The sequence below is a fragment of the Peromyscus maniculatus genome, chromosome 22 (genome assembly GCF_049852395.1).
Source record: "Peromyscus maniculatus bairdii isolate BWxNUB_F1_BW_parent chromosome 22, HU_Pman_BW_mat_3.1, whole genome shotgun sequence".
Lineage (NCBI taxonomy): Eukaryota > Metazoa > Chordata > Mammalia > Rodentia > Cricetidae > Peromyscus > Peromyscus maniculatus.
In genome coordinates this window covers 31,591,633-31,734,022 of record NC_134873.1, presented here as the reverse complement: position 1 = coordinate 31,734,022, position 142,390 = coordinate 31,591,633, and the positions used below count along the sequence as shown (strand labels likewise).

The 142,390-nt window shown below is 52.6% G+C and overlaps 1 protein-coding gene across 1 annotated transcript; it reads left to right on the top strand.

Annotated features, from left to right (window-relative positions):
• Positions 1-24,217: 24,217 nt before the first annotated feature.
• Positions 24,218-134,647, top strand: Hpcal1 (hippocalcin like 1). The gene is made up of 5 exons (XM_006976611.4): positions 24,218-24,461; positions 108,770-108,857; positions 127,692-128,093; positions 129,701-129,806; positions 133,777-134,647. Exons 3-5 carry the CDS (start codon positions 127,716-127,718, stop codon positions 133,872-133,874), a joined length of 582 nt encoding a protein of 193 aa, XP_006976673.1. The 5' UTR covers positions 24,218-24,461; positions 108,770-108,857; positions 127,692-127,715; the 3' UTR covers positions 133,875-134,647.
• The last annotated feature ends 7,743 nt before the right edge of the window (positions 134,648-142,390 follow it).

Below are 142,390 nucleotides of genomic sequence, written 5' to 3'. Positions count from 1 at the left end.
AGACAAGGCCATTGAGGCAGTTGGTGCCCATGATCTCAGCTCTGGCGAGGCAGAAGTGGAAGGATCTGGGGCGGGGGGGGGGGGGGGAGGAGGCTTGCTGGAAACTTGCCCAATTGAATCGGTGATTTCCAGGCTCACTGAGAGACCCTGTCTCTGAAAGTTAGGGCGAGTATGATTGACACATAACATTGACTTCTGGTCTCCACACCTGTGTACACACACACACACACACACACACACACACACACATACACACACACACACACACACACACACACACACACACACACACGCCTGTGGGCGTGAGCACCACAAGGATTAGTAGAATATAATGTGATACTGGGTCTTCCAAGGCTAGGACTTAATGTTGCGGCTGCTGCCTGGTTCTTTTGGGTCATTTGCTCTGGAGGACAGCTCTTTGTAGAGTCTTTATAAGGAAGAGCAGAGGTGTTTGGCCAGCTGCTGGCACCAGGCTTGTGGTCAGCCATTCACCTGTGGATGCCTCAGCTCCAGCAATACCCTCCTCCCCATCACCTGAAGAGCCTCCCCTGAGCAGGCTAGTGTGGTCCAGTTGCTCCCAAGTTCCTGACCTCAGGTGCTGTCGGGGAGTGGATGAGGATTGTTGTAGGAAGGCACTAAGCAGCCATGTGACTTGTGGAGTTGAGGGAGGACCTGTTGTCAGTGGGCGCGATATTCAGCTGTCACTGCCCCCTGAAGAAATGGGAATTAGAAGATGTGAGTGCCACCCCGGCCAATGCTCACCTCCACCAGCACCTGGACTAAACAAATATGTGACAAGCTACATCAAACCCGGAGTGATAAATGGGCTTAATGTCCGTGTCATGTTAAAAGTGAGATTCTGGCTGGGCATGGTGGTATGGCTGTGGGTACAGAGCCCGGTAGGTAGCTGTGCATTTAAGGCCAGCCTGTTCTACATGGTGAGCTACAGGCCAGTTAGGGCTCGGGAGACCCTGTCTCCCAAAAGAAATCGTTAAAGCCGTTTTTGTTAAACAAAACCAGCGGCAGTTCGAAACTCTTGGGAAAAGAGTGTTTCTCCGGGATTCTAAAGCTGCAAACTGATGACCATTTGTCCAGAAACCTGAAAGGTTGTTGTAGCAATCAAACTTTACGTGGGAATGACATCCCATCAAGTGGTTTTACCCAGAAAGGCTGTCACAGCGGCTCAATCTAGGCACGAAACAAAAAGGCTTTGAAGTATGAGTGTCCAGCATAGTGGACAAGGACAGGCGAGAAAGTCCCCAGCTGGGGGAGGGGGGGGATTCTGCCTTGGTGGTGTTCCCACCTGCCTCCTGGGTGCTGCTGCCCAGTGCTTGAGGAGGACTGTGGGTGTCTGTCCCTTTGTATGAGCCGAAGAAGGCAGAGAATGGCTGGTCGCTCCCCTACTTCCTTTCTGCTCTCCTGAGAGGCTAGAGGCTGATCCTCACAGATCCCTGCTAAGCCAGGCTCTGGCCCTGGCATCGTCCTCTCCCGAAGCTGTGGGAACCTGGCGGGTGAGAAGATAATCACACACCTGATCTTGCCCAGTGGATGAAAGTTCCCAGCCAACCAACTGACCAAGGAACCTTTAAACTGGGACCTGAAGGAGAGGCAGGGTCAGGGTAGGAGCAGACCCGGGACCAGGGCAGAGATAGCAGTGAAGCTGTGAGGACTCTCAGAGGCCAGGGCAGTCCACATGGGCACGCCCTTGTCGGATCGCAGGAGGGAAGAGAAGGCTGGCTGGTGGAGATGGGCTTCCGGTAAGGCCACGTAAACTAGTTTTGGATGGGGCAAGTGGTTCAAGAGGATGCCGAGATGGATTACTGGGGACTACCGAGTTTATTCGAAGAACTATTAACACATGAGCAGACAGACAGAGAGGCAACATGGGGTGAACTCTGAGGAGAGTTCAGGCCCCTAAAGCACAGCAGGATAGACAGCATGGCGGTGTCTCTGAAGAGAACCAGAGTCCATTGGCAGAAGGAGAGGTCTCTGCTCACAGCCCTCTGAGGATGAGGTCTCACGGCAGGAACCTGCAGCCAGGCTCTCCGATTCCCAGATAGGAGACAGGGAAGAGGCTGGGGAACAGGATGCGTGGTGCCATTGCCCACTTTGATGTTGACTGCCTTCCCAGTGAGAAAGCCCGCCACTGTTAGCCGGGAACTCACAGACAATCCGCCAGCAGCGTGCATGTCAGAATCTGAGAGAGGAGACCCAGGCAGAGGCTGGATTCTGACACGGAGTTCTTAAACAGGTCACTTCTCCACGAAGAGAACAGAAGGTCGGGGGGCTTCAGGCAGCAGCAGCATGATGTCCAGTGACCCGAGAGCAGGCCTGGATCGTTTCCAGGGCCAGGGAGAAGCCCTTCCTGCCACGGAATGCAAGAGTCTGGCAGTGGCCGTGCAAAAAGAGAGAAGCAGAGGGTCTGGGGCTGGATGTGGGAGGTACTGGTGGCTGGACAGAACAAGCCAGCATGAGCCAGGGACCAGCTGAGTCTGGACTCTAGGCTTGCAGCCTCGGGTGGACTATGGTGCTTCCTGTCCACCCAGGGACCCCAGGGAAGTAATCCGGGAAGGACAACTGGAGGCTGTGGTGATGTGAAGGAGAAATGTCCCCCATAGTCTCCTGCATTTGAAAACTTGGTCCCTGGCTGTTGTTTGGGAAGTAATGGATGTTTCAGACCATGGAGCCCCACTGGACGATCAGATCACTGGGGGCGGGCTTTGAGAGGTCATAGCCAAGTCCACTTCCAGTTCTCTCTCTCTCTCTCTCTCTCTCTCTCTCTCTCTCTCTCTCTCTCTCTCTCTCTCTGAGAGTACTTGAAGGCACGCTCTCTCAACTCCCTCGCTGGCCTCTCCTGCCATGATAGACTCTCCCTTTGGAACCATAAGCCAGAATAAACTTTTTATTCCATAAATCGCTTTTGGTTAAACTGCAAGTCACTAGGGACCTGGGAGGTGATTTATCAGAGCAACAGAAAAGCACATAATAGAGAAGAATATGTTGCTGGGGAAAGCCTGCTGGGCGTTGAAGATGAAAATTTGAGTCTTTCACGAGAAGCTGGGTGGTGGCCACATCTGTACCAAGGAAGCTGCAGGCCTGTGAGAGGTCACAGCAACTGTAGGTTGTGAGCAGCATCGCGTCAGATCTGGGCCAGGAGAACTTCTCCTGCAGGACCCAGGTTCCAGAGGAGGGCCGGATACTCTAATTCTAAGCTCTCGGGATACCATCAGTGGTTCTGAGGAAGCCCGATCTTGAATGGCCGTAACCCATTGAGGGGTTACTGGGCCTCATCCCATGAGCTCCAGTATCGGGGAGCAGAGCAAGAGCTCACCCGGGCTGAAGGAAGGGAGTGTTTCAGGATAAAGCCAAAGGCCCCAGGAGGACCTGCTGGACTCAGCCCTGTGGAGCTCTGGGCTGGCTGTGGGCACAATGTTCCTGCAGATGCCATGCAAGTCACTAGCAGAGGGTGTAGGCATGGAGACTAGGTTCTCCACACTACGAAATGTTCAGAAAATGAAAACGGATCCTGGAATCCTAAGAGATCGGCTCTCCCCCTCCCCCTTTACTCAGGTGGGGACTGTGCGTATCTGTTGTGACTGGGCTTGGTTGGGAGTCAAGCACTGATGTAAATTTCATTTAGGAAGGACGCTCGGAGTAGGGGGACAATGACGGTAATGTTGATGTCACCCTGACGGGCTCTACCATCATCACCTAGGAGAGACTAACCTCTGGAATATTTTCCCGCGGTTTCCAGACTGGGTGAACGGAGGTGAGAAGGCCCACCCTAAATATGAACGGCACCGTCCCATGGGTGCTTCAGACACCTCCATCACCAAGTGTCCACATCGTCTCTCTACCCGGCATCTTAGCAACCACTGACGGCTCCCCACTGACCAGACCTTCCTCAGTCCTTACCCGCTGCCCCTCATCTGCTGCTCAAGAGGATGAGAGCAGATCTGATGAACCCCTGGGTGCCTCTGCCGCATCACCCTGAATCATTAATGAGTAACGCTAGCGTTGCGGGGGAAGGAAGAGGATTTTGGTCTCCGATTCCTGAGAATCAGGACGGGAGTGAGGGGATTGCCCAAGGCCCAGGCTTCAGCAGGGGGATGGGAGGACACCCAGGCAGCGGGAAGTGAAATTCTTTTTTCGTCTGTTGGTTGCTACATCACCAAGAGACTCCTCTGGCCAGAGTGAGGTGTGCAAAAGAGACCGGAGGATTTCAGAGTCCGGAAGACATTAAATACTCATTAAAGAAAATGAGACAGTGGGTGGAAGGGAGGAGGGCGTGGAGTCACAGGGCAGTTCCAGACAGACTCTGTGAGCGTCACGTGCACAGTCTGGCATGCTAGGAAGTGGGCTGCATGGGGAGGTCATGAGGACAGCCTCGGAGAAGAGTTCCAGCGAGGCCGGTGGACTGGGGGAGTGATGGATGAGCAGCTGGCAGGGAGAAGCGGAGGAGAGTGGGCGGGCGTGCTGGCCCAGTGGGTTAAGGCGCTTGCCACGGAGCCTGACGGCCTGAGTTGAATCCCCGGGACCTACACGGCAGAAGGAAAGAACCGACTTCCACAAGTTGTTCTCTGAGCTCCATATGGGCACTGTGGCACATGTATGTGCGCGCACAAATAAATATGTGCATACCCACAAAACAAATAAACGTAAGAAACTTAAGTTTTGTTTAAAAGAAAAAGGGAGCTTGAGCTTGGGCAGGGAGTTCTGAATTGAGACATGGGAGGGCCCCGTGCCCAGGTTGGGCAGTTGGCCCGTGGGAAGAGCGAGTCGCTAATGGATGGAGGTCACGTGGCCAATAAGAGGCGGTGAGAGCCTGGAGAAACCACAGTGCTGAATGGGCCGTCCACGTAGATATTTACCGCAGGATGGGGCAGGACATGGGAGGAGAGTGTAAGAAAGGAAACAAATCACAGCTTCAGAGATGTGCCCATCTGGGGGTCTTACAAGGTTGAGAGACTAGTCAGCAATTAGCTGCTTAGCAACGAAGACCCTCCTCTCTATGGTCTCACCGCAAGTTCCCTCTCCCCAGCTTTCCCTCCCTGATCCAGCCAGCCCAGGGCTTGTAGGGCCATCCGCTTCCATGCTGCTCCTACTCAGAACCTCCAGCATGTAGAGGCACACCTAAATCCTAGCCCGGCATTTGGGGTACAGGGGCGGTAGGGTACAGGCTTGAGAGCGTCTGAATCCAGTTCCAGAGCCCAACCTTAAGAAATAGGTGGCCGCGTAGCGCGGTCTCCTCTGTGCCGCGGGGATGACCACGGGGCTCCGCAGGGCTGGAGCACCGCATGCGCATGCGTTCGCCTGTGCAGCGTACTTGTGTCCGCTGTTATGATTAGTGCAGTCCCTCTGACCTCTCCACACACCAGCGCCCTCCTGCTCCCCGAGATGTCCTGCCTCTCTCTCAGAAAGTCCTTTACCTCTTCTCCCTTCAGTGCCCCCGGCCACTGCTTAACCATCTCCGTTCGGCTGGTGACAGGAAGGCTGTTCCCTCCTCCCTGCTCCCATTCAGTCCAGCTGTGCCTTGCTCGTGGACTCACACCGGCTCATCCATGTCCCTCCACCCTGACCCAGTCCAGCTCATCTCACCCTCTAAAAGAACAGCCATGACCCGTGGCCCTCTAAGGGGGCTTTCCATTTCCTTCTGGAAGACGTGTCGTCCATAAGCACCCCAAAACTCCATAATTGTCCAATCCCTTTCACAGTGGTTTAGAATTTTTTTTTTTTTCAGACAGGGTCTCGCTATGTAGCCTTGGCTGTTCTGGAACTCACTCCGTAGACCAGGCTGGCCTCCCATGCCCGAGTGTTGGGATTAAAGGCCTGCGCCACCACACCCAGCTCCTGATCTAGAATTCTTTCTCTTCCCCCTCTCCAGGATGAGCAACCCTGCCAGGCAGTCCAGGTGGGTCACTGTCTTAGTCTCTTTGAAGGGAGAAAGGGCTTATGTTGGCTCATAGTTCAAGATACAGTTCATCATGGAAGTCATAGCAGCATGAAGTGGATGCCGCTGGTCATGTGACATCTGCAATCAGGAAGTGAGAGGAATGAATGCATGATGCTGCCCAGCTTCCTGTCTCCAGTTAGACAGTCCAGGATCCCAGTTAGGGCATGGGAGAGAGAGAGAAAATATTTATCAGGCTGGAGAGATGGCTCAGAGGTTAAGAACACTGGCTGTTCTTCCAGAGATCCTGAGTTCAATTCCCAGCACCCACATGGTGGCTCACAACCATCTGTAATGAGATACATAATAAATAAATCTTTAAAAAAAATTTTTTTTAAAAAATTTCTTTATCAAGCCAAGAAATATCATTCCTTCCTATGCCGTGTCCCTCAGGCATTTGTTGTCTGGGCCCTCACAGTGAGTGCAGATGGAGGTGAAGAAAAACCTTTAGGGCTCTCAGCTCTTCTTGGGTGGCACCTGAGTCAAGGCAGGGATCTTTGAGCAGAGGAGAACACCAGCCAGCCAGAAGGTTGCTCAGGGTCCAAGCTGGCCTAGCGTGGAGTGGGAGGGCTGGCCTTTTCAAGACCTGGGCCCTGAGGTACAGAACTGGGGAGCTGTCAACCACCACAGGGAGGAAAAGACTCGGTGGTGTGCGGTGTGCGCAGTGCCATGGAAGACTCCCCGTAGGAAGCCCCCCCTCCCCCCGCATCCTGCACTTACCTCTGGTTTGAACCGCGGGCCCTCTCTTGTGCCTGGCCTCCTCTCCATCTGGGGGAGGCAGCAGACACTCCCGCGGCATGTCTGCTTTGTCGGAACTGGGCAAGGAAGCTAGGTTGAACACAGAACAGCATTGTGTCCCCCGGCAGGCACAGATGGACCCATGCAGCCAGCTGAAAGCCAGTTCAGCTCTATGGGGGCCTGTACCCAGAGGACACCTCGGAAGGTTCTAGAAGGGGCTGTGTAGCCCTGTCACCCGAGCTCCCCACCAGCCACCCACAGAAATGACAGAGTCACTTGGGTGACCCGGATGAACCCAAATTTAAAAATTCCCTCCCCAGGTCAAAGAGCGTCCTGATTTGGGGTTTGAGAAATAAGGTCCAAGCGTGTTCCTTTCTGCCTGAGACACATCAACACGGGCATCTGTTCCCTCTCCACCAGGCCCATGAGAATGAAGCCCATCCAGTTGCACCTGCTGCAGGGAGCCCTGTGGACTAGACTGGTCCTGCAGATAGGGGAGGAAGCGTTCTCCATGGCTGGGCAGGAGGTCTGCCCGGCAGAGGGCACAGGTCTGCCTGGCAGCAGGCACAGTCCTTCAGAGAGAGTGTGAACATAGCCAGGAGGGCTGGCACTGACTTCCCCTCTGCTTTGCAGATGTAGAAATCCAAGGTTGGACCAAAGGCAGGTGGATCTCTGTGAGTTTGAGGCCAGCCCGGTCTACAAGGTGAGTGCCAGGCCAGCCTGGTCTACATAGTGAGTGCCAGGCCAGCTGGGCCACATAGTGAGACTCTGTCTCAAAATAACAAAATGAAAAGGAAAACAGATGTAGAAATTCAGACTCACAGAGAGACTGTGCAATGTGCCCAAAGCCTCACAGTACTGAGCAGGTCCCTGGGGAGCTCAAGATTGAGGGGCCCGGCTAGGACCTAGGGATGATGTTTCAGAAACACCAGGACCCAAGCCTGGAGATGGCACTTAGGCCTGGGGCGGTGTGGTTGTGAAATCGGATAGTCAGAAGGAAGCCGTCTCTCGAGCTGAGTCACCCTGGCCCCTGGCTGACACAGGGCAAGAGGAAGGTGGCTACCCAGGCTTCAGAGGTCACTCAGCTCTCTGCTCTCCCCACCCCAGCAACCTCTGGACCCTACACCCTGTCAGTGCGGTGACCACCACAAGGTCCGCCCCTCTCTGTGCCCGCCTGGGTAACCAGACACCGAGGCATGCATGCCCTTAGGTTGGGCTTGGTGGTGTGGACGGACCATCATCTCAAAGTCCAGACACCGAGGTGAGGGAAGGTGCTGAGAAACAGAAGTATGGGGTTAAGGGGCTTGTGTGGGAGCAGCAGATGTGGGCTGAAAGTGTCCGGCTAGGAGGGAAGTGAGAAGGGCCTGCCCCGGAGAAAGAGCTGCTGGGGGGGGGGGGGGCGCGGGAGGGGAGGGAGAAGACACAGCTTCTGGGTCCTAGAGGGGTGGGCTGAGCACGGTGGCCTCTCTCTTCACCTGAGTGACCTTCACCAGAGTAGAAGCTTCCTGACGTTAGCAGGCCCTGACCCTCGGCTAGCTGCATCTGAAAGAGGTGGAGACATTCTTATGCAGGGATCAGGAGGCGGTGGGGTGGTAGAGTACAAGTTCCCACCTTGAGATCAAAGAGAAGGGCTTATCTGCCCGTTTGGAAAAGCCATCGAGGCCCCATGTGTTCACAAAGGCCAGAAGACTGTGCCGGCTTCAGACCCCGCTGGGGTTTCTCTACATCCCGTGTTCTCACCTGTCACGGAGCTCTGAAGAGTGGTCCTCATAGAGAAAGATGCTGAACAGAGGTGGAGAGAGGCGTGGTGGATAGAAGGGAGCCTTATCACTTGACACCATTGGCAAAGCCGGGCCTCTGCCTGGGCCCCCGCTTGCCTCCACCTGCAGCCAGCTGCTCCTGAGCAGTCTGGCTTCTCCGAAGACTTTACTCTCTTATCCTGCTGGGGCTGGATCATCCCCAAGGTTCCAGAGGACGTGACAGGACTGGAAAATAGGCCACTGTGAACGGGGACCCAGCTGAAACATCATAGCAGGCTGCAGTTGTGATCGTTACTCCTGACTCCTGGGCACAGTGCCTGGGTGCGGGCCTGTGGGACGTGTGTAAGGAGTAGCAGACTGGGTTGCAGAGGCTCGAACAGGCGCCTCCCCAGGACGGCGCAGCCCCAGCCATTCCCTCACGTTCACAGTGAGAAAGTAAGGGAGGGCTCTCCTAGCTACAGAGCATGCTCATGCTCTTGCGGGAAACCTTCCTCTTTCCTCCTGAAGACAACGATGAGGTCAGCTTCTGGGGCCAAAAGGCGATGCTGAATCCTTAACAGGCTTGCCTGCCTTTCACTCTGGCCTGGGCACCAGCTCACATCCCTCCACCATGCCTGTCTTGGATGGCATCTTCAGACTCCAGTGGCCTGGAGCTTCCCATGATGCTCTAGGCCACGTTCTCAACCTTCCTAATGCTGCAACCCTTTACATGGTGGTGACCCCCCAACCATAAAATAATTTTCATTGCTACTTCATAACTGTCATTTTTGTTTGTTTGTTTTGTTTTTGGAGACAGGGTTTCTCTCTGTAGTTTTGCGTCTTTCCTGGAACTCACTTTGTAGACCAGGCTGGCCTCGAACTCACAGAGATCCGCCTGGCTCTGCCTCCCGAGTGCTGGGTTTAAAGGCGTGCGCCACCACCGCCCGGCTCATACCTGTCATTTTGATACTCCTATGAATTATAATGTAAATATCTGCTAGGCAGATGGTGTCAGGTGACCGCTGGTGTTAGGTTGCAACCCACAGGTTGAAAACTCTTGCTCTAGACTGAGCCATGGCACCTCAAGGCTAGGGAACCTGTTGACTCTTGATCTGAGTAATCCTAGGGCCCAGGCCTAGACAAGACACCTTGCAATCACGTAGGCTAGTTGAGGCTGCAGCCAGGCCTGTGAGTCTGGTCGTGTCTCTCCACTGTTGTCCGCAGGGCGACAGGGGATACGAGGCTCAGGCTCTGTTCTTCACTGGAGAAGAGAGAGAAGGCATTTAATAATCACAGTGCAACAAGTCGGCGAATCCGGCGAGTGTTTCAGGGGACGCTCTGCGCCGCTGCCTCTGCATAGAGATGACAAGTCTCTGACCCCGAGGAGCTCACATTTTGGTGACAGAGATAGGCAAAGACCAAGAATTACAACAAAACAGACATTCCCAGAGGCAGATGCAGGCCCAGGAGGGGAGGGGAAGGCTTTGAGAGGTAGGTGCCAAATCCAACCGTCAAGAGATTGGATGCTGCCTTACATTCCCCAACTCTAACTTAATGTAAAGCCCATGCTGAGAAAAGTCCTAAGATGTGAGCAGGGATTGGTCAACAGTTTAGTCGGTGACCCTGTGTCTTGTATACTGAGACTTAGTACCTCCAGGTGGCCTAACATGTGAACACAAAGCCTCCTGGACAGGTTTAGTGTGGCCGTGGATTGACGATGGCATGTGAACAGATTAGGGGACTCAGGGCTTTCTATGATGTCGTGGCTTTTGGTGTTGGGGCTTCTGTTTCTTGTTCATAGTGATATTTTCGGAACTATCTATTGAGCATGCTCCCCGCCCCCCTCAGCCTCAGGCTCTGTCCATTGGGTCTGGGCATGATGCAGGCTGCAGAAGACGTACTAAAGGGGTTTCACAGGAGGAGGGAAGAAGGGAAGGAGGTCTCATCCAAGAGGATGCAGTGTGCAAAGGCCAAAGGCAGACACACCACGCAGCTGACCTGCAGGAGAATAAAAGAAAATGTTTCATAATGCCTTGACTGAGGGAAATCATTCAGTTCATTCACTAAAGGCACGTTTCCATGGTTTTCAGTATCTTCCCAGTTACACAATTATCACCTCAACAAATTTTAGAACATTTTCATCAAGCCCAAAAGAAACTCTGTACATTTCAGAGCCAGCCCAGTTCCCTGTAAACCTGTCCCAGCTCTAGGAAAGCATGAGTCTATTCCAACAGTGAAGTGATTAGACGTTGGATCTTTGCAGATTCCAAACCTGTCTCAACAATGTTGACCCAGACAATACCAAGGCTTGGACCTCAGTGAAAAAGCCTACCCAGCTCCATCTTCCTTCCTTCCTTCCTTCCTTCCTTCCTTCCTTCCTTCCTTCCTTCCTTCCTTCCTTCCTTCCTTCCTTCCTTCCTTCCTTCCTTCCTCCCTCCCTCCCTCCCTCCTTCCCTCCCTCCCTCCCTCCCTCCCTCCCTCCCCCAGCCCCTCTTTTTCTTTAACACAAGGTCTTGGCCCTGGCTGGCCTCAGACTTACTATGTAGACCAGGCTGGCCTCTAACTGTCTGCAATCCTCCTTCCTCAGCCCCTTCCCCCAAAGTGCTAGGATTGCAGGTGGGACTCACCATGCTTGGTCATCATGGCCGTCTCCTGATGCTGCTTCTTTTAAGCATGCAAACTACCCAAGTTGAAATCCCTGATTCAAAATGTTTGGGACCAGAAGTGTTCTGGATTTTGGAACATTTTTCAAATTGGGGGAAGATCTAAAAATTCCATATATCCATTAATAATATAGCTTGGATTTGGAGCATGCCTTTAATCCCAACACTTGGATCTCTGAGTTTGGGCCAGCCTGGTCTACATAGTGAGTTCCAAGACATTCAGGGCTAACCCAGAGAAACCCTATCTTGAAAAACAAACAACAAAATTATATACACACATATACACATATATGTATGTATGTGCATATATATGGAGAGAGAGAGAGAGAGAGAGAGAGAGAGAGAGAGAGAGAGAGAGAGAGAGAGAGAGAGAGAGAGAGAGAACATGCTTAGTTTTGGGACCAAAGTCCAAAAAAAAAGACATTCATTTGTTTTTATATATATTTGATACACATAGCCTGCAGGTAATTTTACCCAGTGTTGTTAGTGAGCTGTGTTCTGACTTTGCTTGCCCTGCATGCTGCATGCTTCAGTGTGTGATCTTCCACTGTGGCATCATATTGGTACACCAAGCTTTTGAATTCTGGAGCATTTGGCATTTATTTTTTACTTTTGGCTTAGGAACAGTCAACCTATATTTTATTTTACTTCTCATGTATTTTATTTATTTTTAGAATTCTCTTTATTATTTTTATTTTAGTGTATAGGTGTTTTGCTTGTATGTATGTATGTCTGTGTACCATATGCATGCAATGGCCTCAGAGGCCAGAAGAGGGTGTTGGATCCCCTGGGACTGGAGTTACAGATGGAGCCCCATGTAGTTTCTGTCTGAGCACTGAACCCAGGTCTTCTGGGAGAGTAGCCACTGCTCTTAGCCTCTGAGCTGTCTCTCCAGCCCTTCATTTTACCATTATATGTTTATTTGTTTTTGTATTTTTATATTTATTTATTTTATATGTATGAATGTGCACCACCTGAGTGTTTGGGAGTTACAGATAGTTGTGAGCCACCATGTGGATGCTAGGAACTGAACCCAGGTCCTCTGCAAGAGCAATAAGTGCTCTTAACCACTGAACCATCTCTCCAGCACTGTCCTTAACCCTTATTTTAAGTGTGTGTGTGTGTGTGTGTGTGTGTGTGTGTGTGTGTGTGTGTGTTTATCTGTGTGTCTGTGTTTGGGTATGTGCATGTGAGTATAAGTACCCTCAAAGGCCAGCAGAGGGCATCATATCCCTGGAGGTGGAGTTCCAGACTACTGGGAGCTTCCCACACTGTGGGTGCTGGGAATGGGACTCCAGTCTTCTGCAAGAGCAACAAGTGCTGTTAACCACTGAGCGTCTCTCCAGCCTCAGCCTGTATTGCATTTCACCACATTCACACTCGACTATTTCTAAGCTACTTAGAGCCTATCCCTTGGGACAGGATCCTGAATTTATTTAGATCCACAAAAATTCTAGCTAAAAGCTCATTCATTTTCCAACCTTTCTTATAGGAAGACATAGCCACTCTCTCCCCCAGCCCTTCTCTCTCTCCCTCCTCCCTCTCCCTGCCCTCTTCCTGGCTGGCCTGAAACTGGCTATATAGACTATACTTATAGAGAGACCCACGTGCTTCTGTTGGGATTAAAGCCTGTGTTCCATGCCCTGAACTTACTGTCTCTTTAGAAGGGAGGGTATGTCCTTTCTCCTTTTTCTTTTTCCAGCTGGAATAAGGATATAAAATGCCAGAGGTTTTGTAGCCATTGTGAGCCATGGTGTGGCTTTGTAAATAAAAGCCATACCACTCAGAAAAACAAGAGATGAAAGACTAGGTCCCTGTCACCTAGAGGTGACATTTTAATCTTAGGTGTTTCCTACTTTTGGGCTACTGTTTTTGGTTTTTGTTATTGTTGCTGTTTTCTTCATTGAAATACACTTCCTTGAGTTATAACAGACAGAAAATGAAAAAAAAAATCACCCATTTGGGTGTGTTTTTCTGCATGTATGTGTGTGCACATCTGCCTGTGCACATGTATGTGTAAAGGCCAAAGGTCAATTACAGTGTTGCTCCTCAGGAGCGATCCACCTGGTTGAGACCAGATCTCTTACTAGCCTGGAGCTCACCAATTATGTTAGATTGGTTGGCTGGCCAGCAAACCCCAGAGATCTACCTGGCTCTGCCTTCCTAGCACTGGGATTGTAGGCACACACCGCTATGCCTGGCTTTTTACGTGGGCTCTGCAGATCAGACTCAGGTCTCCAGGTGTGTGCTGTGTGCTGGCTAGTTTTATGTCAACTTGACACAAGCTAGACTCATGTGGGGAGAAGGAATTTCAACTGAGAAACTATCCCTCAGCATACTGGCCTGTGGTGCGTTTTCTTGATTGGCGATTGAGGTGGGAGGGCCCTGCCCACTGTGGGTGGAGCTATTCCCTAGGCTGATGGTCCCCAGAACCTATAAGAGCAAGCCACGAGGAGCAAGCCAATGAGAAGCAGCACTCTTCCATGGCCGCTTCTTCAGTTCCTATTTCAAGGTTCCTGCCCAATCTGAGTTCCTGCCCTGACTTCCCTCAGGGATGGACTGTGATGTGGAAGTGAAGCCAGAATAAACCCATTCCTCCTCCAGTTGCTTTTGGTTACGGCGTTTCATCACAGCAATAGAAACCATGACTACGACATGCTGCAAGCCACTTATCCATCGGGCCGTCTCTCCAAAGCACTCATTTAAAGTGTTTAGTTTAATGAGGTTTGTCAGATGCTCATCCCCATTTAACCAGTGTCTCAAGGTACAGATTGTCCCCACCACTCCCCAAAGTTCCTAGCATCCTTTGCGGTCAGTTGCTACTCCCTAGGTAACAGCCAACCATCCACTTCCTGTCTTACAGATTCAGTTCAACATGAGCTACTTTTAAAAGATTTTATATTATTTTTTTTATTATGTATGTAGACACACACACCACACACACACAAACATACACATATATGTATGTAGGTCCACATATGAGTACAGATGCCTGCAGAGTCCAGAAGAGAACATCGGATCCCTGGGAGCTGGAGTTATAGGCAGTTATGAACCGCCCACTGTGTATACTGGGAGCTGAACTCAGGTCCTCTGCAAGAACAGTCTGTACTTTTAACTGCGGAGTCATCTTCTCAGCCGGGACTCTGAGCTACTTTTACCTGAGGAAGAACTAGATGGCTACCTTGCTGAAGTCAACACATTTCAGGTCTCTTTGTTTGTAGCTGACTGTTAAAGAACTGAATGGAGACATTGTCTACAAAACTCGACTTCTGAGCATCTGTGATATTTTCTTAAACCCCCATGTTTTCATGGAAAAAAAATCTTTGATTTCCCCACCCCCACACCTCATGTCTTAGGTCAATTCCCCGAGGAGTAGAGAAATTCACAGACAGGAAGTTCATTAGAGAGACACCAGTGTGTTAAGGTACACGGACTGGGATGGCTACACAGACTCTGCCCACCCCACAGGGGGCTCTGATGCAGGAGTGACCTTCAGAGCTGCTCTGGGAAGGAATTAGGACCTTAGTCTGCCCAAATTGGCCTGTCTCCAGGTTTAGGCTATCCTGGGCGCAGGTGGACCTTAGGCTAGGTAGTCTTTTCCGCTCGCGGACAATTCCCAGGCAAGGGCCAAGAGCCATAAGTCACCGAAGCTCCCAGCAGCTGAGAAAGTGAGAGTCTCGGCTCTGGCGGGAATCCAGGGGGGCTCATCACTGACATGGTGTGTGCTGGCAAGTGTCCTCAGGGATCATCTAGATGTGTGGGAGCTGTGTGCACCCCTCAGCCATCACTCCCCACCACGCTCCACACCTGCCCCTGGCAACCAGGCATCTGCTGTGAGTCTCCACGGATTTGTGACTCATACCTCTTCACTGTGCGCCCTGGGGAGGAAGCCCGCTGGGGAGATGCATGGGAGGTTCTCCATGGATCAGAGGTCCGATCTAGGGGACAGGGTCATAGGTCATCAAAAGCAGGGCTGCTCGGCCTCCTCCATGCCTTTCATGTGCGCTTCCGTACCTTCTCCCACGTCACCCACACCTGAGACGCTAAGGGTTCTGATCCCCCCCCCCCCCCCCCCCCCCGTTTGCCTAGTAAGCTGGCCTCAGTCATTTCTCCAGCTGTCATTTCTGACATCTTTCCGTAGGTGACTGTCCCTGCCTCCTTGTCTTGGTCCTTTCTTATTTTAAGCATCATTCCTGGTGCCTTCCCTGGCCCTAATTAAAACCTGTGACATTCCACTTCCTTCTGAGTCACATTCCCCTATCCACCGTGTCTCAGATTCTGCCTTACCTTGCCCACTCTGCCGGATGCTCAGCATGACCCAGTGTGGTGGTTCGAAAGAAAATGGCCCTCAAAGGAAGTGGCACTATTCGGAGGTGTGGCCTTGCTGGAGAAGGTGTGGTCTTGTTGGAGGAAGTGTGTCACTGTGGGGGCGGGCTTTGAGGTCTCACATTTGCTCAAGATACCGCCCAGTGTCTCAGTCCACTTCCTGTTGCCTTCTGATCAAGATGTAGCCTGAACCATGTCTGCCTGCACGCCGCCATGCTTCCTGCCATGCCGATAATGGTCTGAATCTCTGAAACTGTAAGTGAGCCACCTCAATTAAATGTTTTCCTTGATAAGAGTTGCCATGGTCATGGTGTCTCTTCATAGCCATAGAGACCCCTAAGACACCCAGCATGGGGCCTTACGGGGGTGCCTCCAACCAACAGTGTCAGCCCTGTCTAGTTAGAGGGATGACTCCCCAGTGATTACTGTCCCTGGAACATTGATATTCAGATGACCTGGGTATGGCCACACACCCAAATCCAGGCTTAAAAATAAAGGAACGCTCAAGGGAGAGTATTCATGTCACTTTAAGAATTATTTTTGTTATTTTATGTGTATGCATGTGTGTCTGAGTGCATATATGTATATACCACATGCATGTCGGATCCCACAGAGGGGCAGGAAAGGAACAATGACAGGCAGGCATGGAGGCAGAAACAGGAAGTTAGCTGATCACATTTTCATCCACAAGTAGGAAGCGGAAGAAGGGGGAGAGAACAGGAAGTAGGGTGAGTCTATCTACCCTCACATCTGCCCCTAATGACGCACTTCCTCCAGCAAGCCTCCACCTCCCTCAGGTTCCATAGCCTCCCCAAATATTGCCACCAACTGGGGATCAGGTATTCAAACACATGAGCCTACAGGGCACGTTTCTTACTCAGACCACCACAGGTACCTTTTATACATTTGTAGCTGGGAAGTGAATAGATATACTTTGTATCGAGACGTACTAAGAGAAACAGTAACACATTTCAGGCTGGCCGTCCACGCCTTCCGTATTGTCTCTGAGATCTACCCACAGGTATTCACATTCATCTACTTGATCTCAAGTGCAGGCTCTCGGAGTCTGTGCTTTCCACGTAACAGGCTTCATTTCAACACTAGTTCCTTCAGGGTTGTGTGACATCCTGGCACTGGGCGGTGTGGCTTCTGCCATTTTGTCAGGTTCTCTAAGTAGGAACACAAACACTGGGCGGGGCGGGGCTGGGCTGGGCTGAGGGACAGGCCTCTAAATCTCTCCTGGATGTGGCCAGATGGCTCCTCCAGTTCATACTTCTTATTCCAGCATGGGGCCCAGCCTTGCCGGGGGGGCCATCCCACACCTGTGCCGAGAGTGGGAAATCCCACCACGCTATCGCCTGCTTTGCCTCTTCTGGCCACAGATGAAGCTGAGAATCGTGCATGTGTTTCTCGGCCATTTGTACTTTTGTTTTCTTCTGTGAAATCCCTTTTGTTGTTGTTGTTCCTAAGAGGCTTTTCAGTGCATGTCCTGTAATACTTATGACAGTGGAACCCCACTGGCCAAGCGAGGCGGGGGAAATCCACTTAGATGTCTGTATTCCAGGGCCTACCTCCCACTTAACATTTATTATTTATGTTTGAAGTACATGCCTTTCTCTCTGATGTTTCCAGTTTATTCATTCGTGCAGCACACAGTTCAGTAGGTTTTAGTGGATGGACAAGGTATGATTCCAAGAGGGAGCCCTGCACCCACCAGCTGCCGATCTCCACTCCCCTTTACAGTCGGCTCCTGCAGACAGGAATCTCCCGTCAGTAGCTGCGGGTTGTCTTTTCTGGGCTTTGTGTAGAGATGGACTGTACAGTGCCTGGCCCTTTGTAGCCGGCTGCTTTCACTTGGCACGAGGGTTTCAAGGTTCAATATCTCCCAGCATGCAACAGCACCTCATGGCTGCTTTGCTTTGTCAATTGATGACCCTTTCTCCGTAGACAACACTTTGTTAACGCATCCATTAGCAGATAGACTTGGGTGTTTTTTTTTTTTTTTTTTTTTCTGAATTCTCTTTTGGATTGTACACACATTCTTTTATGGCTGGTCCTCTAGAGCAGTGGTTCTCAACCTGTGGATCGTGACCCCCCCCCCCCAGGCAAACCTCTATCTCCAAAAAAATATTTACATTATGATTCATAACATTAGCAAAATTACACTTATGAAGATGCAATGAAAATAATTTTAGGTTGGGGGGGTCACCACAACCTGAGGAACTGTAGTAAGGGGTCGCAGCCTTAGAAAGGTTGAGAACCACTGCATTGGAGAACCCTGTCCCATACACCATGGACCTGCTGGGTCAAATTGTGACCTGTATGCTTAATTTTTTGAATTGTCAAACTGTTCTTCACAACCAACCCTGAGTTGCATTCTGCTTGGCAATGACTTCTGGTCTTTAGAGCCCAGGTTTTTATCTTTATGGTTCTAGCCATACTGGGAGGTACAGAGCATTCACCTTTATATTCTTGGAAGTTTTAAAAATTTGAATTCTAGGGCCTGGAGAGATGGCTTAGAGGTTAAGAGCATTAGTTGCTCTCCCAGAGGTCCTGAGTTCAATTCCCAGCAACTACATGGTGGCTCACAACCACCTATAATGAGATCTGGTATGTAGGTAGAACACTATATACATAATAAACAAACAAGTAAGTAAATAAATCTTTAAAATTTAAATTCCATTATTATTATTATTATTATTATTATTATTATTATTATTAATTGCTTATGTTTAGTTTTATTTTGAGACAAGTCTCCTGTAGTCCAGGCTGGCCTCAAACTCCTTATGTAGCCAAGGATTACCTTGAACTTTTGGTTCTTGTCTCTACCTCCTGGGTGTGGGACCACAATGTGTGATACTGAATGTTGTGGGATATTAAGATGTGTTACATTTGTTTATGCTGTGGAACATTTATTTAATGATGCAAAGCTGTGTTGCATTCTTTCATGTTGTATTTGTTTAACTCTGTGAGGCAGTGTTACTGTGCCTGCCTAAAACACCTGATTGGTCTAATAAAAAGCTGAACAGCCAATAGCTAAGCAGGAGAGGGATGGGCGGGGCTGCCAGGCAGAGAGAATAAATAATAGGAGAAATCTAGGCTAGAGGATCGAGAAAAGAAGGGGAGGAGAACACAAGGAGACAACCACTCAGCCTCACAACCAGCCACGGAGTAAGAAGGAAAGAAAGGTATAGAGACTAGAGAAAGGTTAAAACCCAGAGGCAAATGTAGACAGAATAATTTACATTAGGAAAGCTGGCTAGAAACAAGCCAAGCCAAGGCAGGGCATTCACAAGTAAGAATAAACCTCTGTGTATTTATTAGGGAGCTGGGTGGCTGACCCCCAAAGAGCAAAGACTGAAACAAACTGAGTCCAGCTTCTCCTTGAGCCTCTAATTTATTTTTCCCAGATGTGCCGTGGTGTCAAAGTTTCTTTTCATTTACTTCTTGGTCCTTTCTATAAAAAGAAATCATTCTTCAATAAGTCATGAACACTTAAATTTTTTTCTGAGAGTTTTATAGGCAATTCATCCAGTTTTAGTTACTTTTTGTATAGGATATCAGGTCGGGACCTAATTTTATTCTTTTTCTATTTGTTGGTTTGTTTGCTAGATTATTTTTGAGACAGGTCTCATGTAGCCCAGGCTTGCCTAGAACTTGCTGTGTTGGCTGAGGATAACCTTGAACTTCTGGTACCCCTGCTTTTCCTCCTGAATTACAAGGGGAGGCCATCATGCCAAGATATGCATATATAGAATCTGGTCTTCCAAGTGTTCCAACAGCATTTGTTGAAAACACTACTCTTTCTCCCAGTTAATTATCTTTATAGTCTTGACAGAAGTCACTTGACGATGTGTGAGGGTTTATTTCTGGACTCTCGGCTTTATTCTGTCCATCCAGATGGCAGTTTTGACACCACGGCCACACTGTCTTGATTACTGTAGCTTTGTAGTGATGACGCTGGTCTTCCTTCCAGATGGAAACTGAAAAGCACATTTACCGCTCGCCTTGGAGGGACGTGGGGCAACTGGCTCTTCAAGCGCACTCTCCCTGGGCCTGCAGCATCAGCATCAACCAGAGCAGGGGTTCTCAACCCGTGGGTCGCGACCCCACAGCGTTCTCACACACCAGATATCCCGCTTATCAGATATTTACATGACAGTTCATAACAGTGGGAAAATTACAGTTACGAAGTAGGGAGGAAAATAGTTATATGGTTTGGGGGTGTGGTGGGGCGTCGCCACAGCATGAGGAACTGTATTAAAGGGGTGCCATGGTAGGGAGGTTGAGAACCACTGCTCCAGACACTGGTCAGAAATGCACTTTCTCAGGCAGTGCACTGGGCTTGTTTCACTAAAAACTCTGGGTCCCTGTGGCCCAGCGGTCGGCATCCTGACAGGCTCTCCAATGGTTCTGCTGGGCGCTGCAGGCTGGAATTCATTGCATTGCGCCTGCACTGTCTTGGTGGCCCCAGGGACAACCGCAAACCCCTATGGTTATCGATTGAGCAGTGAGGCTGTAGTCAATCCAAACACACTCAATTGCAGAGTTAATATGGAAAGAGAATTAAAAAAAAAAAACCTCGTTCACGATTTTCACATTGATTTTCCACGTACGCACAGGATTAAGTAAAATGCACCATTAAAATTGATTTCAGATGCCGGGGAGATGGCGCTGTGTGTAATGCAATTACCAGACAAGCGTGCGGACCTGGATTCACATCCCTAGAACCCACGTGCTTTAGTTTGCTTTCTCTGTTGCTGTGATAAAATATTCTGACCAAAGGCAGCTTAGGGAAGCCCGGGGCTTCTTCAGCTACACTTCCATGTTACAGCCCACCACTGAGGGAAGTCATGACAGGAAACCCCGTGGGAGCTTGAAGTAGAATCTGTGGAGAGATACTGCCTGCTGTGGAGATGCAGTGCTGGCTGGACCAATCCCCGGCTCACTGGTGTATGGTGGTGCACACCTATAACACCAGTGCTCAGGAGGCAGAGGCAGGCAGAGCTCTGTGAGTTTGAGGCCAGCCTGGGCTACATAGAGAGTTCCAAGCCTCCCCAGTGAGATCTTCTCTCAAAAAAAAGACAGGAGGTGGGGGTGCTTGCTGGAAAGACAGCTCAGTGGTTAAGAGCACTGACTACTCCTGCAGAAGACCAAGGTTTGAGTCCCAGTACCTACACAGTGGCTCACAACTGTCTCTGCCTCCAATTCCTAGGGATCTGACATGCTCTTCTGGCTTCCAAGGAGCACCTGGCATGCACATGTGCACAGACATGTATGCAGGCAAAACACCACACACATAAAATAATTTTTACAAAAGAAAGAAAAAACCCAAAATGAAAAAAACCCCTGATCCCTGTGAGAGGTATGCACCAAGGTCTCAGGGTACCAGTAGCTCACTTTCCCAGAATAGAGACCACACTGAGCAAATCTGGAAAGGCAGGCAGTCATTTCCAGTTTACACTGGTTTGGAACAGCGGTCAGGACCACTGTTTGTATTTGACTTTGGAGTTTAACGTCTCCCTGAGGGATCTGCAGTCACACAGGACCTAGGCTAGCTCTCATTTTTCAGACAAGGAGAAGACATCAGTGTACAGTGCAGAGCCTCGGGCTGGGCCAGATAAGTTTATTAAGGTACACAATATTTTGGGGAACACAATACCACCACATTTCCTGTGTATGGAACCCAACGGGCTGTGGGCTCTCCCTCTGTCCAGCTGTGTAAATCCGCAGGAGCACAGATCTGTAGCCCAACTTGGTGTCTGCGGAGTGAGTCGTCCAAGATCAACATCGGCAGTGGCTCAAGTACACTTCAGTTTATAAAGCCGTTTCCCACTCCTTAGTGTGATTGAACCTACCTGCCTCCCATCCAGCCTAGCCAATGGTAGAGTAGTGTTCTGCTGAGAGACGCTCAGAGCCGGCAGCCTTGTCCTGCGGCACTGACCAAACATGGTGCAGCTGGGACCAGCCTGGGGCCTCCGGACTGACATGTTGCTTTTCTATATATGTGCTGTGTGGTCAGCTCTGGTTGGGAAGGGAAGGGATGAAGGAGCAGGAAAAAAAAAGATGGGAGAAATGTGCCTATCATTTCCTGAACACCTACGATGCTGTAGACCCAGTTTGTACATCAACTGTTTAAAATCCTTAATATCCACATTTAGGAATTAAGGGCTGGGGGGTGGGGAGGGTGGCAAGATGTCCCAGCCGGTAAAGGAGCTTTTCTGCCAGAACTGATGATTTGAGTTAAAATCTGGGAACCCACATGGTGATGTGAAAGAACCTCCACAAGCTGCCCTCTGACCTCCCCACAGGTGTCGTGGGACGTGTGTGTAGACGCACATAGACATACACAAATAAATGTAAAAACTAATAAAATAAAGGGATGCTGGAACCCTGGATTCTGGATCGGGGCTCAGTTGGGGTGACTACAGAGAATGTTCCAGGCCTGTCCAAATAGGGTGGGGGGGACGGTGGATAAGAAGATGTAGAGGTATTATTTATGTCTCCCAGTCACCTCATGAGGGATATCTTCTTGAGAGCCTGAAAGTCTGGCTCCCCCTGTCCTGATGCCTCAGCATCCAAGGTAGGACAGAGGAGTCCCAAAGATGCAGGGGTGAGACCTCCCTAAAGCCATGAGCAGGGTTCTGGAGCCATAGCCTCAAGACCCAGGAGGGGTGATAGGTGTAGACTAGACGGGCCAAGTGCTGGGATTAAAGGTGGGTACCACTACACACAGCTACTCTCAAGTTTCTTTTCTTTCTTTCTTTTTTCTTTTTCTTTTTTTTTTTTTTTTTTTTTTGTTTTGTTTTGTTTTTGAGACAGGGTTTCTCTGTGTAACAGCCCTGGCTGTCCTGGAACTTGCTTTGTAAACCAGACCAGGCTGGCCTGGAACTCACAGAGATCTGCCTGCCTCTGTCTCCCGGGTGCTGGGATCAAAGGAGTGTGCCACCACCACTGCCAGACTACACTCAAGTTTCTTAAAGTACTATATAAGTCAGCTTTTATTTAATTTAAAAATTTCTCTCTCTCTCTCTCTCTCTCTCTCTCTCTCTCTCTCTCTCTCTCTCTCTCTCTCCATCCAAGAAAGCCACAACTCCCAGAGCCCCCTCACACCTAAGTAGGTCCATATGACTAATTCTGGACCATGAGCGTGGACAGAGACGACCCGGCCGGAAGCTCCCAGGCCGGTTCCTAAAAGACCTCTCTGCAGTACTGCGGCTGCTCTCTTGGCTCTCCCTTAATGGATGTTGAGAACCAGTGGGAGCCTGAGGGTCTCCTGGCTTCACTAGCAGAAGCTCCTGGGTTTGTGAATCTCTGAGTAGGGCCTCCCTCTTCCAGGCTCAACAACCTCGGAGTGAATAAGGGACCACAGAAGCAGACCTGCCTTGGCCGACTGGATCTCTGAGCTCCTTCCTCTCTGCCTCAGTCACCCGCACTTGCCGGGGGAACTGCTACCGAGGGCCTCTTACCTGTAACCCTACATACCTGTGCAGCCGTGTGCTGCAGAAAGGGACAGAATGACCTCGGACAGGGTCTTTACTGAGAAGGCAGTCATCACGGCCCGGGAGACCAAGGCTAGCCCCTAACATCAGCTGGACAGGTGCACGATTACCCTCACAGCCATCATTCCCTTGAGTCTTCCCGGCTTTAATTCCGCCATCCTGCACCAGAGGCAGGGAGGGCTGGAGGAGGCCCTGGGGCGGCCCTCCACCCTCCCAGCCGCTCTACTACCGGTTCCCCTGGCAGCCTCCCGTGTAGTAGGAGTTCACTCACATGTTTTTGTGGAGGAGGATTTGAAGGAGGGATTTGAGTTTTTCCCTAGAGACGCCAGAGAGACAGTTCCGTCTCTGTACAGCAGGCTCGCCCAGCTCCTCATATAAAGCTGTTTCTGTGGTTACCTGTCTTCTGGGATGTTTGCAGTGGGTGGGCATGGCAGGTGCGATCTGCCAGGGTATGCCGGGAGCTGAAGGAAGAGCTGCTGTGCCCCGCCCTCCCCGGCACCCAGAAGGCCAGCTGTCCCTAGTATGGGAGACATCAACTGAGACCCCCCACCTCCTCACCGGGAAAACCGAAACCACACTGAATGCCAGGGAGGCCAAGACCCAAAGAAGGGCCCTCCTGAGTGCCCGTTTTATAGGTGGGGAAACTGAGGCTGAGGGAATCTAAGGGTTTTCTCGGCAAGATGGCTGGATGAGTTGGGAGAAGTAACTGCCACGGGAATCCAGGTCTTCCCGCCTCCAGGCCAGGCTCTTCCCTTTAACGAGGCGCGGGAAGGTGGGTGATAGGTGCACACGAGACTGGCAGACTGGCGTGGAGAGGGAGGGAGGCGGGCCTGGCAGGCGGCCCAGAAGGTGCTGGGGTGCCTAGGGCGACTCAGGCCGCTTTTCCACTTCCCTGGCCACCAGGGCCGCACTTCCTGCCAAGAACTGCCGGGGCGGGGGGCGCTGGAGTCAAGCCGGCCCCTCCGGGCGCCGCCTCTCGGCCTCTCCCACACCCGCAGGCCAGAGGCCAAGGGTGAGGGAGGTGGGACCCGTGCTCAGCCCCTCCCCTGCCCCGGAGTCCCGGGGGGAACTGACACCCAGCGGGGAATCTGCCAGCGGTCAGGGTGATAAGAACCAGGGGTCGCGCCCCGAGGGTCCAGCAGTGGGTGTGGCACGGGACGGGGGCGTGGCCGGGCTGCGGCCGGGGAGGTGCTAAGCCTTGGGGGCGTGGTTGCGGCGGGGGGCGGGTCCGCAGGAAACTTGAGTGTCCGCCCCCGCCGTGCGCCCCGCCCCGGCCTCCGCCTCCGGGTCCCGCCTTCTCGTCCCTTCCTTCCCGGGCTGGCGGCGGCTGCGGGTGGTGGACCTGCGGAGCGGCGGTCGCCCACACCTCGCTCCCTCCTGAGCCGGCGGATCCTTTTGTCTCTGCGAGCGGCGAAGGTCGCAGGGCCGGCGCGGCGGCTGCGGGGGGCGCACGGACGCCCGGGCTCCGAGCCACTTCCCCGGCCTCGGCCGCCGCCGAACTTGGGCTCGAGAAGCCGGCGGACCGCGTCCAGTGCCGGAGCCGGTAGGAAAGGGGCGACTGCGGGGCCGCGGGGCTGCGTGGAGGGGAGCGCGTGTGCCCCGGCTCGCTGCGACCCGGCTGTGTGTGAGTGCGCGGGTGTGTGCGCGCCGGTGCTGATGGTGCCCGTTTCTCTCTCTCTGCGTGGTGGACTTGCAGCTGACCGCGGACGGTGGCGTGGCTCTAGAATGGCGTGTCCTCGTGGGGGAATCGGTGTGCTCGGTGGGATGGTGCACTTTTCAGACTGCGTTTGTGGATTTGTGTGTCGGGGTGCAGTTGCCGGTGGGGACCAGGGCCGGGCGAGCGTGGAGCCGGGGAGCCGCTGTGCGCAGCGTGGGGGTGGCGGGGTGGGCGTGGGCGGTCTGGCCCCCGCAAGCTGAGCCCCCGGTTGGTGTCGCTCCGCGCAGTGCGTAGCTCAGGAACATGATGATGGTACGGCTAGGACCCCACGGGCGCAGTGCCTGCCTCGTGGGCAGCGGGCATTGATCCCCACCCCCCGACACCCCCGGGAGGGAGGACAGGTCCACGGGGTCCACGTGGGACGCTTGTGAGCTTCGAAGAGGGATGGGACCCGCGCGGTGGTGATCAGCTCTGGGACAGTGGGGATAAAAAAACAACGCAGCCCTGGTCTCGCCGTTACCCGCCCTGAGACCTGAGCCAGACACGCCACCTTCTTTCTTGGCTCGCAGTTTGCGTCTCTATCATATGGGTTCGGCCCCCTCTGGAGCTGTCTTGACCGAGTGAGAACGCACTATGTGCAGTTCTTGACCCAGAGCCTTGCACACAGTAGGTGCTCTTCGCTGGCTTCTCCTCTCTTTTTTAAAAAAAAAGAAATCTGTTTTGCCTATATTGTGGATGACGCTCTCATTTCCTCCTCGGCTGTGGTTTGTGCCTCCCTTCCTGGCTCTAACTTCACAGCGAAAGCTTGGAGAATCGAGAAAGTTTAGGCGGCTGGGTGCGCTGCCTCCTCCCCGCACCTCGCGGGGCTGCGTGGCGCGGCCTTTCGGGGGTGTGGGAGCCCGCCGTGCGCGGCGCCAGCCCGGAAAGCTCCCGCATCCGTGAAGGGTTCCGAAAGGCTGAGACGACTGCGGACTTGGGAGCCCTTCTGTTCAACAAGTGCCCGTGGGGGGGGGGGCGGGGGGGGCGGGGGGGGGGAGTGATGTCGCTTGTGGGATTCGAGTCGCTATGTGAAAGCGGCGGTCTCCGCAGACTCGCAGTCTCGGGTTCCTGGAGCCTTCCTCCTGGCCTGGTCATTCGGGAGGCCACCCTCTGCTCTCCTAGCCGCTACCGAGTCCACCCAGAGGAGGAGGATGGCCAGGACTCCAAACCCTGTTAGACACTGCCCCACCCCCCTCAAGCCCCACCTACCCCTGCTTGCATGCGGTCAGCCTGATGCAGGAGGCCAGGGTCCGCGTGGTACCCCTCCTTCCAGTTCCAACCATTGATTAAAAAAAAGATACACACACACACACACACACACACACACACACACACACACACACACACACACACACGTATATAAAATAGTATTGAAACCTGGTTAAAAGAAAAAAACTACACTGCCCTGATATGCATCCTGTTCTTGGCAGTTTATTCAGCCCAAACAGCACCTGAGCATCTGCTCTGCGCCAGCCAGAGAGGCACATGGGGCTGCTGCCGCGGCCCTGACGAGTCCCTGGATTGCTTCTCTTCTCTGCCTTGTTCTTCTCAGGACCCTTCCCAGTTTAAGAACAGCCTTTAAGCAAGGGAGGAACAGACCCTTTTGGTGCCAGGGATTCTCAGAATGGAGCTCTGGTGGGGACTGGGCTGGGGTGGGGATGCCTGCCACCGGCCTTTGTATGGGATGTGTTCCAGAGTCCGGCATGTTCCTCAGTGCTCCCGATTTGTGCTCTGTCAGAAGCTGGCAGAGCTTGCGGGCGTTGAGACATGGGAGCAGAAGAAACCTCTGGTTTGGGTCCTTCGGTTTGTCTTCAGAGCCCTGAGATCTCTGGGATGATGGCCATCCAGGGATGTCATAAGCTGATGCGTCATCCTGATTTGACGTTGGGGACTCACTTTACAAAAACCACCTGTTCTGAGTCTTATCAAATGATTTTATATCCTAAAGAGAAAAGGGCTTTTGATTGGAATCTTATCTCCCCCAGATCAGATTTAATAATCATTTTTAAAAACCAGCCTGGCTTTCCCAGCTCAGAAGACAGACCCCAAAGCTGTCTTGCTTCGCCTTGCTTTGCCAGTTAGAGCCAGCCCTTTGTCTCAGGCAAACCAGTATTTTGGCCTTCGATCTATTTCTGTTTCACTTTTGAGAGCGCCTGTAATTACGGAGCTCTTGAGGTTTTATTGGCTAATGTGCCAATGGGAAGGCCCAGGGGCTGTGCCTCTCCTTGTCTGGGGATGTAATGTCACTGCCTAGCCCGGACCGCTCCTTGGAGCCCTGCTTTTACACTATTTCCTAGGTGGAGCACAGCTGTCACTGTGTCCTAACAGGCCAGGAGTCGTGACTTTGAGAATGGATGTCTGCAAGCCTGTTGGCTTGTAGAGAGAGATCAGGGCAGGTGGACAGCCCCGAGGAACAGGGGTTTGTCCAAACTCTGGCCATATACTTACTCCTGACCAACAGTGAGCTGAGAGGGGGTGGGGGAGGGAGGGAAAGAGGGAGGGAGGGAGGGAGGGAGAGAGAGAGAACTTGAGGGACTTGTTTTAGACTCTGGCCCAGTCCTTCTCTCTGACCACAAGGCTGTGCACAATTAGAAGTTCCCACGGACGAAAAGGAAGGGGTCCAGGGCCCCTTGCTAGATCAGCTCCATCCCTACCCAGAAAGACTGTTTCTTTTGTTAGCTGGTTGACCTGCAGCTCTTGTTTGGAGCTCAGTCCTCAGGATCCCAAGGGCTGCCTTTCCCATACAGCTCCACCCTGGCTAGGCAGCAGGATGACTTCTGTGTCTTCCTCTCAAACTCCCTCTAAGACTTTGGGTTGCCCCCTTATAAATGGTGGAACTCTGGGATTACCTACAGTCCGGCCGTAATCCCAGGCCCTCCCAGGGAGCCCCAGTGTTTACTTGCGATTGAAGGTGAAGGTGTTGGCAACTCTTTATCTAGGTTAGGATCTGGTTTATCTTAGGACCTGTTGCATTCCAGCAAGTCCCAAACCATGCTTGTTTGGTGTGGGAGAATGCTTTCAATTTATGAGTTGCTGGCCCAGGCTTGACGGGGGATTATGTATGTTTTTGAGTGTTTGTCAGGATCTGATGTCATTGTGCTTGGGAAGGGAGGGCCGACACTTGGGGATTTTAATTGTGCTCGGCTTTGGGGCTCCCTGCTCAAACCTACAGTCTTTGGGGGCTTCTTTGGAGTGGCTGTGTATCTGTAAATCTCACATAGGTCTTGTAGCTAGCTCCTTTTGAGGTGGGCTCTTCATCTGTAGAGGATGTAATTACATAGAGTCCAGGGTGGGCTGAGGGGCTCATCCCTTAGCGCCCCTTGCTCTGTGTAGGAGAAGAACAACATTCAGTTCAAAAGCACTTCCTAGTGGGGCAAGCTGAAGTATATAACTTCCGGCAATCAATATAGTTGACAGGTGGGACATTTCTTAGGTGCTGATGAGCAAGGTGTGAGTCTAAAGAAATCACACACACACACACACACACACACACACACACACACACACACACACTGTTAGAGAGCCCTACCTTGGCCATGGTGGTTGACGTGAAAATGAATTTCCAAGGCAAAGCTTTACCCCTCAGCATTCATGACCCGTGACTAACTGAACACTCCCTTCTCCCGGCCCTCCCGGGTTATCCTCTCCTGCCAGCCTGAGGGCAGGAAACAGCGCTTCTTAGAGACCTTTTCCTCCACCTTAACGATCCCAGCGCACCCCCAAACACTTGCTAACCTAGTGGTCCTGCTTTCCCGGTGCTGTATTCATTTCTTGGTGGTGTTTTAGGTACAACCTAAGTTGGCAAGCAGCCCAGGAGTCTGGGGGTAGGGGGTGGCAATTCAGGGCTACCTGTCCTCCTTCCACAGTCTCCTCCAGGAGCCCACCCTGGGTCTCTGACTAGGAAAACTCAAGACTGGTAACCACACCATAGTGAAGATTCCCATGATGCTAAAGAAGGCAAGAAAGGGGGTGGGGCTCTCTCTCGCTCTGTGGCAGAGCACTTGCCTGACATGCGTCAGGCTCTAGGCTCCACCCCCAGGACTGCCCATCAAATTAAAAATGGAAGCAGGCCTGGCTTGGGGGTGGGGTGGGGGACTCAATTTATAAAGCCTTCATGGATTTTACTTCCGTATCCTTGGGTCTTTGTTGAAATCCTTCCTTGCTCTGAGTCTGCCTCAGCCAAGGGTCTCTCAGTCGGAGTAGTACAGGTGTGCACCTGCCGGATCCCCCAAAACTGGGTGTCACACACCTGTGCCACCCCTTGGCTGCAGCCCTGGTTCCATGTTCTGGGATGGGATATGGGGTTCATGATACCCATCCCAGCTGGTCCAAAACTCTGTGTTGAGCCCAGATCTTCTACCTGTCACGACTAGACAACCTTCTCTCCTCATCTGTGAGAGCTCTGTGTCTCAGGAAGGGTTGAGGGCTTGTTTCTGTCCCTCACTGAACATGGTGAATCTTCAAAGTGAATCTGGAATGCCCTCCGAAGCCCGAGCCACCAGCGGCTCCATGTCCGGTGCCTTCTGGACACACAGCCCTGCCAGCAGCTCCGTGTACAGGATGTACACTTGGTCATCTTGCCCTCCCCACTCAGGTTTGTCCTCTTACAGAGTAAGCGTGATTGCCCACGCCTCCTGCAGCCTCTTCCAGTCAGGCTCTGGGAAAGCTGGACCTGGGCTTTCCTGCTGATGGTGCAAAATTAGGGTGGGTCTTGAGCTGAGGATGGGGCAGGAAAATCATCAAAAAGCCTTTGGAACTTGCTGGGCAGTGGTGGCTCACGCCTGTAATCCCAGCACTCGGGAGGCAGAGTGGATCTCTGTGAGTTCGAGGCCAGCCTGGTCTTCAGAGCGAGATCCAGGACAGGCTCCAAAGCTACACAGAGAAACCTTGTCTAGAAAAAAACAAAACAAAACAAAACAAAAAAAACCCCAAATAAACAAAAAACGTCTTTGGAGCTCAAGGGACCCATGTGGAGCCCATGCCCACCTAGGAGCAAGGGGCCTTCCAGGGGAAATGCCCTCTAAGTGGGAGAGGAGTGGGGAGTAGAGGAGCTGGGTGATTCCCAACCTCTCTCCCGCTCCTCTTCCTCCGGAACTATGTAACTACAAGGTCCCTACCTCTGTAATGATATACTGTGACTCAGACAAAGTTAGGTCCACTTTAAGTGTACAGTTCAATGATTTTTCTATCAATTTACCGTTATGTAACCATTACCATCACCCGTCAAAGGCTCCCTGAATCTTTTCTGAATGATGCCTCATCCTCGTGGGCAGTCACTTCCCGGCCCAGCCACCATCCCACGCAGCCACTCGTGGTCAGATTTCCACGTCTTACCTTTCTTCCCTCCTTCCCCTTCCTAGGTTTGATTCAAGGGATCTCTTCCTTGGAGTCGGTCTGGAGTCTTCCAGGTAGAATGGACTTTTTGCCTCCATGTTGATTGAGGGAACTGGGCTCTCTGATTGGTTGGTCTCCCTGGCCTATACCTAGCGTAGTCCCGGTACCCAAGATATTCTCAGAGGGTGTGAGCTGGACTCACTAGAGTTGCTCCCATCATAGTTTTCTTATCTAAGTACCCAATATCCAGTAGAGCAAGTACCCAGTAGAGCATTGGAATTTGGGGTCCAGGGTATGTGCACTTCAGGTGATGTGGGGGCCTTGCTACGCATCATCTTATTTCGTGAAAAACGTGGGAAGCAAATGCCATCAAACTTGACCTTTAGAGATGAAAGCTGAGGAGGTCCGGAGCAAAATAAAGAGCCTAAGACTCTCTGTGCACTGGAAGCTGAAGAACCAAGAACTAAGCCAGGCCTTCTGCTCTGCTATGGTGGTCGCTGTGGCCTGGGTAGACATTCTGTTTTCCATCCACAAGACTTGTCATCACTTCCTGAGCCACGGTAGCAGCTTTCAGGGCAAGAGTGGGACACGGTGTGTCTTCGTTTGCCTCCGTGTCTGGTCCAGCTGGCAGAAGTAGCTGGATTATAGACACGTAGCAAGTTCTTTGGGGAATGACGTGGTGAGGGTGGCCATCCTTGGGTGGGTGGGGGGGAGTGGTCGAGCGTCAAAGTGTGCGTCGATGCTTTGCGCATTGCAGGAGGTGTGCTCTCGTGGCACTTCTGGGTACTGAGGAAGCTGGCGGAGGAAGGTACCCCGTTCGACGGGATGCCCCAGCAGAGGCGCGCCGTGGTACCCTCACCCCATGCAGCCAGTACTCAGATCTCGGGCCTCCAGACACGCCGTCAGGTCCTAGGTTGCTTCTCTCCCAGTGATAGAGTTAATTCTCATGGTAGACAATGAGGATGTCTTGTGTCCTTCCATTTGCAAAATAGCTTGGGAGAAGACGGACCTGTGGACCTGTGGCCCAGCCATGGTGCGTGCTCTCTGATATATTTTTGTCTAGGAGGGTTCTGGGCCCACCTGGACCTTCAGGAGAGGTGGCGAGTCTGCGGCCACTGTCGCTGTCACAGCCTCCTTGGCTGGCTGCACCTCTGTGCCATGAGATATCCCTTTCCTAATTCAGGTTGAAGGGACTGACGGGCCTGTGTGTGAAGGCTCCTGGAAGGGAGCCAGGAAGGGTCTGGGTTCGGAGTTTGGAAGACTACCACTTGGGGGTCTTCTTGGGCTCATGGCTTCTGAGAACCTCTTCTCGGGTTTCCTGTTGCACCAACAGGGACCCTAACTTTGGGGGCTCCCCCAGATTGCTCTGCAGGTTGCTTTTCATGATGAGCGCGTGACCGGGGAGTGCTTGGGAAGCGTGCGCTGCCTGCGGGTGCTGGTGTGTTTTTAGGATTATTGGGAGTGTTCGCAGTCAGCCCCAGAGCAGTGTGCTTGTGAATGCTACCATGTTCTTCCTCCAGAGAGGGACTGCTCAGCGCTCCGCTTTCTCTCTGCAAAGGGCGCTTCCTGGAAGCGGAACCAGTGGCAGTCCTCACCCCTCCCTGCCACCCCTCCCTTTCCTTTAGCTTCCCTGTAATCCATTTTTGGAGGGAGCTTAGAACCTCTTACAAATCAGTCATTTCCGGCACCATGCAGGGTTGCTTTGTTTTTTGTTTTTGTTTGTTTTCCCCTGTTTACTGGGAGGGGGATGTTAATAGATGCTGTCCAGGGGCTGGAGAGATGGCTCAGCACAGCCTGGGATCCAAGCAGGGCTTTTCCACACAACCCTTGCCCAAATGTAGCCGTGAAGGGATGTCCAACCCTTCCACCATGTCTGCGTGGGTCCTGTGCTTGGTGGTGCAGCCTGGACAGTGGCCCAGCCGTGGCTTCCAGGCGTGGCACGTGACCTGTGGCTGCTGCCTTGGCCTCTTCAGTTAGTGAAGTTAGAAACAAGCTTGTCTGGGAGACACCCATGTCAGAACTCTGGCCTCTCCTGGAGGATGCCACTGCCTCCATCCTGGAGTCATGGATGAAGATTCCCCCACTCGCTATCATGTGCTCCTAATGCTCGTCTATTGCTGAATCCAAAATAGGGTGGCCTGATGATCCCCTGACCCCCTGTCAGGTGAGAACTTGTAGTTTGGGGATGTTACTAAGAATGGGCCAGACAAAAGAAAGTACAGGTGAGGAATTCAGGGTCTCTTAGCCGGGGGGACTCTGCAATGTAAGGGGTTCCCTGTAGCCAGTAGCTAATGGGATATATCCACAGAGTCTATTTGAAGGTCAAAGGAATTTACGTGGGGTTTAACTCGCATCCAGAATAAAGGAGTTGGTCACAGAATCCTGTTGGGGTGGGGCAGGGTCGGACGCCGTTCTCAGGAGAGCTCTGCCTTGATCCGTATCAGCATCTAAGACCACAAGGTAGTGCAGAGAAGAGGGCTCACATACGTGCATCCCAGGTCTTACGGGTCCCTGGCGGCCACGCCCAAGGGGCAGGTCCCAAGCAGCTCCCTGCTGCCTCACTAGGGGCGGAGCTTCAGGGCCTGGCACCAACAGCCACCCACTCCAAGTAGCTCCCTCCCATAGCTTGTCCTGGGGAAGTTACTGTCTCTCTAGGAAAACCACGTCCCCAGGTCAGCATCCTCACCGTCATCACCACCCATCGTCCTTGTCACTATCACTGCTGGTAGCCGTTATCACCACCTTTTGCCATCATTGTAAAAACCGTTATCATCATGACCATCGCCACAGTCATCACCGTTATCACCTCCACAGTCATCACCGTTATCACCTCTATGGTCACCACCACCACCCCTATCGTGGTTGTCGGCACCACCATCACCCAGTCTCAGCCTTGATTCGGCCTTTGGGCCGTGTTCCCGCCTTGTGGTGTGACGGCCCCGGGGTTATGGATTGTAGTTAGGAGGAGACCTGGCGCAGGATGATTGTCGGCCTAGATAACTTGAATTGAATGCGCGGTGGAGTGTGATTCTGAAACCGGCTCCGGGAGAATTACTGATGTGGAAGCTTCTGGGGGAAAAAAAATCCCATCCGTTCATCCATTCTTTCAGGCCAGTGTTATCGGACGGTGGTGTCCTCTCTGCTCCTCCCGAGAGCCCAGCTGTACTGCCTGGGCCTGCTTTGCCCACCAGCTCCAAGGCAGTGGGCCTCTGGAGCTGGAGCCCTGCAGATTTCTCCTAGTTGACACTTCCTCGCTGGCGTAGAGCCAGGGGCACAATGGATGCCCAGGTGTGGGCTGGCACAACCTCCATTTGCTCAACTATAGGATGGTGGATTGCACTGAATTATTTACCATCGCCACAGCTTGCCTGAGGGGTTCGCTCTGCAGGCTGGCGTGGTCAGGCCAACGCACCGGCAGCAGCGTTTCCTGTGCATGCCGCTGATTGGTGTGTGCGCGTTCTGGACACTGGTTAAAACTGGGATGCAGTGGCCTGGAAGCCATGGGGACTTTATGGGTTGCGGGGATGACCCCTCTCCTGCCCGCGTCTGGTTTTGACTTGGCATAGGAAGCCTTACTCTCTAGAGTTCAGCCTCCTTGTTGGTCAAATGGGGTTTCTGGCTGGATAACATCCAAGTCCTCTGTCAGCTCCACAGTTCAGGGGAAAAAAATGATTTAAAAAAAAATGTAGACTTATGTGATAAGACATATCCAACGAAGAACATACTGAGAAAATGTATGTAGCTAGACTGACTGCAAAAAAGAAAAAAAATTAAGGAAGAACCTCTTAGAAAATGCAGACACCTTGGCAACTGCCGTATTGAGAGGAAGCATTGCCGAACGTGATATTAGGAGGGGACCCAAGAGTGGGGTACAGACAAAACAGAAGCAGAAGTGGGGGGGCGGGTGTTGAATCTGGAGGGCTGAGCTCTGGGGCTTTCAGCCTGGTGCCACCATTCAGCCTTGGTTCTTAACTCCCTGTCACGTGGGATGACAAGGCAGGGCTCCTGGGAAGGAGACGGCCTTGCCCACAGTGGGAGGCCGGCAGAGGTTTGCAGGTAAGCTCAGGGCTCTGGACTCCATGTCTTATCTAGAAGCTGCCCACTGTTCCCTCAGGGTGCCCTAGCAAGGAAAGCCACTGGTGAGGACGCAGTCCTCCTCACTTTAATGATGGGTTTTCGTATGTGGGAGGGTCTATGCTGATGAGCTAAGAGACTGACTGGGAGGAGGCTGTGCTTCTTATTTTGATTAATTGTAAACCAGGGGGACGTCAGCTTTATGAAGTATTGCATAGCACAAGCAATCACATGATGTTTCAGACCAAAGTATGTTTAGTGATGTAAAACTCTGACCAGCTTTTGCTTCAAATTGGTCTTGTGAGAGAACTCCTAAGAATTCTTTTAAAATTAGCACAGTCGGATCGTAGGAGCTGGTTCCTGGGGTTGAACTCGGGAGGTTTCAGCATTTCCTAAGTACGGGGTTGGGAACCAAAATATACAGTTATACGGACAGCTTCATCTTACTTACGTTTGAGAGGGAATCGTCAGAGGACACCCGTGGGAAGGAACAGGCTAAACTGAGACAGGCGTTGAGTATGGCTGGGAGAGGAAGAGGAAGAGGAAGAACGGAAGAGAGACAGGTGCCAGATGTTGTGACCCATGCATGTATTTTCATCTCTTAGGAAGCAGGGGCAGAGGAGGGTCAGTAGTTCAAGGCCAGCCTCAGTGACAGTGAGTTTAAAGACAAACTGAGCCTTGTTTAAAAACAAAACAAACAAAATAACAACACCCACACACAAAAACAAACAAAAAAATCACCACCAACAACAAAAAAAGAAAGAAAGAGAGAAAAAAAGAAAGAAAGACAGAAAGAGAGAGAGAGAGAGAGAGGGGGGGGAGGGAGGGAGGGAGGGAGGGAGGGAGGGAGGGAGGGAGGAAGGAAGGAAGGAAGGAAGGAAGGAAGGAAGGAAGGAAGGAAGGAAGGAAGGAAGGAAGGAAGAGGGATGAAGGAAGGAAGGCTGGTTGGCTTTTAAAGGAACCCGGACACAAATATCCTTGCTCATCCCATCCCTAGCATACGCTCTCTAATTTGTTTACCCGACTTCCTCCTTATCCCCAGACTGTCTGGAACCCACAACTTCCATACTTGTGACCGTGTGAATTAATGGAAATGTATCATAAATACGCCATTAGGATTTGCTAACTCAATCTAAACTCAATATGGAGTAAAACGCATTAGCTGGATATAAGGAGAAACGTCCAGAGTCCTCCGAGAAATCCGCCTCGTCACTGCGGCCGAGGGCAGTTTGTTCCCGATCCTCGGTGCGCTCCTGCTTTGTTTGTTTGGACTTGGGCGTTCGCTTGTCTCTTGATCTGAAGAAGGCTTCCAGCTCCTGATGCCTTCACACAGAGTATTAATTAAAACAAGTGTGTGTGTGTGTGCACTTGCGCGTGCATTGCACATGCATCTTTGGAGGTCAGAAGACACCTTGCCAGGGCCGGCTCTTCCCTCCCACCGTGTGGGTTCAAGGCATCACACTCAGGTTGTGGGGCCTGGCAGCAGACCCCTTTTTCTGCTGAGCCACGTTGAGGTGGCTTACTTACAGCCCTTACTTGGGGTATTTTGAATCCCTGGTGCCAGCGAGCGTTTTCATTGCCCTTACTTCTTCGGACACCATCTCCTGTCTGTCTGTCCATCTGTCTGTCTGATGTGTCCAGTTTCTGTTTAGAGTAACCTTTGGTGTCCCTGTCCAGCCATTTCCTGATGACCTGGAGGTGGGACGTGCCGGCATCCTCCCGGTGAGAATCCTTCATGTTCTCATTTGACTCAGATGCTTCGGGGTGGTGCTGGCTGAGAGTGGGCCGTCTCAACCTTGGTTAGGGTCAGGCCGGACTTTTGGTGGCATCCCTCCAAAGGCCGTCTTCCCTGATGTTTTTCAGCAGCTCAGTCTGCCAGAGTCAGGCTGTTGAATCAGCAATGGAAAGTTAAGAACATGAGGCAGCCGTAAGAGAAATGGGCTGATAGAAGGATTAATTTTAGGGGAATGCGGGAGAGAGGTGTTGGAAGCTGGGCTGCCTCCGGACAAGTGGCATCGTTGTGGCTCGTGGGAAACCTGGGGCTGCCTGTTCTGTCAGCTCAGCGGCTGCTCACTGTTTCTTAGATTAAATGTGTTTCAAAGCTTTATGGCCTGGTCTCTGTATTCACGATGTGGAGAAAGAAAATTGCAGTTGTCAGCAAAATTCCATTGCGTCTGATGTCTATCTCCAAGACCTTCACTGTAAGGAAACCAGAGGATTAAAGAACAGGGGCTCTGGTGTTCAGAAGCTGCTCTTCCTCATGCTGAGTCCTCTGGCAATTCCAGCACCGAGACAGGAAGTCTGCTTGCCCACCTATCACTGAAGACAGGTATGTTACTATGGAGACCAGGTATGTCACTCTGGTTTCCTGGGTACCCCAGTCATCCTAGAAATAGGATCAGCCCCACCTTAGGAATGTGTGTGCATTAACTTGCTCTACGCAGAGGTGAGCGCTTTATTTTACTCACAGCGTGATTTCTGACATCATTTGCTTTCGGCTCTCTCTCCTGCTTAATTATTGATAGCCACCCCCCCTTCCCCTGCCAGAAACACTTAATGTATTGAGACCATCTATTGAACCCAACAACAAACCTTTGAAACCGTTTACTAAAGCTAGGAAGCTTGTTTAGCAAGAAGGATGAGTTCCCTGTAGAAGTCAGCAAATGAGTTCAACCATTATGGGCTGTGTGCCCAGCCTTGACCCAGGGCCCAGGACACCGTTGGAGCTGGGCTGCTGGGTTTCTGTTATGGCCATAGTCTCTCTCTGTTCTCAGTGCTCTGTCACGGAATACCTGAGAGAACATCCTCAAAAGGCCAGGCGTGGTGGCACACACCTTTAAACCCAGCACTCGGGAGGCAGAGACGGTGTGGATCTCTGGGAGTTCAAGGCCGTCGTGGTCTACATAGTGAGTGTTAGGACAACCAGGGCTACGTGGTGACAGCCTGTCTCCAAACAAACAAAAAAAATCTTGGAAGGTAGAGAGGGGCCGGCAGATGGTCTAGCTAGTTAAGGGCAGTTGCTGCCAACCTTGGACAACCTGAGTTCCACCCCGGGGCTTACGTGGTAGAAGGAGAGAACCCACTTCCAAAGGCTGTTCTCTTGACCTCTCCAGGCAATAAAAATGGTTACATGTAATATAAAAAACATAGCAGTAGAGAGGTTTATTCGAGTTCACTATTTTGGAGGTATGTGTGACTCTGAAGTGTCACTTGGTGGCATAGGAAGTATGGTTGATGGGAAACAAAGGGAGAGGAAGGTGGCAGGGTCCCATAGTTCCTCTCTAGGGCATGCCCTTGATGACCTAACTTCCTTTCAGTAGGCCCCACCTCTGGAGGAGTGTAGCAGGAATCTTACAAAGTTCTTATTAATAAGACAAGCCTGGAGCCAAGTATTGGGGTGAAGCTGGAAGATCAGAGAAGCAGAACAAGCCACAGCTTCCTCACCTGGCCAACTTCTCAGTTGGTCTTGTTTCCTCAGACTGGAAGCTTCTGTGTCCTCATCCCAATGGCCCTCAGCTGAACTGCTGCTTGAAAGCCTGAAGCTTAACCAGCCAAATGCTTCTAGTTCCTGGTCCTCACACCTTATGTACCTTTCTGCTTTCTACCACCACTCCCTGGGATTAAAGGCTTGCTTTCTAGGATTAAAGGCGTGAGTCACCATGCTTGGCTGTATCCTTGAACACATGGATTTCTGCCTCTGGAATGCTAGGATTAAAGGTGTGTTCTACCACTGCCTATCCCCATGTTTAATATTGTGGCTGCTCTGTCTCTGACCCCAGATAAGTTTATTAAGGTGCACAATATTTTGGGGAACACAATACAACCACAGAGGAGTTCATCAAAGCCTTCAGTATTGTCCTGATTGGGTTTTGCCAACCCTACCCAAATCTAGACAAGGCTGGAAGAGGGAATCTTAACTGAGAAAACGCCTCCATCAGATTAGCCTGTATGCATGTCTGTGGGTGCCTTTTCTTAATTAATGATCAGCACAGGAAGGCGTGTCCTACACTGGGCAGGAAGCAAGCTGAGCAAACCATGATGAACAAGCCAGTAAACAGTGTTCCTCCATGGCTTCTGCTTCAGTTCCTGCCTCCAGGTTCCTGCCCTGACTTCGCTCAGTGATGGAGCGTGATCGTAGCGGTCTAAGATGAAATGAACCCTTTCCTCCCCAAGTTGCTTTATGTCCTGGTGTTTTATCGCAGCCATAGAAACCCTAATTAAGACGGAGATGGGTACCAAGCTAGTGGGGTATTGCCGTGACCAACCTGACCATGTGTTTGGGGAACGGTTTGGATTGGAAAGGCCATTGAGTGCTCAGACCTTAATGGGCTGTTCTCTGGGAGCTTGGAAGACGGAAATGCTGAGAGCGATGTAGATAATGGAGGCGTGACTCATGTAGTTTCGGAGGGAAGTAAAGACGATCAGGGCTGTATAAGTCATGTTTTGGGTTAAGAGTCTATGGTTCTGGTCAGCTGGGGCTGAAGGATGGTCTCTTGTGATTAACAAGAGACCAGAACTATTCAAGTGAAACCTCTTCTTGGCTGAGACAATCAATACTGGTCAGGTGGGGCTGAGGAATCAGCCGTGGTTAAGAAGAGACCAGCATCGTTAAGGAGAAATCTTCTGGGAAGTGTTTCCTCGGGGTCAGCCTGTAGAAACTGCTGTTCAGACAGACCAAGGCTGCGCCTCACGCTTGTTTACGAGTGTTTCCAGGTGGTCCTGGTTTTGAAGGCATGAGAGGGTCACAGAGAACAGCTGAGGCTTGGCGCTGGGAGAGGCCAGGGGAGGATATTGGTGCAGGCGCAGCCTCAGATGTGTTAGAAGCCCCAGGATTGAGGAGATCGCGGAGAGAAGTTGGTGCTTGGCACCCTGTGGTGGGGTCAGAGTCCCTGAAGAGAGCCTGTGGGTGAAGGCGCAGCCCAGTGGCACTGGAGACCCCAGCCTTTTGGATATGCCAGTGCCATGGGTGTAGAGGGGACCCAGCCTGAGCCTGTGAGGTGAGATCCGTGCTCTGTGGTTGGCAGAGCCAAAGACGTGGAACTGCACAAAGCCTAGACCATCATGCGTGAGTCCCAGAGAGGGAACATTTTTTCGGACTTTGGTTTTTGCCTTGATTTCAATGTAACTGTGCCCTGGTTTTTCCCTCTTGGAGTAAGAAATTATTGAACTTAATGTTATTTTACAGGAACTCTGAGTTGGGTGTTTTGAGGAGACTGAATTTTAAAGTATTGAAAATTTAAAGGCTGTGGGACTTTTAAAGTTAAGCTGTTTTTAGATTGCTATATTAATAGATGATCTTGGGGACAAATGGAAAAGGAGAGGTTGTAGTTATAGTGATGGATCTGTGTCTCAAGCTAACATGAAGTAGGTTATCCTGGTTGGTTTTGTCAACTTGATACAAACCTGGACATAGCTGGGAAGAGGGAATCTTAACAGAGAAAATGCATCTATAGGAGTGGCCTGCAGGCCTGGTATGGTGGCACACGCTTTTGATCCCAGCACTTAGGAGATAGAGACAGGCAGATATCTGTGAGTTGGAGGCCAGCCTAATCTCCACATAAGTTCCAGGGCTACACAATGAAATGGTGCTCTTCTTTGATTTTTTTTAAGATTGGCCTATAAGCAAGTCTGTGGGTGGGGACATTTTCTTGATTAATGATTGATGTGGGAGAGCCCAGGCTATTGAGTGAGGCCTCCCTGGACAAGTGGTCCTGGATTGTATTATAAAGCAGGCTGAGCAAGTTCCTGCCTCCATTTCCTGCCTTGGGTTCTCTTGATGGTGGGCTGTGACCGACCAAGCTGCTTTGATCGGGTGTTTAACCATAGCAATAGAAACCTAACCAAGACAAGCATATGGGCCTTTGGGGCACTTGGCCCAAGCCATCATAGCCACAGGCTTATGAAGATGATAGGGCTCTTGGCCACCTGCTGACCTGTGGGTGGAATCTCTTTCCCTGTTACTGTGGGGAGAGCGAGTACATGCTTGGCCAGGATGACCCAGCCAGCAGGTTTGGTGGGGTCCGTTGTGATTCACAGCCATCACCTGTGTATTATCTGTTTGCTTGCTTAGAGTTACTTTTGCATACTCGACAGTCCATGCCTACCCGGGGGAGCCCCCCTTCTGGGTCTCTCCATATCTTTTTTGTTTATTTTCTGTGCGTCTGTGCATATGCATGTGAGTGTGTGCGTGCGTGCGTGCGTGCGTGCGTGCGTGCGTGCGTGCGTGCGTGCGTGCGTGTGTGTGTGTGTGTGTGTGTGTGTGTGTGTGTATGTGTGTGTGTGTGTGAGAGAGAGAGAGAGAGAGAGAGTGCGTGTGTGTGCCACTGTGTGTGTGTGTGTAGAAGCCGGAGGACCTGTAGGGGGTTCCCTCCTTCCACAATATGGGCCCTTGGGCTTGAACTCGGGCTGTTGGGTTTTACCCATGGGGCCATCTCGCCACGACCCCCTCCTCCAGCCAGGATCTCTAAAGGCCCAGGTGAATGATGGCTTGTAGACTGACAAACAGATCTTGCAGTGCCCAGGTCTCTTCAAATCCCGGCTTTCCCCTTTCCTCCAGCTGCGCGTTGCCATCCCCCGGTCCCTGGGATCACATCCTGAGCCCCTGTGCTGGAATCTGAGGTGGGTGCCTCCCGCTGCCCCACCCTCCACCCCGGGGTGCTGCCGCCCATCTTCAGGTGGTTTGGGGACTCAGAGTGATATCATGGCTCCTTGCAGATGGCCTCCTGGCTCATGTCTGGTCATGGGTGGTGATCGCAAGGGGCTGTGTCCGTGACAAGCATGGAGGGCAAGAAATGACTTCTTCCTGTCCCCCCTCCGCCTTGTCTTCTCCTGTTAAGATAAGGACCATGCATGGTGTTTGTACGTTGTATTATGGAGGTGGAAGAGGGAGGATTGAAAGTCTACATAGCAAAAGGAAGGAAGGAAGGAAGGAAGGAAAGGGAAGGAAGGAGGGAGGGAGGGAGGGAGGGAGGGAGGGAGGGAGGGAGGGAGGGAGGGAGAGAGAGAGAGAGAGAGAGAGAGAAAGAAAGAAAGAAAGAAAGAAAGAAAGAAAGAAAGAAAGAAAGAAAGAAAGAAAGAGGGAGAGAAGGGAAGGAAAAGAATGAATTAAGGTATAATTCATATACCCCAAAAACCATTGTTAAAAAAATGTACAATGCTATGGGACTAGAGAGATGGTTCAGCAGTTAAGAGCTCTTGTTGCTCTTATAGAGGACCTGAGTTCGATTCCCAGCACCTACATGGTTTCTCACAACCATCTGTAACTCCTAGGCACTCATGCGGTCTACATTCAAACGTGTAAAGAAAATCATAATGTTTTTAGAGGAATGATTCTGTCATTTTTAGTATTTTAGTATTCTCATGAAGTTGAACACAAAGTCATACTGTCTGATTTCACAACACGTCCATTACCCCAAGAAAGAACTCTCAGAGGTAGCAGCAGTCACTACCCAGTCTCTCTTGCCCTAGGCCTGCAAACTCATCACATACGTTTTGTTTCTACGGATTTGCCAACTTTGGTCATTACAGGTAAACGGAGCCATCACACATGTGGCCTTTCGTGTCCCGCTTCTTTTTTTTTTTTTTTTTTTTGGTTTTTCGAGACAGGGTTTCTCTGTGTAGCTTTGCGCCTTTCCTGGAGCTCACTTGGTAGCCCAGGCTGGCCTCGAACTCACAGCGATCCACCTGGCTCTGCCTCCCGAGTGCTGGGATTAAAGGCGTGCGCCACCACCGCCCGGCTGTCCCGCTTCTTTTATTGAATATGCTTTGGTGCTTCTTGTGTGCGCTTGATGCCAAATGAAATGGTGCTCGGTGCCTTTACATGGCACTGTGATATTCCACCGCAGGGAGATATATAGTACATATACTATAGATACATCACATATATATAATGTATATGTATATATAATATATCTTTCTCTCCTTTTGTCTGTGTGTCTGCTGATGAACATTTGGCTTGTTTTCACTTTGGGTCACCATGAATACTGTTGCTGGGGACATTTGCTCACACATCTCTGTGTGGACACAGGTTTCACTTCTCCTAAGTATGTGGTGAAATTCAGTTTCCTAGAGTGTGGTCCAGGGAGGCGGACGGGAGGTGAACTTTGAGGTCACTGGCTGCCTTCAAGCCCCAGAATGTGGGATTATAAGTGCAGCAGGCTCCTCTACGCAATGCTGGGAAACAAAGCCAGACCTTAGCCACCCCCCCACCAGGGGAGCCCAAACAGTTTAGTCAGGAGCCGTTCAAGGTCAGTCAAAAGGGCTCCTGGTTCCAAAGAAAGCACCCAAATCCCAAAGGCTTTCAGAGCATCTAACCTATCCTGCCTGGAAAGCTGATAGAATTTCTGGAAGTAGGGCAGCCTTTTTGTGACTATGAGGCCGAAGCCCCTGGGTCCCTGCCAGCAAAACAAATAAACAAACGAGGCCTTTGATGGCCTCTTGAACTCTGACGGAGCTCTGGAGCCTTGGTCTCTGTTGTTTGTAGTGTAACGGAGAGAAAGCCCTTTTGTGTCCAAGCCGCTATTTGTAACCAAATGTGCTCTTCATGGATCAGATGCCCAACACAGGAGGTTTCATTTCCAAGTCCCCAGATAGGTCACTGCTGGGCACATATCACGGCAGGCTTGGGAGACTCTCTGGTCCTTTCTCCCTGTTACTTCCCCCCACTTAGTGGGCTACACTCTCTGCTGGTCACCAGGATGCGGGGGTTCTCCCAGACGGACATAAAGGACGTTGGTAATTACCATTTCACTGCTCTGTGTGTTCATGCTTGCTGTTCCTTCGGCTGGGAGCCCCGTTCCCACCCCCATCTGCATGTGCTGTGCTGAGGAAGGCCTCAGTGGGCAAGATCACTTGCTCAGGGACCCGAGTTTGAATCCCAGCCAAGCCAGGCATGGTCCTGTAACTCCAGGGCTGGAGGTGGGGCAGGCACAGGGATCTCAGGGAGCTAGCTGGCTGCCAGGCTCCGTGAGAGACCCTGACTCCAGAGAATAGGGCCACGTGTAATGGAGCGGGACACCAGACCTCTCTGGCCTCTGGGTGAATGGGTGTGTGCATCCGAGCACACACATTCTAACACACCACACATGCAGACGCACATGCACACAGATGCAAATGTAATGAACGCCAACACCACAGGCGATGTCATCCTCTTCTTCCTGGGGTGTCCTGTGTAGCTTGTCATCCACGTGGAGGAGTGGCGTTTTCTAAAGAGACTCTTTTTCTTCCCAGCTGATGGAGTCCCCAGAGAGCAGGGCCCTATTCTGTCTTCTCTCCGCATCCGGTCTTGCCCAGGCCTCCATTCGGCCTGGGATGGACGGAGCTGAGGCAGAAGGAGGCTGAGACTGTTGTAGATGTTGATGTGTCGGTGTGCACACACACACACACACACACACACACACACACACACCTGCTGCCATGTGCTGTGTACTCAGAAGTGCCCTGCTTTAGCAGACATGAGCTACACAGCAGTGACAGAGTTCATTGTCCGGGCTTCATGCGCGCTAGCTTGGGCAACGGTACCTGCTCATCACACAAATGAGGAGCGCCTACGGCATGCCTAGGCGCCTTCCAGGCCTTCGGCTCACACCAGCGGGAAAGCATCCCTCTCCTCTCTGAGCTACGCCGTGGCTCCTTCAGAGACACCTTGGGCGTTTGCTCCTGTCTTCGTATCTTTCATTTCTCGGTAGGATCCAAGAACACGGTCTAAAGGATGCGAGATGAATGGCTCTGTGGGGAAAGATGCCGGCCACCAAGCCTGAAGACCTGAGTTCAAACTCCAGGACCCACATGGTGAAGGAGGAGAACTGATTCCTGCAGGTTGTCACCCGAGTTCCACACGTGTGCCATAGCCTGTGTGCAAGCACATACATACATGCAATAAATAACATGTGCAATAAATAAATAAATCATATATGTGTATATATATCCCCCAAAGGGTGAACTTCAGCAAACTAATGGCCTTGTCATCTCAGGAAAAGGAAAGAATACTGAACAAAATGCACAAGTCCGGGGAGAAATCCCATTGTGTGCATCATGGCCTTTGAGAAGGACTAGCTATATCTTGCTGGTTTGGGGGATGGGGGGAGGCAGTCTCTGTGCTGTGGATTCGCTGGCCATGTCTTTAGGGGTGAAACCTAAAGATGTTATGTAAAAGCCAATTAAAATAAATTAAATGCAAATACTGATTCATTGTCATGTTAATTTTGAGCCCTGGATCAATCAGAGGCTGTGGAAATGCCAAAGTTGTTAAGGCTGTGGTTGCCATGGTGACCGTGCTGCACCGGAGATAGGGGCCCTGGGCCGAGTCCTTCTGGGGGATTGTTGTCTGCCGACCTCTGCAGGGCAGGGTAGGGCAGAGCTCTGTGATTTGGCCTGGGGGTCAGGGGACCTTGTGAACATGATCTCCAGACTCAGTTCATCTCGAACTTCCTGTTGGTTGGGAGAGAAAGGTCACACCCCTTCTGCCCGGGTCTCCTTGATTTAGCTGCCCCGCGGTTTGCAGGCCGGTAACCATTTAACGCTTCTTTAGAAATCGCTGTGTTTATTAGTTCTGAGTGTGCCCCCCCTAAAGTTCTCAGCTCCGAGGGGTGGGGCAGGTACAGACCCGGCCATCTTGTCCAGCTACCCTTGATGACCACGGCAGTGTTTGGCAGATCACTGCCAGAGGTGGCTGTTTCTGTGCGCCTTGCCGGCTTTTGACTCTGAACACCCCCTTTGCCAAGCATGAGGGCCTGAGTTTGATTTCCAGAACCCAAGTGAAGAAGCTGGACATGGTGGCATGTGTTAAAACCCCAGCCCTGAGGGACTGGGACGGGTAGACAGACAGACCCTCTGGCCCCGGTTACAAGCCAGCTCAACCACTCGGTGAGTTCCAGACCAGCAAAAGACCCTGTCCCACAAAACAAAGTGGATGGTGCCCGAGGAATGACTCCTGGGGTCGACCTGTGACCCTTCCACATGCACAAGCCATACATGCACGTGAGTGTGCACCTGCACGCTCGTGAATACACATGCACACACCACAAAAAATGCTGGGGTTCAGAAGGTGACCTGTCTCTATTTCCTGGACTTCAGGGTGGTAGCGCCAGCATAGGTGTGGGGTCCCAGGCTTCGGAAGGCAGCTATGCCCGCCGCCGCCGCCGCCGCCGCCGCTGCCGCTGCCATACCACTGTACCTAATGCTATACCGCTAAGGCACACGGTCCCCTATTCTTCAGGTCCCCAGGGGCTTTTTTCCCAGCATCCACTTCTGCAGGAGCCGTTCAGAGTGAGTCTGTGGAGATGTTCCCTTTATGATCACATAGACTGGCTTTGCATGGAGCAGTGCCTGGACCCAGGCCGATGTGGTGTGATTGAGGGAGGGGGTTTGCCGTGGCTTCCTGCCATGGCCTGTGGCTTCCAGATGCCAGGCTCACAGCTGCAAGCACATATTAAACACCTGCCTGGGGTGCACCTGCTCCCAGCCTTTATCAGAGTCCTGCCTTTCCTGTCTCCGCCGGGGCTGATTAGTGCCGCGGCTAGCTGGCGTTGGGTCCGCTGGCTGGGTGTGTGAAACTGGCCTGGCCCTTGCCCACGACGCTCTGTGAGGGCAGTTGGGAAAGGAAACAGCTGTTGGGACCTTTAAATCGTGTGGGAAATAGACTGTCGTACCGACATCTGTACGGTGTCCGACCCGTGGCCTGCAGCGTGGCTGTCTGTCGGGGCCCCGATACTGTAGGATGGTGGCCACCAGGGTCCTGGGCCGTTTGCCCCATCCACGGTGGCCAGAACCCATGTCAGGGCCCACCTGAGACTCCACCTGGACAGAATAAAGCTGGGAGAGTACCCAGTCTGGCTGGGGGCTGTCGGAGTTAGTTAACAAAGCTGTATTTCCTTTGAGTTTCTCCTCCGCAGAGGTGTGTGTGGCGGCGGCGGCGGTGGTGGTGATGGGGGGCTCTTCCTACCCAAAGGCAATGGCCAAGAGGCTATGAACAGGTGTGCCCAGCTTGCCTGGTGGGAGGTAGGAGGTGGCTTCAGTGTGTATGAAAGGCGACTGGCATGCCACCCTTGGGTTGTGACAGTATTTGGTGGGTCCTGCTTTGAAAAAATCGTGATGGCCCCTCTTTGAAGATGGAGTTGGGGACAAGGCTGGAATTAGCTACCTGGGTGTTTATGCTGGCCTGCCTTCATCCATATTGGTGCCGTGATCTTACCCTTCACCTGTGAAGGCAGGTGTGCTGGCTAGTTTTATGTCACCTTGACACAAGTTGAAGTCACCTGAGAGAAGGGGACCTCAAGTGAGAAAATGCCTCCATAAGATCAGGCTGGAGACAAGTCGGTGAAGCATTTTCTTAATTAGTAATCCATCAGGGAGGGCCCAGCCCATGGTGGGTGGGGCCATCCCTGGGCTGGTGGTCCTGGGTTCTGTAAGAAAGCAGGCTGAACAAGCCATGAGGAGCAAGCCAGTAAGCAGCACCCCTCCATGGCCTCTGCGTCAGCTCCTGCCTCCAGGTTCCTGCTCTGTGTGAGTTCCTGTCCTGACTTTCTTTGATGATGAACTGTGATGTGGAAACATGAGCTGAATAAACCCTTTCCTCCCCAAGTCGCTTTGGTCATGGGATTTCATCGCGGCAGTAGTAACCCTGACTAAGACAGTGGGTGAGGCCATCCTGGCCAGTGCTCCAGGTTAGGGTCACAGAAAGCCTAGTTGAAGCCGGCCTCCTGCCTGCCTACCCGCACAGAAGGGGCTCCACTCAGCCTCTCTAGCACTTGTTTTTCTCTCTCTACAGCCTTAGTGAGGAAATAATACTCTTGTGGTTTCTCCCTTTGGGCAGAATTTAGACTGTGTGCCCCCCCACCCCCACCCCACCAACCCTGGGCATTAGAATTGGCGAGGACTTGCCAACAGATGCCCACGGCTCCTAGCATGGGCGGCTGGCCGTTGCAGTCCCTCCTCCCGTGCCCACCCTGAATCCCAGGGAGTTGGACAGCCGCCATTCACCAGATACACACCCTTCCCTTCCAGCCCCCAGCTTCTGGTCACGTTCACTTCTTCACAGAGAGAGTGCCTCTGCCTAGGTGGGTTCCCCCCCCTCCATGAGCCTGTGGCCCCTCCCCTGTAGTGGGAGGGAGGGAAGTACAAGCCCCTCTTTGCAGCAGTAGCCCATTCTGCGCCCTCCCCCACCCCCACCCCCGGACCTCTCACTCTGTCCAATGTGCAGCACACTTAGAATCCAGCCTCACCTGCCATTCCTGTGACGTGACGCCAGAGCTGAGCTGGAGGAATGCTTCGCATTGTTCAGCTGGAGCGAAACGGTTCCAAGTGTGCATTCCACAGCGCTCAGTCCTGCCAGGGCAGAATTGGCGGAGTCGTTCCTGGGGTCACTCGCTCTCTGGGGTGACCTGTGGGAGGGCCAGGTCCTTCTCTCTGGTCCTGCAGAGTGGAGAGTGTGCTGGTGTTGGACCTTTCTTCTTGGCTTCCTGAGTTTCCGGTCAAGATCCACCTTTGAGCCTCAGTTTCCCCAATGTGTGAGTCATATTGACTTGCTTAGACTGCCGTGGGGGGAGTCTCTGAGCTTTTTCTTGTCACGCTCATGTGAGTTTCTTATTTCAGCAACACTGGCGAGGGGTGGGTTTGTTTTTCTATTTTATTTTATTTTTATTTTTAAGCCCAGGACAGGAGCCAGTTTGTCAGAGTCATCTGTGGGTGTTGGTAGCTTACCTTCAGCAGGGCTTGAATTTGGCCAAGAGCCCTGGCTTATTTCCGTGGAGAATGGAGTTATTTAGAGCCAAACTGTGGGGGGCTTAATTCTCTGGGAAGCATTTGCTGCAGACGGTGCTAACGTTAATGACTTACTATATATGTCTTCACAAGTGGGTGATTTATGGCTAACGCCAGACCCATAACTTTTCATTTCCCGAAGCTTCATTTATAATGGCCCGTTAGATTTAGGAAGTGTGAAGGACTGGAGTTGAGGTCATTCCTGTCCGTGATGGGGTTTTGGAACAGGACTGCTTTGGGGAGAGCTGGTCCTGTGGGACACCGAGGGGTAGCCACAGGAGATACCACTATCTCTTTGGGAATGGTCCACAGTGGGCAGGCGGTGGCCAGACCCCTATGTAATGGAGAAGGACACAGAGGCCCAGGGAGGTGAAATGACTCATCAGGGTTAACAGCTCCCAGGTGGCAGGACTGTGCCCCGCAGTCTGGAAGGGTGCTTCACGCAGGGCAGCTGTGACGTTTGTTTCCAGCATGACTGGGCTAAGGGATCTCTAGGTAGCTAGTAAAGTGTCATCCCTGTGTGTTGTTGGAAGAGAGCATCATGGGAGCCAGTAGACAGAGTAAAGGCAATAGATCAATAGATCAATAATGGATCAATAGATGCCCGCCCCCCAGTGTGGGTAAGTACAGTATAGTCCCTTGAGGGTCTGAGTGGACACACTCACCCAATCTATTGGTTATTTTTCTTATTGATATGACAAAATAATTTACAAAAGGGTTTCCTTGGGCTCCTAGTTTGAGGGTACAATCCATCATGATGGGGAAGTCAGGACCTTGAATCCACTGGTCACATTGCATCCAATCAGGAAGCAGAAAGAGAATCATGGTGGGGGGGCTGGTATTCAGCTCGGTTTCTACCCCCCCACCCCCACCAGAGCTGAGAACCGAACCCGGAGCCTTGTGCTTGCTAGGCAAGCGCTCTACCACTGAGCTAAATCCCCAACCCACTTTCTACTTTTTGTTCGGCTCCGTATTCCAGCCAATGGGATGACGTTGCCCACATTCCAGGTGGGTCTTCCCATCTCGCTGTAGCCTCTCTGGAAACGCCCTCACAGATACCCCCGAGTGTACAACCAGTCTCCATGGTGATTCTCAGTCCAGTTCAGTTGACAATGGAGATGAATCATCACCCAGGAGGGAATGTGGGCCCCATCGCCCATCTGTGGGCACCAAGCTCCTGGTTCTTGAGCCTTTGAACTTGGGTAGAATCCCCTACCAAATGGTTCCCCTGAGCTCCAGCATGCAGGCAGCAGGTTGTGGGACCTCCCAACCTCCATAGCCGTGAGGGCTGGTCGCTCGTCATCTTGCTGTAGGTCTCTGTATCCTGCAGGCTCTGACTCCTTGGAGAACCCTCAGCATCACAGCAGGATTTCAGTTACTTCCCTACCTGAACATCCTCCATTTAGGATGTTCGGTCACATGGGACAGGGAAGTGTTTGGGGGGACCTAATTATGAAAATGAAGTGGCTTCCTGTAGTCCTGGGGCTCAGGACTTGGACATGTGGGTTTGGGGGAGCACAGCTCGGCCTATGACACATGGAAGTGATGGTTACTTAAATAGGCAGCGCTAACCCTGGAGAAGGGGGGGGGCAGTTTTTCTCAGGGCTCCTTTGGATACCAGTCTTGTTCTCTCGAGGAATTAGCTCCCACCCCTGTTGGCCTGCGAAGACAGTTTTCTCCAAGCGCAGGATCTGCCTGTGTCTGTGTGTGGAAATGCAGTCAGTCCCCAGACCACGCCTGGGGTTGCCAGCCGTTAGCTGCTGGTGGCTGGACAGTTCACACCCTGAGTGTAGATTCTCAGCCCACCACCCGCGGGGTGTCTCCTCCACAGGGTCCTGGGAACTTCTCTTCCCTCGCTGCCCCGGCTCATTTTCTTCTCTCAGGACGAGGGCTGTCCCCCCTCTCTCTGCTGTTGGCTCCAGCCCTGCGTGAGGCACACAGCCCTCAGAACGCTCTTTGGAGACTTGCCTGCAGACTGCAAAGTGCAGTCCCCCTGTGGGACTGGCTGGCATCCCTGCGCTACTTGGGCTCCTGGCCACTTTCCCAGGAGTCCCGGCTGCCTGCTGTTAGATGAACACGCAGCCTCCCGGCCTCGGGAGCCTTGCATCTGCCCTCTGATCTTGGAGACTTTTTTTTCCCCCCTCTTCTACCCTATGACCCACCCTTCTTCAGAAAAAGGGATACCTTCTCCAAGCACAGGTCTGGATTCTTCCTTTCGTGTTCTTGTCTCTCCAAACCTGGAGACCCTGAGACGTCCTAGCTGGTAGGAGAGAAGAGGTCAGTGGGGTCCTTGGGGGTGGGAGATGCACTCTTGGGCGGGGTCTTTCCCTTGGAAGCAGTAGCAGCCAGGCTAGGATAGCTCGGCTGGAAGCAGGCCCCTTTCCATGTGTGCATCAGTCCGGGTGTTCTGTCTCTGTTCTGGGTGGTCCATTTGCCTCTGCTGGGGCTCCAGCATGCTCCTCAGCTCCCTCTCCCCTCCTGGGGAATTCTTTTCCAGTCTTCTATGAACCTGGAAATGTGGCCGTGGGCAGGGTTATCACACTGACTCTCAGCTCCCAGCTGAGCTGGCTGTCCCTGCTGGGCTCTGGCAGGGCTGGGTAGGGGAGCCCCGTGCCGACCCCCACCGCCACCGCCACCCCCACCGCGGGTACCATTTCACACCATTGGATCTGCTGTGTGCATCCCTGGACTGGCGGCCCCAGGGATGTTCTGCTTTCACTCAGGCGTGTGAGGGGCTTTTACTGAAGGAGCTGCTGGTTTTTTTTTTCTTTTTCCAGCTGCTCTGAAGAGGGGCTGCTGCGTCTGCAGAGGACCAGAGCCTTTGAGTGGGCTCATTGGCTCTGTCCCTCCTGCAAGCCCGAGTGTGCGCTTTATTCATGCTCTGGAAAGGTTTAATTATACAGTCCTTAGCCCAAACTGGGGATACAACTCAGCTGGTGGAAAGCCTGCCTGGCATGCCCGGAGCCCTGCATGTCATCTTCAGTACTATATATAAAGCTGGTTGTGGTGGTGTGTGTCTGTAGTCACATCCCAGCACTTAGAGGTAGAGGCAGGAGGATGTTCAAGGTTAGCCCTGGTTATGTAGAGACTTCAGGGATAGCCTGGGCTATATGAACTCCTGTCTCTCTGGAAACAAACAAAGCCTTATTTTAAGTTGCAGAGCACTAAGCAGGACAATCTCTAGACCCGTCTACCTCTTGCCCATTGTTCTTGCAACCTGCATCCATCCTTCTATACTGTCAGCTGTTCCCAAGAGGTCGTAGGTCAGGCTGGGAGGGTGGCCTTGGGTCTGTGAAATCCCCGAGGGCCACGTGAGATACGGTCAACAAGCAAAGCACCTGGTAGTGGGAAGGGCCTGTGACAGGGAGACTAGCATTTGTCCCTTGCATCACCTCCCCTGGCAGAAGACACTCTGTAGAGGGGCAGGCAAGAGCCGCACTCCTGCTTCGGGGCACCGGCCAGGTCTTGGGCTGCCACGATCACTGACCCTCCCGCCATCTTCAGCCTCGTGGATAAGGGCCATCCTAAGAGGGGTGAACATGGCTTTGGGGAAGAGTGATAATACATGGGTCCACCCTCGAGCTACATGGAGGTGGCGGACGCTGGGAGCAGGGTGCTACCCTGTTCCCTGGTCACCAGGAAGGACACCAGTAAGAAGCTTATGACGTTTCCATCCCACTGACAAGACCTGAGGTAAACTGAGCCCAACGCCAAGCGAGCAGCTTCCCCAACAGGCTGGAGTCAGAAGCAGTTTAGTAAGGTCAGGTGCAGGGTCCCTCAACCGCACATGCCAAAGCAGAACCCACATTCAGCGGACTTAGCGCTGGGCCTGCTTATCAACCCCGCTGCCCTTCCTGCCTCTGTAGGTGATGGTGACACAGAGGTCCCCAGAGGGGAAGTGACGCCGCTGAGGTCACACTGAGTTAGGGCAGAGCAGAGACCGTAGCCTCCAATACCTGCCCGCTTTCCTTACCTGGCCTCCCCTTTTTCTTCCAGGAATGGACTGTTTGCTTCCATTGAAATGGCGCTAGATGAGACCCGTGTCCTCCGCCCTGTGTCTACCCGGGAGGTGGTTTATGTTCTTGGAGGCCTCTCTCTCCTCTAGCCGCTGCCCCATGCCTAGCCCTTAGCGTTTCTCAACAAGACCATGTGGTCATGTGTCGTCGTCCCCCCCCCCCCCGCGCCCCAACTAAGCTTACTAAACTTCTGTCTTCAGGGGGTGTGGGTCAAGGATGAGGCTGGTCTGGGTTTTTGTCTCAAGGAAAAATGGTCTGCTACTTAACACCTCAAGAAAGACATTATCCAGACAACTGCAGTAGGGGTCATTGCCGCTGTACCAGAGAGAGGGTGGAGGGGTGTAACTTCTAATACAAGGAAGATACGGGCTGGGTGGGGGGTGGTGAGGGAGAGAGGGAATGAGAGAGAGAGAGATAGGTGATAGAGAGATAGATTAGATAGATACATAGATGATAGATAGATACATATATAGATACATAGATGATAGATATATATACATAGATACTTAGATACATAGATGATACATAGATACCTAGATACATAGATGATACATAGATACCTAGATACATAGATGATAGATAGATACATAGATAAATAGATGATAGATACATATATAAATACATAGATGATAGATATATATACATAGATACCTAGATACATAGATGATAGATACATAGATACATTGATGATAGATAGATACATAGACAGACAGACAGACAGACAGACAGATAGAGAAAGGTGATCACTAGATGGGAAATGCCTGAGGGGAGACATCAGTGGTAGAGGATTTGAACCCAGAGTTGGGGATGAGGAATTTGATTGAATGTCGGTGGTCATCAGAAAGAGTGAGGACGTGTCGTTCAGCCCATTCGGCAGGTTTCTTGCTAGGCCTACCCAGGCTAGCAGGCCAGAGTTGGTGAGGTGGAGCAGGTTATGGTCAAGCCAGTGGGAGCTCAGAGAAGCCTGGTGTGGCCAAGGAAGGCATCTCGGCCAGGGCTGTGCGGGAGATTGCAGGGTCACAGACGAAGGGGTTCCTGGGACACTGTTTGGGCTGGGCCACGCCTGAGCCCTCCTGGAAGAGGCCCTCCCTGCTGTTGGCCTCTGTCCTTCCTCTTCCCTCAGCCTTCTGAACATTGGGAATGAGAGACAGAATCTTCTCGTTTGAAAATGGATCGAGTCCTCTGTGATGAAACTCACCGCTCTGGAGGGTCGGGCTGTAAAAGCAGGTGGCCGAAAGTAATTGTAGGAACTTTCTACCTGAGCTCAGGGATGGAGTTTAATGTCTTCCTGACCCCTGGCCCTGTTGGCCAAAGTTGCAGGTCAAGGGAGCTCGTGCTGGAGCATGGCTTCTCACACCTGCCCACACAGCTAGGCCAGGGACTTCCTGTTCGTCACCTGGCCACACACCCAGAGTGGGAGCTTCCTGTATTCAGTGTCCTCACTGCTCGAGGCTCAGGGTCTCACCTCTGCCCAGCTGTCCTGTTGGAGCTGGGATTCCTTCGCACTCACCGTCAAAGCCCAGGTGTTCTGGCGGTCAACCCTGGTCATTTTGGGTTTTATTTTATTTTATTTATTTATTTTGGCACAGTGCGTCTTAACTGTGTAGCTCTGGCGGGCCTGGAACTTACTATGTACATAGACCAGGCTGGCCTTGAACTCACAGAGATCTGCCTGCCTCTTCTTCCCTAGTGCTGGGATGAAAATGGTTTTCATCCACTACGCTCAGCCTTCGTTTTGATTTTTGGAAAAAAAAATTTTAATTCAGTTTTTACACACAAATTTTGGTTAGACTAGAACATGCAGAAAAGCATATTTAAAAAAAAAAACAAAACAGAGCCCTGACAACCTAAGTTTGGTCCCTGGGATACACATGGCAGAAAGAATTCCTACACGTTGTCCTCTGACTTCACACGTGTGTTTTGGTGTGCACCCCCCCATACATATACAAGTACACACACGACACACACATATACATGTGCACACACGACACACACATATACATGTGCACACACGACACACACATATACATGTACACACACGACACACACATATACATGTGCACACACGACACACACATATACATGTACACACACCACACACACATATACATGTACACACACCACACATACATGTACACACACCACACACACATATACATGTATATACACCACACACACATATACATGTGCACACATGACACACACATATACATGTACACACACCACACACACATATACATGTGCACACACCACACACAAATACAGGTTTGACAAGTCCTCACAGTTATCCCAGTACAACCTTAGTTAGCATGCTGCGGCGCCTCTCTCCACTTGTTTCTGTCCGTTTAAGGAGTTCTACTGCTGGAAGCAGAGCACACAGGCCAGCGGCCTCCATCGGCTCTGAGGGAGGAAAACCATTTCATTCTCATCCAGCCTCCGTGGACACCTGAAGATATGCGTAAACGAGTGTGTGTGTGTGCGTGCGTGTGTGTGCGCGCGTGCCCAAATCAGAGCCTACTTGCACTTTATTCTGGTTGAGTGTCCTATGGAGACCAGTGCTGTCCGCAGAGCATGCTCCCCGCCTCACTCTTGACTTCCCCAGCACGCCCTGTGCCCAGGAGCAGCGAGGGTCACGTGAGATTCTGTCTCCTCTCCCCACGTGTGCAGAACCTTACGTGAAACGCGGGGTCTGTGCGTTAGATGGAACTGCGTGCCGCCGTGCCCGTCAGTTGGTCTTGCCTGGACAGGGCACTCCGTGGTGTTTTATGTCTTGTCAGTGTTGACACTGTGGTCCAGGGTTCTGGGGCTGGAGGGTAGTGGTCCACAAGGCTTTGCAAGCGTCGTTCCCCTTGTCCCTTGTCCTGTGCGGTGGGGTTGATTCAGTCGCCGTGAGGAGCAGTTGATGCTCATGCATGCCTCTGCATGCACCCCGATGTCTGCGCCCTTGTGTGCTCCCCATCCTGGTGTGGCCTGGCCTTATTGGTTTGGGTCTAGAAAGTAAACTACCGTGGGTAATAGGGGATCACTGGCACTCGGGTCTAAGGCTGGGGCCACCATGCTGGGTCTTTACTTTTTTTATTTTTAATTTTTTTATTTCTTTGCAATGCTGGGGTGCAGCCCGGGACCTCATGCATGCCGGGGGCAAGGTCTCTCTAATTGAGCTATGCCCTCAGCTCCTCTCACTCTCTCTGGGATCACCTACCCTGGAGGAAGCCAGATGCCGTGGGGAAGACAGCTCATGAAGGGGCCCTGCCTGTGAGAGGACTGAGCCTGCCAGGAAGCTTGCACGTCCATCACCGCCCATCGCAGGATGACCCCGTTGGGGGTGTTAGAGCAAACCTCTGACCCTGCCCCCTCCCTATGGGGCTATGATTCCAGGGTCTCCTGAAAAGCCCCAAGTGCAGGCAGGTCCTCAGGAAGGCCCCGGCTGTGTCCCCCACAGCACCTTGGGGGCTGCCCTGTGAGGACCATTGGCTTGCAGCCGGAACGGCTTAATCTGTATTAAGGTATTGCTGACCATCTTTGGGCTCGGGGAACAAACAGATTTACTATTTTTAGCAGGGAGTGTGATAAATCCTGTTAGTCTACACAGTGGAAGAGAGGGGTTGTTTGCTGCAAAGTGTGGCTTAAAAAATATATCGTGGCTGTTCTACAGGACCCCATTCATGTCACCCCCGTTACGGGAGATGTCCCGAGCAGGCAGAGGTGGGCAGTTGGAATTTCTGTCCAAATGCGAAACACTTGGACCTTGGACCCGACGACTTAATTCATGTTCCCTCCCGGGACCCTGGGGAGCTTCAAGTCTCTGATTTCAGGGTCAGAAGGGAAATTGAGGCAAGAATAGCATAGGCTGGGCTTTCCTGTGTAGGCTCAACTTTGTGAGTCTCATCTCTAACGTACCGTTCTTCCTGCTCACGTTACATGGCTGCCGCATGAACTTTAGGGACATCATAGCAACACAGCATAAGCTCTAGACGCTGTGTATATCACCCGCAGGGCAGACAATAACAAGCGTCAGCGGAGATGTGGAGTCATTAGTACCTTTGTACCTTGCTGGAGGGAGTGAGAAACCATGCAGCGGGAGTGAGAAGCAATTTGGTGGTTCCTCAAATGACTGCACACAGACCTGACAGATGACTCCGTGATTCTACTCCCAGGCATGCATCCCAGATAATAGAAAAGCCTGTACACACAAAAACATGGATGTTCATAGCAACCTTATTCCTAGTAGCCCCCAAAATAGAAACAGCCCAAATGCCCATCAGCTGTTAAATGGATAAACAAAATGCGGTAGATCCATACAGTGGAATATTATACATCCATAAAAAAGAAAGGAGACACTGACGTATGCTTCCGCATGAAGGAAACTTGTAGATATTATACTCAGTGAAAGAAGCCAGACACAGAAGAGGGCATATTGTGTTACTTAAGTGAAATTTCTACAATATGCAGATCTAAAGAAACCAAAATTAGATCATATTTTTGCAGTGGGGAGGAGGGGACCAGAAGTGACTGCTGATCTTCTTTTTGAGGTGATTAAAAATCATTCCTGGAATTAGATCAGTGCTATAGCAGACCACCCAGTGAGTCAGCTGGAAACCATAGCCTGGATAGCACGGCTGGGTAGAGAACAAAGCACTTGATAGAAGCTGGGCAGATGCTCACCCTCAACCCCAGAACTGGGCAGCCACAGGAGAGCGCTCCCCAGGACAAGTCGGGCAGCTGGGCCTGCCGAATGGGGGAGCTCCAAGCTCAACCCTGCCTCCGTGAATAAGGTGGAGAGCGATCGAGGATGCTGAATGTTGACTTTGGGCCTCCGGACACACAACACACACACCATACACACACAACACACACACACACACACACACACACACACACACACACACACACACACACGGGAGGAGGAGGCGGGGCGCAGGAGCAGGCCACACTGACAGCAGTACCTCTACAACCGTGCAAATAAGAGTGGACGGTATTTTGGCAGACTGTGGGGAGTCACATGATGGAATAGGGGGTGAACTGGGGGGATGTTACGCTAGCTGGGAAGGGGATGCAGGTATGGCTGTTAGTGGTGCGGGATTATAAATCAGCTCGCTCGAGCTCTTTAAGCCTCGCCTTTCCCATCTGTAAAGTGGGATTGCTCCCACTTCATAGGGCTGAAGACTTTATGGGGTGATGTGTGTCTCCCTGCGGTGGTAGGTGTCACGGAGCGATGACTCCGATGATTGTCCTTTGCTCTGTGCCCAGCACTGGGTTGAGTACCGTACCGTGTGTGTGTGTGTGTGTGTGTGTGTGTGTGTGTGTGTGTGTGTGTGTGTGTGTGGTGAAGCAGTGTCCAGACCCCACCTGTACCGAGTCAACTTACAGGACCCTTTGACACGGCATGCTTGCAGATGTGGTCACAGAGCTTGTCTCCTTCCCGTGTGCCCCACTCAAAGCTGATCAGTCAGTCAGCGCTGTCTCTGTTTGAGAAAGGACCAGAAAGTGGCTCCATGGCAGAGGCACCAGAGCACAGTGGCCCTGGGGCAGGGTCGATGTTGGCTCACTGGTGCTGTAACACCGAGGAGAACGAGAGCAGGATGCCAAACACCGCCTGCATGCCCGCTCCTGGCCTCGAGGATGGATTAGCTCCTAGTAATTGTCCAGGCAACTCTAGGACATGCTGCAGCAGCCGTCAGTGGGATGACGGGATGTCAGTGACGAGCTCTTTAGAAGCACTGCCTGGGGCAGTGTGTGGGGGCACAGCGTTGAGATGCCCTGTGACCTGCGGACCGGCGCTGGGTGCTAAGACCCATCAGCATGCCTTCCTACAGGCTTCTGTGTGGTATCTTGAAATCTTGACGGAGCAAAATGTTTTTTTTTTGGAGACAGAGTCTAACCACGTAGCCCTGGCTAGCCTAAAACTCACTATGTAGAGCAGGCTGGTCTCCGGCTCCCAGAGATCTGCTTCTGCCTCCCTAGCGCTGGGATTAAAGGTGTTTGTGTTTTAAGGGCAGTCAGGGCCTTGAGCAAGTGGTTCTCAGCCTTCCTAATGCTGCGACCCTTTAGCACAGTCCCTCATGCTGTGGTGACCCCCAACCATGAGATTATTTTCATTGCTACTTCAGACCTGTCGGTTTGCTTCCGTTATGAATCATCATGTAAATATCTGAGATGCAGGTTATCTGACATGGGACCCCTGTGAACGGGTTGTTCGACCCCCCCAAGTTGAGAAGACCGCTGGCCCAGAGGGAGCCGGGTCACACGGCAGGACTCGGTCTGTGCTTGCTCACTCTGTGCGTGGCGGGGCTTAGCAACAGACCCAGGGGAGCAGTCCCTGGGGTCCCGAGCCTCCTGAGGTGACGAGCTGTTGGTCCTTCCTGCTGTCGGAGCTGAGGCTCCTGCCAGATTTTAAGATGGGGACACTGCTCTTGGTTAGCTCAAATTAAGACACCTGGATGATGTTTTTCTTATTCTTCTAAAAAAAATTGTCTTTTTGCATCTGTGGGGTGTGTGTGTGTGTGTGTGTGTGTGTGTGTGTGTGTGTGTGTGTGTGTGTGTGTGTGTTAGGGTAATTGTTGCTGTGATGAAACACCATGACCAAAAGCAAACTTGGGGAGGAAAGGGTTTGGCTTACATATCCCAAATCATAGCTCATAGAGGAAATAAGACAGGAACTCACACAGGGCAGGAACCTGGAGGCAGGAGCTGATGCAGAGGCCATGGAGGGGCGCTGCTTACTGGCTTGTTTCCTATGGCTTACTCAGCCTGATTTCTTATAGAACCCAGGACCACCAGCCCAGGGATGGCACCACTCACTGTGGGCTGGGCCCTCCCCATAGTAACCACCAAGAAAATACCCTACAGGTTTGCCTAAAGCTAGATTTTTTTTTTTCGAGACTTGTGTAGCTTTGGTTCCTGTCTTGGAACTTACTCTGTAGCCCAGGCTGGCCTCGAACTCACAGAGATCTGCCTGCCTCTGCCTCCTGAGTGCTGGGATTAAAGGTGTGCGCCACCACTGCCCGGCTAGATCTTGTGGAGGCACTTTCTCAATTGAGGTTCCCTCCTCTAGGATGACTCTAGCTTGTGTCAAGTTGACAAGAAACTAGCCGGCACATCATGTATGTGTGTGTGCCTGCATGTGTGTGTGTGTGCATGCGTGTTTCCCCAAAGTAACATGCAGTGCCTTCCTTACCACTCTCCTCTTTCCGTCGCTTATACCTGGGAAGGAAAATGGGGGATGGTTGCTCTCTTGTCTCCCTTCCAAGCTCCTTCCAGAAGTCAGTCATGGAGCTGTGGATGCAGCTGCGCTCTTAACCAGCCATGGGGCGTTGCAGAATTTCCTAGTCTCTCCGAGCTAGGTGTCCTTACGTGGACAGGAGGGAACAAGGGCTCTTGGGCTGATGGTCCCCAGTGTAGTGTGGGCCTCCGAGCATGGAAAATGAGGCAGGACATTGTCCACCCTGTGCTGTGACCCGGACTTAGGCACAGTGTCTCCAGACACGCTAGAGGAATGTTCCAGTCATTCATGTGCTTTGCACACAAGGTGAATGTCCTTTACCATAGCAGAGGGCGGACTCGGGGGTCAGCAGCAGCAGGCACCGGCATACTCCCTGGAGATGGTAGCCCCTGGGGATAGGAGGATGAGGCATGGAGGGGACTGAGCTGGGGGCCACAGGCTAGAGAGGATGGATCAGGTCTAACAGAGGCCAGAGCTCTGCCCCCACACTCTTCACTTCCTACAGTGATGGCCTTTCAGACGCTGGCTCACCTCTCAGGGCTGAGTAGGGTCCTGCAGCTTGCTGCCATGCCAGGTCCTTGTTTCCCTGAACCCCACATTCTGTGCGGTCCCCTGACCCCTCCTGATCACACCACCCATGTCACATGAGCCTTGGCCTTGACTCCTCTGGGTTGAACCATCCGGCCTTTTCCCTCCGCTGCAGAACATCTGTTCTAGATTCTAGATTTGGCATTGATGTGTAGTAGATTTGGAATAAATTATATGGCATGGTCCAGCGAGCCAGGTTCTGTTTCATACGCCAGGTCCTGCCTCAAACAAGCTGTCCTGGGCACTGTCTCCAACTACATGACTTGTAATAGAAGCCATGGCACAGATTTACCACTGGGAACCCTAGGGTTCCCTGGGGTCAGACTTGGCCATGATGGGGGTTGGGAGCATTGGGAGGGGAGGGTGATATCTTGAAGCAGAAATTCTTCCTGACACGTGGACCCTCCCAAGGCCTCCAGGAGTAGAGCTGAAGGGCCGTTTGTTGTAAAGCACCCCCGCCAGTTGCAGTTGGAAGGGGTTGTGTAGATTAGAGGAAAAACAGTTGGGTTCACTGCTGAGAAACGTCGAGAACTTGGCCTGGTGAGTGCTGGGCGGGGTGGGGCCTCATGTTAGAGCCTCTACGGGGTCTGGGCAGGTCTCTCTGTTGTCAGTCAAGACTGGCGAGCCCCAGCTCCTGGACCCGGCCCAAACAAGACTTAGTCCTTGGTCTTCTTGGCTTAGCCAATGGGAGAGGGCACGCGTGGGTGAGAAGGCCCCAGAACAGAGTCACCAGCATGGAGCATGGGGAGAAGGTCCGAGATGGAGGCTCTGGACCTCTCGGGACATCACAGTGTCGGCGTGGGAGGGGCTCAGCTGAGGGTGTTCCAGGCACAGGGAACGATGTGTGCTTGGGTTCCTGGGCCTTGGGATTGGCTCAAGGCATGCCTGAAGTGCCTTTCCGTGAGTCCCATCAATCTCTGCTTGGGTTTTGTTTTGTCTTCCTCCTCGGCTTTCCGAGTGAGGAGGGGAGGTACAGTTCGTTCCTACCCCCATGCGAAAGTCTCTGTTACGAGGCTGGAATCCAAGGCTGTGGCCTGGGAGTGGCGTTCGCCTCTCTTCTCAAAGGTCTTCCCACCCTCCTCGTAGAGACAGCCGGTGCTGTGGAAATGAAGCTTCGGAGACTGGGCTGCCTTGCCTTTGAGGTCTGGCTTTGAGGTTCAGTGTGGAAATGGGTGCCTTGCCACTGTGGGCAAGAACTGCCCTCCGTGTAGTCCTGAGTGTGGGAGTCGTTCTGCTTCCTGCCCCTGGCCCCTCTGTGTTCTGGAAGCCCCTGAAGGCCACGTGTCCCTCCGGAGGCAGCCATACCGGAGCTGGTATCAGAATGACTGCGGTCGTGGTTGCTAAACATCCCTGTGACCCAAGTCGTTCCGGAAGCCACCCCGGGGCCGTGTGGGCTGCTGCGTTTCACTACTGGCCGTCTTAGGGTAAATCTCCACACAGAGGCCTCTGCATCCGTACTTCCCTTCTGCCTGCGAGGCAGACACCGCTCCCCTCTGCCTGGCCCTCTGCAGTGAGAAGTCTTGCTCTCTTCAAAGTGGGCAGGCTGCTGCCGCGGCATGGGGCCCCAACTGTACAAATGGGCTGGGTTCTGCAGCTTGAGAACACTTCAGACTGACTTCAACTGAAGTCGGTTTAATGCCAGGGCGCTGGCTTCCTCAGGATGTTGTTACCCCTCGGGCCGGGAACCCCGCTAAGCAGGAAGACTGCCTTTCTGTAAGTGATCAGGAAGGTGTCATCTCCAGTCACAGCCAGGACCAGTGGTGGACGGGAGGAAGGAGGAAGGGAAGTAGGGGGAGGAGGAGATGGAGGAGGACGAGTCACAGGAGAGGGAGGAGCAGGGGGAGGACGGAGAGGAGGAAGAGCAGGAAGCGGTGCAGGGGGGGGGGGTGTCTTTCTTTCCTCAAAGAAGATCTGGAGTTTGAGAATTTTAAGATTTGTTTCATTGTTTTGAGTCTCTATGTGTGTGTGTGTCTGTGAGTGTGTGTGTGTGTGCGCGCGCATGCATGTGTGTGTGCGTGCATTTGTGAGGGTAGGTGCTTGCAGAGGCCAGAGACATTAGATTCCCGTGGAACTGGAGTTACAGGCAGTTGTGAGCTGCCTGATGGGGGTACCAGGAACCAAACTAGGGTCCTCTGCAAGAGCAGCGTCTTAGTGAGGGCTTCTGTTTTGCAAAGAGACACCGTCCGTGACTGTGACAGCTCTTATAAAAGAAAACATTTAATTGGGGCTGGCTTACAGTTTCAGAGGTTCAGTCCATTGGCATCATGGCAGCGCGCAGGCAGACTTGGCACTGGAGAAGGAGCTGAGAGTTCTACATCTGGATCCGCAGAAAACGGGAAGTGAACTGTCACACTGTGACAGTGAGCATGTATGAGAACTCAAAGCCCACCCCCACAGTGACGCACTTCCTCCAACAAGACCACACCTCCCAATAGTGCGGCTCCCTACCACCACAAGCAGTAAGTGCTGCTAACGGTTGAGCCGTCTCTGCAGCCCGATTTTATTTTTAAATTACGTATGTGTGTGCAGCGCTCTCAGAGGCCAGAGGAAGATGTAAGATCCCTTGGAACTGGAGTTACAGGCAGCTGTGAGCTGCCTGGGGTGGGTTCTGGGGACCTGAAGCAGGGCCTCTGCAGGAGCGGCCGGAGTTCCTAACTGCTAGCTGTCGCTCTGGCTTGTCAAGGCGACCGTTTTCAAAGAAGGGGAACGATTGCTGCCTTGCCATCTTGTCTCTCCCCTGCCTTTTGTGCCTTCCCTGCCAGAGACTTCCCTGTCCCCTAGCTCCACACGCAGGCCCCTCCTCCTGTCATGGCTTCCTTCTGGGGACAAGACAACCTGGTGGTAATTCTGAATGACGTGAAGAAGTGACAGCCCCTGCCCGTAGACGGAGAGCGGGTTTTGTAGCTTTCCCTGTCTTTACCACAGACATGCATCTGTCTAATGCTGGGTCTGCAGGGTCCGACCGGAGCGGTACCGAACTAGAGTTGAAGGGCAGACGTGAACCCGGTTCTCGCAAAGGGACTTTAGATGGCTATCTAGCGACACCTAAAACCCCTCCTGCTGCGCCCTGGAGGGCTGGCCTGAGAGAGGGCCGGAGCAGGAGGGAGCAGGGTCCATCTGCCGGGCTGAGCATGTGGTTAGCTGTGCTCTTCCTCAGCATACGGATCCCGTGCGAGGCTCTCCCCACCAACACCATGGTCCTCTTTTTGGTGACCTCCACTGCTCTGCTTTATGGGGACACCGAGCTGGTTTTGCCATAGGGAGGCTGTGTGGTGCATCCTACAGGGAGCGTCTGCATGGAGCATCCCACATGGCACATCTTGCATAGAGAACCCCACACGGAGCTCAGAGCCTATTCTCTTCTAACCAGTTGAGCTGTGGAGGGACCAGGACTGAAGCCTCCACCAAACTCAGCCCAGGCAGCAAAGCCACGTGGACGACTGAGGGCCACTGTCACCTCTGTAGCTCTGATCTCCCAGGCTCCCGTCCCTGCACAGAGCACCAGGGGGCATGGGCTTTGATGTTGACCCTAGCACAGCCATCTTGGAACAGGCTAAGCTGTCTGTCACGGAGGGGTGGTGGTAGCTCCGGGCTAATTCTGTAACAGAGCCTGGATCTCAGGCCCCACCTGTTCAGACCGCTCGGCAGTAAGGGAGCCCCGAGTGCGACCAGGTGCCTTGGGATTAGCACGGGGCCTATTGATCCAGGAAGCGAGAAAGGGCACACATCTGCTCAGCGGAGCAAAAGCAAGCCCAGCTCCTGAAGTCGCCCAGCCATTGTCTTGGTGGAATTGTGGAACAGCTTCTTGGATGTCACTCTCGGAGGCCCTGAAATGGAGCCCCGTGCAAAGAAATGAGGAAAATGACCCCGGGCATCTGCGGCCCCCACTGTACCATCTGGTGGCTCAGGATTCTTTTATAATCAAATGAGTAAGGAGGTTTCTCACACTGCACATTGCTCTCTCTCTCTCTCTCTCTCTCTCTCTTATTTTCTCTCTCATGTGTACATGTTCATGTGTGAGCGTGCACACAACACACACACACACACACACAGAAGCAACAGCCTCTGGGAATGTCTCACCAGGTTTTAGAGGCTTTTCTACATACCCTGGGTACGTAGATGTATGTTTAGCCAAAGCATGAGGGATAATTTGAAAATAAATGAAAGTTTGAGTCTGTGACGTCCGACTGTGTCTGGGCCTGTGTGGCAGACAGCCAAAGCTTGTATGTCATGCCTTGGTGTCCCCTGGCCTTTGGGTTGGAACAGGGCTGGCACCCACCTGTTTTTGTCCCTTTTAGGGAGAGGTGGGCCAGAAGAGTAGTTGTAGCCATCGGTAATGACAGGCCAGAAGGCCCCAAGGACATAGCAGGAGAAACTTTAACCCCGGCAGGAGGTGGAGGGGTCAGACCCAGCCTGCTTCAGGCTCTTTGAAGCCCACAGGCCGGTTCAGGGCTGGCCCTGGATCCCTGGGGAGGCAGTCCCTCATCTCCAAATTTGAACATGTCTGCCCGCTTCCACCTCCACCCCTAACTGGTGCCAATTCTGTCCGCTTGGCCATTTAAGCAAAAAAACAAACCTCCAAGCAGCTTGGAGTCGACCCGTATCAGGAGCCAGTCAGGGTGTGAACGGGCTGTACGCTTGGGCAACTGGCCAGCCAGGCTAACAGCCTCAGACTGGGACCAGTAGTGTGTCCTTGTGTTGGCAAATGCTAGCGTGGAAGGCCTGGGCAGGGTTTCCACCGTGACACGAGATAAAACCAGCGCTCAGTCGCCGCCGCCCCCCCCCCTTCTCCTTTTCTGTTTCTATTGCAGCCTCATCCTACAGCCAAGCATCCTCCCCTCCCTTCTCCCTCCTTCTGGTGGGGCCCCGGACCTCTCGGAGACGGGAGAGTTTGAACACGTGTTCTCTCCCTCTCTGCACCCCACCCACCCACCTTTGGCTTGCAGAATACTGCAAGCTGTTTTCTTCCTCATAGGAACACTGTAGCAGTAAACACTCGGACGTCTCCCAAACACTCGCTCACCCTTCCGGGGTGCTGCCCGTGGTAGACGCAGCTCCGGGGAGTCCAGCCTCGTGGGTGGCTGAGGTGCCACCCAGGGAAAAGGAGGATACGTGCTCCTCCTCCTCCTCCTCCTCCTCCTCCTCCTCGGGTCCGGGCCCTGGGCGAATGTCCTTCAGGACTTGCGTATGGGTTCCCTTGTCTTGTCAACACTGCTGTGTGTGGGGCCTGGTAGGACTTCCTTCCACAGGAATCCCGTAGTGGTGATGTACGTGGGGCCCGGAAGGCTTTTTCCTGAGCTGGTGAATCACAAGAATGTCAGGAGTGACATGTGCCTCTCTTTGCTTCACGGTGGTCCCCATAACACCACCCCCACCCCAAGCTTGGCTCTCAAGTGTGGACCAAAGTGTGGTGGAGACAGCGGCAGAGAGGAGGAGGAGGAGACTGGGTTTAAAAACTCCGTACCAGGGCCGGAGAGATGGCTCAGCAGTTAAAAGCTAGGCTCACAGCCCAAACTATAAAAACTCTGTCCACTGGCTGACCAATCTTTCTTCTGAAGTGGCTCCTGTCCCTCTGGGCTTCCAGGGCCTGATTTGGGGAGGGGGGTGCCATTCCCAGCGAGTACCTGCTCTCTCGGGCTCCCCCAGACTCTCTGGAACCTTCCTCTGGCCCCTGCCTTCCCAGGTATAATCACGTCTGCTTCTGTCTCCTCCATGCCATTGGGCTTCTTATCCCACACTTAAGGGAGAAGGCTGGCAGTCCCCCGGGCCGCCTTTGTGGCATTGGCCTCCACCAGGCACCTGACTGGGAACATGGGCACATCAGCTTAACATCTAGTCCCCAGGTTCCTCATCTCCACATCTTCAGTGGTTCACACAACACAAGGGTCCATGCAGCAGTCTATTTCAAACATTTTTAAAAGTTGTCTTGTGGCTGGCGGGGGGGTGGGGTGGGGTGGGGTGGGGGACAGAATCAGGACCACCTCAGAGCCCAGCTCAGGGACGTGCTGATGGGTCACACAAGTGTGTGTTCCCTCATGCTTTGGTTCAGTTATCAGATGCCTGCTGTAAGCCTAGCCTGTGCCGGGGATGGAGAAAGGAAAGCTAAGGATTAAGAGGCAGACTCGTAGCCAGCGATTTTATACACTCTAGTTTTTCTTTTTAAAGTAATCTGGATTTTGGCCGCCTCCCAGGAAATTGGATGTGTGTGGTGTGATGTGGCTCACGCCTGTTTGGTCTAGTAGCCCAGAGTCTTTGCCAGCAGCTCACTGTGAAGTTCCCAGCAGCTGGACCACAGAGGTACATGAAGGGCCTATCCAAATTTCAGGCAAATGAAGGAATCTGTTTCAGCACTGATTAACTCCCGATGACAGCAGCCACACCCTGGATGGATGCCTGGTCACTCTCTAATGTTGTTCTGTTTGTGTCTTTCCTGTGGGTTTTGCTGTTACCACACCCAGGAATTTTCTTGGCTCCCATGATGCCGCTGGCCATGGCAATGGGTGGTTCTGAATTTCTTCCCATTATTACTGTGTCCGAATGGAATGCAAATCTTAAAAAAGAAATTTTATCATGGTTTTCCACTACTCTAAAAGTAATAACAACCCAGGCTTGGTGACTCACGTCTATAATTCTGCTGCTTGGGAGGCTGAGACAAGAAGATTGCCGTGAGTTCTAGGCCAGCCTGGCCTAGAGTGTCTGACCTCCCTCCTTAAAAAAAGAAAAGTACGGCCTTGGGAATGTGACTTAGTTGGTGTGAGCTTGCCTAGCATACCCAAGGCCCCCTTTCAATCTTGGCCCCTCGTCTACCAGGCTTGGTGGCACATCCCTGTGATCCCAATACTTGGGAGGTAGAGGCAGGGGGACCAGAAGTTCAAAGTCTATGAAAAAAAAATCAGGTTGGATTCCCATTTCACGCTGTGTAAATGAATTAACTCAAAATGTTCCCCCAGACCTACATATAACAGCTAAAACTAGAACACTCTTAGGAGATAAATGAACCAAGTCTTGACCTTGAGTTAGGCCATCCTTTCTTAGATAGGACTCAGAAAGAACAAACGTCCAAAGAAAACACAGGCGAACAGTTGTGCTTCCTAGGACACCATCAAGAAGGTGAGCAAAGGTCGCGAAAGACAGGGGTCAGGCTGGCGAGGCTCGTGTATTCTGGACTTGAATCTGGAATAGGAGAACGCTCTTAGAGCGCAGTAGCAAAAAGATCCTCACCAAAAAACACGGGCAAAGGACTTTGGTCGCTGCCTTTTCTCATTGCTCTGACAAGATGTTTAGAAAAGCCACTTACGGAAGAAAGGATGGCAGCCAGAGTGAGGTGTCTGGTCACATTGCTCATGCAGTCAGGAGGGCGTGGGGGAGGGAGTCCTGGTGCTCAGGTCTCTCTCTCCCTTTTATCCCATCTAAAATCCTAGCCTACAGAATAGTGTTCCCCACAGTTGGGGCAGGGGGTGTCTTCCCAACCCAGTTAACTCAACCTAGGAATTCCCTCACAGGCATGCCTGGAGGTTTGTTCTCTATGGGGTTCTAGAACCCGTCAAGTTGACAATCAGTGTTAGCCATTACAGGACCCGAGAAGACGTTTCTCAAAGAATGTGTGTGTGTGTGTGTGTGTGTGTGTGTGTGTGTGTGTGTGTGTATGCACACACGCGCGCGTGCGAGCACACACACACACACACACACACACACACACACACACACACACACAGAGGCCATGAGCACGCGAGTGCCCAGAGTCATCTGTCATGAGAGACATGCTGTCCAAAACCACCCAGACCCACCTGTACCCTGAGAACCAAGTTGGGCAAATGCAAGTGTAGGAATGGATGTGGGGACGTCAGAACCCTTGTCCACTGCTTAAAGAAAGGCCAAGAGTCCGGGTGGTGGTGGCACACACCTTTAATCCCAGCACTTGGGAGGCAGAGGCAGGCAGATCTCTGTGAGTTCGAGGCCAGCCTGGTCTACAAAGCGAGTTCCAGGAAAGGCGCAAAGCTACACAGAGAAACCCTGTCTTGAAAAACCAAAAAAGAGAGAGAGAGAGAGGGAGGGAGGGAGGGAGGGAGGGAGGGAGGGAGGGAGGGAGGGAGGAAGGAAGGAAGGAAGGAAGGAAGGAAGGAAGGAAGGAAGGAAGGAAGGAAGGAAGGAAGGAAGGAAGGAAGGCCGGCCAAGAGAATGAAGCAATCACAAGAGATGACAGATGGTGCCATTCCATTTCTGTGAATTCTCCAGAGCAAGGAACTCCACAGAGAGCATGAACATTAGCGGTTACCTAAGACGGCGGCTGGGGGAAATGAGTGGTAATCAGTATAGGACTTCTTTTTAAAACAGATTTTGAGAGGGTATGTGCGTGTGCATTACACACACACACACACACACACACACACACACACACACACACACACACACCATCATACATACGGAGGTCAGGACAGCTTGTGGGAGCTGATTCTCTGCTCCCACATGTAAGACCCTGTGGGACTGAACTTGGTGTGCTAAGCACATTTCCTCACTGGGCTGTCTCTCTAGGGCAGGTGTGAAATTTCTGAGAAGGGAGACTGACATGCTCTAAAATGGATTATAGTAATGACCTCCCACCTCCGAAGCCACTGAGTTACGCACTTCAGACATGTGAGCTGTGTGTGTGATTCCTCAGTGAGTTAGTTACACCATGACGCGACAGAACGCCGCCAGAATCAGTTTCTGGAAGGGAGGGTTAATTTTGGCTCACAGTCTGAGAGGATCCAATCCCGGCATCGGCATCGTGGGGAAGGCATGGCCGCGGGGACCTGAAGTAGCCAGCCAATCATGTTGCATCCACAGTCAGGAATCGTAGAGGTGAATGCTGCTGCTCAGCTCATGGTCACCCTTTCATTCACTCTGGGGCTCCAACTAGATCAGTGGTTCTCAACCTGTGGGTCGCAACCCCCCTGGGGTCGAAAGGCCTTTTCACGGGGGTCACCTAAGACTGTCGGGAAAACACGAAAACTTACAAAATGATTCACACCAGTATCAAAATTGCAGTTACGAAGCAGCCATGAAAATCATTTTAGGGTCGGGGGTCAGCACACCATGAGGAACTGTATGAAAGGATCGCAGCATTAGGAAGGGTGAGAACCACCGCTCTAGATCATGGGATGGTGCAGCCCACATTCGAGGCCAGTCAATCCCTCTTCAGCTAACCCTCTTTGGAAGAACCGTCACTGACACACGCCCTGGGCTTTGTCTCCTAGACAATACTAACCTCAGTCTCGTTGACAGTGAGGATTGACCAGCACAGGGGATTATTTAAAAACCCCAGGACTTAGTACAGGAGCTCTGCTTCCTCTCAGCTCTTTCCTCAGCTTCACACTTGAGTGGGAAGTGATTTCCCTCAGTGTCTTCCCCTCAGCCTGGCTGGGATCTTTCTTTCTCTCCTCCCAATCCCGTGGTGCCCACTCAGAAGGAACCTTGCGCCCCCCCCCCCACATACCACTGCAGCGTGGCACCCCAGTCTTAGGTCTCTTCAGCTTTCCTCGTGGGATGATTTCCCAGTGGGGCTTGTGTCTAGATCTGAACTAATTGTCCTGGAAGCAGGTGACTGCATCTCCATTAGCCTTTACACCCCAGAGGCTCTGCAAGCCTGGGCAAGATCCAGGCCTGTTGACTTCCTCGGCAGCCGCAGCCATCCCGGAAGTTCAGCTGTGGGTGTCTGAGCATCCGGTGGACGGACCCAGCAACCAGCCCAGGGTAGGAGCTGAAGGAGCTTCACCCCATGTTTCCCCAGCAGGAGGGGCCTCTGGGGTCTCAGCGCCGCCCTGGTCCTCTGTCCAGATGTCAGTCATCACCGCCTTCTGTGCATTATAGCGGGAAGAAATTAATCTGCTGCCCTGGCCAGCTAGGATGCCCTTTAATAGTGAATTCTGTTCCTTACACGCAACGCTAACAGAATAGAATCCCTTACACGTGACGCTAACAGAATAGAATGGTCAGGGTGGGATGGATCCTTTAGTTATTTTTGATTTGCACCGGTCGAAGGGTGTGTTGACGTCTGAGAAAGCAGGTTGGGCTTTGGTTGGCTAGGTTAAGCTGCAAATACCCCTCATCCCAGCACCTACCACAGGGGTAACACTGAGGACACACTTGGTAGCCTTGCTGTCCGAATGTCCAGAAGGGCCACCTCTGCTTTCTACATCCATTCCCTCGTCTCTCAAGTGGGAAGGATCTCTGTCCTGCTTGTTTGGTGGCCACAGGTATTTCTGTGAGTTATCCTGGGCACAAGTCTTCCGCCGTTTGCTCCAGATGCCAAGGACTCTTCTGAGATTGAGTGCTTGGCTTGCCCTGGACCCCACAGAGATGGCCGTGTTCCCTATATAGATCAAGAATGGTCTCCATGCAGGCCAGGTGGGCGCTTTATTGTTGAGCTCCCCACCCCCCACCCCTGGCCCTGCTCTTCAGCAATTTTCTAGCGTTTGAGTGAGAGACAAAATACAGTGAAGGGAGAAGAAGCTAAATTAGGTTAAATAAGGGCCGGGACATGCTCAGAAGGAGAGCTGCATTACAGAATCTTTAGGCCCCACAAAGCGCCCTCGGGAGTGTCTTAGAAACGGGTCCTCCTCACTCTTCTTTGTGAGCCCCTGGCTGAGATGCTAGGGTACAGCGCTGGGCCCCTTTGTGGAGAGTGTGTGCCCTTCCCTGGGGACATGAGTCATGACACACTCACTTACCTCCAGATCGCACAGAGAGAGGGATGGTACTGATTTGTGGGTCCTTAGGCAAAGCATACTCTCTCCTAGCTGGCGAGGGGACCGCTGTGCAGACATTCTAGGCAGGACTGGACTGCGAGGCCATGGATCAGGGCCTCTTCTGTCCTGCTCCTCTGCTCTCCAAGTGTACGGGAGGGTGAGCCAGGGACAGATATGTTGGGAGGAGGTGGAGGAGGAGAAAAGAGAGAGGAGGAAGATGGGAGGAGGAGGAATTGATGCAGTCCCAGCTGCAGGGGCGGCAGCAGCCCCAACTCCAGAAGTAGGTAGTACTTGGCCTTTCTCTGCTCCCGAGAAGCAGCAGTTTTGCTCCGGACACCTGGGTGGGGATCCCGAGTTTCTGACTTTTATTTTAATCTCCCGCAGCCCCTAGGCCCTGCTGTCCCATCAGGGACCGCGTGGGCCTGCCCTTCTCAGCCAGCTGTGAGATTACAGGGAGGCAGTGCACTTGCTTAGGCACGGGCTCCTCCAGGGACCGTCCAGGACTAAAATACCTCCCGCAGCCTGCAGCTCTGCCCGCCTTGGAGCCGTGAGACTCAGAGCCTGGTTTCTGCTCCTCGGCAGAGCCTGTCAGCATTCCCGACTCCTCCCCTCCTTCCCTGTCCTTCCTCTGTGGAAGAAATGCACATCGCTCCCACACCATGTGGGCATGGCCTCCGTGGGCCGTCCAGCTGTCAACAGGCTCAAAGCTAACTAGTCACTGGCACCTAGGAAATGTTAACTGTCTACCAGGCTCATTCATTCATTCATTCTTCACTCACTCATTTGTTTGTTCTTTAGACTCCAGCAACAACCCCATGAGACAGATGTATCTTCTCTGTTTTATACATAAACTGATGCCCAGCAAGGTTAAACTACCCGCCTAGGGACACACAGCTTGTAAGCTACTAAACCTCACCCCTACCTGCAAGAGGAGACAGGACCCATGTGTAGGGCTCTTGAATTCAGCACCCAAGTGTTAGGGAAGCCAAGGAAGCCAGCCTTGTTTGGGAAGAGGCCACAGAGACGGTTCTTGTGCTTAAAGGACCAGGGAGGATGCTGTGAATTGAGTCTTGAAGGCACCAGCAAGAAGAAAACTTTGACGGAGGCTGTAGTGAGCCAAGATTATTGAGCGCGTATACAGGAAAACTGCTCTGAGCTGGGCGCCAGTGGGGTGTCACACACACTGTCCTCTCTATAAGGAGTGACTTCCCTGATACACTACTAAAGGCCCGAGGCTCAGCAGTAGGAAATATCCATTCAGGTATGAAAGCAGGATTTGCACCCAGGGCTGCCTGTCTTTACCATGGCGCTCTGTCTTTCCACCCCACCAGTCTGGAGCCTCCTCGCTGGAAACAGTGTCCCTTGGCATCGGTAGAACAGAGCCACTGAGGGTCAGGTACTAAGGAGCCCTCCCCTGTGTGGGCTCCTCCTCAGCCTCTGCCCATCCACTTGCCTCTAATCCCGCTTCTGTCCTGGGGTCTCCCACACCTTAGCTGTGCAGACTCCACCCTAACCGACAGCATTGAAGCTGGCGCCCTTCCTGGCCACCGTCCCCCAAAGCCCAACTACGTGTCCATATCTGAGAAAGGGAATTAATCCAGCAGTGTTTTCCAGGAATGGCTGTGCACTCCCGTAGTTCCAGTCACTTAGGAGGTTGAGGCAGGAGGATTGAGACCAGCCTGAGCAATGCAGAAACCAGTCTCAATCAATCAATCATCCATCGGTCATGGTGGCAGAGAAGAGCCGATGCTGCCCAGTCCAGGAATAATGTCCTCGTATTCAAGGTCAAGGTGGAATGGGAGGGGAGACCCAGACAGGGCCAGCCTTTGCAGGTGACGGCCACCTGGCCAAGTCCCCAAGCCTCTGGCTTTGCTCTTTCTCGAGTGCATATTTCCCAGTGTTTCCTCATCGCCTGCCTGTTTCCGCCCTGGGAGCTGTGTGACATGTGGCCTGTGTGTCATCTGGCCGGAAGGCTATGGCAAATGCCGCTGAGCAGCCCGGGGGGATGCCGAAGGGAAGGACCCCCGAGGCTCAGCACCCTCAGAATCCTCTCTGGTTCAGGCATCTGTGATGACGCGTCTTTTAAAGCATGCTTGAAAGAGCGGAGATGCCTCCATATCTTTATTAGATCACCCAGCAAGAAGCCAGTGTTCCTTGAAACATCACGATGCTTCCTTCCCGCCCCCTCCGAGGTGTTTGCAGAACAATGTTATTTACCCCCATTTTGTTTTCTCCACCTGCTGCTTAGAGAAGAAAATCAAGAGATTGTGTGTGTGTCGTGTCCCCCCCCCCGCCCCCTCCTGCTCCCCCCTCCGTTCCTCAACCTATTCCCAGCATCTTCCTATGAAACGGCAGCCTTCTCCCATGCAGAAAAAGGTGTGTCTTGGAAAGAGAGAGAAATTAGGAAGGAACAGCTAGCTGGGAGGGCCGGAGAGACTTAGGAAAAAGCTGTTCTCTTGTGCAGGACCCTGGCTGTGGCCCCAGGCTCCTGTGGCTCCTGGACCAACTCTGAAAGGTACTGAAGCCTCCCCCTGCCTGGAGGCTCCTTTCAAGTTTAAACCTGACCCACCTTGTGTGCCTTGTGGTGTAGCGTCCCCGGGTAGGGACCTTTCTCCTTATAGGGGGAGTAGATGCTAGAAATGAGTAGAGTGTGCTGGCCCCATTTCTAGCCCGAAACAATGGCTACCATTGCAGCCATTGCTGAATGCCTCTGACCTCACCTTGGTCAGTGGAAGACGGGTGTATAGTACCAGCAGGGTGTTGAAACAGCCCTGCTTCTAAACGAAGAACGGGGGATAAGTTGATAGTGCAGCAGACTATCCTTGGAATTTCCTAGTAACCATGTAGTGGTCTTGCGGTAGACAGCTGTGTGCAGGTGGCATGGGGAGGTGGGTGGAGCCTCGGTGAGCCCTGGATGTGTGACTGGCAGGACTGGGTGGGTCCATCAGACAGGGATTTTGTTGTTGTTGTTGTTGTTTTGTTTTTCAGGACAGGGTTTCTCTGTGTAGTTTTGGTGCCTGTCCTGGATCTCGCTCTGTAGACCAGGCTGGCCTCAAACTCACAGAGATCTGCCTGCCTCTGCCTCACGAGTGCTGGAATTAAAACAAAAACCAAACCAAACCACTGCCCGGCTGACAGGCAGTTCTTAAGTAGAGATTGAGAAGGTGAAAGGCACTGGCTTTGCTCCCAGAGAAAGTGTCTTCAGGTGCCTGGCTTATGGCGTCTCTCTCCTGGTTTCCCTCATGTGTCTAGGGGCATTCTTTACCGCCCTTGGCTTACTCACCAGCAGTATGGGGCTAGCAGACACCTTCATGATGCCAGTTGGTAGGTGCTGCCCTACGGGGGCATGCCACGGGCAGATGTGGGGGCATGCCATGGGCAGATGTGGGGCATGCTATGGGCAGATGTGGGGGCATGCCACGGGCAGATGTGGGTCCTGCCACCGTGGAGTCTACCCAGCCCGTTGGCTGGTGGCCTCCACTTCAGATTACCACTATTCAGGGCCAGCGAGGCTGACAATGTGTGGGGACTGCCCCAGGGCATGGCACATTGGCACAGCATGGTCGTTCACGGCTTTCCACAGGCCTTTAATGGGTGGTCCGGTCACAGGGAGACCTTGGTAAGTGACAGAACAGGGAGATGGTGGACCTAACATGAAAACCAGCTGGCTTTCACTTTGGGTCTACCATAGGTGAGGAAGCCACCAAGGCGAGAAACCTATCCCTTCCTTCCCTCCCTGCTCTTTGTTTTGTCTGTCTTGGTTTTTGTTGTTTGTTTGTTTTGTTTTTGTTTTTTTTTTCTTGACAGAGTCTCATGTAGCCCAGGCTGGCTTTGAATTCTCTATGTAGCTAAGGATGGCCTTGAACTTCTGATCCACCGATCTCTACCTCCTGAGTGCTAGGAGTACAGGCCTGGATCAGCACACCTGGTTTAGGCGGTGCTGGGGGTGGGGGTGGGGAGTGGGGTGAACCATGAGCGCCTCTACCAGCTGAGCTACACTTCCCTGACCTTTTCCTAGAATTTCAGCCTGTGATCATCATGGCCTTCAAATAACTGGAAGGGAGGAATTCCAGAGAGGGATTTGGAGTATTCCATCATCAGGCTGGACCCATCCTGCCTTTGAACTTGAGTGAATGACTCTTGGAGTTAGTGCTGGGACCATGGCAGGGGAGAGCCTGTGACCAGCGGGGGACAAGTGCCCCAGGCCATCAGCCAGGAAATCTGGGGACAAGAAGGTGACTGCAGGCAGAGCCCTGAATGCCAGAGTCCTGGTTCCCCAAGAGGCGAAGCTCGGAGTCCCTTGGTGTCCTTTTCTAGGGACACACACACACAGGATGGGTGACGGGCCAGAGAAGGAGAGAATGGGGGCTTTGGGGGGGGGCTTCCCTTCGTGCCCTGGGCTCTGGAAGTTACTAGTCTTACAGCTTCCGGTCGTTGGGGAGGTGATCATGATGGGGGGGGGGGGGCTGCTCTGTGTTCAGCCCTGAACTTCCAGAACTGCCACACTACAGCCTGAGTGGGAACTGTCCGTCCCTTGGCTTGGCTGTGGGGGTTATATGATGATGTTTTCTTTACAGCGGGGCTTCCTGTCCCCCCTCCCCAACCCAGACTCTGGAGCTCCTGCCTGCCCGACCTCTGTTGACCGGAAGCACCACGGGGTGAGGTGGGTTGAGCCTGGGCATACCACGGTCTGTATTAGAGAGTGTGAGTCAGCGGACTCCTGAGCAGGGAGGACCTTCAGGGCCATGTGCCTGAAGAGGAAGTCGGGGAAACTGGTTTTCCCAGAGCCACACAGCCAGCCCTTCTGGGTTGGTTTTTGTTTTTTAGGCTAACACAGTGTTTCTGAAGTGTACTTTGGTACGGTTGGGCCTTTTACTTTTCTAAATTATGTCATATTGAGAGTGGCGGAGGTGTGGCCCGCCCCCCCCCTCTGTGGTCATGTGACACTATGACAGGGAAAGTGTTTATGACTTGCGGAGAGATCTGTAAACTGATGAGTGGGCAGGACTCTTGGGGTTACCCTCCAGCACCCCTACTTCAGCTACCCTGATGACTTTGAGATTCCATTAGCCCTGATTAGGAGCTTCTGGGATGGGCTCCTCGGGAACTGGATTAACACTTTACCTCCCACACCCCCCTAGTGTGGCTTTCCAGGGCAGAGCTTGGGGGGCAGGGTGCTAGGGAGTAGGGCATTGGGGGTCAGGACTGGGGAAGCAGGGTACAAAGTTAATCCTTCCAGGCCTGCCTCTGAAGTGTCCCAGCTGGAGTCAGGCTCTTCATTTTAAAAATATTTTATTTTAGCTGGGCACGGGAGTACACACACACCTTGAACCTCAGCACTCCCAAGGCCAGCCTGGTCTACCAAGTGAGTTCCAGGAAAGCCTGGGCTACACAGAGAAACCCTGTCTCAAAAAGCAAAACAACAACAACAAAAATTTACTATTATTTTTTAAATGAGTATATATGTGGGCGGGGGGGGGGGGCGTGCACGTGAGTACAGTGTCCCCAGAGGCCAGAAGACAGTGTCAGATCCCCTGAAGTTGGACTCGCACACAGTTGTGAGCTCCCCAACATGGATACTGGGACTTGAACTTGGGTTCTCTTAAAAAGAGCAGTTACCTACTCTCTACCACTGAGCCACCTCTCCAGCCTTGGGAAATCTTCATTTGAAGGGAGCTCAGGTCAGTTCCGAGGTCGGCCACAGCTGGAACACCCTTGGCCGGGTCAAAGGCCTTGTTTGTTTACTCTCCAGCTGCCCCTCAGGGCTATGGCTAATGAATTCCTACTTCTGAACCTTGACCCTCTTGTCGGTTACTGAGTGTCACCTGTTTGCCGGAGGTTGGGGTCACCTAGCGTGTCCAGAGCGTGTAGTGCCTTGAGGCTGGCTCCCTGTGTGTGCCGGGTGACTGGTACCTATACTGGGCTTGTGAAGTGATGGGCAGGGCTGGGTGATTCAGGGTGCCAAGATGTGGGAAAGGTTCCTGGGGAAGATGTCAGGCCATGGCCACGGGGTGGGCCCTCTGGAGGACTGATGGGTTTGGGGAGATGGGAGGAGATGGCAATTATTGCAATTGCAAGAGCTTCAAGGCAGCCTCTGCCCTTCCTGGGAATAGACTCCTAGCACCCAAGGTGAGGAGGGCACGGAGCCCAAGACCTGTAGCCTGCTTGGGGCGCCTCCCGGCAGGTGTGAGAGCTGATCTTGGGGCTCGCAGGCTTGCCCCCTGCCAAGGTGACAGGTTTCTGAGTAGGAAGGAGTGGCTCAGGGCTCTGAACACAGGGATTAGGGCAACACCCTTCTGCCTTCCTGGGTGTTCCTGGGATGCCAGGGCAGGGAGGGGATGGTGTGGCCCAGTTCCTGGAACGTTATGGTCCAGAGGTGGAGGCCAGGGGTTTGTGGGCTCGTTTAAGAGGCTGATGGGTAAGTTCAGTGAGATTGATTGCTGGTGAGGCTCCTTTCCACTGTAAAACGTTCTTCCCCGGATGCCGCCTCACCTGAGAGGCTCCCCCTCCACTCACATCCTTTCCTCCTCAGAGAGAGACCAAGCCCCTAGCACCCGTTTTCACTGTCTCTGTGACGTCACCCAAGTGCCACCAGATGCACGTCACGTGGCCTGATTCCGCTGAGCACAACTTGAAAGAAGACACCCCCCGCCCAGGTCCCAGCTGCAGGGTGGCAGGGATTTTGTGCCTTAGCCTTCTGTGTATCTGCCCCTGCCATGCTGAGTTCTGGAACTCTGTCAGCCAGCTTGTCTACACGGGGAAGAAGGAGGTCTCCAGGAGTCTGGGTCCTCTGGCCCCCATCCAGTATGGAACCCTCAGACAGTAGGGCTCCTGGTCTCAGTGGATCCTGGGGTAGGGTGGGCTTGTCCGTGAGCCCCATCAGGTGGGATAGGACTGGCAGAGGTGTGTGTGTGTGTGTGTGTGTGTGTGTGTGTGTGTGTGCGCGCGCGTGCGTGTATCCGCTGTTTGAACAGGCAGTACGGGACCAGGTGAAGGCCTTATAAGGTTAGGTAAATCTTCCCCGCGAGTGGCTCTTTCTGGAGGCTGGATCCAGAGTGGCTGCCCCTTTACTGACTGGTGGGTATGATTCTCTTCAGCCACAGTGCTTGCTCTTAGCTGCTGACTAAGTTCTAACCCTCCGCCCTCACCTGGACTTACCACTGAGGGCCGAGGGGGCCCTTCTGTGCTCTCTTCATGAGCAAGGCTCAAGAAGGTGGCTCCTACAGGGTGCATGGTTGATCCAGCGGCCAGGTCAGGATCTCTGCGTCCTGACGTCATTTCCTCTCCCTGGCTCAGTGTATTGTCTTCACTCGCGGGATGTGTCCTGTGTCCTGCCAGCTTCTCATCGAGCTCAGGCTAGACTTGCATGTAGACCAGGAGAGACACCATGTGACAGAGGCACTCGCTGACTGGGTCTAGGAAGAGACTCCCAGTTAGCTGTGAGATGTGGTTTCCAAGGCCTGGCTCACTAACAGCCATCCCCGGTGGGCATCTGAGATGTCCTGCACCTGATCTTACCCTGCCTGGCCCTTTGCGATCTGTTTCTTCTCCCCACAGCCTCCAGCGTGGCTGTGCCCCTTCCTGCCTCAGCAGCTCACTGTTTGCTCTCCACACCCCAGGAAGAAGAACTTCAGGAGCTCTGCACCCCATACTCCAGCAGCCCTGAGCACCTTTACGGGGTACAGTGACTGCACTGGCTATCCTACGTCTGGGGCGCCCACAACTCCAAGACCCCACAGTTTAGGCGCCCTGCATCCAGGGTGCCCACAGCTCGGGGCTCCCATAGCCCCATACATCAACAGCCCAGTGTCCCAAGCCTCAGATGTCTTGTGCCTCGTGTCTGAACAGCCCCTGGCATCCAGGTGCCCGCAGCCCCCAGTGTTCATAGCCCAGGATCCCACAGTCCTAAGCACTTCCCACCAGTGATCTCAATAGTACTTAACATCTCCCCCCTGCATGTCCTGCCCTCACCCATGGCACCCACAGACCTAGACTCCCACAGTACCATGCCCTGAAACTCCAAATGTCCTCCACTCCAGGCCTTGGCCTCCCAACAGCCCTTGTGTCCAGAGCTCTGGGTTGTTCTGTATCTCATGTCCTGACAACTTAGTTATTCTGACCCCAAGTACCCACATCTCTAGGTTCCAAGAGCCGCGCACATCCTGTGCCCATCCCCTCATAGCCCTAGGCTCCCTATACTACATGGTGCCCTGACTTCTTGCTTCTTCACCAGATTCAGCTTGGTGTGACTTTCTGACATATCTGTCTCAGAGCGGAGCCTCTAGCTCAGGGGGAAATAAAAACAAAAAACACCCGCGATTGGGGTGCCTGATCCACAGTCAGGGCGGCCTTGACTTTATCTGCATTGGCCCAGGGGTTTCTTGGAGTGGGAGCAACCAGTGCCAAGTTGGTGCCGGGTCCCTCGATGTGGGAGGAGAAGGCTTTTTGATGGCGCTGAGGGAGGGTGTGGGAGCCACACAATAATCGACTGGTAAGGATGCCCTGGCAGAGGAGCCCCAGAGAGCGACCGAATGGTGGCCCCGAGGCACAGTAAGGAGGCATTTCTGAAGGAGAGTTCTAGTTGCTTCTCTGGTATGCAGTCATCTGAAGGGAACTGTGTCGGAATACGCTGACCTCCTGACAGATACAAATTCCAGGATGTGAGCAGCTGGCATGGGGTTCCGGGAAAGGCATTTTATTAGCATTTTTAAACTAAAATTTAAATATTCTTATTGTGAAAAAACTCATAAATATCCAGAAAGGACCTTGAAAAGTAAAATATTAATAACCACCACAAGCCCACGTGCAGATTTAGATGTAAATGTTAGGCCTGGCCAAAATTGTCGTAAGTTCTAGAGACGTCCTTGAAGTCCCATGGTTCCCACAAAAAACCTTGGAGTTGATGTCACAGTGAACCCGGTGGTGGTGAAAGTGGGGGGCTGGTGAAAGCTGTGACAATTGTCATTGCTAGTCAGCCAACCGATAAGCTGAGCTTTGACACCTGTCTGTGCCCCCGGGGGAGTCCTAGGCCTTCTAGGCATGCCCATTTCCTTTCCCGGCACTTCGATCACATTCTCGGTTGGCATGCCTCCCGAGCTGTGGCCAATATTTAGCCACCCTCCTTGAAGTCTCCGTCCTGTGCCAAGGGCTCCTCGGACCTCGTGGCCTTGAGCGTCCGTTCCTAGTGGCCTCCTGCGTAGCGCAAACGGGGGGGGGGGGGGGGGGGGGGCTGAAGGTCAGTGTGTGCATGGGGACCCTGGCCTGTTTACTCAGCCGCCGGACTCCCTGCACCCAAAGCTCCGAAGTGACATTTCAGGAATTGAATTACCGACATTTCAGTACTTGCGGAATCCAGGAATAGATTATTTGATTATATCTGTTGGAAGTCATCCCCACAACCGGCTCTGCTTTCTCAGCCAACAGCTGAACCGAGTGAGGAGGGGGAGACAGCAGGGAAAGGCCCTAATGACGCGGCTCTCCCGAAAGCGCACATCTCAAACTGGCAGCGCCGGGAGGCTTGTCCCCCGTCTGGGGGAAGCCCCTGGACTCTACTGCACCAGGCCGGACCCAGACTGGCACTGGGTCCCCACAGGCACAGCCTTACCTGGCCAGTGCATGTCACACGGCTGGGCCCACGCAGACTAAAAAAAATGGCAGCTGCAGCAGCCAGAGGCACCTCCCTCCCCTCCCACTCTGTGGGGCCAGGGAGACGTGGGCCCTTTAAGTGCACCATGTAAAGTCGGTATCTGTGGCCTGATTTCTGTGATACATCTCCTGGGGGTTGTTGGACTTGGGATTCCTATCTTTCAGGGCGCAAAAGCTGTAGAGGAAACCTCTGATTTTCCTTGGGCTCAAGGTGTCTTCGGAATAGATGGAGGTCCCAGGAGGCACTTCTGGGCCCTGCAACAATGTGTCCCTTCGAAGCTCTTCGCCCGGCAACAACGTCTTCTCCCTTTTGAGCTGGTAGCCAGCCTGCGATGGGATGGGAGCGTAGATGGGATGGATGGGTGCTGCTCTGTTAGGGCGCTGGCTTCCTGGTTGCTTCATAGCTGGAACCCATTGGAGAGACACTCGTAAACACTTTGCCCTGGGTCAAGGGCAAGTTCATGAGTATCAGAAGAATGTGACTCTCTCCCCAGGGCTCCCAGCACCCAGGCTGAGCTCTGGCAAGGGCCTGCTGGTAGCTTAAGCACAGAAGGAGAACAAACTTTGTCCCTTGGAAACTGTCACTGTTTGCCTATTAATCAAATAATAATTAATAGCCCCACCGGGGAAAGCTGAAATGAGCTATGAGGAGATTCAACCAGGCAAGAGCTTGTTATTCAGAGAGGTCCACTTAGAGTTTCGAGAAAGGAAGGGCCTGGCCTCATTAGGCCACCCCCAGTGTGTCCTTGAAATGTACTTCTTGACATCCTGGGAAAAAAAAAAAAAAAAAAAAAAACTCAAATTGTGCAGGCGCCTACCTGGGCCGCTTATCTTCTAGAAATGACTGGAGCGGCGGCCTCGGGACTCAAACAGGGCGCTGGCGGTCTGCCACCCCATCTTTTGCAGAGCCCCGGGAGCTGCGTAGCAACCCCAGCCCCCCTTCCTGTTTGTATCCCTTGATGGCCTCTTCCTTTCAGCCCGGAAGAGCTGCCTCCCTGGTTGCCTCGCTTCGACTTCTTCCAATCTCTTTCCCATCAATCCTGGAGCAGTCAGGGAGGCTTCCTGGTGGAGGCGGGGACAGAGAGGTGGTTGTGCCCTCCACAGGTGCCTATAGGTGCATGTGTGGAAGCGGCTGAGGGAGATTTAGGGATTCAGATGTCTTGACCTAGGTTGGTTGTTTGGTTGGTTGGTTTTTCTAGACAGGGTTTCTCTGTGTAGCTTTGGAACCTGTCCTGGATCTCACTCTGTAGACCAGGCTGGCCATAAACTCACAGAGATCCGCCTGGCTCTGCCTCCCGAGTACTGGGATTAAAGGCATGCGCCACCATGCCCAGCTGACCTAGGGTATTTAGTGACTTTGTTGTCCCAGCTGTGAGACTCTTAATTCCTCATAGTTCATCAAGGAATTCTCAACTGGGTGCATTCAGGAAGAAGAGGTGCCAAGCCTCAGGGAGAGACAGGTGTCGGGTACGTTCTGTTTTGTCTCGTGCTCACCAAACTCAGGGCTTGGCACCTCCGGACTGAACGGCACCTGTGAGCTAGCTTTTGGTCAAGGCTGCTCTGGGAAGTCTAGATCCTCAGGGCAGGTTCCAGGCGGTGAGATGAGCACCAGCCACGACCTCGTGCAGGACTGAGGAGCCTAGCACAGTTGAAAACGCCCAGCGTGTTTTTCTGTGTTGGGTAGTACCCTGCCTCTGGAAATACCAGGTTTAGCAATGATGTTGGGGAAGGCTTGTGCTCAGGTTCCATCTCGGTGCCAGCCAAGGCTGTGGGAGTGGGAGGGGCCTAGTGGACGACATCCACTCAACAGGGAGGTAGCAGGGGGTCCTGCCCTTGTGCTGGGATGGGGTGTGAGGGTCATATGAGGCTGCCTGGCTCTTCACTTGAAGGCGAAGCTGGTCTGAATGTGTCAGCATCTTGAAAGTGACCATAGCCCTCTAACCATGTGGATGGTCCAACTGGAGTCCACATCTGTCCTGCAACCCACTTTACAGTACTCCCGACAAGCTTGTCCTACCAGGTCATTTACTCTGTCACCTTGTGGTTCTCTGTCCTCTGAACTCAGTTCCACCTGGCCTCAGAGGCCTGGATGGCAGCTCATTTGGTTGTCGTATAGGAGGGAGACTTTGTGGGCTCCGTGGCCCCACATCTGGAGGCTATCTTAAGGTATGGATGGCCTCACCTGAGAGGTCCTGCCTGGAGGTCCCAGGGAGCTAAGTCTTCTTGCGGTAAAGGGTCCATGGGCATGGGCAGGGGCTGGGACTTCTGTGTTCTTCTCCTTGGGTGGGCAATACTGCAAGCATGCTCCTCTGGCCACCGCCCTGGGCCTTCTGTTTGAATCCCATGCATCTGGAGGCCATCTCTCCAGTCTCCTCCTCCCCTCCTGGAAGGCTCACCTGAACAGATGTGAGAGGAGGGTCAGTGCACCCTCAGGGAGGGTTTCCTCTGGATGACAGTGGTGAGGAGACAGGTCCAGGCATGGGTCCGTGTAGGCCTGAGTTTCTCTGCTGCTGGGCCAACTCTGGCTTCTGTTATAACCGTTCAGGAGGCACATGGTGGTGGCGGTGGCGGCGGCGGCGGCGGCGGCAGCGGCGGCGGCGGGCCCTCCTGCCTCTTCCAGGGCTGCGGACCGCCGCCTGCCCTTTCCTCTCCGCTGTCTTACAAGGCCGACCCCTGCCCTTCCTTTCCCATGTTCTTTAAGGATGAAAGCGCACGCCCGGGCTTCCTTGGGAACCAGGTTGTCACAGTTGCCCATGCAGAGAGGGTGAGCAGGGTCTCTCACCCACCGGTCCGGTTTTAGCTTTACCTCTAATCAGTCCTCCGCTGGTGAGAGATCAAAACCATCTCCTTCCTGTGGGCTGAAGCACGGCGGGGAAGCCGTGTGGTGCCTTGGCTGGGTGGAGATGAGATTGGGCAGAAACCTGTGAGAGACGATCTCCCGGCGTCTAGCCAAGTCCCCCCAGCGTGTATTTATTGAGCACCTACTGCATGCCTCCCTTCAGCCAGCGCTTGTTCTGCCTTGTGATTGTATCCAGGGTGGTGGGTTCGATCCTGGATGAGCTTTGATCCCTCCAGGGCGGGCGGGAGGGGGCGCCCAGGTGGGAGGTAGGGGATTGAGCAAGTGGGTGTGTGACACAGGGGGACAAGCAGAGTCACCGAGGCGGAGCTCAGTAACAGGTGCCACATGCCGCCCAGGACCCCTACGCCCGGCCGTCTTCCTCCCACCCCACTGGATGTCAGCCTGGTCCCCGCACTCCTGCACATCTGTGTTGCCCCCCAGGGGGCTGCCGCTTAGGGTGGCTGCAAAGAGAGCCTCTCCTGTCCCCCACCCGAGGACTGGGACTGTGGGTGTATTTGGAGCCACCTGTCCCAGCTCTGTGATCCAGCAGCCAGGGCACCCCGCCCGTTCCTGACTCGGTCATGCCGGAGACCCTAAAGAAGGGAAGCAGGCCAGTGCTGGGCAGCCAGCCGCCTTCCACAGGCCTCCGCCTGCCTTCGAACAGGTGCAGTAGCGGGAGACTTTGAGTGGCCGAGTCAGTGACAGGGGAGGACAGCAAGCCCCGGAGTTGACTGGATAATCAGAAGCCGGTCATGGGTGCCCGGAAGGAGGTGGGGGCGTGACTGATTCCAGGAATGCACCCCTGGACTTGGGATGAGGGGCTGATGGGGAAACTGAGGCACGATGTGGAGGGAGGTGCGAACCAAGGCTGGGGGGGGGGGACCCAGGAGGCTCTCTGCTTCTAACACCCGTGCCTCCTCGCCATGAATAAGGCATGAGGAGGGGGCGGGGCCTTGCTGTCACCGTTATCGTCTGACTCCCTAATAGAAAAATTAAAATTTAAAGTGATGGAAAGTGACGAGTGACAGACGCGTCCCTGGAAACGGGAGATTGTGCGCTGAGTGGCCCTCGGCGAAGATGACATCAGACACCCGAGTCCCCAGGAGTGGGTTTTTAATGTTTCAGTATTTGAAGCCAAGGGCACACATGGGAGCCTTTGTTCTTTGGGCCCCTGGGAGATGGGGGTGGGCCCTCAGTTCTCAGCACCAGCCTCAGGAAGCAACTTCATCTCATCATGGTCCCTGTGCCTTGTGACACAGGCCTCCTCAGCAACCCTGGCCAAGCCCACAGGCGCTACCTCCGGGAATCCATGCCATCCTGTGCCGGAGGAAGCCCAGGCCGTACGAAAAGCCTCTCCAATTCGTCTCTAAGGTTCTTATAGCCTGAATCCAATATTTTGGACCCCAGGGTCCTTGGGAACTTTGACTGGAGTCTCCCTTCCTTCCTAGGGTGGCTGCAGGGTTGACATGGTGATGGATTTTGGCTACAGGATCTGGTTATTTGTTTTAGTGTTTTGAGACAGGGTCTTGCTCCGTAGCCAAAGCTGCCTTTACCTCTGCCCTCTGCCCTCTGCCCTCGGCCTGAGCAGTGTTGGGAGTGCAGATGTGTGCTACGATGTCCAGGACAAGGTCTGTTTTCCAGCATGGGCTCTAGGAAAAACTAGAATCCAGCCAAATCCCTAGTCCCCACCCACTCCCAGGAGCTCAGAGCAACCTGGCTGGGCCTGCCCGGTTCCCCGGGGCAACCACTTGTCTTCCGCTGGCCTGCCGGGCTCCAAATGCTACAGGCTCCTTCCTGAGGAGTGTTCCAAGTCCTCCCCCTCCCCTGGGTCAAGCTGAGTCCTCAGGTCAGTGGGGCAGAATGCCAGAGCCCCAGGGACAGCGGGCCGCACAAAACACTTACTTTAATTAGAAGAATTATGTAAAACAGATCAGAAAGTTGGCAAAAAATATAGGACAAAAAAAAAAAAGTCACCGAGGGCCACCTCCTGACCCAGCCACTCATCGGCCCCACCCTCTGGTGTGACTGTTCTCTTGCCTTGCAGTGTTGGCATGCACACTGGAGAGGCCACTTGTGGTCAGCTTTCTGGAGAAGTCTGAGGATTATGGGAGAGAGAGAGAGAGATGCTGCTTTCCTCTGGGATGAGATGCAGCCTGTCCGCCTGGATGGAGGCAGTGGGTGGATGCTCATCTGCAGACACCGTTGTACCGAGTTCACAAATATTCAATGGTGTACTTGCACAGAGTGGGGTGGGAGTGGTCAGAATAGCTGAGGGGGCTTCTCTGTGAGGGGCGGGTGTGAGGTCCGGAAAGGATTTAAGAGGAGCTGGGCAGACCTCTGGACCTGATGGCATCAAGGCTGTGCCCAGCCGCCTCCTTCCTGACAGCCCCTCGTCCCCCCGCCCCAAAGTCTGGAATCCTCTTTGTTATGGGCCCTTACTGGTCTGTAACCTGCACCCCCAGGTAGAGTTTGAAGTTCTGTGAGGTGTGGGTGTCTAGGACTTCACCACACAGAGCCGGCACAAGGAGGTGCTGGATTCGAGGATGGAGAGGAAACCAGCCATGTGGTGGAGGGTTCCGCAGGCCACGGAAGGTCCGACAGAGTTCTGGGGCTGGGGGTGCCAAGCCCTTTTCCCAATGGGCTGTTTATGATGACGGATACTAGAGAATAAAGGGGAGGGAGGGGGAGAAAGGGGGGTCCTTATCGTTCGTTCCAGCAGGGGCAGTGACTGAGGCAGCTGCCCTGTCCACGATCTCTCCAGTGTGGGTGCTTACTCCGGAAGACGGGTGACATCATCCCTTAGCTTTCGCCTGCCTTTTTATCTAGTAACATTGTGACCCTCCGGAGAATTCGCTAGACAGGAGGAGGGGCCCCATTCTCTCCCACCTCCATACCTATGCTCCCTCCAGAGACTGGGGTGGATTTGAGGGTGCTTAGGAGCTTCGCTCAGAGGCAGAGCTGAGGAGTGGCGGTTGTCTGTGTATGAGGAAGGCAGAGGGCACGGGTCCAACTTCATTCCCATCTCCAGCCCTTTGAGTCACTCAAGGCAACGCGGTTAGGGAAGGACCCGGATGATATGATGGCATTCATTTTTTTTTTTTTTTTTTTTTTTTTTTTGCGGTGTGGCTGTTGGGACAGATAAAATATGGAAGTGGAAATAGTCCTGGATGTGAGCCCTAGATCTTCCTCCAAGCAGCCGCCTGACCTTGGGCAAGTTATCCACTTTCCAGACAGGACTGGACAGGGTCACCCCCTCCCGAGTCAAAGGGCCAGCAAGGCGAAGTCACTCTGTACAGAGCTCCTGAACACTGAGGCACCACACAGGAACTGGCTCCTGGTCTGCCTTGTTTTGTATCCTGGGAAAAAAAATGAGAGAGTCAATTGGAAAACCAGCAATTAATAAAATAATTCAGGAGAGTAATTGGGGAGGTGATAAATATTCATATTTGCTAAACCACTTATTAGCATACATTTAAAAGATTCCATTCTCCTGCTAAAATTGTGTTGGGTGGTTCCAGAGCTGGATACGTTTGTCAAAACCAAGTGAATTTTAGTTTATTTCACCTAGAAAGGATGAAATTTATTGTAGGTAAATTATGCCTTAATAAACTTGATTAAAAAAAAAAACTTTCCTTAGCCAGGTATAGTGGCCCGTGCCTGTAATCCTAGCAATGAGGAAGCTGAGGCAGGAGGATGATAAGTTCTAGTCTAGACTTAGTCCCAGTCTCAAAAACAACAAACAAACAAACAACAAAATCCCTTTTTAATGAAAGCAGTCCACATGGAAATGACCGAGTCTAATACTAAGGGGCAATATATCTGATCTAGATGAAGAAAAAGACATTTAATTTTTTAAAAGATTTTTTAAAATTACTTTTAATTGTGTGTACACGTGTGTCTGTGTGTGAGAACAGGTGTGACGTACATGCATACAGATGTCTTTGGAGGTCAGAGGCCACAGATCCTCTAGAGCTGGAGTTAGAGGCAATTATGGGCAGCTTGGCATGGGTCCCAGAAACCAAACGGGCTCTCTGATAGAGAGAGTGTGCCTAACCACTGAGCCGCCTCTCTAACCCCGACAGCTAAATATTTTGCTAGTGCTTTTCCCTTGGAAAAGTTGAGTATGCTGCTGGGTGGTGGTGGGACACATTTTCTTTAACCCCATCACTTGGGAGGCAGAGGCCAATGGATCTCTGAGTTCGAGGACAGCCTGGTCAAAAAGTGAGTCCAAGACAGCCAGGGCTGCACAGAGAAACCCTGTCTCGAAAAATAAAATTAAATTAAAAAATTTAAAAAGGTTTACTTTCCTCACCAAAAGGTTAGTCCTAGGCCCCCTGGCCACTGTGTGTTGAATTCCATAGCACATACATTTTTCTTAGAACCTACCATTACTCAGAACACACACACACACACACACACACACACACACACACACACACACACACACACACACACACACAAACAACCTGTTTAACCTAAACAAGTCATCACCTGTGTGTTTTCTGTTTTATTAAAAATGTCTTTTGTGACCCAATTTTGAAGAGTTGGCAGGGTTCCCACCCTGGGGACGTACTGTAATTTATATAACCCACACCCTACCGTGCACAATTTAGGCTGTACTCTTCTAGAAGCTTCTTCCGAGGAGGTGGTGAGAAGCGCTGGCCGCGGGCTGTGCCGTCACAAATGGTGGCTGGAGAGGATACAGCAAGGATCATCACTGACCCCATGTGCCAGCCCTGTGGGGACGCTTCAGTGTCCCCCTCCATTGGCCTTAGGTGTAGAGATGCTCCTTGTGGCCTGGTGTCTGCTTCCCAGCTGCGTAGATGCCCTGGAACAGTTAGTAGGCCACCTGCTCGTGTCCCAGTACTTCGGCGGCAGTCGTGAGACCCAGGGCGCCTACTGTCTTTTGACGTGTTCCGAGCCACCTCACAGGATTTTTCCACCCTCTCGGCGGGCCCTGCATCAACCCTTCGGGTCTACTCTGGTTCCTGCTTTCCTGGTGGTCTCCTCCATCCTTTCCCGCCGCCGGTGTCACATAGTACTTCCAGAAGAGTCCTGGAAGACCCTCCCTCAGCTTAGGGGAGGCCCAGGGTGTAGGTGACTCCCTGTGACCTCCACACTCCTGGCTTGCATCTACTTTGCTGTTTCCAGGTCGTGGCTGAGCACCCCCAGGGCCAATGTGGTGAGACATAGAGGTGGCCATCTGGCTGTAGGGACTCACTAGCCTGAGGACCTGATCTGTCCGAAGTGAAGAGAAAGCTTGTGGCCCATGTGATCATCACAGCTAGCCGCTGAGGGACAGGAGAAGACACTGGTTCACAGCTGGAAGGGGGGCAAGATGCGGACTTTGTGAATGTGCTGAGCACGTGCCCTCTGCAACGTGATTGACAGACCCGTGACCTGGAGTCACCCGAGAAGGAAGGGCAGGATGGTACTGGTCCTTGGGGCGGGGGCTTTTCAGGATTCCGGCTCTGGGTAGTTTCTATCATGGCAGGATGCTGAGTGTGGACTCCTCCATGGGCGTTTTCTGGCCTGTTTCAGTGTGGGTGTGATGTTCAGGGGGAGCTGTAAAGGCAGTGGGATTTCTCTGTGCCGGTGGTGGACATTTAGAAGGCGTGGGGGCATCAGAGAGACTTGGCTGTGGGCTGAGTCCTCCTATCCCTTCAAAGCAGGTTGAAAAACACAACTCAATGATACAGCACCATGTGAGGTCCTAGGTTCAATACCCGGTATTAAAAAATTACATAATACTAACAATAAATACATAAAGAGAACTTTTTTTTTTTTGAGACAGGGTCTCATTATATAGCCCTGGCTGGCCTTGAACTTGCTCTGTAGACCAGGCTGTCCTTAAATTCACAGGGATCCATCTGCCTTTGCCTCCAAAGTGCTGGAGCCAAAGGCACAAGCCACCATACCCAGCCTTGTAAGCAGAACTTCTGATGGTAAGTTCCAGAAGTGTTTGGACCTGGACGTGACTCGATCCTTCCTGTTCTGTGGGAGACCCCTCCTCAGAGCCATCAGGGCCGTAGACACCCTGATTCTCCCCGTGGACCCTCTTGGAAGCTACAGTGTGCAGGTGGGGGCAACCCTGCCATTTCCCGGTGACCCCTGCTTCCTCCTCCTCCCCCGTTCTGAACTCTCTCATCACATCGCCTGTTCGTCAAAAACATTGTGAAGATGACCAAAACGGGCCGCGTGAGAGTTACTTTGGAGAGAAGGCATTTACAACGCACTGTCCCTGGCCCCAGGAGGTGGGGTGCTGCTGCTGCTGCTGATGATGATGATGATGGGGGGGGACCCTTGAGGCTTGATAGACTTGGGGAACACAACAGAGGGGGCTCCCTTCTGGGCCGTGGAGGAAACGCTGCAGACTCCACAAGCGGTGAGTGACCGGTCTCTCCTCAATGGCAGCTGAGCAGGGCTCGGGTGAGGGAGGGCCTCACAGGAGCGGGATGACCTGCCTCGCTGCTGGGCATCCGTCTGTGGGTGCCGGGTCGCTTTGCCTGAACCACACCAGCAGTTTCAGCCTCCACCTTTCCGACGACGCGGTGTACCACTTATCAGATTGGCCCAGGATGGGAGGCCGGGGAGCTATTAAAATTCCAGAAGCGCCGGTGGGTTGAGGAGCCGAGACAGGAAGGAGAAGGAACGGGATGGGGCAAACGGCAGACTTCACGCTTTAAACATGTAGCCGCTTGTTCACGAGAGGACGGGAGCAAGAAAAATGAAAGAACGCTGGAGAGAGACGGAAGGGGCTACTCAGAACCAACGCTCGTTCTCAGCACAGCTGCACAGGGTGACTGCAGCCCTGAGCAGGAAGCGGGAACCCCTGCTACCAGCCCCCCACTAACCCACCCCCAGGACAGGCATGCCCTCCTCATTGTGACTGTAGACCTGCTGGCCCAAGTCTACCTGGAGGTTGAGTGAGGAAGGATGCTTAACTCGGGGAAAGCCCTGTGCATGTTTATCATTGCACAAATGCCCCCAAAGAGCCATGCATCTGACTGGCTGTGAGTCCGCCTGCTCTGCCCTTTGCCACCATGACTGCCGTTCAAAGCTTCCAGCCGTCACTCAGCAAGCCAGGCACTGGCTTTGCTGGCATTGGAGACACCCCGGGGCCCATGTTCTGGGGGTGGGCGGATGGGTGGAAAGCCAGGTGTGTGTCCCGAGAACTCAGGGGCTTGAGGTCTGGAGTGAACAGGGAAGACCTGCTGGGGCAGGGCCGTGAGGGAGCTTTGTTCTTTTGGTCTGTGAAGTGAGGAACTCCTGGACTTGGTATCTAGCTGTTCCTGCTGGGGCAAGCCTGTAGGTGCTGGGCCAGAGGCCACCGGCTATGGTCTGTTCTGGCCCAGGGAGCTGCGTGCTGACCACAGCCCGCCCACTGACTGCTGTGTGTCCCAAGCCCCAGCCTCCTGGTTGGGTGGAGCGTTTCCTGGAAAGTTTCTGCCAGGACTGATCCCCACATCCACCTCCCCCGTAATAATATTCACTTGCTGGCTCTTATTCAGGTCTTTGTGTATGTGTTACCTGCTCCGGGAAGCTCTCCTTGACCCTAGGTTAAGTTGGGGCTCCCTCTGTGGCCGTTAGCACACACCTGCCCACGACCGGTACCCTTTGACTCAGAACCTCCTGAGGCTGTGGCTGCACCATGACCTCCTTGGGAGCAGAAATCACCCTTGTTCCCTGTTGCATCCAAGACACTTAGGACAGAGTCTGGCACGTGGTAGGAGCCCAGCTGAATGTGATGTGAATACATGAAAGAAGGCGCAAATAGAAACCATCACCCTGATGAAAGTTCAAATATGGTGGTGTCTGTGGTTGGGTCCCCTGGGTCACTGCTTATGTGGGGGTGGAGGCAGTCCCCAAGGCCTTGGAACAGCAGAAAGGGGCCCTCCATGCTGATTCTGTCTGAGCTGTCCGGGGGCCCCCTGTGGTGGTGCATTCAGGGTGTATGTGGACCTGATGCACCGGCTGGGTGCCATCTGAGGCCCTGAAAGAATCCTATGAGGATTGAACAGCAGATAGCCTCTTCCTTCTTCCCATTGGGAGACTTCAGCGTCTCCTTTCTCAGGCCTGGGGTACTCTGTGGACACTTCAAGGGACACTGGATATGACCCTCGTCCGTGCAGAGATGGCAGTTCTGTTTGTCTCATGGTTGGCTGTCTAGATTGAGACTGTGTTAATGTGTTACATGGGACTTAAGGGACCAGACTGTCGGCCCATCTTTCCCTGAACAACTTGGGGGCGTCCTGATGTCCTCTATGGCAGCTCCTACACTGGTCCTCACTGCCACCAAGGTCTAGTGTCGCTGCAGTCCCCAGATAGACTGGTCTACAGTAAAGATTGGTCCTGGGGTTGGGTGCGATCCAAGTACACCGTGTGAATGTGTATAATGTCACAGTGGGGCCCATTATGTCGTATAGTTAATGTGCATCAGGAAGAGAGTGTGCAGGGACAGTATGACAACATCCTTTTTCTCTTAAAGGACTGGTCCTGTGTGATCTGAAGTATGATGTAACAGTGAGTTAAGCATACGTAGATTAAAGCAATGGGGTACCACTGTCTACCTACCAGACTGGCCAGAGTCCGAACCCTTCCCTGAGACAGCGGGCAGTAGTCTCACAAAACTGAACTCATTCTTACTCTGTGATCTAACAGTCATCCTCACCTTTACTGTTACCCAAAGGTGTCCAAATATATGCCCACAGAAAACTTACACATGAGGACCCCATGCCCAGCTGCTATGGTCTAAGTTGACCTTTTCAGCCACGTGATCCCACCATAACCTGCCATGTTGCCACCGGCCCGAAGCTGCAGGGCCAAACAACCATAGACTAAACTTCTGAAACGGTGGCCAGAGTAAGTTCTTCCTATCTCAGGTGTCTTTTGATGGAAAGGTGACTCATACACACCTTTGCCGCTAGAGTCTACAGTCAGAAGGCGGATGAGAGCGGTCGTGGGTTGTGGGGGTCTACTCAGGTCCCGCATCTCAGCTGTGACACTGTTGATGTCTGGGGCTCTGTAGTTCTTAGGGTGGTGTGAGCTGCCGTATGTATGTACCCCACTCTGTGTCTGCTTTGACCCTCACCCATGGGATGCCACCAGACAACCTCTGAACCCCGCCCCACCCCTGATTTGTGAGAACAAAAATGCCTTCGCCCATGACCACGTTTCCCTCTGAGATAGGAAGTCACTTCCATTGAGAGCTGCTGAAATTAAAACGTGTGTGTATAATTTATCCATATGTGCACACATTTCCGCCCACGTCCATGTGTACACACACACAGAGGCCTTTTTAATGGTAGCTGTGCATTGGTTGTTTGCTTTATACCCAGAACGAGTTTCCCCGGGTTTGCCCCAACCTGTCACCTCCAGGCTTCTTTCCCTGGTGGGGGCCATTGTGTGCTCTCAGCAGGCTCTGGGTACAGTCATTCCAGGGAGCTGCCCCTGTGGCTTCAGGCCGGCCTGAATCGGCCTGAGTCTGGACCATGTCAGCCGAGCCGGGGTGTTTTAATTGGTGATGCCGAATGCACGCAGTATGGACAGATCCCCGGGAGCTGTCAAGATGGCGATGTCCAAATCCTGTGTCTACCCACGCCTGGATGGCTGAGCGGGGTCGCTAACAGGACTCCTGTGCCTTTGGGGTGCCCGTGGTGAGACAGCTGTTGCGGGAATGTGGAGGCTGCTCATTTGTGGGGAATGAATAATTTATTTCTGTTTTCGCATGGCTTATCCCTTCATCGCAGCCCAGCATCCTGCAGACTCCTGATTAAGGGGCTTCGGCAGCCTTAATCCCCCCAACCCCCCCCCCCCGCCCCGCCCCGTATTTTTGATGTGTTTCCACGCAGTTGCTTCACAGGCTACATTTCAGGAGCGTCTTTTCTCTCTCTCTCTCTCTCTCTCTCTCTCTCTCTCTCTCTCTCTCTCTCTCTCTCTCTCTCTCTCTCTCTCTCACAGTCCCTCCTTCACCTATCCAGAGACTTTAATCCCAATAATTCATCAGCGTTCTCCCTCACAGGTAGGCTGTCTCCAGTGTCTGTATGTGGCAAGCCGAAAACTACCTCTGGCCTCATTCACCCCCGGATAATCTGATTGTCCATGGACCAGCCTCAGCTCCTGCCTAGACTGCTCCCCTCCTTCCTCCCGGGTCCCCCTGGCATAGGCCCTGGCATATGCCATTCATCCTGTCCAGGCTGCCATCCTGACCCTCCTCCTCCAAGTCCATCATTCAAGAGTCCACCATGGCTCCCCATTGCTGAAGCCAGTCTGGGTTCTAATATTCAAAGCTGTTCATAGCTAGCCTGGTTCTTCCTCCTGAGCTGCCTGCGGATGCTTCATTCAAAGTTTAGGGACAGTCTTCTCTGTCCAAGAGGTATTTGGGGACTTGCGGACCCAGGAGCGAGATCCCACCCTCTGACTGCTCACCTCCAGAACAAGATCATGAGCACACAGGCGGCAGGCGGGCCTGGGAGATAGCTTGGCCCTGGGTGGGACCTGAGGGCACAGTGTGCCTGTGAATGTGCCTGACACAGTGGTCCTGTGCACTCTGCCCCGCGGGGCACTGCTACTCTCAGCCTTTGGCATGAGTGCCCACGGGTTGACAGGGGGTTTCTGTGTGGGTTCACCACCTCATGCGGTCTCGTGGCTACCTGAGGAAGGACGGGGAGGAGAGGTGGAGAAGGAAACAGCTCCAGAGGGACAGTGATCGCCCAGGGCCACCTAGTGACATATCAGAGTTGAGGATCGGCATGCCTTAGATGCCTTCCGTGTTGAAGGGCCCACCCCCAGCTCACCCTCCACATTCCTGGGACTCTGAGAACCTACTGTCCCTTGGCCACTCGGGGTGGACTCAGGGCAGCCACTCTGGGGACACTGTGGCCATTGTACTCCGGAGCAGGCCATAATGATAATTTGTTCCGAATGCCCGCTCTCCTCTCTCTTCTCCAATTTCATTCCTAATCAAACTGTTGGAATGCCTAACAGTGGCACTCACAGAGGGCTGTGGCCCTGGCTCGTATGACAGATGACCATTGGGTGACCACAGGTGATGTCACGTGCACATTTGGAAAGGGCACTTGTTCGGGTCTGAACCTTTGTGTCCCTGTCCAGCCAATGAAAGCATCTGCCTCTCCCTGGAGTTTTGCTTGGTCATGCTGCCACACCTGGCCATACTGGCCTCACCTGGCCACTCCTGGGTGTATGGCCTAGCCACACCTGGCCATAGTGGTCTTACAGGGCCACTCCTGGTCATACACCTGGCCATACCTGGCCCTGGGATCTAGGGCCAGGATTTTTTCCTCTTGGGATCCTCTGCACAAAGGCAGAATGGCAGGGTTGGACCATATGGATATCTTTTTGTTTTACCCATGGAAGCCTCAGCTAAGTGTCTGTGGTCCCACAGACAAGGAAGAGCAGGCTACTTCTCCTTCCCATCCTCATGAGAAGTCTAGGCCCTGGAGACTGCCTGAGGTAGCCTGCTGAAGGACTATGTCCCCTCAGCAGCAAAAGTCTGGTTTAATCCCTGGCTCAGATGGGAGAGCGTGGATTCCTGCGGACATCCCTCCACAAAGCCGAAAGTGCCAACGCCGTCGGGGAGCGATCACCCCGCCTCCCCGGACCCGCCGCTGCTTCCTTCATGGCTGCTTCCTTCATGGCTGCCTCACTGTTCTGTGTTGGCAGAGGCTTTTCTCCGTCTTCCTTCTGGAGCAGGACACCCTCGGACCCCCCCTGAGATGAATGCCAGAGTGGGTGTCTAGTCATCCCTGGTCCAGGGTCAACAGCATCGGGTGGCCATGGTGGGAGGTGACGGTGGCCCTGGCCAGGGAGGGGTCCCAGGCAGTCTGTCATGAGAAACGGGCCACTTTTATTCCCACCCCGGGGAAGGGCGTGGATGAATGGTTGTCAGTGTTTGGTCTTATAATGTAGCATGTAGAGATGGGGTACGCCCACCCAATGAGACAAAGCCGGAGGGTCTCTCTCAATTCCCTGATACCTTGGGATCCATGGACCCTTTAATCTTTCCCTCTGGTGCCTGGCGTTTTTGCAGTTTCTGGTTTTCAAAGTTCTTCCATAGCAGCATTGCTTGAAGTGTGAGTTCTTGGGCTGAGTAGATGGCTCAGCAGGTCAGGTTCCCTCCGTCAACTCCCAGCTTACGTCTGATCCTCAGGGCTCACATGTGGAAGGAAAGAACTGACTCATGGGAACTTTGTTCTGCGCTCCATCTGCAACCACAGCACACGTGCACCCTTACCACACACACACACACACACACACACACACACACACACACACACACACCCCTATACACACCACATATACCCACACACACTATACATGAGCAAATACACACCACACACACACACACACCCATACACACCACACATGCACACATGCACACAAACACCTGCCCCCTTTCCAAACACACACACATACATATACATACATACATACATACATACATACATAACACTCACATGCTCACACAGACACACGCAATCTAAATAAATACATAACAATTTAATTTTTTTTTATAATTAGAGGAATGCCCAGTATTTAAGTTGTTCCCCAAACTTGATACACTGAAATGCTAATTCACAATGGGGTGGTCTTAGAAGGTGGTGGCTTCGGAAGGTAAACTAAGTCAGGAGGATAGAACTCTCAAGGTGGAGTTAATGCCCTTAATAGAAGAGGCAGAGGCCTAGCCTGCCCCCTACCACACAAGAACTCAGTGAAGAGCCAGAAGAGAGGTCTCACCAGAGCCCAGGCAAACTAGGGGCCTTGACTTGGGATTTACCCCAGACCTGGGACCTGCAGTCGGTTGTTTAAGGAGCTCGGTGACAGTTTGTTAGAACAGGCCAACTAAGACTCAAAGCATGTGAGCTTTTGTGTCTGGCTTCCTCGTTCACCATTGTCTGTGTGGTTAGGTGTCACCAAGGGGCAATCTGATGGCTTTGTAGTACTCCGTTGTGGGAGGCTGCTACAACTTCCCTCCTGGTGAGGTATAGACAGACATTTGGATAGCTTACAGGTTGGTGACGGCACGTGCCCTCAGGTGCATGGGTATCCACCTGTCTCTGTGCATTAAGACATTAGACCCTGCATCAAGGAGAGTGTGAGTAATCAATTGCCTTTAGCAGATACCCCAGCCTTTCAAAGCAGGCATGGACGGCAGGCTTCTTTGTCTGTTTGCTGGTTTGTTTTTTGAGACAAGATCTCGTGTATCCCATGGTGGCCTCAGACATGCTGTGTAGGTGAGGGCGACCTTAAAAGTCGGATCCCCCTTCCTCAACCTCCCAAGTACTGGATTTGTAGGTGTGTACAATTATGTCTGGTCTGTTCAGAGCTAGGCATTCAACCCAGTGCCTCATGAATGCCAGGCCAGCAGTCCACACCAGCTCAGCCACACCCTCAGTCTGTAGAGGTTTTTTTTTTTTCTAATGTAGCAGGAGCTCAGCCACACTGGCAGTCGGGGTGGATGCAGGAGCCACAGTTAGGCACCGCGTAGGCTTTGGAGTTGGGAATCTCTATGGACCAAAGCCGGGAGCTGGGCACTGGCCACGACGCTGCCTGGCTCAGGGTTGGGTTCGGCTCACTGCCCCTCCTTGCGTTTAGTTTGTTTGTTTGAGACAGTCTTGCAATGAAGCCCAGTCTGAACCAGGAACTGTATAGCCCAGGCTATACTGTATAGCCCAGGCTAGCCTGGGAACTTCCAACCCTCCCACCATAGCGTCTCTACTGTAGGGTCACAAGGTGTAGGCCACCGTACCCTGCCGTAACTCGGTTTCTTGAACTGTGAAATGAAAGAAATGCCTCTGCAGAGAGAGGTCGTTGTCCGAATACTATCCGAGGGTATTCTATGATTCACGGTACTTATTACCTGGGCACTGTGGTTGGATGAGTCATTTCAAAACCGTAGTCAGTCAGGAGTAGTCAGAATCCCAAACCACCCATCTCGGGCTTCAGAGCCCACAGTATTTTTTTTTTCCCCTCCCTAAGGGACTTTGCTTCCTAATTAAGCTGAGCTTCAGAATATATTAAGACAATTTGTCATATCTTGAGCACACATCCGGTCTGTGGGAGCAGGCTGGAGCGGCCATTTCCGGGTCCCCTGCAGGTCTTAGAGGGAGCCTGATACAGCGCCTGGGCAGGACTGTGCTGGGGGGCTGGGGAGAGATTTCTCTAGCCGAAGGCAGGAACAAGCAGCCTAACAGGTCTGGGCCACCCAGCGGTCCCTGCCACAGAAACAGCCAAGGACTCCAAAGATTCTTAGACTGCAGCGCCGTGGGTGCAGCTGTTTGTGTGGCTGAGCTGGACCTCAGCTGGAGCCTCTTAGGGACCATGTGTCCTGAGGACTGGCCCTCCACAGCACCTCCAGAGCCTAGGGCACCCTTTGAATGAGGAGACCCCCGAGAGCTGGTGTCTCAAAGCCTGCCTGGCATCAAGCTTCCATCTGAGTGCACCTAGGTCACATGCTGGTCCTCGGCCGGGGTGCCCAGCAGGGCTGGGGGGTCCCCGAGGTTCTGCGCCAGCTCAGCCTGAGGTATGGTTTGTAGGGTTGTGCCGTGGACGTGAAGCCACCTCGTCGGCTAGATTGACACCTGCTCTCCATTTCCGGTCTGTGAGGGGTGACGGTGCGGCACTGGGAAGATGTCGTTTGTCCCCTGTCCCTATGACTCCGCTCTTTCTCCTTCCGTCCTCTAGTGTAAAAAAGTGGGAAGACATTGGCTTAGATTCCTCTTGCTTTTGGTGGGTGTCTTACTTACGGTTTCTACTGCTGTGGTGAAGCACCGTGACCAAAAATCAGCTTGGGGAGAAAAGGGTTTATTTGGCTTATATATTTTCACACTGTGGTCCATCACTAAAGGAAGTCAGGACAGGAACTCACACAGGGCAGGATCCTGGAGGCAGGAGCTGATGCAGAGGCCATGGAGGGGTGCTGCTTACTGGCTTGCTCCCCATGGCTTGCTCAGCCTGCTTTCTTATAGAACCCAGGACCAACACAGGGATGGCACCACCCACAATGGGCTGGGCCCTCCCCCATCAATCACTAATTAAGAAAATGCCCTACAGCTGGATCTTATGGAAGCATCTTCTCAGTTGAGATTCCCTCCTTCCAGATAACTCTAGCTTGTGTCGAGTTGGCATAAAAACCAGCCAGCATGGTGGGGTTTGGAGATACAGGTCCTGCATCCTAAAATTTACCGTGTCTTCCACATCATGCAAAGTAAATGTAACACATATAACCCAGCTGATGGTGGTCTTTCCACCCGTGTGTCCCACTATGACCATGGTCAGGTTTAGAATGTTTTCATCACTCTAGAGGAAACCATTAATGCTCCTAACTGCAGCCTGTTCCCCCACCTCCAAGAACCACCGACATGGGCTGGGGAGGTGGCTTGTGGGGAAAGGCACTGGCCACCGCACCTGAATTTGATCCCCGGAACCCGCATGGAGGAAGGACAGCACCAACTCCCCAAAGTTCCATACGTGCTCCCCCAAATAATGTTTTAAAAAGAAAAGACGGCCAGCTGCTCTTGGCATCCTTGTTAAACTGTCTATGTCGGGTCAGTTTACTGACTTTTGAGGCAGAGGGATGGAACTTCATGCTAGGCAGGTGCTCTACCCCCGGGCTGCATCCATACTCCAAATGTACGCGTTTAATTCTGGACTCTTACTTCCGTTTCATTGCTGTGTCCGTCCGTGGGAGGCATGGGTAGATGGCTCAGGTGGCTTGCTGTGCTGAGGCCCCAAGTTCGGATCCCAGATCCTGCATCAAATCTCAGGTGTCCAGTGCGGCTCTGAGGGTCCAGATGGGATTCCTGAGACAAGCTAGCTACCCAGGCTAGCCTTACCAGTGAGCGCTGTGTCCAACCGAAAGCCCTCGCCTCCCTGAAGACGGTGGAAAGCAGTGAAGGAAGTCTCCTGACGTCAACCTCAGGCCTCCACACACCTGTGCCTTCACACACACAAAACACACATATGAACTTACCCTACACATACAAAATACAAAGAAAACAGGGAGGCATGAGCCCTAACACTTCCTTCTTTTTCATAGCTATTTTTGGCTACTTCGGGTCCTTTGTAATCCCATATGAATTTTAAAATCAGTTTTTCATTGTCTACAAAGAAGTAAAACCAGGGAGACGCTGACAGGAATTGTCTTCAGTCAGTGGATCAGTTGGGAGAGCGGCCAGCTTACCACTAAGTCTTTCAGTTTGTAAACAGAGGATGCTTCCAGAGTTATTTAGATCTTCCTTGAATCCTTTCAACAATTTTTTTCCTTCCTCCAGGCTTGGTGCCGCATGCCCATAATCCCAGATCTTTGGAGGCTGAAGCCAGAGGATGGCTGTGAGTTTGTGGCCAGTCTGGACTACACAGCAGGTCCTAGACTAGTGTGGGCTAGGTAGCAGAACTTGGTTTTTTTGTTTGTTTGTGTGTTTGTTTTTGTTTCTTAATAAAAGAAAATAAACAAGGCAAAACAATGTCTTGTTATTTCCAGAGCAGGAATTTAGCACTTTTTATTGAGAGTTTTTTTTCCCCCCTTGGTATTTTTTTTTTTTTGGATGCCATTGTTTGGAATGATTGATTCTAATTATTATTGTCGTTATTTTCATAATTTGATTTTTGAATTGCAAATTTCTACACACAGTTATTTTTATCTATTGATCTTGCCTCCAGCAGCCTTCTTGAAAAATGTTGTAATGGATTCATCAGGAGTGCTAATTACCAAATAATAGCATCAGAGAATAGAAGTGGTATGCCTCTTTCAGTTTTGCATTTTTTTTCTTCCTTTATTGCCCTGCTCAGAACCACACGATTTGGATAGATACAGCCGAGGAGACGGCGCAGAGGTGAAAGCGGAGTTTGTGTCCTCAGATCCCAATAAATGCCAAGGGGGTTTGCTGGGCCACCTGTAATGCCAGCAGGTAGAAAGGGGAGACAGAGCAAGCCCGCTGGCAAGGCTGGCTGGCCAGGTGAGCTCTGGGTTCAAGTAAGAGACCCTGCCTAATAATAATAAGGTAGAGAGTGAGAACGAGAGACCCAGGACATCAGCCTTGGGCCTCCACACACGTGCACGTGTATATACACACATGTGCGCTCACATACATGAAAACACACACACACACCATTTGCACATGAGGACAAAGAAAGAAATGGCAAGAATAAACAGCATCATCTGAGTCTTCATCATAGGAGGCACGCCGTTATTGATTGTCCTGTTAGTTGTGATTTTCTTTCATAGATGCCTTTTATTAGATTACAGGGGTTCTCTTGTCTTTTGTTTGTTTGTTTGGTTGGTTTGGTTTGGTTTGGTTTTTCTAGACAGGGTTTCTCTGTGTAGTCCTGGCTGTCCTGGAACTCACTCTGTAGACCAGGCTGGCCTCGAACTCACAGAGATCCGCCTGCCTCTGCCTCCCAAGTGCTGGGATTAACGCCACCACCTCTGGGCCTCTCTTCTGTCCTATTATCCACATATAATGTTTTCATTGTGTAAGGGCATTGAATATTGCCAAGTGCTTCTCCTAGGTCTGTCTGGGTGAGCATGTGGCTTTCGGTTCTTACCGCTCTGATCTACCACATCAGAGTGTGTAGAGGTCCTGAATTCAGGCAGTCTTCGTTGGCATGGCACAGTGCACATATTGTGTGCCCATAACCAAGGCTGTAGTGAAGTTACACGATGCAACACTTCTGAGCCCTGCCAGGAACACCTCAGATAGATTATATATTTGATTTTGATTTATTTTTGGTCATTGCATTTGGTCCTTGAAAGCTTTTATTGCCAAATTTTTCTCAGCCCTCACATTCAGTGGCACCTTATGGGGTTGTGACACACAATTTAAGGAGCTGAGAATTAAGGCCTACAAGATGCTTCGGTGGCTACAGGTACTTGCCACCAAGCCTGATAACGTGCCTTTGATCCCTGAGATGCACATGGTTGGAGACAATAACCAACTCCTCAAAGTTGGCCTCTGACCTTCACACACATGCCTTGGTGCACACAGACACACACACACAGACACACACACACACACACACACATATACACAAGCACACACATATGTAGACACACACAGAGAAACAAACACAAATAAATTTAATTACAACAATAAAGAAAAACTGGGCATTAGGTCCATTGATTTTCAGATGGTCAATTAAGTAAGCTTGCATTCCCGGGATTAACTTCACCCGGTCATGGTGAATGACCCTTTTATATGTTGCTGAATTTGATGTGCTGTTTGGTGATGGATTTTTCACTCTGTGTTCATAATGAGAACAGCTCAGGAATTTTATTCTCCCTTGAAGTCTTACTCTGGTCCTGTGCCATGGTAGTGCTGATCTTTTTGAATGCTTTGGGGAACACACCTTCATTTTCTGTCTTCTGAGGAATTGGTGAAAAATTTCAGATCTTTGTAGAATTCCACTGTGAAACCATTTGGGTGTGGACTTTTCGTTGTGGGGGATTTTCTCATTGCTTTTTCAACCTCTTCATTACTTGAGTCCATATGTGCCTTCTCTTTCTTCTTAACAAATTATATTAGCTACTTTTCTCACGGCAGTGACCAAATACCTGAGCAGAAGTGACTCCAGTGAGGACAGGCTTATCTGGGCTTGCTGTCTGAGGGGATACAGTCCATCATGGTGGGAAGGGTGTGGTGGCAAGGGCGACAGGAGCTTGCTCACATCTGGACAGATGAGGAAGCAGAGCTGAGTGGGAAGAGGCTACGACCTCCTAAGGCCCGCCCCAAGCAAGAAAGACCATGCCCCTAAAATTCTACAACCTCCCTGCACAGGCCACCAGCTTGGACCATGTGTTAAAACGCGGGAGCCTGTGTGGAGGGTGGGCAGGGAGAGGTTGTACTGTCACAGAATCCTCCGTCATCAAACCATAATAACGGTCTTGCTCTGTAGCCTGAGCTGGCCAGATTCACGGTCCTACCCCCTGAGTGCTGGGATGGCAGGCCTGTGCCACCACACTCAGCTAAGTGGTGCCCCTTTTTGGTTGGCCTGAATTCTCCCAAGCCTTCCCGTCTCTTCCGGAGTCCCCATCATTGAGTTCTTCCTACATGCAGAGCTTTTATTTGTGTGTGTGTGTGTGTGTGTGTGTGTGTGTGTGTGTGTGTGTGTGTGCACTAACTCACATAATTTTAACAAAAACTTAACCAAGTAGGAAGTGTCATTAGTGTGTCAAGAAGTAGAATAACAGGTAAGGGTCACCCACCAGGAACAAGGCTCCGAGCTGGCCAGAGGGCCATGTTGCGCTCTCTGCCTGTCCCCTTCCCATCAGGCTTGGGCCACAGCCTGCCTTAGGTCTGACCGGTGTAAAATGCTGGGCTCCCACAGAAAAGGGGAAGTGTGGGAAGCACCCTGCAAGAGACTGGGCTCTGGTGCCCCGGCCCTGCCTGCCATGTCTCTTGGAGCTCTGCACCAATCTCCTCCCTGCCCGGATGCCTGTGCATCCTTGGGAGCAACAAGACCTTCATCCCGGGGCTCTGTATGACTCACCCGTCTCTCCTTCAGAGGAAGAGACTCAACACGCTGTAAGACAATCGCAGACAGAAATCAGGATCCACCAGACATAGCTCCACATAATTATTCCCGCCTAATGACTTCTGCTCCTTGAGTCTGTCTCCAGCAATGACTGCAATCTTTATCTGCCACTGGAAAGCTGGTAGCCAGGGAGCCCCTGTGGCTGAATGATAGGGCCGGGAAGAAATTTGCAATTCAAGTTAATGGAGTGTTCACAAGCGGCCGGGAGGGTCTCTGGAATGGAGGGCTCTTCGGCAAGGAAATATGGGATCAGAGCTGGCTGGAAGGGATTGGGGGGGGGATCTTCCTCAGGGGTTCATCTCACTTCCCTAGTCATGTTAGTTATAGTGTAACAGAAGACACAGCTGAACACTGTGTCTTTAAGAGTTCTGTTATCCTTTAGGGACCTCTGTTCAGGTACAGTCAGATCCTGGACTTCCCCCGGCAAAGAATTTCAGGACAAGGCAATATAGAAACAGACTTGGAGTTTATTTTAAAAAGAGTTTTTGTTTTGTTTGTTTTGAGACACGTTCTCGTGTATCTCAGACTGGCCCTGAACTTCTGATCTTCCTGCCCCGACTTGTCAGACAGCGAGGCCATGGGTGTGTGCCACCATGCCTGGTTTTATGCAATGAACTGACGACCTCGTACACGTTAGGAAAGCCCTCTCTCTGAGGTACACCCCCAGCTCAAAAAAAGAGATTTTAAACATGGATTTAAGAACAAGAGTTGGGGCCGGGCGGTGGTGGCGCACACCTTTAATCCCAGCACTTGGGAGGCGGAGCCAAGTGGGTTTCTGTGAGTTCGAGGCCAGCCTGGCCTACAGAGCGAGCTCCAAGACAGACACCAAAACTACACAGAGAAAACTCTGTCTCAAAAAAAAAAAAAAAAAAAAAGAGTTAATACAAGGAGAAGCAGGGCTGTGGAGGCGTCTTGGTAGGTAGGTAGTGTTTGCTGAATAATCATAAAGACGGAGTCTGAACTCCCAGAACACGTATGAAAAGTTAGATGCAGTTGTGAGTGTGCGTAATCCTAGTGTTCCCATAGGAGATAGGAGAATCCCTGCAGCTCACAGGCCAGTGAGCCTGGCCTATTGTGTAGATTCTACCTCAAATAAGGTGGAAAGGCAAGGGCCATCCGCTAAGTCTGTCCTCTGGCCGCCACATGATCACTGTGGCACACATTCCCATAGTCACACACACGAATGTACACACGCGCATACGTATGCTCAATAAATAAGTTAGACAGGGAAATGCTCAGGGAAGAACAAAACTCACCGTCCACTCCCTTCTCTTGGAGTCGGCTTCTGTGTGACTTTCATGGCCCCGAAACTACATCCTTCAAGGGATGTTTACAGAGTGGAATGTGATCCTGAGGTACGCCAGACAGAATTACAGCCTGCTAAGGTCACAAAGGTTGCTGGGGCAGTTAGGATGTTTGATTGTAAACAACACTTGGTAATATTGTTCGTGAGAGTTCCAGAAACTAGAGAGGAGCCAGGCCATGCTCCGGGTCATATGCACTCAGGCCTTGGGCATGGCTCATTGCTGTATACAAGAAGCAGCCTCTCTCTGTTGGCATCCTCCGCAGTCAATGCTCACTGTGCTTGAGTTTTTGACTACCAGCAGGCCAGCGGCTTCCGCTGTGCGGTTTCCCTTTCCACAGCTCCCTAGCCTTCCCTTTCGTGGAGCATCTGACTATGGCTGAGGTCACAGGGTGTGCCCAGTGTGTGCCCAAGGTCATTCAGCAGCTGGGCCAAGCTTGAAAGGAGAACTTCCCCTGGGCCTGCCCCAGACCCAGCAGGTTCCCTTTAAAACCTGAGAACCTCCCTTGGGGACAGGGATGGCTGGGACAAAGTGCTTTCTTGGCTTGGGACTCGTCCCCTGCGGTGAGCTGGGATGGGTGAGTGGTCCCCATGTAGCGCTGTTCCTAGAAGGCTGGCAATGGTGAGCTTTTGTAGCTGAACAGCCAAGGCACCTGCAGGTGGTTGAGGGCCAAGTGCTCTCTTAGTCAAGGCTCTCTAGAGCAGGGGTTCTCAACCTTTCCAACACTGCGACCCTTTAATACTGTTCCTCATGTTGTGGTGACCCCGCCCCCTCCAACCACAAAATCATTTTGCTGCTACTTCATAACTGTTATGGATCATAATGTAAATATCTGATATGCAAGATATCTGATATTTGACCCCTGTGAACAGGTCATTCGACAACCCCAGAGGCCGTGACCCACAAGTTGAGAACCGCTGCTCTAGAGGAACAGAGCTGATAGAATGAATATATATTACAAAGAAGACTTCTTGCTGGGCGGTGGTGGCGCACACCTTTAATCCCAGCACTCAGGAGGCAGAGGCAGGCGGATCTCTGAGTTCAAGGCCAGCCTGGTCTCCAAAGTGAGTTCCAGGAAAGGCGCAAAGCTACACAGAGAAACCCTGTCTTGGAAAAAAAAAAAGATTTCTTAGACTGGCTTACACAGTAGGACAGTGTTGGCCAATGCTGGCTGGCTGTACGCTGAGAATCCTTTATGCTCAGTACACAAAGCTGGATGCGTTAGCAGTCTCGGTCCAGTGCTGAAGGTATGGAGGGTTCCCAGAGAGATGCTGGGCTTCAGTATATGTCAGAAGGCCAAAAACCTGGCCTCTGATACATGAAGGATGGAGGCAGCATCGGAGCCAGAGTCCATGCACCTGCCAGCGAGGAAGGCAGGCAGGCAGGCAGGCAGGCAGGTAGGCGGGCGGGCGGGCAGGCAGGCAGGCAGGCGGAAGCAGCCACTCTCCGAGGGTCTCAGACCCTTGAGTCAGTCTTCCAGGAAATACCTTCAGAGACTCACCCACCCCAAAGTGTGTGTTGACCCCAGATCCAATCAAGTTGACGACCAAGATTAGCCACCACAGACACTAATGGTGCAGGGTCTCGAGAGCTGAGAGGTGGCAGGCTGAGAGGGGGAGACCCCCCATATTCACACACCTCAAAGGAGGTGGGGTGCTTGTTCACTGCATCCTCTAGTAATTTTTTTTAAGAATTAAAACAATTTTTTAAGATTCAATTGTGTGTGTGTGTGTTTGTGTGTGTGTGTACACCCAGGTGCAGGTGCCTGTGGAGTCCAGAAGAGGGCGTCAGATCCCCGTGGAGCAGGAGTTACAGGCATTGGGAGCTTTCTGACATGGATGCTGGGAAAAGAACTCAGGTCCTCTGCAAGAGCAGTGCACACTCTTAACCACTGAGCCATGGCTCCAGCCTGAATTTGTAAAGGTTTTAGGTTACTGTATCAAGTATTTGGTTTTCTCCAAGTGGGTTCCTCAAGGTCGCCATCGTACCTGTGTGCCAGTGTGCACTGTTCTCATTTGGCTCCCCGTCCCCTTAGCCCTCCCTCTGCCTCCCGCCCACTCCAGCTGCCTCCTGCCCCCTCCAGCTGCCTCCTGCCCCTCCCTCTGCCTCCTGCCCCTTCCCTCTGCCTCCCGCCCCCTCCAGCTGCCTCCCGGCCCCTCCCTCTGCCTCCTGCCCCCTCCCTCTGCCTCCTGCCCCCTCCCTCTGCCTCCCGCCCCTCCCTCTGCCTCCCGCCCCTCCCTCTGCCTCCCGCCCCTTCCCTCTGCCTCCCGCCCCTTCCCTCTGCCTCCTGCCCCCTCCCTCTGCCTCCCGCCCCCTCCCTCTGCCTCCCGCCCCTTCCCTCTGCCTCCCGCCCCCTCCCTCTGCCTCCCGCCCCCTCCAACTGCCTCCTGCCCCCTCCCTTGCTTAGAGCCTTCTGCTCACATGTCACGTGGCTCCTGTCCCCTTACTTCTTCCCTCCCTTGGGTTCCTTCCCCTCTTAGGCTCCCCTTTCTAGTTTCATCACACTCACATACACGCACCACCCCACATACACATACACACATTCACTCACACACACACACCACCACCACCACCACCCCACACACACAATACATACCCCACCACCACCACCATACCACATACACACAACACACATGTACACGTACACACATACACACACACACACACACACACACACACACACACACACACCACCCCACACACATTCACACACCCTTTTCTGAGTTTGGCTCATTTTCAGTTCTTTCCATTTTTTGTGCAAGTCTCATGATTTCATTTTTCTTTCTGATTTCGTAAAATCATGCCATGTGTACCCTGTGATCTCTTAAAATTCCCCTTTGGTTAACAGCAGTGACTGCAGGAAGCGGGGCCTGGGCTGAGGATTTGCATTCTGGGTGTCCCACTTAGCCTAGAATGACACAGGCATGTCCCGGAGGCTCTTCCTCCTCAGTAAGCCCCTTCGAGCATGGCTCTTGGCCAGGGTTGTGGGGAAGGCAGAATGGGGAAATGGGTGACTGACTGTACACCTGCCTGGTGAGTTCTGCTGCAGCCAATGTGCTGTGTGTTCTGATGACCTTTCACGGGGTTCCCCTCTTTTCTGCCATCTGCCTGGGTCTTCACCCCCTGAGTGTCAAATCGGGACTCTTGGAACCCATTGAATCTTGGGGCTTTGAAACACCTTGAGAAAGTATGGACAAGGTGGAGCACAGGATGCTGAGGTCAGTGAAGCCGGTCTGTATACAACATGAAAGATACACTTCCGTGTGTACCCGTGAACCCGGAATACATGGCTCAAAGCGTGAATGCTAGTGTAAGCTGTGGACCTGAGTGACATCAATGACCATGATGGGACGCTCTGGTGTAGGGCGTGGACCAGATGGGTCCAGGGGATGTCTCCGTGCCTCCCTCTGTTTTTCTGTGAACCTAAAACTGCTCTAGAATAAAGTCCATTGAAAATACATGTGGGGACTGGAGAGATGGCTCAGTGCTTAAGAGCACTTACTGCCCTCTGAGAGGACCCTGGGATGCTCACAACAACCTGTACCTCTGGCTCCGGGGGATCTGATGCCCCCTTGTGGCCTCCATAGGCACCTGCACTAATGTGCATATTCCCACACTACTGGGCACGGATCTGGTGGGGAAGTGTGTGGCTTTTCTAGTCCGGATCTTGAATTTTAGGGCTGAGTCTGAATCCAGGGCTATTTCTTTATAAAGCACTGTGGTTTAGGCGCCTGCTGTATACAGCTTCTGACTGGGCGTTGATGCAAGGGAATGAAGTGGATGTGTCCCTGACTTTGCCGTGTCCAGTCGACCGGGCTGGGTGGGGGGAGACATCCAGTCCTCAACCCACCCCAAGTCTGCAAAGCAAGGGGAGCCCCGATCCTCCTGTACTTCAGAGCAGACACTGGGGTGGACTAGTGCTTGGTGCAAAGACTAGATAGGAATGTGATCACTGCTGTAGATGGAAGGACCGTGTGCCAGAAAGGGAAACTGAGATCAGGCTAGGAAGAGAAGCTGTGCTCAGGTGACAGGGCTTCCCAGGTCCCATTCTGGCTACCTTTTGACTATTGAGTCAATTAGCAGCTTCCCTAAGCCCCACTTTCTCCCTCAAGGAAATGGACGTGACGCTGGACCTCCCTCCTTGGTCTGTCCTGAGGATCTCAGGGGACAAGGACAGCTTTGAGTGAGGTACAAGACTATTCAGGAACGTTCCCATAATACTGTTCACCTGGAAAGGGGACACCAGTCCCCAAGTGGGGAGCCGTCGGGGAAGAGAGAGGTGGTCTTCAGAGCTGGCCCTCTGCAGGGACTTTGGGTTGCTGGGCATCTTGAAAGGTACAGAGCGACTCTTGATGCTGACGGGGTATTTCTTTATCCGCGATGGTGAGGGCTTGTGTACTCTCTGAGTTGGGATGTATCGGGTTTTGTTTTAATGTGCATCGGTGTTTTTACCTGAATGTATGTCCCTGTGAAGGCGTCAGATCTTGAAGTTACAGAGAGCTGTGAACCGCCATGTGGGTGTTGAACCCGGGTCCTCTGGAAGAGCAGTCAGTGCTCTTGACCACTGAACCACCTCTCCAGCCCTGGGATGTATTTTTAGTCAATGTACACATTAGATGTATACATTGTATACATCTTCTGTGTACCCAGCGCTGAGACAGGGAGGCTGGGACAATTGGCTGGGGCAATTCGGGCTTTGAGGAGGGGGCCTGGGGTAAGCCCAGGTAGGGGGCCAGACATGGATGCCCCTTTGAACTTATCCAAACGCAACCTGAATGTTCCACCAAGCCTCCTAATGACCAGAAGGGACAGAGAGCCAGGCACCACACACATAGCTGCGTCTCGGATGGCCCAGAGTCACCCAGTTGAGCCAGGGTTTGTGGACTGGAGAGCCATGGCCGTGATCCGTGCCTACACTGGCTTTGTGAGAATGGAACCCCAGCCGAGCGGGGGCAGTGTCTCAGAGGCTTCTGTTAATGGGAGATTGTAGGACTTGTAAACAGACACACAACCGCAGCCGCCATGCTTGGGTGCAAGTGGATGGAACATGGTGGGTTCATGCCAGCGTCCCACGTGACCTGTGTTCTTCTCTTCCAGGGGCATGGTCTAGCAGCCCGGTCAAGCCTGTACACCAACCCCCAGCAGTTCTGATCCGTGCTCTGTCTTGGTCTCCGATTGGGCCTAGGTAAGTCGCCCTGGGGCCGGGAGGCCCGCAGGTGATAATTAGGGCTGTGGGTGGAAAGGGGTGACTTTTTGCAGAGACTGTGTGGGGACAGTCTACCCAGCGCTCTCAGGGGACAGGTCGGGAAACTGAGGCTGGGAGGTTAAGAAGAACCCTTGTAGGGTTCAGCTCTCTTCTTGGTCTGAGAGCATTGTGTGTGCCTGGGTTTGTGCCTGTGAGCCTGTCCAGGGAGCAGAGTTGGGAGGTCAGTATAAAAGTACGTGCCGGGTGGTGGTGGCGCACGCCTTTAATCCCAGCACTCAGGAGGCAGAGACAGGTGGATCTCTGTGAGTTCGAGGCCAGCCTGGTCTACAGAGTGAGTTCCAGGACAGGCTCCAAAACTACACAGAGAAACCCTGTCTTGAAAGAAAAAGTATGGAATAGAGAACACAGCCATCTCTCCTGAGGTTCCTTTCATCCTTCTCTTTGTACCCTGCATACTAAGACCTCCCTTCTCCCTTGCTTCCCCCCCAGGCCATACCTCAGAAGGGGGACAGCGCCCAGAGGGGAGGGGTCAGTGTGCCTTGAAATTATCACCAGAATGAGCCAGGCCTTAACTGTGAGGCCAGCATCACCACCTTTGAGGGGTCGTGTGTGTCAGGGTTCTTGCAAGATGCGGGGGCAGATGTCAAGTGGGACTTCCATCTGTGGCTCTGGTAGATGTAGCTCCCCAGAAACTCAGACCATCAGCTCTCAGCAGACCTGGGTGTGGCTGGGTTCCCCTTCCCCCGGACACCCAAGCTCCCATAGCATTCATACAGGGATTTCCAGGGCACGGGGTGTCCTCGGGACTTCCTGTGGGTGGAGTAACTTTTCCTGCCTTCATCTTCCGGTGGAAGAGGATATCTCCTGCCTATCCTTTGCTCCCCCACTGTACACCCTGTCCGAAGGAAATACCCAGAAGGGGCCTTTGCTTTGGGAAAGAGGATCTTCAGGTCCCCTCAATGGAAAAAAAAAAAAAAAGACATAATGGGACATGGAGAGCCGTGCTGGGCCTAAAGAGAGAGAAGCAGTCGCCTGAGTCTGCATGGCTGAGCGCCACCTGCATACGTGATCCCAGCCCCAGGATCCTCGACTCTAGTTGCCATAAGTCCACAGGGTCATGGCAGAGTCCTGCTGAGCCTGGGAACCGATGTCTAGAAGCTGGGGCAGACAGAGAGAGGTCAGAGGGATGGACGTTAGAGCCCACAGGGTCCCTTCTCATCCTGAGACCCCTGGGTACTTTGGTGCACGGTCAGTGAGTCCTCGGTAGCCAACCACACCCGTGAACTAATGAGGAGGGTCTGGGTCAAGCGGTTCTTTCTAGTGTGATGTCAGAACTCTGCCACGGGGTCAGGGGTCAGGGGATGCGCAGTGGGAAGACTCCTCTGAGGACGGACGCCTCCTCCATTCCCACTGTGGAGGACAGTCTGCACAGCAAGCCTGGGGCACAGCCTCCCATCAGCTGCCCGCCCTGGCAGGCAGGGCGCGCACACGCTCACCGTGTATTGAGAATAAGCTTCCGGGCTGTGGCTTCCAGTGGCAAAGGGAAGCAGAGTAATGCTTGGGGCCCTAAACTCATTTTCATATGGAAGGGGAAAAAAAAAAAAACAGAGTTGGAAACAGTTAGGGCAGGAAGGCTGCATGTTGAGGCTTCCCTTTTGGGTAAAGCACTCCACGAAGGCTTCAAGAGATGCTGCTGAGGAAAAGGGCTGACGAGGTTTGGGAGCAAAGGCCTGAGACAGCCGTAGGAATGGATACAGAAGCAGCAGGGGATCTGTGTGGATGGAGAGGGTAAAAAGATGGGTCAGACGGGTGTGTGTGTGTGTGTGTGTGTGTGTGTGTGTGTAGGTCTGAGTCACAGGCTCAGTGAGGATAGCACGTACAGCCTGCAGCTCAAAGCTCACCGAGGAACGAACAGTAGCTCTGGGTTTTATGGATAGTGACCTCTACTTACAGGTTTCAAAGATCAACATTGCTCACAGAGGCCTGTTTGGCTGGCGGCAGCAGCTAAAACAATGATTCTCAACCTGTGGATAGAAACCCCCTCCCCCGCCCCGAATTGCATGTCTGATATCCTGCATATCAGATATTTATATTGTGATTCATAACAGTAGCAAAATTACAGTTATGAAGTAGCAACAAAAATAATTTTATGGCTGGGGGTCACCACACCATGAGGAACTGTTTTATTTTTTTTTTTTTTTTTTTTTTTTTTTTTTTTGGTTTTTCGAGACAGGGTTTCTCCGTGTAGCTTTGCGCCTTTCCTGGAGCTCACTTGGTAGCCCAGGCTGGCCTCGAACTCACAGAGATCCGCCTGGCTCTGCCTCCCGAGTGCTGGGATTAAAGGCGTGCGCCACCAACGCCCGGCTGAGGAACTGTTTTAAAGGGTTGCAGCGTTAGGAAGGTTGAGAACCACTGTTCTAGAAGAGTCTAGGTTAATGGCTGGAGACTGGGTGTGCTATTGGACTTAGTGCAACTAAGCTGACCCCCTCTGTGATGATCCCCACCTTGGGATGACCAGCTCATCTTAGATGACCCTGGCCTTCCTGAAGTGGACCCCTCCATGGACTCACATGGTCTCAGGGTAGGGTATAGTGAAGGGCAATCCTCCCTGTGTTGAAAGTCGAAGCTTATTTTTAACACAACAATGACTTGGCAGTATCAATTCCTGTGGGTGTCCTCCCTAACCTTATTTAGGAAGGTCATGCCTAGAGAGCTGTGTAGGCAGTTGGGAGACCACACACAATGACAGTGCACTTTGGAATTCTCATCCACCGTGGAATTCTCGGAGGGATGGGAACCACTGTCCTCACCCGCTACAGGGGGAGCCTGCCTCCTGTCCTTTCTTGAGTATCTGCTTTAAAACAGGTTCAGGGCCGGGCGGTGGTGGCGCATGCCTTTAATCCCAGCACTCAGGAGGCAGAGCCAGGCGGATCTCTGTGAGTTCGAGGCCAGCCTGGGCTACAGAGAGAGTTCCAGGAAAGGTGCAAAGCTACACAGAGAAACCCTGTCTCAGAGGGAAAAAAAAAACAAAAACAGGTTCAGTGTGAGTGGATGCCCTGGGCCACCGGTAAGCAAGTCCAGCCTGGATCTTGGCCAGTTGGAGAACTTAACTGCCAGTCACCTGGGTTCAGTGACCCGAACAGGCCAGAACAAGGTGTACTATGGCAGGCCTGTGTGCACAGGAGGGCTGGATTCTCCCAGCCAGAGCTGAGCCAGCTCACACACCTCCCGCCTACACCCTGGCCTCTCCAGGTGGGGTCCACATCAGTCCTTCCCCCTCCCCCGGCTCACGCTGGGCACATGTCCCCGAGTTCCTGGGACAGCCCAAGTTTCACATTTCTCTATGGTTGATCTTTTGAATGGTCTTGGACTTCCGAAACCCAGTGTGTCAATTTTCAAGCTGGAATTGGTTGTTTTAAAAATGTTAAGTGGCGCTGTTTACCTGGCAGAAAGGTCATGAGGCATGAGCCACAACAAAACCCAGTATTAGAGCTTTATTTGGGGGGGGGGGGGGGCGTGACACAAAAGAACAAGGCCTGGGGAAGAAGCATGTGCAGAGAACAGAGAGAGAGAGAGAGCTAGAGATAGTGGGGGCAGAAAGAACAGAGAGGAGTCGTCTGTGTCCCGCTTTTGAAGGATTCCCATGCACATGCTCATTAGGCTCACGCCACGCATGTGCTGATTGCGTGACCGCGCTGATGACACAAGACGTAAGACCCCTTGCTTAGCTGCTGAACCGCACATGTGCGGTCATGGAGCTGGAGTGGCGGCAGAATCCTAACAGAAATACCGAGAACACAGGAGACGTGTAAACGTTTGCCTGGTGGCAGTTGCTGGGATCTCCAGGAAGCCCACTCTTGGGCTAGAGTTAAGACTATGGCTCAGAAAGGGTGTTCTGGGGTTATAGCTCAGTTGGTAGAGTGTTTGCGTAGCATGCATGAAGCTCTGGGCTCCATCCCTAGCATGAACCTGCACAGGCCTGTAGTCCTACACTTAAGAGGTGGAGGCAGGAGGATCAGAAACTCAAGGTCATCTTCAGCTATATAGCATATTGGAGGCCTGTCTGGGACAAGTGAGATCCTGTTATAAAGAGGAGGCAGGGGCTAGTGGGGGATGGGGGGGCACAGGCTGAACCAGACCATACATGGGTGACTGGTGCAGAAGCATGGGCGGGTGGGGACTATGCTTGTGGGCCACAGAGGCACCATCAGTGCCTGAGTCTTCAGGGGCAGCCTGTTCCCTCCCTCCCGGACTTCCTTCCTCCCTTGAAACAATTGCCACGGCCTTCCTGTGTTTGGTTGTATGTTAATTGGTCATGAGATCAGTCCCAGCTGTGCCCTGGGGAACTGGAACCCAGCCTTGCGCCCTGGAGGGTGGGGGGTATGATGGACAATGGGTTCATCTTGAACCTCACCCTCTGCCCACCACCTGCCTGGAGGTGACCAGGCAGAACAGGCGTAGGCTCCATGTAGGAGGAGAGGGCCTCTCCTGTGCGACCAACAGGGAGCATTTCGCACAGCTGTGCATTCCCCTTGCTTTGCTCTGGGATTTCACAGAGGAGGTCTTCAGTCAGTGCCTGTCACTGGGGCTTCACAGACAGGGTTGTGCATGGCTGTGAGGCTCCGGGTCCTGTGATATCTGAATGGGGGAAAAAAAAAAGGAAGGACATGACTGCCCCTGGATATGGTGGAGGAGGTGGTTTACTGTAGATATGAGGGACGGCATAGCCAGAGGCAGGGACATCTGGACGAGTCCAGAGTGACCATGTGAAGAGAGGTGGGATTGGGGAGGGGAAAGAAGCCAGACCAAGAAGCCAGGAGGGTAACGGGTAGGACCAATAAAGGGCTGGATTATATAGGGAAGGGCAGCCCAGCCTCTGGGCTGGAGAAGTTTAGTGTAGAGGGCAGGATTCGTCAGCCAGAAGGGCCCTGTAACGGGTAGAGACTTCAGGGATGCTGGAAGAACCGCTTTGAAATGTTAAATAGGTACCTCAGCCATTTTTTCCCAGGGTTCCCAATAATATCAAGACTCAAAATGTGCGAAGGTGGCTTTTCTGAGCTGCCCACCTGATTCCTTATAAACGTGTTCCCAACTGGACTCGTGACTGTGGCTGCTGTGGCCTCTGAGGGGCCGCTGCAGGTACATCTCATTCTCGCCCCACCCCGCCCGGCCCCCAAGTGCTATCTGCAGGGATGGGAGGGAATGATGATGTTTTAATGACCATGACTTACTGATTTTATTTCTTCCCAAGACATTAGACATGAGTCAAATAGCTCCTGAGGTGATTCCCTGGAGGTTTTCTTCTGATCTTAAAAACTATGCTTGCCGCCTCCAATCTACAAGCTCCATTGGGGACCACCTATCACAGGGGTACCTTGCCCTGAAGACAGAACCGTGTGTTAAACCACAGCCATAATATTTAAGGTGGCATTTCTTTGTTTGCGTCTTTCTACCCAGGGCGCATTATTAGAATGGGGTCTAAGCTCATTCACTTGGGGCACATGAATTCAGATGCCCCAGTCCACTGGGGTGCCATGAGGTGGGGATCTAGACATCACTCAGGCAGGGGCCTGGGCCATAGCTTTCTGCTATCAACTGGGAGCAGTGAGCCTGCCAGCCGGGAGGGCGAGAAAGGGACGCTCATGGCTAGAAGGGAAATAGACTGCTGAGGTACCTTAGGAGCCTGCCCTGGGAGCCAGGATACATTTCAGAGCAGGGATCTACCTGCTTAGGCACAGAGCTGCCCAGAAGCCTTGGAGGGAGGTAAATGTGTCAAGGGAGGCCTCTTCCAGGCCTTTCTGAGGCTGGCAGCGATCAGGGTAGCCAGTGTTTTAATCTATCGTTACAAACGTCTCTATGTCTCGGGCGTGACGGCTGTGGCTTCAGGTTGTGTTGTTGCGTTTCACCCAGATTGTGTAAACTTGAACCAATCTTTCGGAAATACCATCAGCCCTGAGGCATTCTATTCATTTATTTCCTCTTTCTTCCCCTCTCTTCTCCCCCTCCCTCTGTTCATTTACCCTCTCAGGTTGTTCTGTACTGTTCTAGACTGTTCCGTGCTGTTCTGTGCCTGTTCTGTTGAGTAGTACTGTCGACTGTGAGTCATGCCTCATCCCCCTTTGTGCTCCTGGAGGGAGGACAGGCCCCAAGCAGAAACAGAGACTTTTGGTCCCCAAACCTGAGTCTTCGAGCTCTTGAAAAATTACCTGCTGTGGGGGGCTCCTGTACCCCAGGAGAAAACCCTGAGTCTGACCCCATGAATCTCCCCCCCAGGTTGATGCACCCCAGGTAACTAACACATTCCCATGCTCTCGCACTTTCATAGCTACTTGCCTCTGAGCACCCTGTGGCTCCCTCTGCCCATCCTCTTCCCCTGGACATCAGTCAGCCTCCTTTCTCCCCAGCTGCCCAAGGTTATGGCCATGCCCCTTGCACGTCCTCAGGCCAAACCCATGCACACCTGGTAACAGTGCAAACAGCAGGGGGAGAAGTGGATGGATAAGTGAACTCACCACAATCTTGTAAGAATAGTGCGTTCCAGGGGGACATCCTACCCAGTCCGCCCGGGTGCTCCGCGGACTCCTCCTAACAGCTGTTTCCTGGGGCCAGGAGGGATGGAAGACTGTGGGTCGTCAGTGAGACAACACATCATTGTGTGAGGGGTGGGAGGGTGTGCATGCTATGCAATGTGTGTGGCGTGAAATGTGAGTCACAGACTGAGGGTCCCTATCCCTCACCATAGGGTCCTATTCCCAAGCAGTAGGCACGGGCTTCCCAGCGGGCACGCCCCGACTTTAGAGAAGGAGCCTTCCCCCTCCTGAAGCCCTGCTGCTTGGGCCCTGGACTAGGCCTTCCTCTTAGCCAATGAGAGTCTCCACTGTCCCTGCCCTTCTGTTTGCCTGACAGCATCCTTCCTTCCGCTCATTTCCTCTTTGAAGTACAGGAGTTAGAACACCCACGGCCCCACCCACCCCAGGGATGTGCCCAGATCACCGCGACCCCAGGCTCTCTGCCTGCACAGGACACGCACGGTTCTTCATGCTACTGCGCTAGGCATGCCGGGCAAGAGCAGCTTTCTGGACCTGCGGCCTCCCGCCGCTCAGTCCTCTGATCCCAGACTCACTCAGTGACTCCATCATTCATAGTAAAGGTCCAGCCAGTTCCACCACCATGCATTTGCCTGATGGTTCAGTTCCTCTCCATCTCCTCGTGGCTCCCACTTTCCTTCCTGTCATGGAAATAGTTATGCTATAAATTCATCACTCGGGGACCTTCACTCTCAGTTTACAGCTGGGAAGCCTGGAGTCAGAGAAGTTAAGCCAGCCAGGAGCATATGGCCAGAAGGGAAGGCTGTGGGCAGGGTCTGCCCCAGGGACCACCAAGCCCCATTGTGGCCTGGCACCATGGGCTGCAGCCCTTTTAGAGAGGCTGAGTGGGGAGCAATGAGAGGTAATCTACCTGCTTTGATGCTAGCCTGGCTCAGCACCCTGGGGTTACTGCTAGGCCCTCCCAGGAGTGTTGGGTGCTGGCCACAGGCCAAGGCAGCCCGAGTCACTATACAGAGGCAGTCCTGGAAGGTCTGTTCCATGTTCCTTTGTCCACTGGGGAAAGGCTCTTACTGGCCTACAGCATCAGAGCATTGCTGATATGAACGATCATCCCTCCCAATCAGGAATCCGTATGTGAATCATTCCACAGCCAGCCCAGGAGCCCCGAAGAACCCACCCCACCAAGCCTGGAGCCAGTGTGCCAACCTGAGCCTGGGTGCCGGGCAGCAAGGCTCTGTTGGCTCCATCCCACCAGAACTGACCGCCCAAGACTTCCGGCTCTAGAGGGGCTGGTGGGAGGAGACAGAGGTCTCTGCCCAACTCCAGTTTGTGGTGATGTGTTACACACCCTTCAAAAGGGCGTGCAAGGCATGCTGTGCTCCTGCAATCTCAAGGAACGTCTTGAGTTCAAGGCTGGTCTGGGCTGTATAGAAAGACACTGTCACAAGAAACAGGGAGAGAGAGGCAGACAGACAGACAGGGGACAGGCTGGGGTTGTTGGTAGCATGCTTGCCTACAATGCACAAAGCCCTAAATTCTGTCCCTCAGTACTGCACAAAATGGGTATGGTGGTGCATGGCTCTAATCCCAGCACTTGGGAAATGGAGGCAGGAGGATCAGGAGTTCAAGGTCCAGTTCAAGTCCAGCCTGGGATACAAGAGACCCTGTCTCAAAAACAAGAAGAGGAGTCAATTCATAGTTTATAATCAATCCCCAGAAGCAAGACTGTGTGTTTATGCGATGTGTTTGTTCCTATGGCTCAGTCTTGAGCTTCTAATGTGTAGGTGAGCATCATTGGGGTCCTGAGCTTTTTTGATTTATTTTGGTTTTGGGTTTTTTTGTTGTTGTTTTTCGAGACAGGGTTTCTCTGTGTAGCTTTGCGCCTTTCCTGGATCTCACTTGGTATCCCAGGCTGGCCTCGAACTCACAGAGATCCGCTTGGCTCTGCCTCCCTGAGTGCTGGGATTAAAGGCGTGCGCCACCACCGCCTGGCTAGTCCTGAGCTTTGGTTTCTATACAGCTGGCCATTAGATGAGAGAGTTGGGGGTTGGACATGCTCTGCCTTCCATCTCTCCAGCTCTCCCCATTGCCAGTGCCTGGTCTGACTGGGTTGGTCATCTTCTTGGTCATGCTCCGTGTTAGTTGGCCAGACCCCTGTCCCTGTGACATACTGTCACTTCCTCACTAGGTAAACGCTCTCCCTCAGCCTCCCAGCACTGGCTCACACACTGTTCCTTGCCTTCCCCTCCCCCACTACAGGGAACTAGGTGCCCAGATGTCCCTCTGGTCCCATCTAGAAGCAGAGGCCTGTAAAAGGTCTAATGATGTTTACTGTGGTCCAGTCACCCCCAGAGCGTCTTTGATGATAATGACCTCTTGGGAAGGAGCAGGAAGCCTTACTTGGGACCCCATGGCTAGGTTGCTGTCCAATCGAAGGGACATCCACATCAGACGAGTGAGCAGCCTCCTGGTGTGACACATTCCTGGGTGTCTACCCTGCTGTGTCTATGCCCGTGACAGTGAGTGGAGGTTTCTAGAAGACCAACCCAGAATGTGCCTTCTTGTAACTTCACATCAGAAGAGGCCACTTTGCCATCCTCCACCCTCACATTCCTTCCTGGGTCTGTAATCCTGGAGGTCACACATGTTAGAGCCCTTGGGAGGCTGGGAAGAGTCTTTTCATCCCTGGGTCCATTCTCCGGGGCACCGTGCTCTGTCACCGCGGTGCTATGGAGACAGGAGCAGCCCAACCTCAGGGTCTTTCTGGTCAGCTAGTCTACACAGAATGGCAAGCAGGAACCTCTAGGTGCAGAGAGAGCCCTGACTCTGAAAGCAGAGGGTGGAGCTGAGGGAAGGGAAACAGGGATCAAAGAGCAAAAGACAAAAGCCATCCCGGGGGCTGGAGAGATGACTACATGGTTAAGGACAAGTTCTGCTCTTGCAGAGACCTGAGTTCGGTTCCCAGCACTTGTATCCTGCAGCTCCAGGGCTCTGACATCCTCTCCTGTCCTCTCTGAGCACATGGCACACAGACATACACGTGAATAGAAATAAAAAGCAATTCTTTTTATAAAGAGAAAAAACACATCCTGATGTCAACCTCTATGCTCTCTCTGCACATGCCAAAGGGATGTGTGTGTGTATTATGTGTACATGCTCGTGTGTGTGTGCATACATGTGTGCATGAATCCTAGGGGTCTCCCCAAGAGGAAGCACCAATGCTGAAGGAATGACTCTGAATCAGAAAAGAAGGGAGGAGGAACTTCAGGTGCAAAGGCCCTGGGACTGAAACATGCTTACCAGAGGTGAGAAAACTAAGTAAATGACACCCTGGAAATGGAGGTCCTTAGGGAAGGTAGGAAGTCCCATCAGGATGCTGAGAAGAACAGTGACTGTAGAGTCTGCAAAATCTGCCCTCCAAGGAGTGAGGAGATGTTTGTGTCTGAACGGGCTGCAGCAGGTGAGCAAGGGCTTCCTGGGTGACTGGAGTGGGTGTGACCCACATGAGCCTTGGTTGGTGAGGAGAACCACCCACAGGGCCCTCTTCCTGTTACAGGGGCGGTTTCCTCTTGGGGGTTTCCTCTTCTTCTTCTCCACCTCTTCCGGTTCCCTAACTCGCGTGGAGCCTTTCAGCCTTGGAGACTGCAGAGGTGGAGCCGTGCGGGGTGGGGTGGGGCTTTCCATGCCGTCTGGCCGGCTGCCGCTTTCTAACATTACACTTTTACTCAGCCCTTTACGTTTCACATGTATGTATCAACTTGTGTGTGATGGGCAGTGTCAGCGTGTGTGTGTGTGTGTGTGTGTGTGTGTGTGTGTGTGTGTGTGTGAAGGTTCTCGAGGACAACTTGTAGGATTCCGTTCTCTCCTCCCACTGTTCAAACTCTGGACCTCAGGGCGGGTGGCTGGGGTGCCTTTACCCAAGGAGTCATCTTGCCAACCATGCGTCCCTTTTTCCTATAGTCACTGTGGCTCTGGGGAGTGTGAGCCCCCAGGGGATGATGGCTCAGCTGTCAGGAAGATTCTTACGTGACCAGCCCTGGTCTGGAGCCACTCCAGCTGAGACATGGCTCTGGGGCTCAGCCGTCAGGAAGATTCTCAGATGGCAGGCTGGGTTCGCGTCTGAGTACCCAGGAGCACCCTAGCCCGCCTCCCCTAGATCTCACTGGGGGTTGGCTGTGGTCACTCAGAAGAGGAAGGAGCCTCTTTTTATTGCCGCCGTCTGCCTCCCTGGCTGGGGTCAGGCTTGAGGTCCCTGGCAGCTGGCTCCCCAAAGAGGTCCAAGCTAGCCCTGCAAGCTGGGGCTGTGGAACTGATGAGGACTGAGGTGCAAACACATTATCTTTCACTCATGGCGTCACAGGACACCGTAGGGTGCTAGTGGGCAGGGGAAGAACCCCTGCCTGGTGGCCTTAGCTACAGAGTCGTCAGTACCATCACTTAGTACTGCCCACTACTGTCCACCAGAAGTATGGTGACAGCCATATGCATATGGAACATGAGATTTTCCTATAACCACATGGAAAGAAGAAAGAGAAACAGTCCTGAGCAATGTCCTCAATCTGATTTAACCCATTATATTCCAAACAGGCCCAAATCCTGTATGTTTTACCCTACGGGTCTATATGAGTTTAGAGCAGCGGGGTCTTACCTCCCTAATGCTGCGACGCTTTAATGCAGTTCCTCATGTTGTGATGACACACGCTTAATTCATAAAATTACTTTCGTTGCTACTTCATGACTAATTTTGCCACTGTTATGAATCATAATGTAAATATCTAATATGCAGGATGGCCTTAGGTGACCCCTTTAAAGGGTCGTTTGATACCCGGGAGGTCGTGACCTACAGATTGAGAACCATTGGTTTAGACCCTCTATGTACTTTTACCTGGTTTAGAGATGGAGACGGGTATCAGCTACGGCCTAGGGACTCTGCTGGGCTGCGCCCTCTAGTGTCCGTCCCGCCTCGGTGCGGGCTTGGGTGGCTCCAGGTGCCTCTGGTTACATTTTATCAGGGCTGCTGATGGCCCCTCTGCAGAGAACCTCACTGATGAGGAGGTCGCAGGCTGCTTGAGTCTCACCTGCATATCTGGAGAAAAAAAAGCAGGACGTGGGTCCGAGTTGTTTTGGAAAATGCAGTCACCCCCAAGACAGGGTCTCAGCGGCAGGAGCGGCATTCCTCTGTGGGTCACCGTAAGAGCATAGTTGAGGCTCTTTCCACCCGCCACCTCTGTTCCACCCGACAGGGAACAGGTTCTCCATGATGCTCTCTTGAAGTTCACGTTCACAAAAGACTCACTTGGCCGCTTCCCGAGTCCAGGACTTCATCGGGATCTGGTACCCAGTCTCCCACCTTCTTCCTCCAGGGTCTGTCTAGCGGCCCTTGAGCTTGGCGGTCTGGCTGGTGGGAGCACTCTCAGCAGGGGGATGAGTGCCACTCACGTTTCTAGCCAGCGCCGAGCTGTGGTTAGTGGGAGCACTGGGTTCCCCAGGGCCCGTCTGAGCGATCAACAGAACGACACTGTGAGCAAGGCTTTTTTACCTGCCGCACCAAGCTGGGGTAAACATTTTCCTAGTGCTCCCCCAGCTACTTGTTTCCTCTTTCTTTACTTCACAATTCAGTGTGTTAAGGACCGTAAGTGCCGAACAGAGACCCGGGGAGAGGCCGTAGGAGCTGTTAGCTCCCTCCCCCAACTGCCATTACCGCGGTGGCGAAATCAATGTGGGACTCCATGTCCTCGGAGCTCCAAGAAGGCTGCCGTCTGTCTGATCTGAGCCCTGGTAGAGTAGAAAGTGTTTTAAGCCAAGGAGGAGGGTGGCTGTGCTCTTCCAGGGGACCCTTATTCCTCACCCCCTAGAAGATGAAAGCAGGGTTGTCTGATCAATGAAGCCTGAGTTTGTCTGATGGCCAGGGCGAGGTGGATATTTCTTCGGGGGAGCATGCACAGTGATTTTCTGGCCCTGCAGCAGGGTTTGCATTTTGTCAGGTGTTTTTCCCAGACAGCTGAACATCAATAAGGCTGGCTCAGTGGCTTAATGAATAACAGAGGGGTCATGAGGCATGCGGCACCGAACCTCCACCCTCTGCTGCTGCCGCCGCCTGAGTGCCTCCGAGAGAGCTAAAATGAGGCCTTTTGTATTAAATATTTTATCCAGGTCTTTGATAGGCGCCTGCGAATGAGTGCCGGGAAGCGAGCGTGAAGCTGCCGGCCTTCGTGGGCTCCACTTAACAGTTTCGTGGAAGTGAGCGTTAGGAGGCCGCCTTGTGACATGGCCATGCCAGCCACTGCCCTGGCGGATACCAGTTCAGTGCACATGGAGACTCCCTGCCACTCAGGATGCTGGCTGGGAAGGGAGGGGCCCAGCCCAAAGGATGGAGCCCGTTTCCAGCGACGGCATACCTGACCTTGTCATAGCAGGCAAGCACCTGCCTCACTGGATTTTCTGTCTTTCTCAATGAGATGCTTCTGCCAACTCCCAGCTGAGCCCAGTGAGACGCCTTCCCAGTGCTGGAATCTCTGTCCCGTCCTCCCTAGAGCCGCCATCATCCTCTTTGGGCCCTCAGTTTTGACTCTAAATGCCATCTTCCTAGGCAAACCACTGCCTAGGAATGTGCCATGGGAGCCCAGGGCCCTAGGGAGTATGGACTCTTACAAGAGCCCAAGAGACTGGAAAATGTTGAATTTTCCTGCCCTCCTGCCGGAGTGTGGGCTTTTCTGGAGAGCTACCCTACCCCTCAGCTGATGATCTGTCCTGGCAGCCCACGCTTTCCACAGGCCAGGAAGGAGCCCCGGGTGGGGATGGGGCTCTCTGCTTCAGGGATCCAGCTTTCCTACCCTCTCTGGGTGCTACCCTGCTCTGTGACTGTTGTTCCTCTGTCCCAAGTCTCTGGACAGAATCCTCCTCTCCTCTGCAGATAGACGGGGTGTCCCCGTCACTGATCACACCGAGCTGAGAGTTCCTACGACTCAGGCCGGCGGGCTGCTGGCTCTCCATGAATCTCGGCAGCACTTAGCATCCTTGAGGTGTGTCTTCCCATGCGGCTATAGCGGGACATGGCTGGGCCGGAGGACTCTGCTCCATGCAGTCCCTCCAGGGCTGGGGTTCCGTCTAGTGCCCTTCTTCCCTCACGTTTCAGAAAAGGGCCTCTCCTCCTCCTTAGCCATACTGTTTATGCTGTCGGTCCCAGATTCTTCAGACAACCAGGCCTGTTTCCACGGGCACCGCCCTTTCTTTGAAGGAGTTTGGACCCGGGAGCAGAACGTAAAGCCACTGCCTTTCTCAGAGCAAGGTCCCGAGGCCCAGACCATTCCTCTTCCCTTTACTACATCCCGTGGGCCCTCAGAGCCTCAGGAATAGCCCTGACCCCTGGCACGTGGTTTGGAGGCTCCTGAGTGGTCTCCCTCCCATTTTGATGTTTGAGCCTTGGTCTTTGCATCCAAAGAGGGTCACTTGGGCTCTACTGAGATACAAGCTTTGTCAAAGACCTTCCTGGTGTGTGTGTGAGTGTGTGTGTGTACGTACTATACCACAACAGCAAGAATGCCCTAAACCAACACAAAACACCCATTCTGCCAAGCAGCCCGACGCCAGGGAGAAGGCGAAGGGTGGGCAGAGTCACAGCATTGCAGTTGGGAGCTGCTGCCTCTGGTAGTCTTGGGAAGGAGCCGGGAAAATCAAGCATTTCCCTCCAGCCAACGCCAAGGCTCTCTCTCTCTCTCTCTCTGCACGGCAGCTTCCTCTCTGCAGACACCCGCAGAGCGGGTGCGAGGAGTTTGGCATTTTGGTAGCATCTGTAGGGTGATAAATCACAGACACCGCCGCGATGTGTGTTCAGTGAGGTGAGCGGATGCTGAGCGCGTGAGCTGGATACCAAGGGGCTGTGGCAAGGCTGTGGGGTGCAGGGCTGTGGGGTGCAGGGCTGCCGACCGACCGGGAAGAGGAGCCACAGGCACGGGGTGGGCTGTGACCACACGGCCCACTCCAGGACTGCCCTCCCCACACAATCTCACAGCCAGGCAACCTGGAGTCCGATCCTGGCTCGCTTTAGGAGAGGTTCTGCAGCTCTCTCTCTGGGGCTCAGTTTCCTTATTAGCAGGGTGAAGTTTCTGAGTGGACCCCAGTCCAGAGACACGCTGTAGGTCTCCCCCTGAGAATGGTTCAGTGGCGAGGGCTTTGTGGCTGCAAGGTTCCACTGGGTCTAGAACCTTCTATCCCCAATATTAGTATTTGAACAGGAGCCGCACCCCCCCCCCAGCTCAGTCCAACCCTGCTTCCCTACCTCCCACCCCCTGTGACCCCAACTTCTGCCCTGTTCTCTGGGGTTCCACTGCCCACCTTGTTTTATACAGTTGTATGTCCAGCCTGAGGGCCTACGGAGGGCCCTCCATTCACAGTGACATCCTTACAGCCACCTTCCTGGGCCTCTTCCTCCCCATATTCCAGTTCCCTCCCTCCCTCCCTCCCTCCCTCTCTCCCCTCCTCCCTCTCTCCCTCCCTTCCTCCCTCCCTCTCTCCCCCTTTCCTTCCCTATCGTCTTTCCAGAGGGCCTCTGGACAGCTCTTTTTAGAGCTCTCGTCCTACTCTGCTTAGATTCTTTAGACCAGCCTCCCCAGGTGTCCGACCTTCCCACCGGCCCTGTTCTTTTCCTCACTTCCGTGGTCCTGTGTGGCTTCAGTGTTATGTGTGTCTTGTTAACGGAGTTTCCAAAATGAATTACCTGTCATAAAACTAAGGCATTCCTATCTCTTCCCAAAGGATCCCAACATGCATCTTATCCCAAGTCATGGCTGAATCAGAGCCCTGGATAGGGGGGCCCCTGGAGAGCAGCCAGCTCCTCACCTGTGTGCTTATCTAGGCCTGCTGTGACCTCTCAGTGACAGCGGCCACATTCGGCCACTGAGGGCAGAACATCTCTGATTGGAGAAGACTCTGGACTCGTGGGCTCCTGTTCAGAGCAGGATGTAGCCTCTGGGCATCCTCCCAGCCAGCACAGGCCATTGGGAGAGGTTGACTGACTTGTGGTTTAAGATTGACCTGTAGGCGAAGCAGAAAGAGGGCACTGTCAACCTTGATGGGAGCAAGGCTGTGAGATGGGGGCTGAGAAAGAGAGGATCTGGCGGTCGGCCATCACAGGAAGAGACTCCGGAGGGTGTGTGCCTCTTTAATGCAGCTTTTCCAGGACCCTATTTCTGCCCCCTTTTTTTTGGGGGGGGGGGTTGAGACAGGGTTTCTCAGTGGAGCCCTGGCTGTCCTGGAACTCACTTGGTAGACCAGGCTGGCCTCGAACTCAGAGATTCACCTGCCTCTGCCTCCTGAGTGCTGGGATTAAAGGCGTGCGCCACCACCTCGGTGCTCTCTCTCCACCTCTTGTTCCCCGTCCTTGGTCCAAAGCCCCTTCCAGGCGGGACTGAGACTACACTATCCCACTCTATCAATTTGGAGGTTCTTAGACTTGCCACCCCAGTCAAGGAGCAGAGGCTGGCCCACTGTGGTGTGTGTGCCTGTTCTTTGAATAGAAGCTGTAAACTAAGGGGCCAGGCTGGGGAGATGGCTCTTACTGTTCTTGCAGAGGACCCCAGTTCAGTTCAGTTCCCAGCACCCACATGGCGGCTTACGAACTATCACTCCAGTTCCAGGGGGTCCAGCCTCCTATCCCAGCCCCTGCAGGTACCAGGCACACACACACCATGTCTTAGACAAGTACAACTCTCAGACACATCCAATAAACATTCTTAAAACATAGAAGGAAAAAAAGGAAATGTGGACCCAGTTCAGGATCTTCAAATTGCAGCCAGGCATGGTAGGCACACACCCTGTGACCGCTGGAGGGCGGAGGCAGGAGGGTGAGGAGTGTAAGGATCATCCTAGCTCCACCAGGAGTTCGAGGCCAGCCTGGGCTACACGAGACCCTATATCAGAACACATCAATAAACTAACAATAAAATTACAAAGGAGAATACAACAAAAAGCCCTACAAGGTCCCTGTCTATCCAGCCGTCCCTCCTCTTCAGCCAATGTTCCCCTTTCTAGTAAGTTCTTCCAGAGGAGGCCTCCACACACGGACACATCAGACTCCGTTGCTTTTGCAAATGGCAGCACTCTTCACATGCTCTTGGGCATAACCTCTTTCCATTTGTAGATTTTCTCTTTTAATTTTCTTTCTTTTTTGTCTCAAGTAGCACAGGCTGGCCTTGAACTCCTGATCCTCCTGCCTCTGCCCCCAGTTCTGGAATTACAGGTGTGTGCCACCAGGCCGGTTCACTTGATGCTTATTTCTTATCAGGACACTATGGACATTTGAGTTGGTTGTTGTTAGGGGCACTGGTTATTTGTGTGTGTGCATATGCGAGTGTGCGTGTGCATGTGCGTGTGTGTGTGTGTGTGTGTGTGTGTGTGTGTGTGTGTGTGTGTTTTCCAGAGCTGAGGATTGAACCCAGGGCCTTGTGCTTGCTAGGCAAGCACTCTACCACTGAGCTAAATCCCCAACCCCGTGTGTGTGTGTGTGTGTGTGTGTGTGTGTGTGTGTGTGTGTGTGTGTGTTTTCAAAGGCACTATCAAGGTGCCCCATGTCTGTGTTGGATGAGGAACTTTAAAAGTATCATAGTCCTATAGAGAAGTAAAATAAAACATGGATAGAGAGAGCTGAAAACCTGGGGGCGGGGGGTGAAGAAGAGAGAGGATGTGAGCCGGGTGGCAGTGGTGCATGCCTTTAATCCCAGCACTTGGGAGGCAGAGGCAGGTGTATCTCTGTGAGTTCGAGGCCAGCCTGGGCTACAGAATGAGTTCCAGGAAAGGCACAAAGCTACACAGAGAAACCCTGTATCAAAAAACCAAAAAAGCCGGGCGGTGGTGGCACACTCCTTTAATCCCAGCACTCGGGAGGCAGAGGCAGGCAGATCTCTGTGAGTTCAAGGCCAGCCTGGGCTACCAAGTGAGTTCCAGGAAAGGCACAAAGCTACACAGAGAAACCCTGTCTTGAAAAACAAAAACAAAAACAAAAACAAAAAAAAAAAAATGAGAGAGGATGTGGTGTGTAGTATTGAAGGGCGGGGTCTCGTCTTCCTTAACAGGACCCAGCACAGATAATTGGGAATTCATAAGCCTCGAAGCAGCCCAGAGTGGTTTCCTTTGGGACTTGGGTCGGGGACAGCTACCCACCCTCATTCTATATGCCTCAAAACTGACTGAGCCATGCCCATGTGTTACTGCCGAAGTAAGAAAACAAAATTGAGGTGGTGAGGTAAAAGCAGTATTCATGTCCAATGCGAATCACCCCAGGATCTCACCTATGGGCCTCCTGGGAGACTGTGAGTGGGCCATGCTTTCCAGTGGAGCACAATCCTGGGTTTCCATGGGGGCCTGTTTTCAGCTGTTAGCATTCAGATCAGCATTCAACGATCCATGCTAATTCTGTATCCTCCCTGCCGGAGCAATATCCCAAAGGCATAATAAAGAGCAGGGACTCCCTACGGGTTCCCAGGTGCCTCTCTTCTTCGGGATAAAAACAGCATGATGTCTGCTGGTAACCTTTCCTAGTCAATTGTGTGGTCTGGGAGGGATTAAGTCTCTGTCCTGCCAATACACTTCAAAGGAATATCCGAGTCCCCATGAAACCCTATTATACCCAGATTTACCAAGAAATCTGGGCAGGAATGGGGCTGATAACCAACATTGTTTATAAAATTAGGCATGTTGATAAATGAAGTAAAACTTCCAAAGGCTAGAGGAGGCGTGCACCTGCTCTATATCTTCATTAATAGCGTCCACTCAGGATGAATGTCAGTCTGTCTGTCAAGTTCACCAAGCTGTGTTAGATGGGAATGTGGACCACCACCATCCACCTGCCCAAGCGTCATTCACTGTGTGGCATCAGCAAGTGTATCTATGACATGAAACACACACACACACACACACACACACACACACACACACACACACACACACACGATACCCCAAGAGGAAAAAAATTAGTTGTTCAGAGCAAAGGGTCTGAGTCAGGTCCATGTGACCCCTTTGCCCCAAGCTGATAAGCTGAAGGGTTGGTCTGTCTTCTTCGAGTGTTCTGGTGTTTATGTTGAGTAAAACCATTTTGTACTTTCTGACCAGAGACATCCAAGACCTCCTAAAAGTCAGAGTTTGCACAACCGTGGTGTTGAGTTCCTCCAGCCCACACACAGGGGACGTTCCTTAGCCAGCGTGGTGGTGGGATGTGATGGGAAGCCGGACCTTGGGGCCCCGCATCCACAGCTGACCTCGTGCCTTGCAGGGTGAGTCTCCAGTGCCAGCTGCCATGGGCAAGCAGAACAGCAAGCTGCGGCCTGAGGTCCTCCAGGACCTGCGGGAGCACACGGAGTTCACCGACCACGAGCTGCAGGAGTGGTACAAGGGCTTCCTCAAGGACTGTCCCACCGGCCACCTGACGGTGGACGAGTTCAAGAAGATCTACGCCAACTTCTTCCCCTACGGCGACGCCTCCAAGTTCGCCGAGCACGTCTTCCGCACCTTCGACACCAACAGCGACGGCACCATCGACTTCCGGGAGTTCATCATCGCGCTGAGCGTGACCTCTCGGGGCAAGCTCGAGCAGAAGCTGAAATGGGCCTTCAGCATGTACGACCTGGACGGCAACGGCTACATCAGCCGCAGCGAGATGCTGGAGATCGTGCAGGTACCGGCACCCCGCAGGGCCGCCAGCTGGAGCACAGGGAGCCAGCAGCGCACGCACGCACGCACGCACGCACGCACGCACGCACGCACGCACGCACGCCCACCCAGCTCTGGGCTCTTTCTGATCACTATGACACCAGCTCACTCCTCAGCCCGCTTGCCACCCTGCACACTTAAGGATTGCAGGTTCTTGCAAAAGCATCACGGTAAAAGCCAAGCCTTCACCCATGGCTTGCCAGACATCAGGCCCCCCAGCTGTGCTTACCCGTCAGGTTTATCCCCCACCCCACCTCCCATCCTACACAAACGGGTCATTTTCTGCTTTTAATGAGACCCGAGGCTAGGACAGGTGACTGCTTAAGAACGATCAGAGAGCAGCCGGCGTTGGTGGCGCACGCCTTTAATCCCGGCACTCGGGAGGCAGAGCCAGGCGGATCTCTGTGAGTTCGAGGCCAGCCTGGTCTACAGAGTGAGATCCAGGACAGGCACCAAAACGACACAGAGAAACCCTGTCTTGAAAAACCAAAAGAAAGGGGGGGGGAGTGATCTGAGCAAGAATTGGGAACATGGCTTAGTAGGTAAGGTTCGAATCCCAGCACCCACGTAAAAGCCAGGAGTGGGTAAGCATGTCTGTAACCCTAGAACTAGGAGACAGTTGAGTCAGGACCCAGAAGCCTGCTGACCACGCAGCCTCACAAAAATGGCAAGCTCCAGATTCAGTAGAGGACAAAAGGGAACGAGGTGGACACCAATATTCCCCTCTGGCCTCTGCGTGGGTGTTTTTGCACACGTATGTAGAACTTACAATTAATTTAGCTGTCTCTGTGGGTCGGGGCCTCCTGTAGAAATCAGAATGGCACCATAATGGATGAGGCAGTGGGCAGTCCTGCATGGGAATGATGCTCATATGCCCGCTGCGTCCTTCCCCCTCCATGTTCTAAATCATCTCTGTGTTTGGGCCAGTGAGATGGCGCTGTGGGAGAGGTGCTTGCTGCCAAGCTTGACAGCCCGAGTTCGATCCCTACAACCCACATAGTAGGAAAAGAGAACCAATGCCCACAGGTCGTCCTCCGACCTCCACACGAGATCATCTCCCCCCACCACACGCACACTAAATGAATGAATAAACAAAGAGATGTTGCGTGTCCTGCTTGACCCAGCAGGTACAGATGTTAATGACGCACTGTATTATTTGGGAATAAGAAAAAGTCTGTACCTCCAGTAATATTTCTTTTCCTGGAATATTTTCCATCTGCAGTTTGTGGAACCTGCAGATTTGGGACCCACAGGTAGGCAGGGCTTACTGTACTTGCCCCTGTGACCTCCCTGCTCAGCATTCCCAGCCCCCAGAGATCCTTTGCGCATGTCAGTCACTCTCCCCACCCTCTCCCAGACCAACTGTCCTGTTATTCCCCCATCCCGGCCGAGCTGTGCCCTGCGCTCTAAAACATCACTTAACTTTTTCTGGCTCCCTTTGCTCTGATGAGAGACGGGTCCTGACACCCACAGGGAGCACTCTGCCCTGTCTGTGCTTTTGGGTGGGGTGAGGGAGAAAGTCCTCACCCGTCCTCCGTCCTCCTGAGCACACTCACGGATGCTCCTTTGCAGGCCATCTACAAGATGGTGTCCTCCGTGATGAAAATGCCCGAGGATGAGTCCACGCCGGAGAAACGAACAGACAAGATCTTCAGGCAGATGGACACAAACAATGATGGTAGGGGGGCGGGGGCGGTGTGGGGGTGGGGTGAGGTGGGAGCACTGTATGTTTGTGTGAAACTGTTGATGATGCAGATGTGTTGGGGATGGGCCCTCCGCAGCCCTGGCCCTCCCAAGCCGGCCCTGCCCCTTCCTAAGCCTGCTGTTCCCCTTCCTCTCCCACTTGATTCCGCTATGATGGGAGAAGCCTGGCATTCAGGTCAGGGACACCTACCTTGCATCCTGTGCCCTCCCCATGGCTTTATGGCCATGGGCATGTCACTTTGTACCTCTGAGCTGCAGGCTTCATACATGTTGTCTTAGTGAGGGTCGCTATTGCTGTGATGAAACACCATGACCGGAAGCAACCGGGAAGAGAAAGGGTTTATTTCACCCATGCTTCATACAGCAGGTCACCATCAACGGAAGTCAGGACAGGAACTCAAGCAGGACAGGAACCTGGAGGCAGGAGCTGATGCCGAGGCCATGGAGGGGTGCTGCTTACTGGCTTGCTCCTCATGGCTTGCTCACTCTGCTTTCTTATAGAACCCAGGACCACCAGCCTAGGGATGGCCCCACTCACAATAGGCTGGACCCTATTAATCACTAATTAAGGAAATGACCTACTGACCAGGCATAGTGGCGCATGCCTTTAATCCCAGCACTTGGGAGGTAGAGGCAGGCAGACCTCTGCAAGTTTGAGGCCAGCCTGGTCTACAATGAGTTCCAGAACACCCAGAGCTACACAAAGAAACCCTGTCTTGAAAAACCAAAGAAGGAATGTGTCCTACCAGCTTGCCCACAGACAGATCTTCTGGAGGCATTTTCTCAACTGAGGTCCCCTCCTCTCTGAGGACTCTAGCTTTCGTCAAGTTGACATAAAATTAGCCAGCCCGTGTGATAATGGAGAGAGTGGTCTTCCTATTTCCACAAGGGTATTTAGGGAGGGGAGGCAAGTATCCTTGATGGCCTGAGAGGGGAGAAGTGAGAAACTGAATCAAAGGACTTTTGAGTCATGGGATCCTGAGCAGCCGACTGGGCTTCTCTTGCCATCACCCTGAGATGTGAGGCACCCAGATACTCATGGGGGTCATCAGGCATGGAAGCCTCATCAGTCTGTGGCCACAGTACCTAGGACTCTGCGGTCCTACCACGGCTGTAAAAAGGTAGGTCTCGGAAGGAGGGGAGGCGTGAGAAGTCCATGAGGATGTGTCTTCTCTGCTCGGCTGTGAGCTTCTCCTGGGACCCCAGCAAGGTCGAGGTAACCGCGCACGGTGAGTTGATTTCTGCCTGTCTGTGGCTTTGTAGAGGCAAGACTGATTGGCTTTTGTTCCACCAAGAAATGCAACATTAAGGGAAAGAAAAGGCTCCCCGGGCTGTGCTGAGATTAAATGTACGCTAATGCACAAGTAAGTGCCGGGCCGGGCCTCAAGTGCTCGGCCCAGGTGAGCTGAGGACGGAGCTCAGCAGGACTCGGGGTTCCTGTGGAACTGTAGACAGCCCAAAGCCTTCCAGACAGCAAGGAGTTGCTTTTCAAAACACGTTCACACACAAAGCAGGACAGCCTCCTGCCTAGTGCGGCCTGTGGGCTGGTTTCAAAGGCCTGCTTCTTCACTCTCCTGGGCATCGTGACTCCAGGGCTTTGATTCCGACACACCACGTCGAGGCTTGGCCATTTCCCAGGCTTGGCTTGCTTCTCCGTGAAATGGGGATAAGCCCCCTTGCATCATCGGTGTGCGACTGGAGCAGCACCATGCCGATGGCACACTCTTACTAAAAGCTGTGGCTGTTGTTCCCGCTTGCCAGGGCCAGGAGCCCTGCCAGCTTCGGAGGGTGGACTGCGTCCCCGCTGTACATGTCCCCGTTGTCGGGTTCGCTCCTGAGGCCACTGGACAGAGAGGCCTGCCCTGCGAGCCTGCGGCCAGTTGCTGGCACTCAGAAGGGGAGAAGCCGGGTCCAGAAAGGGACGGCAAAGGCAGCCGGGGATCCGCCTCTCCTCCCCATAGCTGCCAAGAGTCTGCAGGAGGAGGCAGCGTGATGGTTTCCTCCAACTTGACTCAACCTAGAATCGCCTCAAGTCCCTTTTCTAAAAATTATTTATTTTGTATATGAGTGTTTGCCTGAGTATGTTTGTGTACTGCATTGGGTGCCTGGTGCTCAGGGAGGTCACAGATAGGCACTGGGTCCCCCTGGAACTGAAGTTACAAATGGTTGTGAGCCACCATGTGGATACTGCGAACTGAACTCAGGTCGTCTGCAAAAGCACCAAGTGCTCTTAACTGCTGAGCCATCGCGCCAGCCCCTTAAGAGAGTCTTTTTTTTTTTGTTTTGTTTTGGTTTTTTTTGTTTTGTTTTTGAGACAATGGTTTTTCTGTGTAGCTCTGGCTGTCCTGGAACTCGATCTGTAGACCAGGCTGGCCTCGAACTGAGAACTGCCTGCCTCTGCCTCCTGAGTGCTGGGATTAAAGGCGTATACCACCATTACCTGGCTCAGAAGAAGAGTCTAATGAAGAATTATCCAGATAAGTGGTTGTCAACATGTGGGTCTCGACGCCTTTGGGGATCAAATGACCTTTCACAGGGGTCACCTAAGACCATCGAGAAACACAGATATTTACATTACGATTCATAACAGAAAAATTCCAGTTATGAAGTAGCAATGAAAATACTTTTATGGTTGGGGATCACCACAATGTGAGGAACTGTATTAAAGGGTCCCAGCATGAGGAAGGTTGAGAACCATTGCTCTAGATCATGCCAGCCTGTGGGCGTGCCTGTTGGGATTGCCTTGATGGTTGGTTGATGTGGGAAGGCCCATCTCCATTCTCCTGGGGTGGGTGGGGCGGCCTGAACAGTGAAATAAAGGAAGAAAGCAGATCGACAGCAAACAGCCATGCATTCATACTCTGCCCCGTGGTGTTTTCAAGTTGCTGCTTGACTCCCTGCAGTGACAGGCTGTCACCCAGAACCCCGCAGTGACATGCTTTGACCTAGAACCCTGCAGTGACAGGCCGTGACCTAGAACCCTGCAGTGACATGCTTTGAGCTAGAACCCCGCGGTTGACGGGCTACGACCTAGAACTAAGCTGAAGAAACCTTCCTCTTCTAAGTTGCTTTTGGTCAGGGGAGGATTTTTATCCCCCCAAGACAGGGTTTCTCTTTGCAGCCCTGACTGTCCTGGAACTCACTCTGTAGACCAGGCTGGCCTCAAACTCACATGGACCCACCTGCCTCTGCCTCCTGAGTGCTTGAACTAAGGGATGCACCACTACCCCCCACACACACACACATACTCCCCAACCCCCCCCCACCCCCCACCCCCGGCTTGGTCGGAGGATTTTAGCCTACTAATAGAAATGGAACTTTATCAGCACCCATAGTTTGTCCTATCTCCCCAGCTGCCCCGGAGCATGATGGCTCTCCCGGGCTCCGGGTAGGGCTGGCAGCTTACTTCAGACCCAGAGTTCATTACCAAACCTGATGACGTAAGTTCAATCCCTAGGGCCTACATTTGTATGGTGTAAGGAGAACCAATTCCTGCAAGTTGTCCTCTGAGCACATGTGTGCCTCAACATGGCATGTGTGCCCACATACATACACAGTAAAAAAAAAATGTGTATATTCATATGTAAAAAAAAAAATTGTAAATACCCTGGAAGTGAATGGAGACTGGACATTGTCCATTTTCCAGAAGGTTCCAGACTGCGACCAGAGGTCCTGTCCCTTTTAGAAGCTCAAAAGAACGAAGAGCAGCCTGGAGAGATGTCTCAGAGGTTAAGAGTACTGGCTGCTCTTCCAGAGGTCCTGAGTTCAATTCCCAGCATCCACATGGTAGCTCACAAACATCTGTCATGAGATCTGGTGCCCCCTTCTGGCCTACAGGGATGCACACAGACCGAACATTGTATATATAATAAATAAATCTTTAAAAAAAGAAAAAAGAACGAAGAGCACTGGCTGATCCTGTTTCTCCCGCTTCTGTCCCTCAGGCAAGCTGTCCCTGGAAGAATTCATCAAAGGTGCCAAGAGTGACCCATCCATTGTCCGGCTGCTGCAGTGTGATCCGAGCAGTGCTAGCCAGTTCTGAGGGGAACGGGCTTTGGGACAGTTGCGAGGACACACAGGCTTGTCCTGACCTCTTCAGCTTTGCTTGCAAAAGTGGATTCCTCCGTGATCTCCGATCTCTCCTGCTCTCCCGGGACCTGGGTCCAGGCAGCGCAGCACACCCGCTTGGCCTGGCTGACGTGGCTCCCCCCTCTACCTGATCAGTTCGGCGTCCGTCCCCTCCAGTCCAGGCCGGTTCCTTCCAAGGGTTCAAGTGTTCTCGGCTGTCGGGTTCCTCCCTGTCCACAGAGGACCCCGGGGGCCATCAAAGATACCAGGCAGGACTTTTCGGCGTCTCACCAAGACCAGCTAATTTATTCTGTGATCCCAGGTGACTTTGTGGGCTGGGTGGGGATGGAGAAGATGGAGAGTAGACCAGGCAAGCCTTTCCACTGCATGGCTCCACCTCCCTTGTCCGTTCTCTCTCTGACCAAAGCCGCTTGCGCGTGTATACCGTGGTCTCCTTCCTTCTGCTGTCTGAGTTGTGTGTACGGTGAAGTGGACTGTAATGTTTAGGCCCCGTATTTAATGCCTCTGGCTGCCTCTGAAGCATGGTCCCCTGTGGCCTGTGATCCCCAACCCCCCAAGTCTGGCTGTGCCGTGGTATTTATGCATTCTCGATTTGCCCGATTCCACAGGAGATACATGCATGCCCAGGGCTGTGGACATCTGCCCTCCGTGCTGCGAATACAGATGTCTGTGTGTGCTCCGTCCCCCCTGACTGACTGGTCTGGCATATTAAAGTGATCAAATAAACCGAGGCCTGTGAGTTTCCTGTTTTGCGGTGAGCACCCTTGTCTATGGCTCTGCCCTTCTCCAATCTTTAGCAAAAAGTGGGTCCTTGGCATCCAGCTGTTGTGGGTAAACGCAGCCCCTGGGGTACCCCGGTAGTCACCACTGTCTGCACATCTTCTATGCCTGTTCTGCAACATCTGCCTCGTGCCCGGGAAGACTTGTGAACACGAAGGCTGACTGTTCTTGGCAGGTCTGACTGTGACATGCTGCCTCCCTCTCTCCCTCTGTGATTTAATCATCAAGGTGGGGGGGGGGGCACGTCCAGGAGAGCAGGTGCGGCTTAGGGGCCTCAGTGCTGCCGTGAGGAGGCAGACCGGGTCCTCGGCCTCATCTGGTACCACCCCGCGTCTTGTTCCTGAAGGGGCTTCTGCCACGAGGATGTTTGCCTCTTGTGCCCCGAAGTCGTTGAGAACCAGTTGCTGCTGCCTTCTTCCATGTCCCCCACTATCGTAGTCAGGGTGTCCATTGCTGTGAGGAAACACCATGGCCAACTCGGGGAGGAAAGGGTTATTTCACTCACAGTTCGTCAGCAAAAGCAGCGAGGGCAGGAAATCAGTCAAGAGTAGCCAGGGAGTGGTGGCGCCTGCCTTTGATCCCGGCACTCGGGAGGCAGAGGCAGGCGGATCTCTGTGAGTTCGAGGCCAGCCTGGACTATATAGTGAGTTCCAGGAAAAGGTGCACAGAGAAACCCTATCTCAACCCCCCTACTTGATTAGGGGAAAAATCTAAGAGTAGTATGTGCTCTTAATTGAGGAACCATCCCACCATCGCGGCTTGCCTAGGACCATTTTCTAAGGGGTGGCACCACTCACATCAATCCTTAATCAAGAAAATGCCCAACAGATTTACCTACATGCCAATCTGATGGAGGCATCTTCGTAGAAGTTTTTGTTTGGTTTTGGATTTGGGGGGGGAGTTGTTTTGTTTTGTTTTTTGAGACAGGGTCTCACCATAGGCTTGGGTGGCTAGTGCTCACCATGTAGATGAAGCTGACCTCAGACTCACAGAGATCCACCTGTGGAGGTGTTTTCTCAATTAGGGCTCCCTCTACCCAGGTGACTCTAGGCTATGTCAAGCAGACCAAAAAAAAAAAAAAAAAAAAACAAAAACCAAAAAACATAACAAAACAAAAAACCCCTCCAAACCTCATCAACTTGACACAAATACATCACTATTAACTATACACTCTCCTTTTTTATTCCCAAGATCTTATGTTAATATCAATATCACAACCTAAAACACATTGCTACCTTTAATAGTCCCAAAAATCTTTAAAACTTTCAACGCTTTAAATGTCCAGGGTTCTCTTTGAAAATCCCCAATCTCTTAACCGTAGGTTCCCATGTAAGTCAAAAACAAGTTGACTATACGTCCTCACTCGAGAGGGAAAAACAGTCACTATGAAATCAAAGCCAAACCCCGCCCAGAAGTGTAAATACCTCACCATCTAACATCTGGATCACAGTCTTCTGGGCTCCAAAAGGCTTAAGCAGCCCCGGCTCCACAGCACCCAGCTTCTCTCATGGGCTCAGGCTGGCTCCACGCCGCACCTGCCACTGTCCTTGACAGACATGTTGCGGTCCGATAATGGTCTCCAGGGCTCCGGGATAGCCACTGCAGTCAGGCTGCACCTTTCCCAATGGCCTCTGGGCCTCTCTTGAGGGACTCCGACCCTGCTACTTGATGCCAAGCCTCAGTTTCTCTCTATGAAGCCTTACGACCCTGCAGCTACATGCAGTCCACATCACTACCCTTCAGAAAACACATCACCAAGTTTGGCGGCCAGGAGGAGGTACACCTACCCTGCTCTGGACCCAGCTTCTGCTGCTTGGCCCTGAGCAAACATTTCCCCGCAGAGTTCACCTCGGTGATGCTGGTCTCTTCTGAACCACAGCTGGGTTGTCTGCCCTGACTGAGTGGGATGGTCCCAGCAAAGCAGAGGTTCGAGTCAGCGGTGCTGGCCTCTTGTTCATCATAGCTGGTTCTGCAGTTGCTGCTCACCAGAACCACAGGTTCTGGATACAAAGTAGCATCGCGAGAACGGCCTGGGAGGGTCTTTGCTTCCCTCTGAAACTCCGGAAGCCACAGAACACCCATTAAACTCTGAGCACTCACTGGCTTTCCCAGTCCGAAGTTCCCGACACTTTCACAACTCTCCCCCAGCCAGTGTGGTCAGGTCTGTCACAGCAATACCCCATTCTGTTCTAGTTGAGAAACACCATGACCAAAAGCAACTTGGGGAGGAAAGGGTTTTTTCCTTCTTAATCCATCATTCAGGGAATTAAGCGCAGGAACCAGGAGGCGGAGCCCCTATGGAGTGCTGCTCACTGGCTTGCTCCTTTCGGCTTACTCACTCTGCTTTTTTATAGCAGCCAGGACTCCAGCCTAGGGATGGCACCACCCACAGTGGCCCAAGCACCCCCACATCAGTCATCTGTCAAAACTATGCCCCACAGACATGCCTATGGACAATCCGATGGAAGTGTTTCTTAATCGAGGTCCCCTCTTCCCGAACAACTCCAACTTGTGCCAAGTTGACAAAAAACCAACACAATGAATGTGATGGATGAGAGAGATGGAGGATGGGATGGGAGAGATGACTGGGTGGGTTAATCTGATTTGATAGCGGGCTATGTGTAGTAGATGTGGTGAAGGTGGTAATGGCGGCAACTAGAAGACACTAATCTGGGGTTGGGGACTTAGCTCAGTGGTAGAGTGCTTGCTTAGCAAGCACAAGGCCCTGGGTTCGGTCCTCAGCTCCAGAAAATTAAAAAAAAAAAAAAAAAAAAAAAAAAAGACACCAATCTTCAGCCCTGTCAGAGACCCGGAGACGCCAATGTGATTCCACTAAAAGCCTGCAGGTAAATGGAGCCAATCTCCATCTCAAGACCAAGGGCAAATTCTACACACACACACACACACACACACACACACACACACACACACACACACACACTCCTCAAGGCAAATGGAGGCCAATGTCCATCTCAAGATAACAGGCAAATTCTTCACACACACACACACACACACACACACACACACTCCTCAAGGCAAATGGAGGCCAATGTCCATCTCAAGATAACAGGCAAATTCTTCACACACACACACACACACACACACACACACACACCAGTGTAGTGATTTATGACTAGTCCCATTACTTGGGAACCTAAGGCAGGAAAATTGCCAGAAGTTAAAGGCCAGGCTACTCATATAAGGACCAGGCTACTCATACAAATACCAGGCCAGCCAAGGCTACTTACTTCCTGACTCAATGAGTAGGACCTTATGGGGAGGGACAGGGGTGGGGGGGTGAGGGGTGGGAGGTTACTAAGAAGGGAAAACCAGGTTACAGCCCGTTGTATACAAATGCAGAGGGTGTGGACCTGAAGATCCTAGTAGATGATGTCCCATCAGCACCTCATTAAATCAGTGTGGTTCCTCAGGTAGTCAGTCACTGCTGCCTAGAAGAGGGACATACCCCCAAAAGATGATGGCCTCATGCCAAGAAGCCCAGTGCACCTGAGAGGAAGACCCAGAATGAACCCTGAACTTTCATCTAAGCCACGTGCACAGCAGGGGGCCCCTGGCAGGTTCTTTCCCCCCCCCCAGAAGCAGACTCTTGGGGGGGGAGGGGAGCCACCTCAGAAAGGCCTCTTGGTCCTGCTAGCCTCTGGGGACCCCAGAACCTCTGCTGTCCTGTGCAGGCATCTGGGGAGAGGTAAAGTTCTAGCGGATGTTAAATGGAAAAAAGGAAAGGCTGTGATGCTCCTAGGTATGGAGGAGGAGGGGCATTGTAGATTAAAGGGAGGCACAGCCAGAGGTGGGGACATGGGGCCGGGGAGCCGGGAGTGGACATGACCCTGAGGGGGAGGGTAAGGGAGAGAGGGGAACTAGGTACATCAGCCATGACGCCCCAAGAGAGTAGATGGGAAAAAAAGACAGACAAAAAAACAGGTCACCAGAATGGTTGGATTATACAGGGAGGGGGGCACTGGGGAAGGGCACCTGGGGGGTGGGAAGCCCAGCCTCTGGGCTGGAGAAGTCTAGGGTAGGGGGCCGGGTTTGCCCGCCAGGAGGACCCTGTAACAGATAGTAGACACTGAGGGATGCTGGGAGAACATGGCCACGGCCAGGTCCGCTTTGCTATGCTAAGTGGGCCCCTCAGCCGGTTTGTGCCGGGTTTGAAGCCTAGCAGTTGTGTGGCAAACGTTACATTGCAAACGGACCTGCCATTTTCCTTCCCAAGCAAGGCACCGCAGTGCAAACAAGATCTTCATTCTTCTGTGAGGCCCAGGCGACTCAGGCAAGGCCTCTGTCCTCCAGGGAGCAGCCCGCTGTGACTGACATCCTGGAGCAGATGAGGTTCCCAGAGGCTGGACCCGACCTCAAGCTCTCAGGAGCAGGGATAGCAGGATAGCAAAAGCCAGGCCCATCTCCACAAGACCCCGGCTTCTGCAGGGATGTGGCTGTGAGGAGAGGGTCGGGTACTGCGGATGGCAGTGGGTGGGTGGTGGTACAGAAGGGGCCATGCAAAGAAGGGGGCCTACCTAGGTGGGCTCTGCCTCTGGCTCGGAGCCATTTGCCTGGGACAGCTGCACTGAGACACACAACTCTCTGGACCCCACCCTCAGGGTGCTTGGGGTCCAGGTAGGCCAGATCTGCATGCACGGGCCCCGGTGCCTCCGTGTGGTGTGGACACAGGGATACCTCAGGAAGCTGCAGGCATTACCCACTGCAGGGACAGGCAAAGAGAGTGAAACAGAGGCTGAAGAGGACCCGCTGGTCTGTCCCTGGAGGTGCCACAGCCTGAGGTAGGGGTGAGGGCTGGGGGATTCTAGAAAGGGGCCCTAGTCAGAGAACAAGTCAGGCTAGAGCCTTCTTTCAGAGGGCAGCTCGCACGCTAGCCGCCTAGCTAGATCTTAAACACTAGGTGCTGCTGCCCCCTGGTGGCAATGACCGGGAGGACTGCCCAGGGCTGCACAGCCTGGTCCTGACGCCCAGCAGCCTTCTGTTTCCCATGCCCTTAGACTGATGGGGATGCTGAGCCCGTGGGAGAACCTGACTTTCACAACCCCAAAAGCCAGCCTGGGATCCTGGTGCTCCAGACTCAGAAGCCTCGTCAAGCTGCCGAGTTACATGAGATAAACCACAAATAATGTTTTTGAATAGGTTCCGGGCAATAGCTTAGGTTTTTACTTGCTAAATATGGTCTCCCTGCCTATAAATCCAGAGCTGAACATGCAGGGCCGCCAAGACAGGCCACGCCACAGGCAGCCCAGGGCTTAGCACATGGGCCACCTAGTAGAGGCACACTCCGGCCCAGACCCTCAGCCCAGCTCCCTACGCCTTCTCCCAAGCAGAGTACCTTAGTTGTCAAGCATAGAGAGAGGCCCAGCAAGCTCCACTTCAGAAACACTTTAGGTCAGCTGGGCAGTGGTGGCGCATGCCTCTGATCCCAGCACTCAGGAGGCAGAGGTAGGAGCATCTCTGAGTTTGAGGCCAGCCTGGGCTACAGAGCAAGATCCAAGACAGTGAAGGATACAGAGGAAAACCCTGTCTTGAAAAACCCAAAAGGAAAGAAAGATAGGCCCTGGTGGAAGTCTCCTGCCTCACCACGGGCCAAGCCAGCATCCTGAACCCCAGGTAAGACCTCTTCTCCTCTCCGCCAGGGCCCACCCAACATAACCCCAACAACAGCCCATTCTCTCCCTGCCACTATATCCCAGCCCTCACCTTGATGGAAGCCTCCTACCCCATCATAGCCCAGGCCAGCATCCCGAACCCCAGGTAAGACTGCCCCCACCCGGCCCGGGCTCACCTCCATAATTCCAACTGCCTCTCCTCCCTTCATCACCATATCCACAACTCTGTCAGAAGCCTCCCACCCCACCAGAGGCTAGACCAGCTCCCTGAAAACCCGGCAGAAGCTTCCTATCCCAACAGAAGCCAGGCCAGCATCCTGAACCTCAGAGCACTGCTGGCCAGATCAGAGGCCATGCATATAGCCAGAATTCCAGGCCCAAACTTGGGCAGCCATCCCCTGCTGGACCAGAGGGCCATCCAGACCATCAGAAGTCTAGCACCCAACTCAGGCAGAGACCCTTTAATTCAACCACAGAAGCCAGAAGACCAGAGAGGAAACAGAACCCAGGGAAGAAAACACCCATTCAACAAAGACGATCCAGAAATTGGCACCTAGACCTGGAATCACTCCAAATCTAGATGCCTAAACATCAGTGTAAGAATACTATGAACAGCCAGGGCAATATGTCACCACCAGGGCCCAGCCATCCCACTACAACAAGTTCTGAATATTCCAGTGGAAGCACAAGAAAATGACCTTAAAACCAACTTTATAATCCCTTAAAGAATGTCAAGGCCTGGCATGGTGGTGCACGCCTTTAATCCTAACACTAGGGAGGCAGAGGCAGGCGGATCTCTGAGTTCAAGGCCATCATGATTTACAGAGTGAATTCCAGGAAAGGTGCAAAGCTACACAGAGAAACCCTATCTTGAAAAACAAAAAAACAAAACAAAAAAATGTCAAGAAAGTTAAGAAAAAACAAACAGTTGGAGGAAACAAAAACAATTGACACCTGAAAATGGAAACAGAAGCAATAAAAAAAAAATACAAACAGGCCGGGGCGGTGGTGGCACACGCCTTTAATCCCAGCACTCGGGAGGCAGAGGCAGGTGGAGCTCTGTGAGATCTCTGTGAGTTCGAGGCCAACCTGGACTACAGAGTGAGTTCCAGGAAAGGCGCAAAGCTACACAGAGAAACCCTGTCTCGAAAAACAAAACAAAACAAAACAAAACAAAAATACAAACTGAGGGAATTCTGGAAATGGAAAATCTAGGTAAGTGAACAGGAACCATCACCAACAGAACATAAGAGATTAGAGAGAAAATCTCAGGCATTGAAGACACAATAGAACAAATAGATACATCGGTGAATGAAAATGTTAAATCTAAAAGGCAGAGGCAAGTGGATCTCTGTGAGTTCAAGGCCAGCCTGGTCTACAGTGCTAGTTCCAGGACAGCTAGGGTTGTTACACAGAGAAACCCTGTCTCAAAAAACCAACCTGCCTCCCCCCGCAAAAAAAATCTAAAATATCCCTGACACAAAACATCTGGGATACTATGAAAAGACCAAACCTAAGAATAATAGGAATAGAAATAGAAGAATCCCAGCTCAAAGGCCCAGAAAATATTTTTAACAAAACCATAGAAGAAAAATTTCCTAACCTAAAGGAGGACATGCCTATAAAGGTACAAGAAGCTTACAGAACATCAAATAGATTGGACTAGAAAAGAAAGACCCCTCGCCACATAATAATCAAAACACTAAACACACAGAACAAAGAAAGAACATTAAAATCTGCAAGAGAAGGCGGCCCAACAACATATACGAAGGCAGATGTATTAGAATCCCACCCAACCTCTCAACGGAGACTCTAAAAGCCAGAAGGGCGCAGAGGACTGTGCTGCAGACTCTAAGAGGCACAGATGCCAACCCAGACCACCATACCCAGCAAAACTTTCAATCACCACAGATGGAGAAAACAAGATATTCCATGGTAAAGTCAAATTTAAACAATATCTACCCACAAACCCAGCCCTATAGAAAGTACTAGGAGAAAAACCTCCAAACCAAGAAGGTTAACTACAGCCACGAAAACACAGGTAATGAATAGTCTCATA

Excerpts from the sequence above, each read along its gene's own strand:
- Hpcal1 (XM_006976611.4), top strand. The coding sequence starts at position 127,716 with ATGGGCAAGCAGAACAGCAAGCTGCGGCCTGAGGTCCTCCAGGACCTG. Across the intron at positions 128,094-129,700 it reads AGATGCTGGAGATCGTGCAG|GCCATCTACAAGATGGTGTC; the intron begins GTACCGGCACCC and ends GCTCCTTTGCAG. Across the intron at positions 129,807-133,776 it reads GATGGACACAAACAATGATG|GCAAGCTGTCCCTGGAAGAA; the intron begins GTAGGGGGGCGG and ends TCTGTCCCTCAG.